General features: G+C 40.3%; 7 protein-coding genes and 1 long non-coding RNA gene across 18 annotated transcripts; 1 reads left to right on the top strand and 7 right to left on the bottom strand.

The window, feature by feature from the left end:
- Positions 1–10,102: 10,102 nt before the first annotated feature.
- LOC113015070 (cell division control protein 42 homolog) lies at positions 10,103–23,542 on the bottom strand. 2 transcript variants are annotated; one of them, XM_080296251.1, is made up of 6 exons: positions 23,034–23,542; positions 21,342–21,446; positions 15,367–15,439; positions 14,756–14,865; positions 14,404–14,580; positions 10,103–10,729 (listed from the first exon to the last, which is right to left on the bottom strand). In XM_080296251.1, exons 2-6 carry the CDS (start codon positions 21,444–21,446, stop codon positions 10,640–10,642), a joined length of 555 nt encoding a protein of 184 aa, XP_080152377.1. In that variant the 5' UTR covers positions 23,034–23,542; the 3' UTR covers positions 10,103–10,639. The 2 variants fall into 2 exon arrangements, with proteins under 2 accessions (XP_080152377.1, XP_026012776.1); XM_026156991.2 differs by lacking the exon at positions 23,034–23,542 and adding an exon at positions 21,529–21,670.
- Positions 23,543–31,684: 8,142 nt separating this feature from the next.
- LOC113015067 (cdc42 homolog) lies at positions 31,685–51,512 on the bottom strand. 6 transcript variants are annotated; one of them, XM_080296247.1, is made up of 11 exons: positions 50,278–51,512; positions 49,573–49,660; positions 48,144–48,350; positions 47,909–48,007; positions 45,745–46,223; positions 41,988–42,034; positions 41,801–41,905; positions 37,010–37,079; positions 35,546–35,655; positions 35,175–35,372; positions 31,685–34,362 (listed from the first exon to the last, which is right to left on the bottom strand). In XM_080296247.1, the coding sequence occupies exons 7-11, from the start codon at positions 41,849–41,851 to the stop codon at positions 34,273–34,275; spliced, it is 519 nt and encodes a 172-aa protein (XP_080152373.1). In that variant the 5' UTR covers positions 41,852–41,905; positions 41,988–42,034; positions 45,745–46,223; positions 47,909–48,007; positions 48,144–48,350; positions 49,573–49,660; positions 50,278–51,512; the 3' UTR covers positions 31,685–34,272. The 6 variants fall into 6 exon arrangements, with proteins under 6 accessions (XP_080152373.1, XP_080152369.1, XP_080152371.1 ...); XM_080296243.1 differs by lacking the exon at positions 41,988–42,034 and having other exon boundaries at positions 45,745–45,814; positions 46,082–46,223; XM_080296245.1 differs by lacking the exon at positions 41,988–42,034 and having other exon boundaries at positions 45,745–45,814; positions 46,082–46,223; positions 48,294–48,350.
- Positions 51,513–51,765: 253 nt separating this feature from the next.
- Positions 51,766–66,823, bottom strand: LOC145423584 (cell division control protein 42 homolog). Its single transcript, XM_080296250.1, has 7 exons — positions 65,630–66,823; positions 64,574–64,603; positions 59,573–59,677; positions 58,886–58,958; positions 58,104–58,213; positions 56,391–56,588; positions 51,766–52,209 (listed from the first exon to the last, which is right to left on the bottom strand). Exons 3-7 carry the CDS (start codon positions 59,675–59,677, stop codon positions 52,120–52,122), a joined length of 576 nt encoding a protein of 191 aa, XP_080152376.1. The 5' UTR covers positions 64,574–64,603; positions 65,630–66,823; the 3' UTR covers positions 51,766–52,119.
- On the bottom strand, positions 53,889–55,449 carry LOC145423585 (uncharacterized). Its single transcript, XR_013904634.1, has 3 exons — positions 54,603–55,449; positions 54,406–54,517; positions 53,889–54,325 (listed from the first exon to the last, which is right to left on the bottom strand). It is a non-coding gene; the product is annotated as an uncharacterized LOC145423585 (long non-coding RNA).
- A 150-nt stretch (positions 66,824–66,973) lies between the features above and the next one.
- Positions 66,974–74,056, bottom strand: LOC113015069 (cell division control protein 42 homolog). Of its 2 annotated transcripts, none has more exons than XM_026156990.2 (6): positions 73,100–74,056; positions 71,202–71,306; positions 70,692–70,764; positions 69,040–69,149; positions 68,229–68,426; positions 66,974–67,641 (listed from the first exon to the last, which is right to left on the bottom strand). In XM_026156990.2, exons 2-6 carry the CDS (start codon positions 71,304–71,306, stop codon positions 67,555–67,557), a joined length of 573 nt encoding a protein of 190 aa, XP_026012775.1. In that variant the 5' UTR covers positions 73,100–74,056; the 3' UTR covers positions 66,974–67,554. The 2 variants fall into 2 exon arrangements, with proteins under 2 accessions (XP_026012775.1, XP_080152368.1); XM_080296242.1 differs by lacking the exon at positions 73,100–74,056 and adding an exon at positions 72,627–73,008.
- A 985-nt stretch (positions 74,057–75,041) lies between these two features.
- LOC113015068 (cell division control protein 42 homolog) lies at positions 75,042–94,508 on the bottom strand. Of its 4 annotated transcripts, none has more exons than XM_026156987.2 (6): positions 94,400–94,508; positions 88,939–89,043; positions 80,121–80,193; positions 79,402–79,511; positions 78,929–79,126; positions 75,042–78,143 (listed from the first exon to the last, which is right to left on the bottom strand). In XM_026156987.2, the coding sequence occupies exons 2-6, from the start codon at positions 89,041–89,043 to the stop codon at positions 78,054–78,056; spliced, it is 576 nt and encodes a 191-aa protein (XP_026012772.1). In that variant the 5' UTR covers positions 94,400–94,508; the 3' UTR covers positions 75,042–78,053. The 4 variants fall into 4 exon arrangements, with proteins under 4 accessions (XP_026012772.1, XP_026012773.1, XP_026012774.1 ...); XM_026156988.2 differs by having other exon boundaries at positions 94,391–94,504; XM_026156989.2 differs by having other exon boundaries at positions 94,262–94,465.
- Positions 94,509–98,886: 4,378 nt separating this feature from the next.
- Positions 98,887–120,816, top strand: LOC113014529 (gamma-enolase). The gene is made up of 13 exons (XM_026156122.2): positions 98,887–99,022; positions 109,860–109,945; positions 110,255–110,350; positions 111,182–111,240; positions 112,153–112,222; positions 113,362–113,495; positions 113,801–113,892; positions 114,086–114,216; positions 114,800–114,997; positions 116,278–116,479; positions 117,906–118,014; positions 118,788–118,846; positions 119,791–120,816. The coding sequence occupies exons 2-13, from the start codon at positions 109,861–109,863 to the stop codon at positions 119,858–119,860; spliced, it is 1,305 nt and encodes a 434-aa protein (XP_026011907.1). The 5' UTR covers positions 98,887–99,022; position 109,860; the 3' UTR covers positions 119,861–120,816.
- A 1,360-nt stretch (positions 120,817–122,176) lies between these two features.
- tpi1a (triosephosphate isomerase 1a) lies at positions 122,177–127,943 on the bottom strand. The gene is made up of 7 exons (XM_026156124.2): positions 127,631–127,943; positions 126,191–126,314; positions 125,208–125,307; positions 124,917–125,034; positions 123,584–123,669; positions 123,039–123,126; positions 122,177–122,886 (listed from the first exon to the last, which is right to left on the bottom strand). Exons 1-7 carry the CDS (start codon positions 127,740–127,742, stop codon positions 122,768–122,770), a joined length of 747 nt encoding a protein of 248 aa, XP_026011909.1. The 5' UTR covers positions 127,743–127,943; the 3' UTR covers positions 122,177–122,767.
- Positions 127,944–128,149: the final 206 nt, after the last annotated feature.

The following is a 128,149-nucleotide window of genomic DNA, read 5'->3' as shown; positions in this document are numbered from 1 at the left end:
AACTGTGTATTTATTTGGTTCTAACCACAGAAGGAAAGTTCACCAAAATCAACAAAGGACTGGAAAAAAGTCACTCCCACACATCTTTTTTAAATGTCAAGTTCAGTTATACACAATTGTCTTATTAACAGATGTATTATTGTCTATTGTTATGCCATGTTTGGTAGTGTAAGGCGTAATGCATTACTATAATCACATTACATTTGCCAGTACTTTTCACCCATCCGTCCAAGTTGGAGTTGGATTCTAGTCGTCATAGTTCGAGAGGTGGAGTACACCCTGAAAAGTATTAACATAAAAGTAAAAAGCAAATAACAGTGAAACAAGGTGAACAACACAAAGGTCAAGTGGGACATCTTTCATTCTTCTGGCTGACAAAACCGACCACCACAATCCATCTCTCTAATCTCTTGATGTGGATCGTAAAACTGGACTGCAGCAGGTTTTACATGCACGATACCAAAGTACACCTTGTTTGTTTGGGGTGAGGCAGGAGGCAGTTTATCTGGCAGTTATGTTCTTCAATTATCTGCATGACCCACTTGAGCTTGTGCAACAATTGGTTGACATCAGTTGAAGTGAGAAGGAGGACAAAAATAACAGCGTGATTTACAACTTTTGAGGAGTGATGATTACATTTAATTTACTGCATAAAACCACAACATTTTTCTGTCAAGTCCTCTATGAGCTGTTTTTCACCCTCTCTGTCAGCTTTGTAGTAAAACTTAAATATGTTACTGAAAGAAAGATGTTTGTCATCCTTGATAGAAGAAACACAGAAGTAAAGAAGAATAAGAATAAGAAAAAAAAGAACATGTAAAGTAATACATTACTTAAAAAGTAGAAGATAAAAATGTCTTTTATTGTTTTTGAGTAATGACCTTTAACACTAAACATAAATATACTTTTATATATACTTTAGGGTCAGAGGATCCTCAGCTGGACATCAGGGCCAGAATCGACTTCCCAAAGGGTTTCATCCGGCCCACTGGATGAATATGTGAAATTACAAAGGAGGGCATAAATTTTGGACTTGCAGTTCTTTTCTTAAGATTTCATCATCAGTTTTATAAATGGGGGCTATTAAATGAGAACATTTTCAGAAGGTATTGCACTAGAAGAAGCTGGAACAATTTGAAGCTCCAGGCTAAATTGGGTTTGACACCTATTTCTCTGTGTGTGTGTGTGTGTTCTCATGTTTGCTGAGGAATTTAAATGTCAAACTAAAACTTGGAACAACTGAGAAATGGAAGTCCTCGATGCTGGGACCACAAACAGACTGCAACTCAGTCCTATGTTTGCACTTAGATCAAAATGTCAAAGTCATGGTGCAAGGATGTTTGGAGGTATACACATTGATTACTGAGCCAATCAATGGCAGAGCTGCTCGTGGGAAATTACTTAAACATTGAGCTCTGACGCTGTACAACAGCTGAAGGAAGAGTCAGTGTCAACGGCACCTTTGCTGTAAATCCGTGAGGTGTCCTGTGTCGAGCGTGATGTCAAACAGGAATGTTATTATTAGGCCAAATTGGATGTTGGTCACAGATGCCGTCTGTGAGGCTTCCTACTGAACCAGGTATCATATGCTGCTCTATTCACATTTCACTGTTTCATTCTCTTGCAAGAGTCCATGGGATTTATTTGGTGTTAACTGTACTATCTGAAAATGTCCCAATGTTTGAGAAGTCCTGAAAAACTGTTAGTCTTAGTGGAGCCTTTAGAAGTCCGATGGAAATTTGATCACCTATTTTGTCAATGCAGAGTGAGACCTTCCACTTGGACGCCGTCCCTTCTAGCATTGACAGTTTATTCTTTGACATGTATGTTTTGGTTATCGGGCTTCTTTCTGCCCCATTTTCAGATCCCTTATTAATATTTACAGATTGTGTTCTTTGTTAGGACCTGCCAGAGAGTTGCTCTGGGAGAAAACTTGGTTTCTAATATTCTCTTCAGATTTTCCAGTCTGCAAAAATAAAACTGAGCAACTCATCAACATAAGTATGAAACTTATAAATACACTTTTGATTCCAGTACTGCTATTCCACAACTCGATTAATCCCTGAATGTAACGTTACAGGTTAATATGACCTCACAGAGAAGATTGAGTGGAAAATCAGTGTGTATAAGTGAAAAAATGCTACAATTCAACATTATTAACCCATTCAGGTTTGGCTAGTAGGTCAAATGATACTAACCTATCATATTATGCCATATGATACCTAAACATATTTTTATTCTTCTTTGCAAGCTACATATTCATTGTATAAGACGAAGGAATCGGTGATCATCACCATGTCAAAATATGACCTCAATGTTTTATGCTGATAGTTTTTTCTTATGCAAAAACAAAAAGCTATCAGGAAAATAGCAGACGCATTAACATTTACATTAACATGCTCATGAAATGGTCGTCACAGTTTGTAAAAACTGTTTCCATATGGATCAATCAGGCAAGTCATGAAGTCCAATGGGATGTGTTCCAATGCTATATGTGCCACCTGGAGATTGTGGGAGTTTTATGGGAGAAAATAAAATATACAATATAAAATATACTGCTGAAGTAGTTCATTGTTCTGGCACAGAATGTCCAGAAAAATAGGTAAGTATGCGAGAGACCAATAGGGACAAAGTTAAGTCCAATTCCTCAGATCTTCTGCAATTTGGAGAGCACTAAATCCCAATATTTCTGCAATCAACGGCAGGACCAAAGGCAGCGCGTTAACCCGGTGGTATTTATTTTACACTTAGGACATTAAGGTTGAGTGCCAGTCTTGAATTTTGAAAGGAGACTGGGTGGTAGATGAGCTGAATGCAAAAATGTCTTACATTAATGGGATATCAACTAAAGTTGAAGTAGGGCTAGGCTGTACTTTCTTGTAATACCAGTTTGTACCAGGAGATGGTGTAGTGAGACAGGTAAACTTTATATACCAGTTAAGTAAGTAAATAAAACACCTTTTTCTTTATAGTAGCCTGGCGAAGATGTAAAGAGAAATACCAACAGTTATAATAACAATAGCAACATTATATAATGCTGAAAATGTGCAGAGGTTAATTTTTAAAAAAGTACTTTTAACCTTGAAAAAAAAAATACATTACAGTCTGTATATTTAGTGCCAGCTGGAACTTCATGAAAAATAAGTAAGTAATTTCTTTTGTAAAGACACGTTAAAGAGTGAAAATTTTAAAAACAAAGCAAAATCTATTAAAGCGAGTCACGCCATATATGCATAATGTCAGATGTGTGTGAGAGGGACTATGTAATAACTGATATTAACTGATCACAACTTCCAGAATCAACAATTGAATGATTGATAAACACAAACAATATCTTCAGAAAAATCCAATGGACTCAGTGTAATGTCACAAAAACAATTCCTCTCATCACTGGACCAAAATCCTTCTTTTGACATAAACACCTCATCGTACCATATTATCACAGCACAGTGCTTCACTCTCAGACTGCTGGATTAGCTGTGGTTCCTAGGATATTTAAAAGTCGAATGCGAGGCAGAGCCTTCAGCTTTCAGGCCTTCTTCTATGGAACCAGCTTCCAGTTTGAATTCACAAGGCAGATACTGTCTCTACTTTTAAGATCAGGCTTAAACGTTCCCTTTTGATAAAGCTCATAGTTACGGCTGGATCAGATGACCCTGAACCCTCCCCTGGTTATGCTGGTGCAGGCTCAGATTGCTGAGGTACTTTCCATCATACACTTATCATTTCTTCTCTTCTTAATTCTTTTCAATCAATCAAATCAATGAAAACTTTATTTGTATAGCACTTTTTATAGAACTTTGCAGCCCAAGTTACTTAAAGGAAACACAACAGCATAGCCTCTCTTTCACTTTCTCTCATACGTAAAGACAAAAATCACTGCTGAGCCCACCATAAAACATTAAAAACCGAACAGAGGAAACACTATCAGTGAAGCAAAAACATTAAATAAATAAATATATGATAACAAAGCACAATATATAAGAAAACAGGGTAAAACCCCCCAATTCTGATTATTTCACTCCCCGTGTCATTAATTTGATCTTCCCTCTTCCATAGTTATTGTTATATAGATGACTCCCCCTCTCTTGTTCTGTTGGAGGTTTGTTCCTGTTAAAATGGATTTCTTCCTCCCTGCCATCACCAAGTGGTCGTTCATTCTAGTTGTGTTAATAGATGAGGTTTTCTCTGTAATACTGAAGGGTCTTTGACTGCTGCTGTGAATTAGTGCTATATAAACACAGTTGAATTCAATCAAGGGTCACCTTTTGAATATATCCAAACCCCCACAGTCCTGGATTAACTCATTTCAGGAGGAAAATGAGGAGCCAAAATATCAAAAACAGGGTAATTCTGACTGTACAAACTGACTTCTGGGTGTGAAAGCAGCAAAAGTAAACTTTACAACCAGCCTTGCGCACGCACACACAGGAGCTGCCATTTTATCTTACCTTCTCAAACACATATGCGTGCACTCACTCTCTCTCTCTCTCTCATGCACTTATTATAAGCTCACACGTCTGCGCAGACACGCACGCCCAACCCCCACACAATCTTCTGCTCAACACACACATACACAAACCCGACACGCTTTCCCTGCAACACTCCCCCAAACACACACATACTTCGCGCGCGCACACTTGTGCACGCCAACACACACCCTGATCCCTTCCCCCCTCCCATTCCATACCAGGGCACGTCGTGACAAAACAAAGAACACCCCATAATAGTCAGAGTCGCACAGTATGCATGGTAACCAGTTATGTCAGAGATGAAGGCAATCTCTGTTTCTGTGAATCTCACTGTATACTGCATATGAACACACACGCACACACACACATACAGCAGTGTGTCTGCAGATAGTTCATACAGAAATAAACACACAAACATTCCACAAACCCACATATATACACCTCCCACGCACGCACGCACGCAAGTAAGCACATACACACACATACACACACAAAATTACAGGCCGACGGATTCGTATCCACACACACACACACATGCAGCATGTACACACCCAGACACAGACACACACACCCATAAAAAAGTACACTGCACATAAATAATGACTCACATGAGCAAGAATATGGAGGCACAGACACAAAGAAAGACGCAAGATTTAACATGTGAGCACAAAAACGAGGAAGTATGGAGTAAAGATAAAGAAGTAGACACAAAGAAACATGGAAGATGAATTAAAAAACAGGAGACACAAACATGGAAACACAAAATGAAACGCACTGTGGATACACCAACATGTACTCCATCAAAGAAAAAACGAAACACACCAAATAAAAAGAAATAATGCAAAAATACACCTGAGTGCAGACAAAAATTAGACACACCAACATGAAATCACTATAACACTATAACACACATGTTTTTTTTAACAATAAAATCTGAAGGTAAACACACAAAATAAAATGATAGAAACACAATATTTGGAAAGACGTACAAAAATACACCAAACTTTATATGCAAACACGATATGGATGAATAAACGTGCACAAGGTATGTGGTTCAATAACACTACAGCACCGATACACTACACAGTATCGCTGGAGTAAGTACAATAAAGAGACAAAAAAATTTAAATACAAGCACAAAATGTTAACACACACTAAAAACGGTAAACACACACACACACACACACACACACACACACACACACACACACACACACACACACACACACACACACACACACACACACATTGAAACATAAAACTCAAAAACAGAAGCAGCTTTATTGCCATGTAATTTTTATTTATTTATTAACCTTTATTTAACCAGGAAAAGTCCCATTGAGATTAAAAACCTCTTTTGCAATGTGTGTAAAAATACACACATTACAACACCGAGAGTATAACTGTCATCTGAAACCTCTTCAGTTCTTCTTTTATTTCTATTTTGTCAGATGAAGGGACTTTTAATAGCTCGTTTGAACCGACTATAACAGCGACTATTTAATTAGCTGTGGTTCGCACCGCGCTTGAGAACGATCTGTTTTACCGCCTCATTATCAATAAGACCCTTTGAAATGTGCTAATTTCAACCTTGTTCGTTACTCTCTAAGCAGTTCAAAGAGTGATGTATGGTTGACACAAAAGCCAAAAGCACACCTGGACTTTGCACTGGACACACCATTGGGAATCAACGCAGCAGTGACATATAAACAATAAGAAATGGTCAGTGGGAGAAACAAACACACAGCGTCCCTCTATTTCACAATCTGATCCACCCTGCGCTCCTGACATCCAGATTCAAAATGTTTAGATTTATGTTTTATGTTTTAAGTCTTCTGATTGGCTGCCCCTCGGAAATCCAAGATTTCCCTCTTTATAACTTCATCTAAACATAAAATTGAGTGTTCAGATCAGCTTCAAGCCTAAGTTTTTGGCCTTGTGCATACACTGACCTCACTATTAGAAACTTTAGTCATGTTGTAACAATGTACACATAACTCACCTCTCTTAGCTATATTTTGCATGGTGTAAATGAACCTGACAAACCACAAACAGTGCTGGTTTCCTTCAACAGAAGTGTCCACTGTGTGCAAGTTCATCACGAGTCTTGTGGTTTTTTCTTTACATTCAGCAGTAAACGGATATTATCTTTTTCCTCCTCCTCTTTTATGTATCTATGTTCAAACAAACCGTGTGTGTGTGTGTGTGTTTGTGTGCGCGTGTGTGCATGGCTGCACATGTGCGTCCACAGAGAGAAGAAGAAGAAAAAAACAAAAAAACAGGCAGAGGTCAGGTTTCTATCCCATGATGCAACTCTCTCTCTCTCTCTCTCTCTCTCTCTCTCTCTCTCTCTCCCCTCCTTGTTCTCCATGCTGGTTGCCCATAGCAACACACTTATAATGAGGTCAGATGGACATCCAATAATATTCACCAGCCACACTACCAAGCAGTAGCGGCAGTGAGAGAGGCACTTTGGGACAGACAGCAGTCAAAGTGTCAGAGGCAAGATGGCCGCCACACAAATGTAATAAATCATCAAGTTCCTCAAAGTAAAAGTGAAACTGATCTGGAAACAGTTTGATGTGGGTTTTCACGTTGATCGGGACTTAAATTCTCTGAAAATGGAAAAAAAAGAGTTTGGATGAGATGTTGCTGTGTTTACAAAATATGAACAAAAACTTCAGAATACCTGAAGAAGAAAGGCAGCGCTCGCTGTAAAAGGCAACTAAAGTCAAAAGTCCTTAGAACTGAAGAAGCTTCTCGGATGAGAGGTGAAACGTCTTCAAGTAACTTAAAGAAGTCCAGACGCTTTTCTTTGCAAGCTCCTTTGACTACGATGACCTGGATGACTGAGAACCTTCACAGACATGATGTGAAAATTATTCATTTAAAAAATATTTGATTTTATTTTACCTACAACGATACTGAGCTGCAGTTATTCCACTCACAAAAACTTGTTTTTAGTTATCAAAGTTAAAAAGATTAATCAAACGATCAACTGTCAGTAAATTTAAAGTCTACTAATTTTTTCAGCTCTGTTTGTATTAGAGTAGCTTTGCATGGCCTACAAAAATAATCCTTATTTATCTTCTCAGTTCATCTGTTTTGTTGTATGAAACAAGCTGTTGCAGAAGCTAAATCTCTTATGAATGGTTGCTATTTACAAACAGAGGGTTCTATCTAATGTTCGAGTCCGATACTGGTCACAGTTTGCTGATCTATTCAGTTCAGTTCTGGTTTATTTTGTGATATCTGCACAATTGCAAAGTACTTTTCCAGTCTTACTGGCCAAACAAGGTGCTCTACATCACAAGCTGCATTTAACCACACGTTTCTGGTTCCTGGGCTTTCTGTGTGGAGTTTGCATGTTCTCCCCATGCTTGTGTGGGTATTTTGGCTTCCCCCCACAGTCCAAGGACATGCACGGGTTAGGTTAGTTGCTCATTCTAAGGTGGCCATGAATGTGATGTAGATAAAGTGCTGGAAGTGTACAGAAAAACACGCGGCATGAATGTGTGGTTAAAATGTGACTAAATGTGACTATATAAATGCAAATACATCTACTTTGGAGAATATCCAGGCAGATACAAGGAAAACATGCAAACGCTGCACAGAAACCACTGCAATGCTGTGCTATCCCAGAGAAGATCAAAGTCATGTATCGCCATTACACATGAAAAATTCATACTGGCGGATTCTGTCATGAATCGCTGTGTGCAGGCAACAGATGCAGCACTCGCAACACGGGAATCAACTCAAAAAGGCAGTTTATTGTAGACTTATTGTAGATTAAAGTGATGCACTCACATTGCAGTGTAAAAATTCTAAACAACATAATTTAAAAAAAAAACACCAAATAATAACTTTGTCTTCTGTAAAGCACTTTGGTGCACAGGTGAGTGCACAAAGGGGAAAATGAGGTGGCACCAGCTTTAAGGTGAGAAAAGGGCCATGCACTAGAGGGGATAAAAAATCTCCAGCATTAGAAGTCTGCAAAGGTGGTCCCCTTCACCTCCATGCTGGCAGCCACTCATATTCATCAGGTGATACACTGAGATCGCTCTGCCTCTCTGTAATCTTACTGCATGTTTGCAAATGTATTAACTTTGTCCTTATTAACTACAGACAAAGAAAGATACCAAACTTAGTTTCCACACATTGTTGCAGCTTCCACATGAAGTCTCATCGTTGTAATACTTTCCTGTAAATGACAGTTTTTTCACCAGTCTCTGTCCCTTACATTTATTTACAACCGCAATACAGCTCCCTCTCGCCAAAGGACTGATATGAGCCAGAGCAAAGTTCGCTGAGTCAAAGCAGTGCAGACTCACTGTTGTCACTCCTCTTGACATATTGCTACATCTTATTGATGTTGGTTTGCAGGCCATCTCTGACCCTCAGGCTGTATTTAGTCCCTGTATCATATAAAGTCATTAATATCATGTACATTATTCTGCATGATAAGTACTTTTGCTCCAGATACTTTAAATGGATTTAAATGAGCATTAATGCATCTTTTACCTCCTTGCAAACTACCTGGTGTGGAATGACCTTTAATTTATTATCATCTGCACAACAAGGACACATTTCTGCATATAAGCCTGAAAACCAACATTTTATACACTGATTTTCTACTTTTTCTATTTCCTCACCTCTGGGAAGTCTCACTTGAAAGTTTTTCGGTGGATAAAAATCTGCATGTTTATGTGGATGGGATTGTGTTCAGGTTATTTTTATCCAGAGGTGTAACTGCATATAACAGTGTATTAAATGAGATCTGATAAATGGCCTTTAAGCTCATTTGAGTGGTTTATGTCTCGAACATGATGAGGGTAGAGCTCCACATAAGACAACTGTAAACATGTTGCTCCTGCAGTTTGTATCAGTGATCACTGTGGTTAGAAACTGTTGCGAAAGGATGATGACTCAAGTTTTTAGATGAGCTGAGAGGACTCAAACACAAAGACCTCAAAGGCTCAGACAAAAGACACAAAGACGCACGGAGAAAAGGCTGATGGGAGAAGGCATTGAAGAAGAGGATGGGAGTAGGAGAGAGAGATCGGGCTGTGCTGTGAATGAAGGGCTAATTCATTTTTTCTTTTCCGTCTGGTTCACGCCTGGCTGCTGCTGTTAGTCAGACAAAGGAGTGAGCGGGTCTCAGCCTCCATGCCATGTTGGTCTGAAGGATCCATTTTAGTCTGCCAATCAAAATGAACCCAGGTCATTTACATACCAGATCCACCAGGGCCCACTGAAAACCTGTGGAGCAGCTCCCCCTAGAGTTCTGTGAGTGGACACTGCATCTGCTCTGCAGACGTAAACCACGTGTCCACTCTCATGTAGGGAGCATTTGATCTGCAGATTGAATTAAACACATTTCAAATGTTTACTTATAATCAGTAAATGAATTCAGACATTATTAGAGAGGAACTTTAAAAAAATAACCTTGCCTGACTCTTATTTAGGGAGGAAAAAGTTCAAGAACCCTGATTTAACAGAGACACAGCAGGGATGTGTGCTCTCTCATGTATCGAGTACTAAATGTGTCAAATGTATTAAGCACTTTTAAATGTTTAGCTCTAACCAGGAAATGAATTCAGATAATTTAAGAGAAGCTTTACAATGTACAGTTTAAAGGATTCAAGGATTCTTTATTGTCATTCACCACAAAGAAAACACGACAGTGCAGTTACTCAGTTCTCTGACTAACAATCAAGAATAGTAAACAGTCAACTAAAAATATAATCATTTATATATGAAATAAACAAGTAAATAAATATATTACCTATTAAATCATTTCAGAGATGTGGAGGTTTAGCACAGTTTAACATTGTCACAGTATCCAGAAAAGCAGCAATTCTTCGGCCTCACCAGGATGCTGTGCAGCCTCCATCCCAAATGGAGGAGGGAAAACGGTCCATAGCAGGCAAAAGATTACTGCTGTAAAACTGTTTAATTCTCTTCCTAACTTAACCCCCCACACATCTATTTTAAAATGTAAAACATTTTAAATTTAAAATTAATTAATAAATTATGATGTCGATTCACAGACTCCAGCATCTGCCATTATGGCTGAACACTCATATGGGCTAATGATTCCGGGTCCACCTCCCCTTCTTCCTCCTAAACCCTCTTTTCCTCTTCTACTTCTCCTTCTCCTTTTCCGTTTATAGCAGAACACAGAAGTAAGTGGATTTTTTATCTGTAGGATTTCGAGTTGCCAGGATGGCCTCTTCAAACACCTCCCTCACTCCTTCCTGAAAACGAGACAGAAAGAGACACTCAAATTTAACAAGAGGAAAAAAAGATTTCTACTTCAGAGAGAGGTGGAGGAGTTATCAGATCAAAATAAAGATCTATTTCCTAGCAGAGTATCAAGATAAACAGGAAATATTGTGAATATAAACTGTTTATTTTGATACTCTACAAGGAAAAATCTAAGATGTGAGAAATCATGATGGTCTCTGCAGTCCTGCTGACGTGCCTCTGAAACATTGCATGGACGTTGAGTACAGCGCCTCTGTGCTGGCACACTGGGGAGGTGGCTCCCCTGTTTGCCACAGACTGTTCCTTCCTTGAAAGGCACTGATCAAACCTCAGATTCAGGAAGAGAAAGGCAGTTTTTATCCTGGTCCTTGAACACACTGCATCAAGTATTTATCCTCTGAACATATTCAAAGGTGCGTGGCAGTTTTATATTGTAAGGTAGAGACCTGACAATAATACAAAGAAAACAGAGAAATACAAAGAAAACCCCAACAGTCATATGAGCCCCTATGAGCAAGCACTTTGATGACAGAAGGAAAAACTCCCTTTTAACAGGAAGAAACCTTCAGCAGAACCAGGGTCAGGGAGGGGCGGGGCCATCTGCCGTGGCCAATTGGGGTGAGAGAAGGAAGACAGGACAAAAGACATGCTGTGAAAGAGAACCAGAGATTAATAATAACTAATGATTCAATCCAGAGAGGCATAGTGAGTGAAGAAGAAACACTAAATGCATCATGGGAATCCCCCAGCACCCTCGACCTATTGTAGTGTAACTAAGGGGGGATTCAAGGTCACCTGTTCCAGCACTAACTATATGCTTTAATAAAAGGAAAGTTTGAAGCCTAATCTTGAAAGTAGAGATAGTGTCTGTCTCCCGAATCCAAACTGGAAGCTGGTTCCACAGAAGAGGGGCCTGAAAACTGAAGGCTCTCCCTCCCGTTCTACTTTTAAATACTCTAGGAACAACAAGTAGGCCTGCAGAGCGAGAGCAAAGTGCTCTAATAGGCTGATATGGTACTACAAGGTCATTAAGATAAGATGGGGCCTGATTATTTAAGACCTTGTATGTGAGGAGCAGGACTTTGAATTCAATTCTGGATTTAACAGGAAGCCATTGAAGGGAAGCCAAAACAGGAGAAATATGCTCTCTTTCTAGTCCCTGCAGCAAGAGTACTGAAGCCGTCTCAGGGAGTTTTCAGGACATCCTGATAGTAACGAATTACTGTAGTCTAGCCTAGAAGTAATACATGCATGAACTAGTTTTTAGTGTCACTCTGAGAAAGGTTCTGTTCATAATTGTTATTAATTTTTAGGCACAGAGGGTTTCCTCTTTCCCTGCTGAGGATGCTTTGGTTATTTTGGCTTCACTGCGTGATGAACTGCAGCTCGCAACTAAGGCCACTGTTCTCAGTTAGAAATGGGAGAGGAGCTGCTGCCTAAGAACAGGTGTGAGGTGAGAGTGGAGCAGGAGGTTGGCAGACTGATTTGTAGGGCAGTGGCTGCAGATACAAGCAGTGGAAATGAGTTTCCCCTGTGGGGTCTGGGCTCACCCACAGAGAGGGGATGCCGAAGCCTTCTGGGTGAGGTGCTGCGGGTATTAGAGTCATAGAGGCCAGTATTTTACTCAAATATGTTGAGCCATACTTAAAAATTTTGTTATGATCTTTAATTTTTGTGATTTGTAATTTTTTTAATCTTAATTATTTAGTTTATGTTGCAATTTTAAACAGTATCATCGGTAAATTCACCATGCTTTGCTGATCTATTCTGTTTTAAGTTGGTAGATGTCGTAAAACGGGTGCACGTTGAGCCTCCATGTGGTGATTGTTTTTTTGTTTTGTTTTTTTGCCTGTCCCATTTGGTTCTTTAGTCATCAGAATTGTTGTCTGAAGACCAACAAGGATCGCCAATGGATTTACTTTGCCAAATGGATCATCACGGCCTTGCCGTATTGGTCCTTTTGATCGACCTTTGTTGTTATTATTTATTTTATTTTATTTTCAGTTGTTACAGACGGGAGAGACATGAGTGAGAGATAGGAAAGGGAGAAAGAAAGAGGAAGGAAAAGAAAAACAGAAGGGGAGAGGGACAGTGAGAAAGGGGGGGAGAAAAAAAAATTAAAATCTCCTGGATCACCTGTTGAGAGAGAGAATAGAAAACAAGCAACAAAAAAAAAAAAAAAAAAACCAGAGCAACATACTAAACACAACACCATCACGTTAATCTAGCTAAGTGTAAACAGCAGTAAATACTAAATATTGAATGTTGTTGTGTAGCAAGCAGGACCGACAGCGCACAATGTGCTTGGAAGTAGCAGCCAATAGAGGTGTAGTTTATGTCTATGAACAGTGAACACCCGTGTGCACACCTGTGTGGATCAGCGCGCTTGTATTCAAAAGGTTTCCCCATGTAACGGTCTGCTAGAGGATGTAGCGAGCCATAGCCCCGTCCCCCAGGGCATGAAGCAGGCATAGAGGAGATCCAGGCCCCAGACATCCAGAGGCCCCAGAGTGCGAGAGCCCAAGGAGGACCACCGGAGGGGCATCCGTGTCACCCTCCTGGGAAGAGCTGAGGAGAGCCCAGATGAGGGGTCACCCAGTAGCCACGGAGCAGAAGCCAGAGGGGGCTGCAGTGGCGTGCCCGCCGGCTCTGCCGGCAGCCAGCTGTGCCAGAGTGAACCGAGCCGCAGGCCCAGAGGCCACTCCCCAAACAAACTCTATACCCCAGGTCCAGGTACCCTCGCCCCTAGAGGTGGAAACGGCACCTAGACCAGTTACCCTTTCCCCCGGGGTGGAGGCAAGCAGACCGCTCCAGGCTCCGCAGCAGCAGGGAGGCCCCGCATCCTAGATCCCAATTGGACGGCCAACACCTCCTCCCAGCCCCCCCGCCCCAATGGCCAGCAGAGAACAGGAGTGTGTGAAGACCCCACACCTCCCTCCTCTCGCTCATGTGTAGTGTTGCTGCGTGTTGTTCGAAGGTGCATTTAAAACACGGGAGAGCATGGTGCTGCTGCCAGAGAGCAGCAGGTGTTAGCACGGCCCCTCCTGAGAACCCTCAATGTCTACATGGATTTAAAACTGAGAGGTGGGCACCGGCGCCAGAGGTGGGGTTGAATACACAGACCGTCCACTAGACGCTGTTAATGTGCCCACCTTCAAGGCCCTATATGTATGTGTTATGAGAGTGTGAGTAATGTGGATGTCTAAGTTGTGGAATAAAATTGAGGCACAAGTGGCCAAAAGGGGGGGGGGGGGGGGGGGGGGGCACTAACCAGGTTATGACCACAACCCCTGGGTTAAGTCCTCCAGGGATAACGTCCCTAGGGATTCTCCAGACCCCGTAAGCCCGTCCCTACCTCCACATCAACCACAATGGCGAAGGCGGGACCAGACCACGACCCCCCGTGGTGGTGATTGTTTTAGATATATCAGGAGTATGTAACCAGGACCCCGACCTGAGATGTTTTGTAGTTATTTTTTACTTCCACTAGGTTTTGACAAATGGCTTGTGATGCCTTTTTATTAAGTGTAAAGACTTCCTGTGACTCTGTGAGTAATGATGATGTTCATATTTCTTTTATTCTTATTGCCCAAAACGTATAGATACCAAGGCTTCTTTCTCAACAGAGAATCCCACCAGCAGACTTATTTTTCTCTCTCTGTACCTGAGTCCGAGCCGAACACTCCATGTATTTAACGGCCTTCAGCTCATGAGCCAGTTCCTCGCCACTCGTAAAGGTCAGGGCTTGTTCCAGGGTGTTCTCGTTATCTCTCAGATCCACCTGAGTCCCAACCAGCAGGAATGGCGTCTTTGGAGAGAAGCGTAAAATCTCTGGCACCCACTGTAAAAAGACAAGCTAAAGGTTTGATGCAGTTTCACTGCAACCCTAACGATCTCTGCTCTGTGTGTGTTTATCCTTAGAGTTTGGCTCATTATATTTCTAGTTATGGAAGTAATTAAAGTGAAGGACATGAGCATCAAATTAGAAATAAAACACACAAACCATCTAAACGAACCTTGTCTGTGACGTTCTCAAAGGTTGAGGGCGATACGACAGAGAAACAGACAAGGAAGACGTCGGTGTCAGTGTACGTGTTAAGTCGGATGTTTTCGTAGTTCTCCTGACCTGCAGAGGCAGACACACACGAAAAAGATCCGCAACAAACAGAGCAACCAAAGCAAGGCAAATTTAAGCAGTTATCTCCGAGGCTGAAAAATGTGAAAAAAGAAACACTGCAGTTCCTTTAATATCCACTTGGGGCTAAAACTTTACAGCAGAAATAATTACATTCTCAACCTGATACAAAACACAGTTTTGTCATCTCTGGACTTATTTATTCCCTCATAGAAACTGTATGGTGGGTAATGTTTTTCTAAATCACCCATCAAGATACTGGTGAGGCTTAAAGTCAGTGGCATGGCTGCTTTGATTGACAGCTGTTGCCAGATAACTGTTTGTGTTTCATAAGTGCCGCAACCCAAAAATAAAGATTTCATAAGGAACTTCATAAGGACAGTGTAGTAAGATTCAGCTCCGAACATTACAGGAAATACTGCTACTACTATAAATATGCTACAGCTGTTGCTATTAGTATCTGTTTTGTTTCAGTTTATGTGTATTTTTTACCTGAAGAGTCACACAGTTGCAGATTGTACTCCTCGTCATTGATCTTCACTGTCTTCACACAGGTAGCAAACGACTGGGGGGACAGAAGGCAAGGAGTGAGGAAACAAAGAAAAAGACAGTAAACCTGTGAAAAACCTTGATTGCAGATGTACTCCAAACAAAACTGGAAGTAGACTTCTGGACTAGTTAAACCTCTGAACGAGTGTCGTCTCAGTTAGTCTGTGGAGCTGAACCAAAGCCACGTAGTTCCAGTGTTAAACAAAGATTACACTGCTGAAACAAAACATGTTTGTGGATGCTGACAGAATAAACTGGTGAAATCTGACCAAGTTTTGTTTAAGTGCCATAAATACACGAAAAGTTTCCCACTCTTATTAAACCTTAAAGGTGCTCATACGTTCCACACACTCACATAAATGCGTCAACGAGTTGGAGGTTCATCATCTTGACAAAGGACACCCATGAACTAGAGCAGCCAGAGATTGAATCCCTGACCTTTCGTTTTCACAGAACTGTAAGTAGATCTTGAGCAGTGTTGGATCAGATACTCAGTGGTCTGCAACCTGCCAGGTCTTTAGCACAAAGTCACTATAACACCTGAGCATATTGTGTGAGGACATAGCTGTCGAGAGGGAGCAGCAGGGTTCTCCCTCTGTATAACAAGCTTGGCAGCACTCCGGCTCATACTGATCCCCAGCAGATCCTCTAAATTCAAAGCTATAGCTGTTACGTTATACCTGCTCTTCTGTTCAAGTCTTAAGTCTTAAATCAGTCTCAAAGGGGATGGTTAGTGAGGGGTGAGTGTGCATGTATATATTTATATTATACAGGACCTCGTATGGGTATTCTGCAATTGATACATCAATACGTTTATATATCAACTGTTACGTAGACCATATGTAGTGAAAACTGTAAATGTTAATACACAGAACTTTAGACATATCCGCACATCATTAACAGACAGCAGCGATTACATTCCTGCGCTCTATGATACCGGCTCATATTGAATACTGTATTACAAGTTGGTCCTATACAAGCTTTGCTGCTATCGGGCCAATCGAAGTGTGCTACAAAGATCATTGAAAATATTAGATAAGGAACCTTTTTCATATCACCATTGTCAAATTTTAGATAAATACAAGTTTCAAAATTTTACTAATTTCAAATTATTTAAATCTGCCTGTCTAATATACAAAGTTCTTGTCATTGTTTGTTCTAGTATAATGTGATCACTGTTTTTGTCCTTGTCACATGACCTGTAAATATTGTCTCTGTATGTTATTACTAACTTGTGTTTAACACCAACCTGCCAGAGAGTCTGCAGATGGAAATTAGCCCAAGGCTATTTGTTAAAATATTCATTAATATGTATTGTCCCTCTTTCTAAATAAATAAATAAATGAATGTATTATCACGGCAGGGCTGCTGTACAACAAATGCGGAGTAGTAGTACTTCCAAATAAGCCGTTGAATGGTGTGACAGGGTGCCCAATCCCACTCCTCGAGAGCTATTGTCCTGCACCTTTTAGATCCATCCCTACTCCAACACAGATGAAACAAACGGTTGGATTACCTCTTCAGCATGCCATCAAGTTTGGCAAAGGCCTGATAACAAGCCATTCATCTGATTCAGGTGTGTCAGAACAAAGATGCATCTAAAAGCTGCAGGACGGTAGCTCTCGAGGACCGGAGTTGGACAGCCCTGCTCTAGGAGAAAGATTTGACACATTCACAGAGCTTCATCACATCATCACTACACTTTATACTGCAAGAGGCCCTGCAACACTACAGAGAAAACTGAACCCACTACCAACCCCCCCCCCCCAAAAAAAGAAAACAAAACAAAATCTGATGACCTATGAGCAAGAGCTTTGGAGACACTGGGAAGGAAATACTCTGTTTAAATAGGTAGAAACCTCAGGCGGAACCAGGCTCAGTGGGATGCAGAGATTAATAATAACTATCGATTACCCTCTTAAGCACCTATGTCCCCAGATACGGGGCAAAGGGGAGGAGATCACATTTACGGTTATGCGTGGGTGCTTAAGAGGTTAAATGCAGAGTGGTGCAAAAACACATAGTGGGTGAAAAGCTGACTAAAGGACAACTCGGTGCATGATGAGATCTATCACAGATCTACTGAAGGAGGTTTCAAGGTCACTGGCTCCAGCCCAAACTATACCATTTGCAAAAAAGAAAAGGAAACCTTCTGCCTGTGCTCAAAACTTCTGTCTGCGTAGGGCAACCCATCAGAAGGCGATGGCATAAAAATATGATAGCAATAGACATAAAGTCAAATCATATATTGGTCACATGCCAACACCGTGGTCACGCACAGACTAAATGTTGTGACTGCTGCTTCCTTTAGATTGACATCCTTGGCTGAAAGGCTCTCTTTAGTGGTTTTGGTGGGAACTGAACTGAACATCGAGTGAGTTCGATTTTTTAGTGAGAGGTAAAAACGCACCACTGTCAACTAAAGAGATGTTTTGTGTTACCAAAACAAAAGCTTTGCAGTGAAATGAATTCCAGTGACCAATCCTTTGATCGTGATCATCTTGTTTTCAAGATAACGGCCAGCAGATCAAACGGGTTTGTCTGCAGCGACGATTTTCACTTATTATGGTTGCTAACACTAACAAAACAAGCACAGAAACCAGAGTACAGCACTGTGATTCTGGCTTTGACTTCCAAATGGTAGCACTTCTAGTTTTAGGGCATTTCAATATGTCGTCCACATTTTTGGTTATCTTGCAGGCGCATCGAAAAGAACTGGAGGAAAACAGACGTATACCCTAGAGCATGTTTTTAAATGTATTTATATGTACTCATTCTCAACTGTATGCTATGTTTTAGTTATGGCGTGAAACAAGAGTCAGAAATACTCTGGAAAAACAATGTTACAGGTGACCTGTTTTCTTACTGCGGTGGTTATTTGTTAGATGAGTGACAGGAAACACCACCACAAGAGCCAGCACTGGCATGAAACAGCTCAACACAAAGCAAAGATTAAAGAAAGTATGCAGGGCACAGCTGGGAGATTAGAGAGGAAACTCTGGTTATTCAACTTAAGGCCTGATGACTTAAAGGTTTAAGATACAACTACAGCACTGACAACGAGTTGTTAGATAGTTAATAACAACAGGAAAATATAGGCAGGAACAAGAAGGTTAATATTTATACAATCAATGAGACAATAAGCAATTAAGAGTGGCAGTGATGTAGTCACAGCCCATCACAATTCACAGGTTATTGCCCAGGAAACGAATGTGACCTTGACACTGAGCACAATTTAGGTGAAGAGCCGTAAGGTGAACACCATGTTTGTTTTTGTCCAGGTACGGCTGTGTGGCAGGAAGAAAGAACTCAAAATCATTCTTAAGCCCCTTTTCCATTAGTACCTACTTGTGTTTTCAGGGTTTTTCCTGTAGGTCATAGTACCTGGTACCAGCTACTTTTTAAATACCTACTCCATGGGGTTTTGAGCGATCCAAGGCGACCTGAAAATGTGACGTCAGAAGACTTCATGTCACCAAAAAACAACATTGTGGTTCTCGAGTCTGAAAAAAAGCCACAGACTGTGCGGCAGGTAGATCGTTGCCTCGACGTCCGCCTTTGTTGTGGCGTTCGTGTCACATACTAATCACATCGTGAGACTGTCGGCCGCGCTGCTTTAATAACCCCACGCGCATTAGGTGGTATCCCACTGTAATGGAAAACGAGTTGTGCCGCTTCGAGCCGATCCAAATAGGTACTAATGGAAAAAGAGCTTTAATGCTGCTGTTTTAACAGAATACAAAAGGCCAACACAGAAGCAGGGCAGGAAAGGGGAAACTGAAAACTCTGAAACACAGAGCAGGGAGACACAGGACCATGAATGAGGACGTGACAAAGGACAGGGGGAGACAAAAAATACTTACAAGATAACGAGGGGAGAGGAAACAAGTAGGAACACAGCTGAGGGAAACTAACATCATGATTTGGGAGGAAGTCGTCATGGTCCTGCATCTTTGACCCAGTGTCTTGAGTTTTTGTGTGCTCATGATGTGATCTGTGTTCAAGCTCTGCTTCGTGCTTGTGAGTATTATATTATTTCCTAGTGCTTTTCAGTTTTGTTTTCTATGGTCTTCAGATGACAGCAGTTTCCTTTCTCTTCCAGTCTGTCCTAGTTTCTTCTCTGTGTTTTGTGCCTCATGTATGATGTCAGTCTTCTCTCCGTGTTGGTTTCCCTTCTGTCTTTGCGTTCTTCTGTTTCCGTGTTCGATAACATCTCGTTTTATTTTGATAGTCTTTCGTCTCATGTGCGTTATGTTCAGTTTTGCCCGAGTCGTCTCCACTCTGCCCTCATCTCCTCTTGTGTATTTAACCCCTCATTTTGTTTCTGTTCTTTGTTTTGCCCTCCATTGTCACGCATTTTCTAAGAAGCATTTTTTGCTTTAAAATATAAAAAATAAAAATATTTTTGGCCCTTTCAGTAAATAGCGACAAAGAGAAAGGAAATAAATGCACCGAAGAGCTGTGGGTCAGACTCCAACCCAGGCTGGCCACTTCCTGCCACTCAGCACATGGTCACCTGCTCATCCCAGTGATCTAAACCGGCACCCCTGACCTGCCTTTTTGATGCATTTTTGTAAGCGCTTATAAATAATAAAACAGGTTTTTGAGTTTTATATCTTCAGTGTCCTTCACTTTTGGTCCCATTGCCGTCCACCACACAGTGAACCTTGATGGAAGTTAAACTAAACACAGACTGACCTATTCGCCCATTCGTTCATTTTCATTGCTGACACTGGATTGCCCAATCAAATCTCCTAATGCGAGCGGTGTTGTGCCAAAAAGTGATTGTCTGCCAAAAACTGATTTCTGGTATTTGCCAAAAAAAGATTGCTCGTATTTAAACTGCTATAAATAACTTGTTGGTCTATAATATGTGAAACATATGTCAAACATATCCCACATGAATGATACCAAGTCATCTTGAGCCACAAACAACATTCCTGTAACAAGGTAGAAGCCACGATCAGTTTTTGGCAGTGATTGTTATATATCATTTATTTATGCAGTTAAAAAAAATCCTGTTGACATTAAAAATGTCTTTTGTAAGAGTAATCTGGCCAAGACGACAGCAGAAAGTGCAACAAATATTAGTTCTGTAAACATATTTTAAGTGGACAAAAAGGACTGAATTGGTTATAATGTAAGTACAATAACACAGAGTTATAAAGATACTTAAAAAACAGGTAATTTTTAAATTGTATATATAACCCCTTTGTAAACTCTGTTCACCAAACTCTATTTACCAACATACGTAAAGATATCACACATAAAAAACACACGGAAACATTGGAAATCAGTTTTTGGCAGGCGATCACTTTTTGGCACTACACTGTCCCTTCGCCCACCTGTGCGCTCACGCCGCTTAAGTTTCAGTGTTGAAGAAGTGGTGAAAAGCTGAGAGACAATGTTAGCTGTCAGGGTGCTGATGAACTTTATTACCAGTAACAACTAGAAAACAGACCTCACAGTCACAGGAGGCTGCTGCTGGCACCAGCTGTGGAGAAGTGAGGAAGAGACAGAGGAAGATGAATTCATGTGTTAAGAAAATAGATGGAGGGACAATTAGGAAGGGAGAGATTTCAGGTAAAACCAATGGCTACTCTGACCATGAGCCATCGCTAATAGCGAAAGTGTAACTTTAAGTTATTGTCAACTGTATTATATCCGTCAATCAACAGAAATGATCCCCAGTCCAGCCCTTTGTCAGCATTACAATGACTGCACAGAGCCTTGCTTTCACTCTTCTACCTGCAGAGATTAGATAGTTACAACCATTTACCACTTCCTGTGTGACAGCATGGAGCCAAACACCGAGTATTCCAGAGAACACTCTTAAGTTAATAACAAGCTGGCTTTTGAGCCGTTTCACAGCTGGTGAATGGAAGCCACTTGACTCTGTGCTGTTTTCGGATACTCACCGTGGGGAAATCTCCAATGGGAAGCTTGTCAGTTGTGTAGGAATTGAGCAGGCAGGTCTTTCCTGCTTCATAGTCACCCACCACCACACATTTAATGTCTTTCATCTGAGGAGAAGGAAGACACAGAATTTAAAGAAATAAAAAGGACAATATGAGGAAATAACACCTCTTTTCCACTAGCACTTACTCGGCTCGGCGCGACTCGCCTCGACTCGACAGTGATGGATCAAACAATACCGAAGCATCGGTGCATGTGTCAAACACACACCTCGCACCGGTGCGTGTATGGCTTTAAGAAAAACCACGTGACAGAAGCTAGGAGGACGATAGGAGCGCGTTAACAGTGCCGTTTGTGTGTTTACGGGTTTCACTCGTCATGAATGAATTCCAGCGATATCTGTAGGATGTCACCTTGGCCGCAAAATGCGACATTCGTCTTCTTTCTTATTAATAATAAACCGTAAAGCCTGTCTTCTCCCCTCACACACAGATACACATGAACTCCCACTTTTACAAGCACGTATTAGTCATTCCTATTATTTTTGTTCTGCTCAGTGTTATTCTATTTTGTCCAGTTAGAACTCTATCATCACTTGGTTAACTAAACAGGATTACTCATCACTCGTTTGCTGTCCACATGTCAAAGTGAACGAACTTCAGTCTGTCTCCAGGTTTCCTGCAATTACTTTTTAAACCGAGCAGATGTCGCTGTTGAGCGATTCACGGAAACAGTGTCAAGAGCAAGCAGAGGATTAGTTTGTCATATCCTCCCGAGAATAACAGCCTTTTCATTTATGTCCTCTGTGATCGACATTAGCTTTGACTTATCTTATCCACTGACTTATTTGCTCTCTGGGTACTCTGGGTTTCTGCAACAGTCTCAAGATGTGAGTAACCCAAGTTAAATCACTAGACTTAACGCTCTAGTCCTATTTGAGTTAATATTCTCTAATCAACAAAAATGTACCCTTAGGCCCCCTCCTCGATTCAGAGATTTATGTAAATGGCCTTCTTGACTCCCTGCTCATACCAGCGTTCCTCCCTGTCCAGGATGTGTAAATCCTCATCATGGGGAGGCTACATCTTTCTTCATCTTACAATGCTGTGATTGCAGCAATTCTCTGTGAATGGTACTCATGGCCATTGATCAGATCAAGGAACTGACTTCACAGCCCATTGGTCATTCAGTGGTGCTAGTTTCAGTCACTGTGTAAATGTACTGTTAATAAGGTTTGGGGAAACCTGCAGTCAGCTGAGACCGAAGAAGTCAGTTGGATGAGTGACGAAACGTTTCTACGTCCAGATGAACAGAATCAACCTTTTGGGAGTTAGCATTACTTCTGTTCTAACAAATAACATAAAACAACAAAACACGACATTAAATGAGAGGTCATTGAATTTATTGCTAGTTTTAAATACATTTTACTTTTAAAGTAAAATGATTGTAAAGCATATGAAAAAAAAGATCAAACAAGCTTGTAAAGATTTTTGGTTACCAGTTAATTTCAGTCTCTAACTATTATCTTACTCATCTTGTCAGTCAAAAACTGATGACTGACTGCACGGTGTTAGATAAAAGTCTACACAAGATGCAACTGGTTGTAAAATACAATATGCAGAATTCAAATAATACAAAACAAACAGATGCTTGCCTGATATATTCACAGAGGAGATTTGTGGGCTGTGGCCTACCTCAGTATCTTCTCCGGGTCAGTCAGGAGCTTTTCAGTATAATTCCAGCATCAGCGTCCTCGTGCTGTCAAGCTTCATCACAATTTTAACACTGATCTGAAGGTTGTTTGGCCTCGAGAATATACTCTCAGTAATAATAGTGACTCAGAGGAAATCTTCTGAGTGTGCTACTGTTTGATCATCCAGTCGGTCCTGTTCTGCACTCTTTTCAAAAACGAAACTATTTCAGTTCATTCCAGTTTTATCTCACGTGGATCAAACCAACAACGCATAATCTAATCTACATTTTGTTTACTTACTTACTTTCTGTTTTCTTTTATACTTTGTAGGAAGAATTTTGTAAAAAAAAAAAAAAAAGAAAAGAAAAGAAAAAAACATTCAGGAAGTGAAAACTGATCGATATTATTTAGATTATGGTTTTGGGTTAAATTACAATCATTGTCACAGAGCTCAGGTTCTTTGTTTGCCATGGTGACACTGACCTTGAATGAATGAAAGGGCACATCAAGGCAGCTAGGATTTACCAGCTGTACGCTGGCTTTGTGCAACAGTCTTAAGCTTACGAGTCAGTTCCTTTCCACTCGTGAAGGTCACAGCGTGTTGGTTTCTCTGGGCCAGCTTCTCCAGGGTGTGGCTGTCATCTCTTAAATGCACCTGAGTCCCGACCAACAGGAAGGGCGTCCCCGGGCAGTGGTGTGAAATCTCTGGCACCCACTGTGGAAAAATCAAGGTCAGGTTTGATGGGCTTTTACTGCAACAACTGACCTGTAGCTCTGTGTGTGCGCGAATATCTCTGAAGTTAGAAACCAAACAAAATTAACTTTGAGTTTGTCAAGACCAAATTTGAATTTAAAAGCAAGCTGAGTGTATTTTTGGACGAGTCTTTGAACTGAGGAGAAGAATTTCACATTTTAGTTTGTTGATTATTATACAAACGATTCTCTCAGACAAGTGCCCGTTTACTTTTTACTCATTATGAGCATCACTCATTATTCTCTGCCAGTAATTAAGGTTAGGATATGTATTTTTTTTATTCCAATCCATTCAGCATTTAAATAACCTTTATCAGATTTAATGGTTCTGTTACAGACTTTTCAAAAAAGTGTTTTGCTTTTCTTTCACAAATGTGGGGATTAAATTGTGTTAAAATGTACAAGACAGTGATGTCAGTGATGAGGACCCAGGCACAGAGAGACTTGATGCATTTAAGAATCTTATGATTTAATAAAGAAATTTGCAGACTTGCACAGAGAGGGTAAATTTATGACGACTGATAACGGAGACGAAGATAACAGACGATGAGGACAGGGAGGAACAGGGGTTTAAATGCACCAAGGAGACAGTCAGAGGGAACTCGGGACAACTGGAGACATTTAAGGATGCAGAGACTGACAGAGACAGGGAAGAAGTCTCATCGTGATGAGTAAAGGTTATGTTGCCTGGCTGGGCAGCTCTCTGGGTGCTCAACATCCCCAAAGCTCTGATCCTTGAATCGCTCCTGGTCCCAGCTGTGTTTCCCTCCTGTCTCTCATTCCCTGATTGCTTCCTGTGTATTAAGCCCTGTGTTTTCTTTGGTCTGTGTTGCAGTCTACCCTCATCCTCTGCTGTGTGTTCTCACTGTCTGTATTGCGTAAGTTTATTTTGCATTTTCAGTTTTGTTACTTTTTGAGTTAGCATTAAAGCTGCAGCTGTGTGTCTGCACTTTGGGCCCTGTCCTACTTGCACACAGCCTTCACATGACAGAAGATCACGGCCATTACATGGACCCAGCAGGTGAGCCCGTCCAGCCGTTTTCCTCATGTTCTGGAGGCTCAGGAGAATTCACTCAGCTACCTGATTATCATCCACCATTACTACATCATCTTAAACTTCTATCCATAGGTCAAATATTAGCTCACTTATTAACTCAGTCAGCTCAGTCATCTGCTCAGCTGCCTGTTCAGCTAGAGGTCTCTGCATCTGCTGGCCCTGTGTCTGTCTCTGCAGTTCAGGAGAACAGTTTCAGCTGCCTTCCTCCTCTGGAGGGTCCGAGGGATCGCTCAGCCATCTCCTGTTCAAGGGATCGCTTCAGCCGTCCTCTGTCTTCGCTGAGGGGCCTGTGGAGCAGCTTCAGCCGTCCATTATCGCTGAAGGGTCCAAGGAAGGATTTCAGCACCTTGTGTCCGCTGACCGCTCTGAGTCCGCTAAGCCACCTCCTGAGTCTCCAACTGCAGCTTCCACGCTGTGTGGTCCTGCCTCATTTGGTCCACAACATGCTCGGATGGCACATCCATGTCCAGTACACCTGGCTCTTTTACGGCCGCCAACTCAACGTCGCCGGCTACTTTAGGGGCCACACTGGCTGGACATCATCGCTGTCATGGACGGCCTCCTGTACTGCGTCGCCACCGCTGCCTTCTGCACAGCCATTTTTGGACTCTGTATTGCATGCTTATTTTGAATTTTCAGTTTTGCTACTTTTTGAGTTAGCATTAAAGCTGTTTTTGAGTGCTCCTTCAACCTCAAACTGAACTTGAATTAAAAGGATATGAAAGTGAGCTTTAAGATGACATTTGAAAGATTCTGCAGTATGAATATTAAGCAGCAGTTGTCCTGATTCTTGGATATTGAGGATAGGAACAAACCAACACTGGCCCAGATGAGTTCAGTCAAATGATGATTTCATTAAACACACGCGTGGGAAGATGTGCACTGTAACACGTCAACATAGATCTCCGCTAAAAAGCACACTTCAAAATGGTTTTAATATGTCAGGGTCCAGCCCCTTCTGCGTCAGCAAAGAATATAACATGCATAAGTTGCAGTTAATGACGGTTAGACAAATTTCCATTATCAGCAACATTTTACCATACATGGCTGTTTCTTTCTACTGTCTCACCCCCAGATGTTTCCTGTTGACTTGTCCAGTTTTCATCAACTGTTGCTTATGCAGGCACAAATGCAGTTACCAGCAAAATGTCTTCCTGGCCTCTGGCCCAGACTTTCTTCTGTAATTAACTGTGTTTGTAAGCATGTATGCATTAACCTTCTACACTCGAAGTTACTTACACAATAAATCGTTGGGACCATCACGCCAGACAAAGCTTATGACCTTAAATGGACTGAGCGTCAACTCTTCATGAGCACATTTGCAACGTGTACATAAAAATAACTACAACTACACCTTTAATAAAAGTTTTAATAAAATGCCAGTAATGAAAGCCATGTTTAGCAACAACATATTTTCTGTTATTTCCACACAGTTCATTCCAGAGTCTTAAAACTGTGACTGCAAACTCCCGATCCAAATCGAGACCTCTGCTGCACTATGAGCATCTGGCTAGAAGATCTTAGGGCTCTTTTGGGGTTAAATAAGTTGAGCTGGTTGGTTAAATAGCTGGGTACGACACCATTTAAAACTTTAAAAGTAAGGCAAATCTTAAAACCAGCCGAAAAATGGACAGGAAGCCTGTGAAAACCTGCTAAAAGTGGAGTGATGTGATCATGCAGCGGCATTTTGGACTAACTGCAAATGATAAAGAGAAGAGTGTTTCAGACCTAAACACAGAGGATTACAGTGGTCCAAACTAGGCCTGAAGGCATGAACACATTTTTCAAGGTCTTTTGGAAGAAGATGTGATTTTGTTTTGGTGATTTCACATAACTGATTAACATCTGGTCTTTACAACTGCGGTCGGTTGCTTCTCAGATTTAAAAGAAGTATCGAAAAACACTGATTTTTAACAATCAGAGAACAATGAGAAGCAAATAATGCAGCAACAACGTTGCTGACAGGTGAGTGTTTTGTTTTCTTCTCCTCGGTTTCATCTGTGATTTCAGTGGTATGGTATGACAGTTTAAGCAAATAGTAAGATGTGTATAAATATTGTCATTTTATAGATAATCAACTTTCAATTGATCTGTAGAAAAATATATAAATGAATTATTTTGATAGTTATTTAAAGCTTTAGTAGTAGTCAATGTTGATGTATGTTCTGATAAGGAATTTTTAAACTTTTTTTTGTTGTGTTGTTGTTGTTGGTTTTTTTTTTTTTTATAAATTGATGTTTTTAACAGGCATACTGAGGTTTCCTTTAACTGACAGTCTTTGAGAGTTTGAATTTAAAGGGAAGCCTGTGAAGAGAATCACCTCATTAAATTAAGTCAGTATCTCCATCAAATTAGAAACAAACACAGATACCAGCTAAACAAACCTCTGTGACGTTCTGGAAAGATGACAGTGATTCAAATTGGGACAATGGCTGCTTTGACTGACTGGTGTTCCTCAGTGTCTGTCATCAAAGGTTTGACTGATACAGGATTTTTCCACACCAGTGACTTCATCAAAGGTGCTGATGAGAATAGGGCTCTGTGGAAATCAAGTCAGAAAATTGAGATTTCATGGGTTAAACACTGAGACAATATTGTTTAAGTTTAAAAGTTGGAGTAGGTAGAGGATCAATAGGATCCTCTAGGTCCATGATCCTGTTGGGGAAACTCCCATAAGGCTTGAAATCTGGGACTCTCCACTAATTGCTCTTAGAACTGATTAAGATTCTCTGATGAGAGGTGACATATTTACAAGAAACCTACAGAAGTCCAGACGCTTTTCTTTCTAAGCCCCTGAGACAACGATGACCTGGATGAGTGAGAACCTTCACACACATTGTACAGTAGAATTTTTTAATTTAATAAACTGAGCTTAGATGTATTTTTTTACCTCATTTTACCTCGTCAAACATTCCCAGAGTGTACGCCTCTCCACCAACAATCACTGTCACAGCATACCTGTCAAACACCTGGAGAAAACAGGGAACAAAAGCCATAAACAAAGATAAGTAAACATGCAAATGCAGCAGAATCGTTACAGCATGACTAAACAGAGTCAAACTGATTTATGAAATGAGCTGAGCACTTTCATGAATATTAGTTTGCAGCTGTTCAGGTAAGCAGATGTGTCATGTCTTGCTTTACTCCCCTTTACTCACGTTCAGGCTTTTGCCACGTGTGTTAACAAGCAGCTTATCCCAACATTCCTGGTAACCTCGGCTCTGGACGTGAGCGGATGCAGGGAGTGTTTTACAGCTGCTGCGCTTACTTGAATACTTACTTTCAAACTCCAAACACACTAGAACAGAAATTGGTCCACACTGCTACTACTGCACATTCACCCAATGTATATACTACATATATATAACACCCAGCACGCCCCTGCGGGCGGTTTATCCTTCAAGCTCGGGTCCTCTACCAGAGGCCTGGGAGCTTGAGGGTCCTGCGCAGTATCTTAGCTGTTCCCAGGACTGCGCTCTTCTGGACAGAGATCTCCGATGTTGTTCCCGGGATCTGCTGGAGCCACTCGCCTAGCTTGGGAGTCACCGCACCTAGTGCTCCGATTACCACGGGGACCACCGTTACCTTCACCCTCCACATCCTCTCGAGCTCTTCTCTGAGCCCTTGGTATTTCTCCAGCTTCTCGTGTTCCTTCTTCCTGATATTGCTGTCATTCGGAACCGCTACATCGATCACTACGGCCATCTTCTTCTGTTTGTCTACCACCACTATGTCCGGTTGGTTAGCCACCACCATTTTGTCCGTCTGTATCTGGAAGTCCCACAGGATCTTAGCTCGGTCATTCTCCACCACCCTTGGGGGCATCTCCCATTTTGACCTCGGGACTTCTAGGTTATACTCGGCACAGATGTTCCTGTACACTATGCCGGCCACTTGGTTATGGCGTTCCATGTATGCCTTGCCTGCTAGCATCTTGCACCCTGCTGTTATGTGCTGGATTGTCTCTGGGGCATCTTTACACAGCCTGCACCTGGGGTCTTGCCTGGTGTGATAGACCCCAGCCTCTATGGATCTTGTACTCAGAGCTTGTTCTTGTGCTGCCATGATTAGTGCCTCTGTGCTGTCTTTCAGTCCAGCTTTGTCCAGCCACTGGTAGGATTTCTGGATATCAGCCACCTCCTCTATCTGCCGGTGGTACATACCGTGCAGGGCTCTGTCCTTCCATGATGGTTCCTCGTCTCCCTCCTCTTTCTTGGGTTTCTGCTGCCTGAGGTATTCACTGAGCACTCGGTCAGTTGGGGCCATCTTCCCAATGTATTCTTGGATGTTCGTTGTCTCATCCTGGACTGTGGTGCTGACACTCACCAGTCCCCGGCCCCCTTCCTTCCGCTTAGCGTACAGCCTCAGGGTGCTGGACTTGGGGTGAAACCCTCCATGCATGGTAAGGAGCTTTCTTGTCTTTATGTCAGTGGCTTCTATCTCCTCCTTTGGCCAGCCTATTACCCCAGCAGGGTACCTGATCACGGGCAGGGCGTACGTGTTGATGGCCCGGATCTTGTTCTTACCATTCAGCTGACTCCTCAGGACTTGCCTGACCCTCTGCAGGTACTTGGTGGTTGCAGCTTTTCTAGCGGCCTCTTCATGGTTCCCATTCGCCTGCGGGATCCCCAAGTACTTGTAACTGTCCTCTATGTCTGCAATGTTGCCTTCTGGTAGTTCAATCCCCTCAGTTCTGACTACCTTCCCTCTCTTTGTTACCATCCGACTACACTTCTCCAGTCCGAACGACATTCCAATGTCATTGCTGTATAGCCTGGTAGTGTGGATCAGTGAATCGATGTCTCGTTCACTCTTGGCATACAGCTTGATGTCATCCATGTACAGGAGGTGGCTGACAACTGCTCCGTTCCGTAGTCGGTATCCGTAGCCGGTATCCGTAGCCAGTCTTGTTAATGATCTCACTGAGGGGGTTCAGGCCTATGCAGAACAGCAGTGGGGACAGAGCATCTCCTTGGTAGATCCCGCACTTGATGGTGACTTGTGCTATGGGCTTGGAGTTGGCCTCTACTGTTGTACGCCACATCCCCATTGAGTTCCTGATGAAGGCTCTTAGGGTCCCATTGATCTTGTACAATTCTAGGCATTCCAGTATCCAGCTGTGGGGCATTGAGTCATAGGCCTTCTTGTAATCAATCCAGGCAGTGCACAGGTTGGTCAGTCTGGTCTTGCAGTCTCGGCTGATTGTTCTGTCTACCAGTAGCTGGTGTTTTGCGCCTCTGGTATTCTTGCCAATTCCTTTCTGTGTCCCGCTCATGTATTGACCCATGTGCCTGTTCATCTTAGCCGATATGATGCCTGACAGGAGCTTCCATGTAGTACTGAGGCAGGTTATTGGTCGGTAGTTGGAGGGGACCGGTCCCTTCTTGGGGTCCTTGGGGATCAGGACCGTCCGGCCTTCAGTTAGCCATTCTGGGTGTCTCTCGTTAACTAGCAGCTGGTTCATTTGTGCTGCCAGACGCTCGTGGAGTGCAGTTAGCTTCTTCAGCCAGTAGGCGTGAACCATGTCGGGCCCTGGTGCTGTCCAACTCTTCATACTGGAGACCCTTTCTTGGATATCTGCCACTGTGATGGTTACTGGACCCTGTTCAGGGAGGTCGCTGTGGTCTGCCCTCAGATCCTCTAGCCACTGAGCATTGCCGTTATGGGTTGCATCCTTCTCCCATATGCTCTTCCAGTATTGCTCCGTCTCCAGCCTTGGTGGTGCTGTTCTCTTATTGTTCCCTTGCCACTGAGAGTACACCTTTGCTGGTTCTGTGGAGAACAGCTGGTTTATTCTCCTGCCTTCTATCTCTCTGGTGTACCTCCTCAAGCGGCTGGCCAAGGCTGTGAGTCTTTGCTTGGCAGTTTCCAAGGCCTCAGGTATGGACAGCTTGCTGTATTTCTTAGGCACCTTATTCGTCGCACCTTTCTGCAACTCCGTTAGTTGGCTAACCTCTCTCCGTGCTACTTTGATCTTGCCCTCTAGCCTCCTTCTCCATGGAGGGTTTCTCTGTTACTATCAAAAACTCGCCGGTCTTCGTTATCTTCCTCTGTGAAAAGTTTGGGTGTCATCCTCGACAGTACTTTATCTTTCAATTCACACATTAACAATGTTACTCGGTCTGCATACTTTCAGTTGCCAACATTAATCGTCTCCGTCCTTTTCTCACCCCACATGCCGCTGCCATTCTTGTTACTTCGACGGGTTTGGTTACTGCAACTCTCTTCTTTTTGGTCTTACTCAGAAATCCATCCACGAGCTCCAATACGTCCAGAACTCTGCTGCTCGTATTATCACCAGGACCCCTTCTGTCCATCACATCACTCCTGTCCTGCAGCAACTTCATAGGCTTCCAGTCAAATATCGCATCATTTTTAAAACACTCTTGTACACATTTAAGGTAATTCATGTTCTCTCCCCGCCACATCTGTCTGATCTGGTTCAGATCACCATCCCATCTCAGTCTCAGATATTTTCTTCTCTTTCTCTCTCTGTCTCCTCCCCCCATCTTGCCGCCATGGGGAGCTGGGCATTCAGCTGCTCTGCTCCTTGACTTTGGAGTTCCCGACCTCCTGATTTAAGAAATATAACTTCCTTCTCTCTCTTTAAGTCTTAACTCAAACATCAATTGTACAAAATAGCTTATCCCAAATATCTTCTCCACTCTGCTATTTTACATTTGTTTTATGTCTTATGCCTTTATGATTGTGTAAACTGATTGCTTTTATGTTGCTTTTATTATTCTGCTGTGTACAGTGTCCTTGAGTGTTTTCAAAAGGCGCTTTCAAGTAAAATGTATTATTTTATTTGAAAAAAGTGCAATTCAAACAGGATTTCAAAGTAAAGTTTAACATGAAAGCTTTTAATAGAAAATGTAAACATGATGTTAACAGTGCGTTCTAAAATAAATGTTTCTTTATAAAGGCATAGTAAGATATTAAATCATCAACACTTACTTGAGAAGTGCAAAAGTCAAGTTTCAGGTCTACAGAGCTCCACTGCCTCTTTGTCTGTTTATTAGAGTTTAATCATACTTTGCAAAAAAAAAAAAATGTAAATAAAACAATGCTAAGTGTCAAAGTGTCAGTACAATGCAAGTCTTTATTGCCTGGTTAAAAGATAACCAAAAAGTTAGAGATTAACTGCCCTTCCAGTAATGTGTAATCAAGGTGGAGTTTAGAAACCTTTGTGTGTGGGTTAGTGTGGGACTGCAAACTGCTAGTGTAATTTTTTTATTTTATTTTAACAGAGGGACGTTACAACATGCTTGTGTTAAACATTATTCTCCACATCAACTCTGTAGACAGTTTTATTACAACTCAGTTAATGATGAAATCTAATTTAAAAACTATATTGGTGGTAATAATAACTGAATTACTTTGCACACTCATCAAGAGCCAGCAAAGCAAAGAGCTCATCATTTACAGGAGCATAAAATTGTACTTATCCATGAAACTGTGGCCACAAAGATGCACAAGTGATGCAGCCAGTCATAAACAACATGGTGCTTTGTATTCAGATAGCGACACGCTGCACCAACATACTCAAGCCAAGTTAAAAGTTACCTGTTAGATGTGCATATCCTACACTGATAATTATAATTTAACTAAAAATGAAGAACGATTAAACAGTATGAAAGTAAAAGTATTTTCAATGCTGAAAAAAAATCTCAAGAAGTCAAGGAAATGCACACATTTGATCTTGATAACTGAAATATTCAAAATTTAAATCTTTACTGACATAATGCTCTTGTCATCTTTTCAGTATGAATGCAAAGCAGACAACAAATAGTTTAGATGCTTTATTAAAAGAGGTATAATCAAAAGACAGGGCATGTGGACAGGTAGGCAGCAATTCAGAGAAAATGAGAGAGGCTTGGTGGAGACTTTGCAGGCATGCGAGTAAAAAAATGTGTCCCAGAAGTTCTTAGTTGGATTCAGCTCTGGAAAATGTCAGAGACAGTCAATGGTATCAATGCCCGTATCCACAATGGTTCTGAGGAGGTCATCTGTATGATCCTCCAAGGATATGCCTCCCAGACCATCGCTGACCACTGCCAAACCATCATGCTGGATGATGCTGCAGTCAGAAAAATGCCTACACTGCATCTCAAGACTCTTTCACATCCATCTGTATGAACCTGATAGACTCTGGTGATGCATGACGTGGGACTGTGAGCACAGGTCCCACTAAAGGATGTCAGACCCTTATTCCAGCAGATGGAGTCTGTTTCTCATAGTGTGCGGCCAGAAACATGCAAATGAGCACTCCGGAGGCCATTCCTTAGGCCTCTGTCAGTGTTCCTCCTGTTATACTCGCTACACTCCAGTGTCCTGATCAGGCGTCCTTATTGTTACAACCCACTTGCTTCCTGCACCTGCTTCCACTGTGGATCACTAGTTACCATTGTAAAGACACACCTTTACTCGTAAATGTCCAAATTGTATTCTTGAGCAAGCAAAACCCACCTCATTAGTCTCTGCTTGTGAAGCGTTTCAGAAACACCAAAGGGCATAGAGAGCACCTAGAGGTCAGCTTGCATCGATATGCCATTCTGGAGAAGTTGTTCTACCTCTCCAACCTGAATGTGTTGGAAGCACCATCTCATGCTACCAGCAGTGACAAGGACATAAACAAAAAGTTGAACTGGAGAAAAAGATCAGATGTAAGGACAGAGCAATGGTTTTTGGTTACTATCTGTAAAACCAGTCTCTTTTTTCCCCTTTTCCTATTTTCCTGTTCCCTCTCCAGTGAACCTCGTGTCACTTTCATTTGCACCAAAGGAAGCAAAAGTAAAGTGCATCAGCGTCCCCCGATCCACTTTACAGCCCAAATGATCCCAAATCACACACTGCTTCTTCGTGTGACAGCTTTGTTAAATAAATAATATGTCATGTGTTGTTGTTCATCTACGGTTGTAATTAAATCATTTTAAAACCTACTAAGGAATAGATGGTTTCCTGCGTGCAGTTTCCTGCTCACATGGTTGTACCTTAAACACAAGCTGCATATGAACAGGTCAATGCAAAGCTGTAGAGGCTGAGAATGATATTAGTTGATAGAAGTTTGTGTCCATTAAAAAAATGAGCGAGTGAATGACACTAATTAATACTGCATAAAAATTACAATGTAAACATAAGTTCAGAAAAACCTAAACTACTGTATATAAAGACTTGCCTGCACTCATTAATAATAAATCTGCATAAATTATTTATATTTGTCCAATATACTTTTGTATTTTTATTTTTAGAGCATTTTCAGCTCTGCTTGCTAAATAAAGAGATATTTATATTGTTTTTGGTCTAACTCGTGTTAAGCATCCTTCCTTTGTTCACATCGAGGCTACTACTCTCTTCCAGGTCAAACCTCCAACTTCTCCAAGAGGAGGATAAGGTCATTTTCCTCCTCTTGTTCTACTTCTTGTGACATCTATAGATGAGTGCAGCACTTCTTGGGTTTGGAACTTGACTTCCCCAGAGCAGCGAGGACGGCCTCTTCAAACACATCCTGCACTCCTATCTGAGAACAAGACAGAAAGGGAAACTCAAAGCTACCAAGAAGAAGAAGAAGAAAAAAACTAAAAAGAAACACCAATAAAAACAACACATAAGAAAAAATATGTATTTAGTTTGAGATGGAACAGCGAGTATAATGAGAATCAAATAAAGAACAAGGCAATTGCAAATTTTCTGTAACCCCTAAATCAGATGGATGACAGTGGAGGAAAAGGGAGTCCTTTTGAGCACGTGTAGCATGCGGGACTTCAGAGGTAGCTGAGAGGTACTATTTGACCTCAAAGGCTGTTTTGGTTGACCCAACTTTGCAACATTATGTGGAAAAGTTTGTCTCCCTTAACAAACCGGGGTCGTGGATCTGTTTTATAAGAAGTGGGTGTGCTCTTAGGTAGGGGATCACACTTACTGCGTGACGGTCTATGCCTGGCACTAGAGAGGAGAGTCAATCTATAGGTTGAAACTCAAATTCATGTTGAACAATATGCTTTGCGTTGTGGTTGTGGAGCAGTGAACCAGCTTAATAAATCTTCTTTATTAAGGGTGCATGCGAGTGTGCAAAACCTGCCTAAATGTTTTGTTGTCTAGGAGAAGGCATTTAGTAATGCTATGGTGGTTGCAACTTTTCTAGAGTATGATTCTTGTGTTTTTCAGATGACATTTGCCTTTAATTCACATTTTTAGAAACAGATCTGCAATAGTGAAACCATGACCAGCACCTGGAAATATCAGTCAGAAACCCTAAAAACCTGCAATATCTATAGTGATCCATTTAGTAGTTAAAAAACACACACCAGCAGACTTCTTCTCTTTTTGTACCTGTGTAAGAGCTGAGCACTCCACGTATTTGACAGCTTTCAGGTGACGAGCCACTTCCTCGCCGTCCTTGAAGGTCACAACTTGCTTGTTTTCCTTGCCCAGCATCTCCAGGGTGTATCTGTCATCTCTCAGATCCACCTTAGTCCCGACCAGCAGGAAGGGGGTCCCCGGACAGTGGCATGCAATCTCTGGCAACCACTGTGACATCACAGTGGTTGCATCACATCACATCACATAGATTAATAATTAATTTATATATTATTATTTTAATCGAAATTACTTTTAAGTACCAAGTACTCATTTATTCTGAAAGTAAAAGGCATAAATGTAGATCTTATTAGAAAAAAAATGCATACACCAAGTAGACAAACCTTGTTTGTGACCTTTTGAAAAGATGCGGGTGAAACCACGGAGAAACAGACGAGGAAAACGTCGGTCTGTGGGTAGCTGAGGGCTCGCAATCTGTCATAGTCCTCCTGACCTGAAGGGTGAGACACAAAAAGCCTGATTAAAAGTTAGATTAATGCTATTATCTGAAACATTTAAGTGATTAATGGAAAATTATTTTTTTTAAGTTAGCATGGGGCAACAAAAGGCTGGAAAATTACATTTTTTGAAAAGAAACAGCTGGAGCAATATTTCCAACTGATTGGGTTAATTTGCAACAGATCAGTAACAGGATTTAAAAATATAAAAGGCACATTTAATAGACACAGTTTCTCAGAATGTTCATCAATCTGAAAATTGTGGAACAATTTCAGAACAATATTCCTTAATGTGAAAACTGTGGTATCTCGTCATTTACAGTAGAGTGTCATCAAATGTTTAATAAAACCTGGAGTAGTCTCTCACCAAAAAGGCTGTTCCAGATTATTCCTCCCCTGTTTATATTCTTTCATCTCTTTTTTGGAAAAAGCCCCAGTGATGGAAACACCAACAGGGTTGTCTTTTATGTCTTATTGTTCCCTCAATGATGGCTTACATCAGTTTGATGATTGAAGGCATGTAATGATGTGAAATAAACACTTCGCTCAAATGTCTTGAACCTGTCAGAAAAATACATACCGCGGTAAACTACAAAAAAAATGTAATTAAATGCACTAATGAAGTATTCAGACTTCTTTACTTCTCACCTCTCTTCAAAACTAAAAGTATGAGTATTACTAAAGTAATACTAAAAGTAATTTATTAACAATTCTTGTTTTATTAATGTTGTTAGCATGGAAAACACTAGCCGGTATTCAGGCTGTACACGTGCCCTTTTACAGTTGAAATTATCCTCAAAGTCTGCTTGTAGTAGAAAACAAAAACATACAAACATTTATTTTCACACACAATCCTGAATTCACAGGAATTAGCCTGAACGTCCTTGTAATGCACCAGACACGGTATGAAAAGTGTTTCACTCCACAGCTAGTTAATGCCTCTCTACAGTGCAGAAGTCCAACAACCCACACTGCACGACTGTGTATTAAAAAACAGTACATAAAAAGTGGGAAAAGTGGGAAAATACAGTTTAGCAATAAACATTACACTAAAAGAAGATTTTAAAGCAAAATTAAATTACCCATCCTACACTTAAATGTATTCACAGTAATTCAACTCAAAATTATTAACAAATATACATTCTGCAAAATGCGAGTGAAGTAAGAGAAACTTACAGACCTTTATCTTATACAAATGTGTTCATTGAAATACATTTTGTGAATGACATTATAATTGCCCCTAAAGGTTTGATCTCCTGCTGCTGCTGCTACTAATATAAATATTACTTAACTGAAATTTTTAGTATTTATTAAACTGAATGTAGATTTTTATTTATTTATTTATTTTACCTGAAGTGTCCCAGAGTTCCAGATTGTACTTCTCACCATTCGTCACTGTAGCAAAGTAGTTATCAAACACCTGGGGGAGACAGAGGGCAAGGAGGACGAGGGTTGGTTAATAAGATCAGTGCCTCAGGTCTGGGCTGTGTGGATATCTCTGGCTGTGTCCCAATTCAGGGTCTGCACGCTTGAAGTACGCGCACTACGTACGGTGCGTACTATAAGTACGAGAAGTGCGGAAGTGAGAGGCTTGTGAAATAGGACGGTATACGCTTCGTCGCGCTGTTCAGGTTGCCTAGCAACCATGATCCTAACCGCGAGACACGTTACATACAGCTTTGTTTGACAGGAATGAAGGAGAAAAATGTTTTGTTAGTCATTCATTTTTGTCATGACATCACTTTGATTAGTTGAGTATCTGAGGCTGAGACCACGGGACTGTAAACATGATTGTTGGGCTTCATTTCTGTGCTGAACAGTCATTTAAGATTAGTTAGTAAATAACAATTAGTTAATGTTGTTCATGAGACTAAAGTCATCTCACTGTGGTAATGTAAATATAATATGGCCAATATTATAGTATTGTCAGATTATTTTATAAATAAAAGACACCCAGCACGCCCCTGCGGGCGGTTTATCCTTCAAGCTCGGGTCCTCTACCAGAGGCCTGGGAGCTTGAGGGTCCTGCGCAGTATCTTAGCTGTTCCCAGGACTGCGCTCTTCTGGACAGAGATCTCCGATGTTATTCCCGGGATCTGCTGGAGCCACTCGCCTAGCTTGGGAGTCACCGCACCTAGTGCTCCGATCACCACGGGGACCACCATTACCTTCACCCTCCACATCCTCTCGAGCTCTTCTCTGAGCCCTTGGTATTTCTCCAGCTTCTCGTGTTCCTTCTTCCTGATATTGCTGTCATTCGGAACCGCTACATCGATCACTACGGCCGTCTTCTTCTGTTTGTCTACCACCACTATGTCCGGTTGGTTAGCCACCACCATTTTGTCCGTCTGTATCTGGAAGTCCCACAGGATCTTAGCTCGGTCATTCTCCACCACCCTTGGGGGCATCTCCCATTTTGACCTGGGGACTTCCAGGTTATACTCGGCACAGATGTTCCTGTACACTATGCCTTTGACAGTTCACTCTTCGGCCACTGCATCTTATTAGGGAAATTCCACATACATAAATGGGCGATCGTGGCTCAAGAGTTGGGAGTTTGCCTCGTAATCGGAAGGTTGCCGGTTCGAGTCCCGGCTTGGACAGTCTCGGTCGTTGTGTCCTTGGGCAAGACACTTCACCCGTTGCCTACTGGTGGTGGTCAGAGGGCCCGGTGGCGCCAGTGTCCGGCAGCCTCGCCTCTGTCAGTGCGCCCCAGGGTGGCTGTGGCTACAATGTAGCTGCCATCACCAGTGTGTGAATTAGGGCTGCTCAATTAATCGAATTTTAATCACGATTACGATCTGGGCTTTCAACGATCATTAAAAATGACTGAGCCGATTATTAGCCCCTCCTTCATTTATCCGCGACACATTAAAGGCGGGTCCAGGAAAATATTGTCGGGCATAAACCGGTCCGTGGCGCAAAAAAGGTTGGAGACCGCTGATTAAGAGGACCCGAGGGAAGCTCGGAAAGCTAAGCAGAAGTTATTTGGAGAGGAGAGTGACTGCTGTTGGTTGAAAAGAGAGGTAAAAAAAAAAAAAAAAACTTCAGTGGTGTTGCACACTATTTTATATTATTTTTTAAAGTCATTGTTAACCCTTTAAAGCCGTCAGAGCAGCACGCTCCGTTTTGTGTAACTATTTTTAAATCCCTGTAGAACCTGAACCGTGTAAGCTAGCGCAATAATTTGTTTGCATATGAAACCAGAGGAGTTGTACTTACAACTTATGCCATCAGCTTGTCCTCGGTCACGGTTTCCTTCCACATAAAGCTTTGCAAAAATTGCATAAAAAGCGCTTGCAGGAACAAAAACATAATATTCCAGAAACACGCTTCGCCGATCCGATCAGCTGTTCGTAACACTTCCCACATTGAAAAAGTGGTCAGCGCGAACTATCACATGTCCGCCATTTCCTGGCCGAAACCGGAAGTGATGTCATTTTTGCGGAAATGTAGTTTTTTTTACTTGTAGGCCTTAAAAACCTATCCGGTTGTTCAGTGATGACGTGATGAATCCTACTTCCGGGTCTAAAGTAGTCTGCGTTTAATATGGCTTTTGTGTTGTTAACATGTTTAATGTTATGTATTTTCTTCTATTTGATCTCAAAAAGCTCCTAAAACAGTCAGTGATCACTGTTGACCTCCCTCGGCTTTTATTACCGCTAATCATTTATTTAAGCTCAGTTTTTAAAACCTTACGATGTAGCTACAGCCCAGCCCATGCAGCAGTATATGAATGACTAACCTCGTATTGTGGATGGATTATCTCAGTTGTTCTCCTGGCTGAAGTTTGGTCCTTTTACAGCATCCTGCCATGCGATTACATTTGTTCCTGACCACCGAGAACACTCACATTAACTTTTATCGAGTGGAAAAAAAGTTAGCTTGTTTATATTATGCTAACATAGCTGTGTCGCTAGCGGTCACGTAGCACATCATTATATACCAGCTAGCCCAACTTCAGTAACCCTACAAACGTCACTGCTGTTTAGTTTTCTGTCTTCATTTATGCTGGAAGTGATAGCAGAGCTGTACGTTTTAATTTGTTTCCAAAACCCCACAGTCAGGACATGCTATATTGTATTTAGATAGAAGTTAGCGAGCTAACTCCCTGCTAACTTCTAACTCCGTTAAATGTCATAAATTCCGTTTTCATGGATGCCTGGATGTTAAACTCAATTGTTACACCTGGTAGAGCAGAACGCTGATCATTTTATTAAAGATGAAAGACTTTAGACAGTTTTTCAACTCTCAGTAATCCCATAGTGATCGTTTGATATATGGACCTGCAGCGGAGTTTAGACCCAGACACGGCTAGTGACGTCAGACTGAACAACCGGATACTGGTCATGTTTGACTTTTCTGAATAGTTTCTGGGATGCTTAGAACTCGAATTGCACTGCTGGAAATAGTTTATTTTGATGCACATGCTGTTTTCTTTGCAAATTTGCATCATAGGATTGTTTTTTTGTTTTTCCTGCAGTATATAAAAATTGGTGTATCTCCAAAATAAAACTAGCCTCTTAAATTTCTCCAAGTAGAAATATATGTAAAAACAAAAACGATTTTAAATTTTTTTGTAGTATATTGCACTTTTTTGCAATTAATGTAGTTACTATGGACTTAATGTATACATATTATTAAAATATGGGCTATAACAGTTATATAGCAACTTGAAATGCTCCCACAAATGGCACTACAGCATGTAAAAATATAATATAAGCTCTGGCGGACTTGGTGCTATAGTAGGTCTTAAAGGGTTAAATAAATATCGTCAAATAATCGAGATCTCAATTTCAGTGAAAATAATCGTGATTATCATTTTTGCCATAATCGAGCAGCCCTAGTGTGAATGTGTGTGTGAATGGGTGGATGACTGGATATGTAAAGGGCCTTGGGGTCCTTAGGGACGAGTAAAAGCGCTATATAAATACAGGCCATAAATGTAAATTTCAAAACTCAACCCCATCATTTAATTTGGTTTTGATTGAAATTGAATATTACTTAAACTCTCTTAAATTAACTTCCAATAAAAAAGGTTTATCATTGATTGAAATTCATTCAGAAATGTTTAACGAATGAGCTGTCACAACTTTCAAGTACAAAGTTGTTATGAAGTCTGTCACATCGCCCCCCCCCCCCTTTTTCTTTTTTTCTTTTTTCATCCTTTATTTATTCATCCTTCTTATTTCATTGTGCTGTATATTGTTACTCTTATTTGCCTTGTATGTCTACTGTACAAACTGAACTGGAATGACTGACTGTTCGCTTTATAAGTTCAATAAAGTTTGGAAAAAAAACCCTCTTCGGCCGTTCCCTTCTGCCGTATTTTGCGGCAAAATTATCCACACCCACCACCGTGCTATGAATTGTGGGATATATGGGACCACGAAGCGTGCACCGGACCACGCTTGATATTTGGGGAAATCGACGGCGCATTTGGAGTATGCATTTGAAGCACACTTCGAATTGGGACAGCCGTCGTCGCGTGGCGGTGACGTAACCGCACTTAAAATGCGTACTTCAAGCGTGCAGACCCTGAATTGGGACACAGCCTCTGTCTGCCTCTGGCTCCTGGGGGCTGTTATTGTGGATTCCCACCTCCGTTTTCAAGTACATTTCATGACAAAGACACAGGCCCTCTCTCTCACTCTGTCTCTCTCTCTCTCCTCACACACGCACACTTTCATTTCAGGCGCTGTGTGTTTTTCTTTTCTTACAGGTGCAGCAGTTGGTGATACAGTGCGCATTTCTTTTGTTCTTTTATTATATTTTCACCTATTGTCACCCCTCTTCCCTTTTTCCTGCCTGTCCTGCCTTACACATTCTCAAACTGTAACACATATAATGTAATAACTGAAATAACAGGAATTGTAATGAATAAGTAAAAAGATAAAATAAACACCTGAACAAAAGAAGCCTATGAATAATTTATAGAGCCAATCTTGGAAAAGAAAAATTTGTTTGCACAACAGAACATTCGGATCATAACTTTGATTGCAAAGCTGTCACACAGGAGAGGATTAAAAAAAAAAAAAAACAATTATTCAAAAAATAAAATAAGATCTTGAGAAACATTGCAGGTTGTTGACATGGACTGAATAAACTGATAAAACTGGGATTTATTAGCACACTACTCACTGTGGGGATGTACTCAGAGGGATACTCTTTGGTTACGTATGTGATGAGCATGCAGGTCTTTCCCACTGCACCGTCACCCACCACCACACACTTTATTCCCTTATCCTGAGAGAAAGAAAAAGAATTAAGGGAGGAAAAGAAGAAATGTTGGGAAGCAAATGAACTGTGTCAGGTAAAGCAGTTTCACCCCAGTTCTTTTTATTCCTCAGGCCTCCAGTAGTCATTTCACAAAACCTTAACAATACAATACAACTTTATTTGTATAGGACATTTAAAAACCAAAGTGCTTTACAGTAAAAACAGGAAAATTAAGACATGATTAAATAAAAGACTATTAACAAAGTACCACATATGTCATCAGGTTGAGGGCACAATTATACAGGAATAAAAGGGAATAGAAGAACAAAGTTACTAAGAACAGATATAGCCAAAAGATAAAGTACATAGATAAAAAATTGAACCAAATATAAAACAGGGATGCTAACTAGATGGAAAAGCTATGTTGAATAAATGAGTTTTTAAACGGGATTTAAAAGATAAAATGGAGTCTGAGGCACAGATAGCGAAAGGAAGGTTGTTCCACAGATTTGGTGCAACCAGGGCAAAAGCACGGTCACCCCTAGATTTAAGTCTAGATCTAGGCTGGAGGAGTAATTGGGCTGAAGACCCGAGGGCTCGTCCAGGGACATCTAGACTAAGGAGATCGACAAGATAACGAGGGGCTAAATCATTTATAATTTTAAAGGTGAGCAACAATATTTTAAATTCAATACAATATTTTATGGGTAACCAATGCAACTCAATAAGAACTGGGGTGACAGAGGCATGCTTTCTAGTGCCAGTCAGGAGGCGAGCGGCAGCATCCTGGACAAGCTGAAGTCTGTGAAGGAGAGCGGAGTGAAGACCAAAGTAGAGGGAATTACAGTAATCCAATCTAGAAGTCACAAAAGCATGAATGAGCTTTTCAAGATCTTTATGAGGGACATAGTGCTTAGCCTTAGCAATAAGGCGCAGTTGGTAAAAGCTAGATTTGATTACTGAAGACACTTGTTTGTTAAATTTAAAAGAGCTATCCAGCAGGATAGCACCTGAACGTGCTTCAACAACGTGGCCTGCGGCGAATCCTGAGAATTTCCTACCAGGACCGAATAACAAATGAGGAGGTCCTACGAAGAGCAGGCACCCGCCCATAGCCGATGTTGTTGCAGAAAGGGGCTTCCGCTTTGTGGGCCATATTTTACGCCTACCCCCTCATCGCCCAGCTAAGATTGCCATGACATGGCGTCCACACACTGGCAAGTGAAAGCAAGGCCGACCAAAGACCACATGGCGTCAAGCATTCATGGACGATCTGAGAACTGTCGACATTGCCTGGGACGAAGCTGAAGCAGTTGCTGCTGACCAACATCGATGGAGATCACTAGCTGCCCGATGCGCCGCTGCATCGGGCAGCTAGTGATCTAATCCAGCAGGACACCTAGGTCACTAACTGAGTCAGAGAAAGACGTGGCAAAGGAACCAAAGGTATGAGCTAATAGGCCCCAAGGGATATGGTTGCCAAACACCACAATCTCCGTTTTCTTTTCATTCAGGATAAGGGAATTGTCTGAAAGCCATGCTCTGACTTCTCTCATGCACTCGAGGAAGCAGTGTCATCATTAGTGGTGCAACGGATCAAAAGTCTCACGGTTTGGATCGGAACATGTTTTTTTTGTCACGGATCGGATCAATTTTCGGATCAGCAGAAAAAAAGAAGAAGACAAAAATTTAACTCGCCGTTTACTTATTTAAGTATTTTTTGCCTATTAAAAAACATTCAACTCAAGACTCATTCCACGCAATTATATAAAAACAAATTAATATGCAATATAGGGCAGTACAGGGCTTTCCATCTCCCACTCCGCTGTGATATAATGAGCGGTCACGGTCACGTAGCTTTCCGTTGCCCTGGAGGTCCACCCATTTGTAGTTAGGGCAACAGATGCCTGGGACATGCGACGGGATATCATAGCGTGGCTCAAGCACGTTCATCGTAGTTTAAACTGGTACTGTCAGCGTAAATCTCGTTAAAATGACGTTAATGCCATAACTGCATTAACGCGGAAAATCTCCGTTAACTAGTTACCGCGGATCGCCCCATGCATGGGGCTGCACGGCGTCAATGCGTCAACTAATGCGTTGACTGGTTTAAACACCTTGTTTTGCACAACAGAATACGGCCTCCCGTCTGCAGCTAAACACTCCGATAGCTTCTGAAATAGCAAACTCCTCTGCTCCTCCACTTGGACCGCTAGCGCTGACCATAGCTATCGCTTGACAGACTGACCACGCGCACCATACACATACTTTTTTCTTCTTTTTCGAATCTTCGGATCACGTGCGTGCCGAACCGTGGAGTGGGATCGGTTCGGATTATGGATCAACTGTGCTCCATTGCACCACTAGTCGTCATCATCTAATTGAAAATATATCATTGGCATAGAGGTGATAAGAAATGTTATATTTTTCAAAGATTAAGCCTAGGGGGAGCATACAGTATGTAATGCCGTTAAGTATTTAAAATACAAAATACAGTGGAACCCCGACTTACGAATACCCCATTTAACGAAAAATTCAAGTTACGAAGGCGTTGAACGGCAATATTTCTGCCCGTGTAACGAAATCCGCTGGCTCTGATTGGCTGAGCCTACAATGCCCACAATGCCTTCCGAATCATGTGACAACCCCTTGGCTTTCGTAATTGCGCTGCGCTGTTCCACTTGAACGACGTATTGTTGTTCTAATTAGTAATTAGCCTATAGCCCATCGTTCAGCATCGCCTCACTCAAAAGGCGCGATGGGTGCTTCGACTTACGAAAGACCCTCGGGAACGAATTAATTTCGTAAGTGGGGGTTCCACTGTATGAGTAACTGTATTCCGTTACAGTTACCATTCAAAAAGTTGGAATTCAGAATACAATTACTTTGTTGAAATAAAGGGATTACACGGCGGTCTTTTCCCGTTTCATATGTTCGGCTATGCCCTCTCTAATTTTGGTCATTCCACGTCGGTGGAAACCCAAACAAAACGCGCATTAAAAGGCTCTAATGTCTGTGTCTCAATCTCGCGTCTCATAATGATGTGAAGAAATATTTTTAAAAATGATTTAATATGAAGGCAACAGGCAGAGTGTTACAGGCATCGCCCTAATGCATGTAGCCTCATGGGCAGTGTAGTCCATGCTGCAGGGAGAATGGACCGTCATACCCGTTATGTGTCTGTGAGCGAGGGAGAAAAAGGAGAGTGGAAAAGTACGAGCTGTCACTGAGCAGAAACGGGAGATGGAAGCATGTAAATATAATAATAACCACTGCAGCCAAAAAGAGTGCCTGACGAGCCCAGTTGTAAGTAAGCTGTTAAGACTCGACTGTACACTGTGTTCGTGTTTTCCTCTGAAACAATAAGCTCCGTTGGAGCAGCCTTTCAACACCTGTCTCTCGCTAGCAAAGTTGACCCAGACAACAAAGTAAAGCTATTTTTCGGCTACAAGCCCGACACGGAACCCGAAGTATTAGCCAGAGGTCCCTTTACTACGGTTGGGAGGCATGTATTCTGTAATCTGTAGTGGGATACATTTTAAAAGTAACCTTTCCAATATTATGTGTGAGAGACAATAATGCTTATGCTAGGCCTTCAAAAGGCTGAAGTTTAGCCAGGAAAGACCCTGACATGCAGTGCATGACACCAGAGTTCTTGTTCTCAATAAATGCAGCGGAATTTATCGAGGAGTTTAAGATGATGTCATCCTGCCCTTTGCACCTAACAGCAACAACTCTTCTGGGAAGGCTGAGTGTGTTTATGGGAATCTTTGATCTGCATATAACCTTAAAATTAAAGACTTTAATAAGTGAATATGTACAGAAAAATCTTAGTTTAACATTGGTTTAAGTGAATTCAGTCCTACACTTTGTGATGTCATGCCCCCACCACCTCTGGGCATAAGCTGGAAACTCTCAGACTGACACCGGCTTCATCTACAAAAGAAAACACAAAACATCCATAAAATGTGAGCAAAGCTTAATTAAAACAGATGAACAGAGCACACTGTGTTTAGAGACACACAAACTATATTAAAAAGTGTTTAGATACTAATATAACTTATAATGTCTATTACAAGTCATTACTAGTCATACTATTAATGACTATAATGACTGATAGTCTGCACATCACTGGATACACTATACTATGTTCTAAAAATACGTTTTGCACAATTCAAATATAGAAAATAATCGAATGCTTACCTGCTTACTCCCAGAGAAGATGTGTGGGGCACAGCGTAGCACAGGATCTCCTCCCGATCATTCACGAATCACTTTTCAGTATCATCAGGTCTGATGTTTTACTCAGCACTGAGATTTATTTTCACCATGATTCAAATGCTGTCTACGAAGCAGAGGTGTGGACTCGAGTCACATGACTTGGACTCGAGTCAGACTCGAGTCATTAATTTTATGACTTTAGACTTGACTTGAAAAAATGTTGCAAGACTTGTGACTTGACTTGGACTTTTACACCAATGACTTGGGACTTGAATTGGACTTGAACCGGTTTACTTGAAAAGACTTGATATTTTACCCCAAATATAAAATTTAACATGCATATTATATAGAGATTGAAAATGTGACGTCATTCACGGGTAGAACCGCAAAGGATTCTGGGAACTCGTGGCAAGAGGTACTAGCGCACGCAGGCTTTCAATTAAAATCAGTCACACAGCGATAAAAAGAAACACAAAAATGTCAAGAAGCCGTTGTATTATTAACTGCAATAGCCGGTCGCATGACAGCCACGGGAAGCCGACGGGTAAAGAGATCGGTTGTTATCGGATTACGTCGTTGAAGAGAAATTGTTCGAGCCATGTTTTCGAAGTGACAAAGACGCGACGGGTGGCCTGGATTGCAGCCATTCAAAGATCAAATATAACGTCCCAGAACCCTCCAGCTCACATGTTAGTCTGCTCCAAGCATTTACACGAAGGTCAGTGTTTTTTAGTAGTTAATACGTCATTTTCATAACATAATTGGTGATATAGGTTACAAGCAAGTCTGGCGCTGAACAGAAATGGTCGCGCTATGCTCCTTTGTTTATTGTGCATAAATAGTGAATTGCCCTGACACAATATTGCGTTTCGCTTCTGTTATTATGGTACACTGACAAAAACATATACTTTTATTCACAGGATAAAACAGGTTTTTTGTATCACTAATTGCCCAGTACGATTACAGCATACAGTATTATTGTCACTGCTACATTTCTGTGATGGGTACCAGAAATTATTTCCACTGCTAATTAATTACCGTTGAGCTCAAAGGTCCTATTAATAAACGGTTAACGAATGTGTATTTATGACAACAATTTGTGAGACTGGTAAACTTATGATACGTACGATGGTCTTTCGTTCTACACGGTGCATTTCAAGGTCCTGCACCCATCCATCGGTAAACTGTACCTGGGCTTGTTGCAGTGACCTGAAGTTACTAAACTTCATGAGTGTATGCACTCACTCCAAGAACCGTATGATTATAAATATGCATATAAATATGCTACGATGAGATAGCTGACTTCATCTAACTAGCAAATGTTTTCCAGGCTACGTTGGTGATGCAGTTTTTTTTTTTAAATGATATTTTAAAAAAAAAAATCATTTATTTATGTATGATATTTTTGTCATGCGATTTTAAAGCCGGTCCTACAAGCGCATCCAAGAATAACATGCAGCTTATCTCAGAACTGTCGGTGAAAATTATTCTTGGAGCTAGGTTTAATTGAGCTGCATTTTAAAGAGGTGCAATTTCACAATTTGTGTATATTTTCTAAGTTCACTATTTTGTCATGTGTTGAGAAAAACACAGATTAAAAAATTACATGGTCTAATATTTACATTTAGCATAACTGCAACATGCTTTTTTTCGTTTTTTTTTTAAAGACTCGAAAGGACTTGAAATTCAAAGTTTCAGACTTGTGACTTGACTCGGACTTTTACACCAGTGACTTGAGACTCGACTCTGACTTGCCTGACATTACTTGAGACTTGACTTGAGACTTGAGGATAAAGACTTGAGACTTACTTGAGACTTGCAAAACAATGACTTGGTCCCACCTCTGCTACGAAGTCATCTCACTGTGCGCGGTCCGTCAGGTGCATCCAGTCGATCCTGTTCAGCGATCTGCGGCAGGGAAATGATTTTCATGATATGGCTCATGTTTAAAAGCAAAACCATTTCAGTTCAATCCCAAGTGAGTCAAACCAAAAACGCTACAAAATAATAATGTATATTTTATGTTACTGGTTTATATACTTACTTTTTGTTTTCTTTAGGAGTAGTAGTATATCCACAATGTCAGTTTTTCAGTGTAAACTGCAGATTACGTGTCTGAGAGCGTCTACCTTACCTGGAGGGCTGGTGATATTGTGTTGCATTTAGTTGCTTCCAGTAAAATTCAACTCCTCACCTGTTGCAGAACTTGTGACTGTGACTTTCGGCATTTGACAGCTGGGATAGGCTGATCCTGATTTGGATAAGTAGAAGAAAAATGATGAATCTCTATATATAATAATATACATAATCTAATCTATTAATTCTTACCCATTTTCTGAGTTAAAAGCCCTCTATAGAATAATTCCTGCAGTGATTAATGTTTCAGCTGGTAACGCGTTGTTGAACCGATGATTTCTTAAACAACCATGTCTAAGGCAGGATCTTTTTTTGAGTAACCAGCTATTGAGCTCTAAGAGACCTCACTGCTGTCTAATACTAAAATACTGAAAAAATTAGATGGGACTTAATGACACCAGTGACCAATATATATATATATATATTTTTTTTTTAGTTTGCTCCCTTATTCCATTAATTTTTTGTTTGAATGGCATAAAAAGGTGAATAAATAACAAAAAAGGTAACTACAAAGCTGAATAATTCCCATGTTAATGACTTTCTTCAGTTTTTGTGTGTGTGAACAACATAAAACCACTAAAAACATTTTCAGCTTTTTTACGGTATCAGAAAAAAAACTTGAACTTTGATCAACCTACAGCTGACACAAATCCAGTGTTTCAGCTGATTTGTAGAAATCAACATTAAACTATCAGGTTTTAATTTAAGACAAATCTTCATCAACAAAGGTGTGAAAGCTGCTGAGAGAAAGATGGCTTCTTTATTACAGTGTTCATACAAAAAGATAGCTGCACCCAGGGCTGGACTGGGACAGAAAATCGGCCCGGGCATTTTGACTAGAGACCGGCACACCAGGTATTATGGGAAAAGCCATAAAGCCTTTGAATGAAAACAAACTGTTGTGACAGTGATGTACACTGTCACTGTCAGTAAAACAGCCTGCTTACGGGAAAGTAACAGTAATCAAATTACTTGTTTGCAATAGTTATCCCTTACATTACTTGTTACTTGAAAAAGTAATGGGGTTAGTGCCCGTTTGTGGCCTACAGCAAGCAGAAGAAGCTCTGGACCCAGATCAGTTTGTCATATCCTCCTGAGAGACCCGGCTTTTTCATCTATGTCCTTTCTAATGAACATTAATTTGGTCTATATCTATTGACTTATTTAAGCGACACTACTAAGTCCTGATGTGCTCAATAAAACACAAGATATCTCATGATATCTCGTGTATTGGTGGACTCTTTTAGCTCCAAACAGGCAGGAAATCACAACAGTTAAACAGAAAATATGTTCTTCCTTGGTTCTCAGGAAGATATTTTATTCAATTTTTCTCTCACTTTGATGTGTATTTGTGGAGTTCCATCTTCCTGTAATGTGAAGGCAGCAAACATCAATGGCCTGGTGACCGCAGCTCTTGCCAGCCACCTTTGCAATGGAGGCCAGAACATGGTCCATTAAGACTCTGTACTAAACCCACAAACAGAACTGATTGCATACTCTCTCCATTTATCGCATTAACAAATGACAAAACCCCAATCAGCTGATTTCTCATGTGCAACTTTAGTCCATTTACTGAAGCCGCACAACTTTCAGTCTGTCATTATGATTATTTTCTGACTTACAAAGCCTTGGAGTAAATAGAGATGGGTATAGAATTAGATTTTTATGTTCCCCGAGAAACTTCTGAAAAAGTGTTCTAACAAATAAATAACAAAACACAACATTAAATAAGAGGTCACTGAATTTATTGCTAGTTTTAAATACATTTGACTTTCAAAGTATAGTGATAGTAAAACATGTGGGAAAAAAGATCAAAGGAGCACAAGTTGTAAAGATTTTTGGTTACCAGTTAATTTCAGTCTCTAACTATTATCTTACTCATCTTGTCAGTCAAAAACTGATGACTGACTGCACGGTGTTAGATAAAAGTCTACACAAGATGCAACTGGTTGTAAAATACAATATGCAGAATTCAAATAATACAAAACAAACAGATGCTTGCCTGATATATTCACAGAGGAGATTTGTGGGCTGTGGCCTACCTCAGTATCTTCTCCGGGTCAGTCAGGAGCTTTTCAGTATAATTCCAGCATCAGCGTCCTCGTGCTGTCACGCTTCATCACAATTTTAACACTGATCTGAAGGTTGTTTGGCCTCGAGAATATACTCTCCGTAATAATAGTGACTCAGAGGAAATCTTCTGAGTGTGCTACTGTTTGATCATCCAGTCGGTCCTGTTCTGCACTCTTTTCAAAAACGAAACTATGTCAAGTTGTAGTTGATGTCACTGACAGCGCCTACCTTTCGTTCTACCTGTTCACACCTGCTGGGGTGTGATGCATTCAAGTTCCCTTCCTCACTTATTGCACGAAGCATCACTGGCTGGCTCCCAGTGGATGGTATCTGCAGCCCTGCTTCCTCAATCGCCTTTTTGCAAATCTCACAACAGGGATGTACAAATTCCCTGCTGACTCGGCCTCAGGATATCTACAGGCAAGATTCAAGCGCACCCAAATGAGCGCATTAGTTGTCATATGCGCATCACGCAGAGGGAGAGACGAAAGGCGCAGCGGCAGAGCAGTTGTAACGCAGTTTTGTGTGATTCCGTGTGAGTTAATGAAACTGTAAGTGTTATTACCTTTGATGGGTTAACTGGTGTGATAATAGTTATAGTTGTTTGTGCAGGTTAAAGTTAAAGTTGTGCCGCTGTAAACTGATATCATGTTAGTAGGTTTATTTAATTAATTTGCACCAAGTAAATACCAGTGGCCTAAATCTCCTCCAATAATTACATCCCGCGGTTAAAGGATTTTTCTGTTGTTTATTGTTTAGTTTAATTGTTGTTAGCTTGCCACCTTCTTGCCTTCCCACTAGCAACTTGGAAGAGATGTGCTATTTAGCCAACTTATGCTCTTACAGCGACGCCTTGTGGACATTGTGAACTATTGCTGTGTCTGAGTAGATGATGTGTTCTGATTGTTTCTTAGTTATCTTTGACCCTACTAGCTATAGTATTACCTGTTTCTGTTTCCAGACAACCATGCTTATAGTCACCTATACTGCATCTGCTACAATTATAAATTCATGTCTGGCTGCATCACAGTTGGATTTATCACGGCAAGCCCTGATGTAACCAGTTCTTCTGTGAAGCTTAATTAAAGACGGTGAACTAAACTCCAGGACTGCTGCAGTCTTTCTGACCGAAGACTTAGGCCACACTTGTATACCCAACACTTCCAGTATATATATATATATACTCTACAAGGAATGTCATTCTTACCACTCTTAACTCAGCTCTCAAATTGGTTAAGGCATTTTTCATAACAGTTTAAAAAAAAATATTAAAAACTTCCTGACCTTGGACAGAGAACTGCAAACATATCGGCCTAATGTACAGTAAAAGTGTTCAGACACAAAAATGAAGTGTAAACAGTTTCTTTGAATAATTGCTGAAATGGAGAAAACCATTAAAAAGACAATATATAGAATGTGAGACCAAATACTGTACAGGCCACTAAAGTCACACTACATACATTCAGCAGTCACTTTATTAGGTACACCTGTCCTACTGCTCATTAATACAGTTGAACCTCGAGGCCTGCTTTCTAGTTGTTGCTGTTCAGCAGCAGCCTTGGCTGGTTGCATTAGAGATTTGATTTGACGATCCAGTGTGGACAATGAAAATGAATGAATGGGCACATCAAGGCAGCTATGAAAGCAAGAGGATTTACCAGCTGTACTCTGGCTTTCTGCAACAGTCTTAAGATGTGAGTAACCCAAAGTTAAATCACTATGACTTAACCCTCTAGTCTTATTTGAGTTAATATTCTCTTATCTCTAATCTACACCTCCACCGTCTCCTCCTTGTTCTCTTCTTGTGGCATCTATAGCAGGATGCAGAGCTTCTTGGATTTAGTATCTGGAGGCTCCAGAGCAGCAAGAATAGCCTCATCAAACACATTCTTCAATCCTTCCTGAGAGAGAGACAAAAAAGAAAAACAACAACAAAACAAACACATGAGAGAGGTTTAGCAAGTTAAAACCATTTGAGCTGTTTGTCTTGCTTTCTTCACGGGTGATAAGTCCTTGAACCAGCGGGCCTGCGAGGCGCAGACCCAACAGAGAGGCTCCTCTTGGTGCCAAAATGACTTCCAGTTCTATAGAAAACAGCCCTCTTTGACCTTAGTAAACACTTTCCTGGTGCCTGTACTGGGTGTAAACCCTAAACCAGGGCCCTGTTTCAGGAAGCCGGTTTAGAAAACTCAGAGTGAAAAACGATACGCAGGGTTGAGTAACCCCGAACTGTCCAACTCGGAATATTCGGTTTCAGAAAGGCTGATAACAATTAATTCAGTCAACGCGGAGTTGCTTTAACCCCAAGTGAAGCGCGCGGACGAGGATACATAAAGCCCTGATTAGTGGAGCACAGATTAAGCGAGTCACCATGGAGACGGAGGGAAAGAAGGCGTGATCAATGTATTTTACAGCGCTTGAGGCCGAAATTCTGATGGCAGCATATGCCGATAACACGCAAATTCCGCGGAAAAAAGTAACACAGCCACAGCTGCAAAAGCATGCATGGCAAAACATAGCCGACAGAGTCAATGCGTGAGTGTTAATTTAAACATTGATCGAGGGATTTCCACCCATTTAACACGTTATTTTATCATATGTTATTTTATTTGTTATTTTATACATTTTATTTTGTGATGTGATGTGAGCGCAGGTGCAACCCAACAGGCCCCAAACGTTCCTGGCAGCAAGTAAAAATGAAATATAAAAATATAGTCCAAACAGGTAAGGTGTAATTGTATTATGAGCCATAGTGCTTGGTCTGTTTGTCCCATGTAAATCAATTGCAGTTAGAGGCTACATTAATTTTCTTTCTGTAAGCACTTATTGAAATTATCTGAGCACATTACAAGTACATATTTGCTTACTCTGTATGCTCAAATGTGGCCCGTTATAGCCAACAGAAAAAAAGCGGAGGCCCGAAAAACAGGTGGGGGTCCTCCACCACCACCACTCACAGAGGCTGAGCAGTTGGCCCTCAGCCAAAACAGTGGGCGCCCTGTGGCCGAAGGCATCTCTGCGGGGACATCCTCTGAGTCAATAACCCCGCAAGACACAAGTGCCTACATAAGGGGTAAATTCAAAATAATACATGATGTGCATACATCCTTTCTTCACAGTCACCTTTGCAGTGCGACTCATTCATTTGATAAACTCTTTACCATAATGGATTATTTTGTAGTGAAGTTATGTTCCTACTGATTTTGCCTTCCCTCAGTCTTGGTTGTCTTTGAGAGCATAATGACAATGAAGTGTAAGGTGATAGGTATGTTTGTTAATTGCCATTTGGTCCCTTGTAAGTTATAAGTGACCTGTATAAACCTCATATTCTATCAGTTGATGGTGATGGTGTACTGCATCTGGTGCAGCCTCCTGTTGAGCCAGACCAACATGCAGTTGTGAGTAATACTCCACAGATTATATGAGTGTACAGTAGAACAGCAATGTTGTTTATTTCTTTACTACAGGAAAATAATGAAGAAACATTGACAGCTGTTACAGAGGAGGAAGCAACAGAGACACTTTATGAGGTGTACATCTTTTAATACTTTGTGTACAGGAAACACAGGCGACCAATAAAGCCAGTTGAACAAAAAATCTGTTTATTCTTCTTTCAACATGTTGAGGTGATGGGTCAAAAGAAATGATTGTGACATATGGTGTCTCTGACTGCTCTTCCATCTTGTATGTCCGTGGGAGGGTCAGGATGTTCATGGTTTGGATCACTGCTGATGTTTGGTTCAGAAGGACAGTGTTCTCCTCTAATTGTGGCAATGTTGTGAAGAATCACACATGCCACAATAATGTCACATGCCCTTTCTGGGGTGACCCTGAGTCTTTGCAGGCACTGGAACCGGGCCTTAAGCATTCCGATAGTCATTTCAATTCTGGCTCTTGTCCTGCAATTAGCCAGATTATATCGCTGCTGTGGGCCCGGTTCAGGATCAGGGTAAGGGGTAAGCAAATAGGGTAAACATGGATACCCCCTATCACCAAGCAAGTAGCCAGTGAACTCTCCTAAGACAGAAGGATACACTTCAGTTCAAATGTCCCTGAAGCAATTGGTCTTTATATATTTTAAAGTATTCTCAACTCACCATGTCCAAATTTTGTGCTCAGTGTACATTCACGGAATATTTGTGAGTCATGGACAGAGCCTGGCCACTTGGCTTCCACATTTGTGATAATGTTGGCAGCATCATATATGATCTTCACAGTGCAGAGAACACAAATTAGCATCCATTACTATGATAAAATAATTTGTTAGTTTGAAATGCTACAGGGAACTATGTACCTGTACATTAATGCTGTGGAAAGACTTCCTGTTCACATAGTCTCCTTCATTTACTAAAGGAGCAATGACTGGAATGTGAGTGCCATCTATACACGCCTGGGAATCCTGAAAATAAATGTAAAATTTAAGTAGTAGTCCAAGTATCACCACATCATAAATTAAGTTTTGGTCATCCTGATACCTGCAATTTTGTGGCATCCCTCTTTGATAACTCTTGTGGGTCTATGACCGGGGAACACCACAGACGAGTACAGGAGACGTTTCAGTGCAACTGTAACATTCCTGACTGCCCGACAGACGGTAGCCTTGGAAACATGCTCAGCGTCACCAATATTATACAGAAAGCTCCCGTTTGCAAGAAACCGAAGTGCAATACAAATAATATGTACAGAACTGAGAGCATGTCCGCGATGTGTCACATGCGTAATATATGGCCTGAGGATGTTATTCAAATAACTTATAGATTGTGCTGAGAAACGGTAACGTTCGCACAGAAAATCATCAGGAAATGATAAAATGTCCAAACGCGCTCTAATCACTCTCTCCCGGCGGAGAGCTCTGCGGAGAATTTGGGCTTCACGATCTACTGGCTCTTCAAGGAAGGGACACGCCATGTCCGACACTTCCTACTGTCAGGTTTCCGACAAAGGGGCGGAGACAGTCAGGGTTAGTTGTAGTAAACCTGCTAGGGGGCAGGTTAGCTTCACGGCGTGTGTCGTCATAGTGACTCACTCAGGCTTCAGCTGAACTCGCTTTGTGAAACCGAAAACCCAGAGTTTTCGTTAACTCAGGGTATACTTACTCAGTTTTTCCACTAAACCGGCTTCCTGAAACAGGGCCCAGATGACTCAATTAACTCTAAAATACTAATGTTGAGTGATTTTCATCCATGTGAACATTTTACAAAACCTGCTTGTTAGTGTTCCGGGGTTAAAGAGATCGATCGAGCTGAACTGAGTGGGAATATACACCAATATACACATCTGTTGGCTTCTGTTGGTAGTTTAAAGCCAGTGTGAAGCATCAGGAATGAGAATCTGCACCATTAAGGCTGAGGCCATGGCTGTGATTTGGTAAAGGGCAGCGTGCCCAGTCCCACTTGAGTATGAGTAGGAATGGGCATGACTGAGTGGAGAAGTTTAAATGTCCCAGTGTCATGAGTGAGGGAAGAAGAATGGATTGGTGTGACACCGACAGTGACATGGACACAGTACCAACCTGTTGTGATGAACAGAGCTGAGCATGTAAGTAATGCTGTCAATATACTGGTCAATCTACACCAACACCCTCACCTATGGTCACGAGCTTCATGTAGTGACTCAAAGAATAAAGCTGCAGATGCAAGTGGCTGAAAAGTGAGATACTATGTGATAAAATGTCACGGTCATCTTCCTGTGGGCTCACTGTTTAAAAAAGAAGTCAGTCATTCGAGACAGACTCAGCATCATGGGTGTCATGTGCCTCAGTCTGGTCACTCTTTTCATCTTTCTTCTTCATCTGTGTGTGGATGTGATTATCTACTAACCAATCTCTGGAAACCCAGGAGAGGCACACATGTTTCCCATCAGCAATCAATACAATAATTAACCCTGGGCTCCACTACCGCTTGTTAACCCACCCTGACCTACTCGTGCTCTGCTGGCTGAATTAGCACACAGCCTTGGATTTTAAGGTACCTTTATCACTAATGAAGACGTTCATATTTCTCTTAACTTTGCACCCAAAAACTTATAGATACCAGTGCTTGTTTCTCAGCAGAAACACCAGCAGACTTCTTCTCCCTCGTACCTGTGTCTCAGCTGAACACTCCACGTATTTGACTGCCTTCAGCTTACGAGCCACTTCCTCTCCACTCGTGAAGGTCACAGCGTGTTGGTTTCTCTGGGCCAGCTTCTCCAGGGTGTGGCTGTCATCTCTTAAATGCACCTGAGTCCCGACCAACAGGAAGGGCGTCCCCGGGCAGTGGTGTGAAATCTCTGGCACCCACTGTGGAAAAATCAAGGTCAGGTTTGATGGGCTTTTACTGCAACAACTGACCTGTAGCTCTGTGTGTGCGCGAATATCTCTGAAGTTAGAAACCAAACAAAATTACCTTTGTGACTTTGTCATAAAGTGCACATGCGCCATTAGCATGCTGCCTGCTGTAACCCTTAATTTCCTTCAAGATTAATAAAGTATTCTGATTCTGAGAATATAAAGCGCCTTGAGGCGACTGTTTTGAAAAAATGTTACATAACTTAATCTGATATTGGATTATTAAATATTTTGGCAATTAACTTCCCCGTGTGAGCATGAAAACATAATATTCATTAGACGTTTATCTCTCCCTGAAGTCCGTTTTGAATTAGAGACTGCAGTTATTTGTTTTAGAAACATCATCATTAGATGTCCCAGTGGTTAAAGACCACTAATTAACCAAAACAATCCAATACAGATGCCAACATAAAAAGCTGAGGTAGAAAAATGAGTTTTAAAACTAGATTTAAAAGATAATGTTGATTCTGCAGTATGACTATTAAGTAGCAGTCTTAAAACTGTGACTGCAAACTCCCAATCTGGAGATCGCAATCGAGACCTCTGCTGCACTATGAGCATCTGGCTAGAAGATCTTAGGGCTCTTTTGGGGTTAAATAAGTTGAGCTGGTTGGTTAAATAGCTGGGTACGACACCATTTAAAACTTTAAAAGTAAGGAAAATCTTAAAACCAGTAGAAAAATGGACAGGAAGCCTGTGAAAACCTGCTAAAAGTGGAGTGATGTGATCATGCAGCGGCATTTTGGACTAACTGCAAACGATAAAGAGAAGAGTGTTTCAGACCTAAACACAGAGGATTACAGTGGTCCAAACTAGAGCTGATGAAGGCATGAGCACATTTGTCAAGGTCTTTTGGAAGAAGATGTGATTTTGTTTTGGTGATTTCACATAACTGATTAACATCTGGTCTTTACAACTGCGGTCAGTTGCTTCTCAGATTTAAAAGAAGTATCGAAAAACACTGATTTTTAACAATCAGAGAACAATGAGAAGCAAATAATGCAGCAACAACGTTGCTGACAGGTGAGTGTTTTGTTTTCTTCTCCTCGGTTTCATCTGTGATTACAATAGTTTGGCATTACAGAGTTTATGCAAATAGGAAGATGTGTATAAATATTGTCATTTTATAGATATGTAGAAAAATATATTTAAAATGACTTTTTTTTTAAAAAAATTCTAGTACTGGCCAATGGGAACATGTTGATGGATGTTCCGATAAGGAATTTTTTAAACTTTATTTTTGAGTAGAACAAGAAGACTTTGTGTTTGTTTGTCCGTGTTTTTTTTTTTTTTCTAACAAATTAATGTTTTTTACAGGCATATTGAGGTTTCCTTTAGCTGACAGTCTTTGAGAGTTTGTTGGACTTAAAGGGCAGCCAGTGAAGAGAATCACCTCATTAAATTAAGAGTCAGTATTTTGAATTCCCGTCAAATTAGAAACAAAACACAGTTACCAACTAAACAAACCTTCTCTGTGATGTTCTTGAAAGATGACGGTGATACGACAGAGAAACACAGAAGCAAGATGTCAGTCTGAAGGTAGTTGAAGGGTCGCAGTGTATGATAATCTTCCTGACCTGCAGGGGGAACACAACACAAGTGTCTGAACAACAAGTTACCCCTCCCCCAGAAAATGAATTTCCAAGTGGAAATGACTGCATCTAAAGGACAAAGGTCACTCTTTCGAGGATGCCAATGTTCACATTTTGGGCAGAGAGGACAGATGGTTTCAAAGAGGAGTGAAAGAAGCATCTATGTCCACTGTGAGCGACCATCTTTGAACAGAGGCGACACCAACTCTCTGCCATCTATAATCCAGTTTTGAGATCCTTCCCAGACGCCTTAACACCCACTCACATCCTGGGCCATCTGACCTCAGGAAATCACATGATAGGGTGGGGCCAGGTTTCACAATGAGCTCACCTGAAACCCTGGCTGATTGTGACGCACAACCGCTTTCACACCTTGGATCATGTGATTAGGTAGAGGATCATTAGGGGGGACACTCCCACAGGGGGACACTCCCACGGGGCTTAAATCTGGGACAATCTGGGACTCTCCACCATTTGACCTTAGAACTGAAGAAGATTCTCGGATGAGGGGTGAAACGTCTTCAAGCAACTTATAGAAAGTCCAGACGTTTTTCTTTCTAAGCTCTAAGCTTAGACTAAGATGACTGAGAACCTTCACAGACATTATACAACTGATTTTTTTGTATTTAATAGACTGAGTTTCGATGTACTTTTTACCTGTAGTGTCATTTAATTCCAGACTGTATATCTCTCCACCAACAATCACTGTCACAGCATAGTTGTCAAACACCTGGAGAAAACAGGGAACAAAAGCCATAAACAAAGATAAGTAAACATGCAAATGCAGCAGAATCGTTACAGCATGACTAAACAGAGTCAAACTGATTTATGAAATGAGCTGAGCACTTTCATGAATATTAGTTTGCAGCTGTTCAGGTAAGCAGATGTGCCATGTCTTGCTTTACTCCCCTTTACTCACGTTCAGGCTTCTGCCATGTGTGTTAACAAGCAGCTTATCCCAACATTCCTGGTAACCTCGGCTCTGGATGTGAGCGGATGCAGGGAGTGTTTTACAGCTGCTGCGCTTACTTGAATACTTACTTTCAAACTCCAAACACACTATAACAGAAATTGGTCCAGACTGTATTTGTGAGAACACAATACACAACCCACTTCGATTGGTTTTGCATGTATGTGCTGTAAATACTGTGTTTGTATGGTCTGTCTTTAGTGTTCTGTTGAGTTCAGTTACTGCAAGTATCACAACCTGTGTGACACAAAAGAGCAGTTGAAATCTGTCTGGTGTATGTCTGCAGATTTTTGTGTCATGAGTTTCCTGAAGAGAAAAATCTTGTTTGTTTTTTGTTTTGTTTTTTTTAATTTGTGGTATTTAAACCTACTCACTATGGGTATGTGTTCTTCCTTTAAGGCTGTGCCTGTATAGGTCAGGAGCAATTCATGCTTTCCTGAATCACGATCACCCACCACGACGAGCTTTATAGTCTGCATCTGAGAGGTAGGAAAAACAATTTTTAAAAAAGGAGAAAATTGGGAACAAAATAAACTGTAAAGACAAGTAACTGATTTGTGTCTCATCATCATCATCATCACCTTTATTTATAAAACACTTTAAAACAACCACAGCTGACACGAAGTACTGCGCATTGGAACTATATAATACATTTACATAAGATATAAATAAAAGCCAAATAAAAGGAAAATAATTAAATAACTAATTTAATTATAAGAGAAACTAAGTCTCACTGAGAATAAGACAAAGAATAAGTGGGTTTTAAGACATGATTTAAAAGAGTACAGTGAAGGGGCCTCTAACATGCAAGGGCAAATTATTCCATAATTTTGGAGCGACATTAGAAAAGGCCCCGCCTCCTATGGGTTTCCGCCTGGATCTTGGTACCTTCAGGAGCAGCTGGTCAGCTGACTTGAGAGACAGGGTAAGGATGAAGAAGCTCAAAGAAGTAAGGTTGGGCAAGAATGTGAAAGCATTTAAAAACAAACGTAAGAATTTTAAAATGAACCCTAAAAGGAACAGGCAGCCAGTGCGGAGAGGCCTGCACAGAGGTTATACAGACGTGGACAAAATTGTTAGTACCCTTCAGTCAATGAAAGAAAAACTCACAATGGTCACAGAAATAACTTTAATCTGACAAAATTAATAATGAATACAAATTCTATAAACCCTAACCAATGAAAGTCAGACATTGCTTTTCAACCATGCTTCAACTGAATTATTTAAAAAATAAATGCATGAAACGGGCCTGGACAAAAATGATGGTTGCCCTAGCAAAGAATGGAAATTTTAATTGAAGGTGTGTCCACTAATCAGCATCACAGGTGTCTACAATCTTGTAATCAGTCAGTGGGCCTGTATGTATGTCTCCAGGTAGTCACTGTGTTGTTTGGTGACATGGTGAGTACCAAACTCAACAGGGACCAGAGGAAGCAAAGGAAAGAGTCGTCTCAGGAGATTAGAAAGAAAATCATAGACAAGCATGTTAAAGGTAAAGGCTATAAGACCATCTCCAAGCAGCTAGATGTTCCTGTGACTACAGCTGCACATGTTATTAAGAAAGTTAAGATCCATGGGACTGTAGCCAACCTCCTGGACGTGACTGCAGGAGGAAAATTGATGACAAATCAATGAGACGGATAATCCAAAGGGTAACAAAAGAGCCCAGAAAGACTTCTAAAGAGATCCAAGCTGAACTTCATGCTCAAGGAACATCAGTGTCAGATCGCACCATCCGTCGTTGTTTGAGCCAAAGTGGGAGACGACCAAGGAGGACACCATTGTTGAAAACAAATCATAAAAAAGCCAGACTGGAATATGCAAAACTACATGTTGACATGTCACAAAGCTTCTGGGAGAATGTCCTGTGGAAAGATGAGACAAAAATGGGATTTTTTGCAAAGGCACATCAGCTCCATGTTCACAGACGGAAAAATGAAGCATATCAAGAAAAGAACACTGTCCCAACTGTGAAACACGGGGGAGGCTCGGTTATGTTCTGGGGCTGCATCTGGCACAGGGTGTCTTGGATCTGTGCAGGTACAATGAAGTCTCAAGACTATCAAGGGATTCTAGAGAGAAATGTGCTGGCCAGTGTCAGAAAGCTTGGTCTCAGTTGCAGGTCTGACAATAGGAAAATGACCCGAAACACAGCTTAAAACACCCAAGAATGGCTGAGAGGGAAACACTGGACTATTTAAAAGTGGCCTTCTCTGAGCCCTCACCTCAATCCTATTGAGCATCTTTGGAAGGAGCTGAAACATGCAGTCTGGGAAAGGTGCCTTTTAAACCAGAAACAGCTGGAGCAGTTTGCACATGAGGAGTGGTCCAAAATACCTGCTGAGGGGTGCAGAAGTCTCATTGACAGTTACAGGAATCGTTTGATTGCAGTGATTGCCTCAAAAGGTTAATCAAAATATTAAGTTGTGGGTACCATCATTTTTGTCCAGGCCTGTTTCATGCATTTATTTTTTAAATAATTTAGTTGAAGCTTGGTTGAAAAGCAATGTCTGACTTTCATTGGTTAGGATTTATAGAATTTTATTTATTATTACTTTTGTCAGATTAAAGTTTTTTCTGTGACCATTGTTAGTTTTTCTTTCATTGACCGAAGGGTACCAACAATTTTTGTCCACGTTTGTATGCTCTCTTTTACGAGTTTCTGTTAGGAATCGCGCAGCAGCATTTTGAAGACGTGAGAGCAATGACTTACTCACCCCCACATAAAGTGAATTACAGTAGTCCAGATGGGAAGAAATAAAAGCATGAATCACTGTTTCAAGGTGCTCTCCTTAAATGATAAAAACTGGACTTCACCACTGTTCTGATTTGGTTGTCTTTAAATTTAAAATCACTCCCCAACTTAAAACCAAGGTCAGTAACAACAGGATTAAAATAAACTTCCAGGTGTCTGAAATCAACAGAGGACGCACAGGGACCACCAGGTCCAAACACTTCTGTTTTCTTTTCATAAAAATTTAGAAAGGTTAGAGCCAACCAAGTTTTGGTGTCATCTAGACATGTCAAGAGAGGTTTTATGGAGATGCCATCCTCCTGCTTTAGTGGCAAATAAATTTGGCAGTCATCAGCATAATGAGATCCTAATGAAAAGAGATCCCATGCCTTCTAAGGATGGAACCCAGAGGCAATAGATACAGCAAAAACAGCAGTGGCCCTAAAATTGAGCCCTGTGGGACGCCGAATGACAGAGAAGCAGAAAATGATTCGGAACCGAGAAGGCTGACAGAGAAAGTTCTGTCTGCCAAATAAGGCCTAAACCAATTAGGTCCAGTCCCAAAATTACAATTTTTTTTTTTTTGTTAAGGCAAAAAATTGCGTGTAAAACTCTGCGCTCAGGTTTCCTGGCTGTATTTATTTCAACTTAAAAGTACGAATTTTGACCCAATTTTTCTGTCAATTACAAATTTAACAATCCAATCAAAGAACAGATGGGTTTGGCTGTTGGAGGGGTGCTTTACTGAGCTTCATGTCCTGGAAGGGTAATATAGGGTAATATTTCTATGTGAATATCCCATAAGGGTCATACAAGCAGGGGCGGTCCTGGCCTGTTCGGTGCCCTGGGTGAACACTCATAAAATCTAAAATTTTGTTATTATTATTTTTGTACTACTCAGTTTTATTCTCTTTTATCCAGTTGGCACTTTATCATCACTTGGTTAACTAAACAGGATTACTGGTCATGACTCGGTTGCTGTCCACAGTCAAAGTGAATGAACGGAGACTTCAGTCTGTCTCCAAGTTTCCTGGAATGACTTTTTAAATCCAGCAGATGTCGCTGTTGAGCGATTCATAGAAACAGTGTCAACAGCAAGCAGAAGGAGCTCAGTCTGGATCCAGGTTAGTTACTCAAATCCTAGTGAGAGTCCCAGCTTTTATATTTATGTCCTTTCTAATGAACATTAATTTGGTCTATATCTATTGACTTATTTAAGCTACACTACTAAGTCCTGATGCGCTCAATAGAACACAAGATATCTCATATCTCGTGTATTGGTGGACTCTTTTAGCTCCAAACAGGCAGGAAATCACAACAGTTAAACAGAAAATATGTTCTTCCTTGGTTCTCAGGAAGATATTTTATTCAATTTTTCTCTCACTTTGATGTGTATTTGTGGAGTTCCATCTTCCTGTAATGTGAAGGCAGCAAACATCATGGGTATAGAATTCGATTTTTATGTTCCCCGAGAAACTTCTGAAAAAGACATCTTCTTTCAGCGGCTCCCCTCAGAGGCTCACCCTGTTCTCAGCATCATCTGTCACACCAACCCTCTGCATGTCCTCCTTTTCTACATGTATGAATCTTCTCTGAGGCCTTCCACATTTCCTCCTGCCTGCCAGCTTCATCTTCAAGATCCTTTGTCCAATATATCGACTATCCCTCCTCTGGACATGTTCAAACCACTTCATCCTCGCCTCTATAACTTTGTCTCCCTCTATTATACTCATTTCTAATTCTGTCCATCCCGTTGACTCCCAGTGGATGGTATCTGTAGCCCTGCTTCCTCAATCGCTTTTGTGCAAATCTCACAGCACTGTCATTCTCACCACTCTTAACTCAGCTCTCAAAACAGTTAAGGCATTTTTCACAACACAGACAGTTTAAAATAAATTATTAAAAACTTCTTGACCTTGGAAAGAGAACTACAAACATATTGGTCTAATGTACAGTAAAAGTCTTCAGACACAAAAGTGAAGTTTGACAGATTTATCTGAATAATTTCTGAAATAGAGAAAATCATAATAAAGACAATATATACAGTCTGAGAATGTGTAACCAAATACTGTGCAGTCCACTAAAGTCACACTATTTACTTTCAGCAGCCACTTTATTGGGTACGCCTGCTCTACTAACCTGTTCCACTTGTTAGTGCAGTTAACCCATATGAGGCCTGCTTTCTAGTTATTGCTGTTCAGCAGCAGCCTGGACAGCTAACGTTATATCTCAGCATTTCATCAACGTTTCTACGTCCAGATGAACAGGAGATGAACAGTTAGCATTACTTCTGTTCTAACAAATAAATAACAAAACACAACATTAAATAAGAGGTCACTGAATTTATTGCTAGTTTTAAATACATTTGACTTTCAAAGTATAGTGATAGTAAAACATGTGGGAAAAAAGATCAAAGGAGCACAAGTTGTAAAGATTTTTGGTTACCAGTTAATTTCAGTCTCTAACTATTATCTTACTCATCTTGTCAGTCAAAAACTGATGACTGACTGCACGGTGTTAGATAAAAGTCTACACAAGATGCAACTGGTTGTAAAATACAATATGCAGAATTCAAATAATACAAAACAAACAGATGCTTGCCTGATATATTCACAGAGGAGATTTGTGGGCTGTGGCCTACCTCAGTATCTTCTCCGGGTCAGTCAGGAGCAGTGTTGGTCAAGTTACTTGAAAAAAGTAATCAGTAACTAATTACTGATTACTCCCCCAAAAAAGTAATCCCGTTACTTTACTGATTACTTATTTTCAAAAGTAATTAATTACTTAGTTACTTAGTTACTTAGTTACTTTTTAAAAACACGATTTACAACCTGAAGAGGTGATAAAGTGATAGATCTTTCAGCCCAATTCTACTTTTTCTACATAATCCATCATACAAAATGTAATCAAATGGAAAAGTCTCTTTTTTTAACTTGTTTTATCAGTTTTAATCTTTTAACTTTATGCATCAAGCAAAACATTTAATTATATGCAACATTCTCTGACTTGAATAAATTAGTTTAACATTTAAACCTATTTTCTACACATTCCAGCACATAAAATAAAATATTTTTTGTGTTTTCACTCACTCTTTCAAACAGATGCAAGTAAAACACAGCAGAAAATAAATAAAGTCAAAGACTCAGCGGTCCTTTTGCTCTATTTTCACCTGTAAAGCAGGAGAAGGGTAGGCGGAGGGTTACCCTGGTGCAGGTGTGCTGCGGTCAGTTGAAGAATCCGCGCGAGTGTCTCTGTGAGTTTCCCATCACGTCGTAGCTACTCGGTGCTTGCTCGGAAGTTTAGGGGGTTTTTTCGCTGTAAAAAGAAGTTTTCTTCCCACGCACGATGGACGCTAATGTTTTTGTCACTTTTTATGGAATCAAACTCAAAGTAAGGTCAGTACTTCCACGCTTTAAACGCTGCACGCTCATACTCTCTCCCGCACTCCATTGTTGATCTGCACACAGCTGCTGTCACCAACGTCGCACTTGCTTATGTCACTGTCATGAGACATTCTCGCAAAAAAAATCACGGTTTTAGTAACGCAGTAACGCAGCGTTCCTACGGGAAAGTAACGGTAATCTAATTACTGATTTTGCAATAGTAATCCCTTACTTTACTCGTTACTTGAAAAAAGTAATCAGATTACAGTAACGCGTTACAAGTAACGCGTTACTGCCCATCTCTGGTCAGGAGCTTTTCAGTATAATTCCAGCATCAGCGTCCTCGTGCTGTCACGCTTCATCACAATTTTAACACTGATCTGAAGGTTGTTTGGCCTCGAGAATATACTCTCCGTAATAATAGTGACTCAGAGGAAATCTTCTGAGTGTGCTACTGTTTGATCATCCAGTCGGTCCTGTTCTGCACTCTTTTCAAAAACGAAACTATGTCAAGTTGTAGTTGATGTCACTGACAGCGCCTACCTTTCGTTCTACCTGTTCACACCTGCTGGGGTGTGATGCATTCAAGTTCCCTTCCTCACTTATTGCACGAAGCATCACTGGCTGGCTCCCAGTGGATGGTATCTGCAGCCCTGCTTCCTCAATCGCCTTTTTGCAAATCTCACAACAGGGATGTACAAATTCCCTGCTGACTCGGCCTCAGGATATCTACAGGCAAGATTCAAGCGCACCCAAATGAGCGCATTAGTTGTCATATGCGCATCACGCAGAGGGAGAGACGAAAGGCGCAGCGGCAGAGCAGTTGTAACGCAGTTTTGTGTGATTCCGTGTGAGTTAATGAAACTGTAAGTGTTATTACCTTTGATGGGTTAACTGGTGTGATAATAGTTATAGTTGTTTGTGCAGGTTAAAGTTAAAGTTGTGCCGCTGTAAACTGATATCATGTTAGTAGGTTTATTTAATTAATTAATTTGCACCAAGTAAATACCAGTGGCCTAAATCTCCTCCAATAATTACATCCCGCGGTTAAAGGATTTTTCTGTTGTTTATTGTTTAGTTTAATTGTTGTTAGCTTGCCACCTTCTTGCCTTCCCACTAGCAACTTGGAAGAGATGTGCTATTTAGCCAACTTATGCTCTTACAGCGACGCCTTGTGGACATTGTGAACTATTGCTGTGTCTGAGTAGATGATGTGTTCTGATTGTTTCTTAGTTATCTTTGACCCTACTAGCTATAGTATTACCTGTTTCTGTTTCCAGACAACCATGCTTATAGTCACCTATACTGCATCTGCTACAATTATAAATTCATGTCTGGCTGCATCACAGTTGGATTTATCATGGCAAGCCCTGCTGTAACCAGTTCTTCTGTGAAGCTTAATTAAAGACGGTGAACTAAACTCCAGGACTGCTGCAGTCTTTCTGACCGAAGACTTAGGCCACACTTGTATACCCAACACTTCCAGTATATATATACTCTACAAGGAATGTCATTCTTACCACTCTTAACTCAGCTCTCAAATTGGTTAAGGCATTTTTCATAACAGTTTAAAAAAAATATTAAAAACTTCCTGACCTTGGACAGAGAACTGCAAACATATCGGCCTAATGTACAGTAAAAGTGTTCAGACACAAAAATGAAGTGTAAACAGTTTCTTTGAATAATTGCTGAAATGGAGAAAACCATTAAAAAGACAATATATAGAATGTGAGACCAAATACTGTACAGGCCACTAAAGTCACACTACATACATTCAGCAGTCACTTTATTAGGTACACCTGTCCTACTGCTCATTAATACAGTTGAACCTCGAGGCCTGCTTTCTAGTTGTTGCTGTTCAGCAGCAGCCTTGGCTGGTTGCATTAGAGATTTGATTTGATGATCCAGTGTGGACAATGAAAATGAATGAATGGGCACATCAAGGCAGCTATGAAAGCTAGAGGGTTTACCATCTGTACTCTGGCTTTCTGCAACAGTCTTAAGATGTGAGTAACCCAAAGTTTTTTATATATATATATATATATATATATATATATATATATATATATATATATATATATATATATATATATATATATGTGTATGTATGTATGTATGTATGTATGTATGTCCTTCCTCTCTCTCTTCTCATCCAGGCTAATAGTCCTTTTTCTACGTCCACGTACATCTCCAGCTTCTCTTCCTCTGCCCTTTACTCCATTTGTTCTTATTGTGATGTCTATAAAAGGACACAGCGACTGGATTTGTTGTGTAGAGTCTCCAGCACCACCCGGATGGCCTCTTCAAACACATTCTGAACTCCTTTCTGAGAATAAGAGAGAACACCACACTCAGCTTAAGAAATAAAGGAAACACCATAAATCAAATGGAAAGACAGAATCTTTCTTCGGATAACTACAAATATTGCAAATGTGTAAAATGTGATCAGCTGCTGTTGTCTGTCTCTAGAAACTGAGAATCTGGAGGGAAGGGTCCCAGAAGCTTCTGGTTTCTATTTGTGGTCACCTTAAACTGAATAGCATTCAAGAGAATGAAAATGATTGTTGCATTTACCACATGGGCAGGATAAAAGAAGGCTGAAGCTTCTGGGTTTGAAATGTAAAGTAAATGCAGAAGTTCATTAAAGCTGTATTCTCTCTAATGACCAGCAGGGGGCGACTCCTCTGGTTGTAAAAGAGTTGCAGCTATATGGCGGTAACCCCGAACCAGATGATGGACACCAGAGGTAAATGTGTTGCTACCCTAGCGTTTGACAAAAGGCTTTTAATTCAGAGAATTGTAAAGACTTCCTGTGATTTCAGGAATGGAATCTTTCACATTTCTTTTATTTTTGTGTTGAAGGCTGACAGAGACTCGTAGGAGATCACAGCAGCAGACTTCTCCTCTCTGTACCTGTGTCAGAGCTGAACACTCCATGTATTTAACGGCCTTCAGCTCATGAGCCAGCTTCTCTCCGCTCTCAAAGGTCACCGGTTGCTGTTTGTTCTTGGCCAGCGTCTCCAGGGTGGCACCGTCGTCTCTCAGATCCACCTGAGTCCCCACCAGCAGGAAAGGCACCCGTGGACAGTGGAATAAAATCTCTGGTACCCACTGTGAACAGATAAGTTTAAGATTATGATCACTTATTCTTTATGCCTTTCTTTTTTAGTACCAAATTCAGATTTTCTTTCTTCCAGCTTGAGTCTCTCTTTAACCATTAATTCTAATAGTTAGTTCTAAATATTAATTATTAAGCAACAATTTTATTGCCAACTTTGCCTCATTGTTTTCCCCTTTCAGCTTTTTTCTTGGGAGTAATAACAAATGGGGGCTGATCCAGGATTGTGAAAAAAAGCATCTGGAAATGGTAGTATTTGTTTGTGAGTTGCCACCTGTTTGTCATATTTCTGTTTTTCCTGATGGCCAGCAGGATCACGTGCTGTGTGCAACTGCAGGTTCTGCTTCAGGTAAGCAGATGAACAATAACCTGGTCATGTAGCAGCTCCTGGTATTCTCTGCTTTGTGTTGGAACCTGAAGCTGATTGGAATCATTTGAGGGACTAACACGACAGGATCACAATCAAAACTCATTTTTTGCGTTTTTCAAATTTGGAATTTAAAGCTAGTGGATTAATTTTTTGTACATTCTTTGAACCGATTTAAACATTTAGGTGGTCTGCTTATTATTCTGGAAACAATTAAAATAAAAGTGAACCAAACAGACCTTCTCTCTGATGCTATAAACTGTTGAGGGTGATACGACAGAGAAACAGACGAGGAAGATGTCAGTGTCGGCGTAGCTGAGGGGTCGCAGTCTGTCATAATCATCATGGCCTGCAGGGGGAGACACAAAACGAGTCTGAGTAGCAAAAAATAGTGCGAACAAATGAAGGCTGAAAAATGCCTCCCAAGTGAGGACGTTCCCGTAGATTCTACATGCTAAAATGTCCAACCTCACAACAGACACAAACATCCTCCTGAGGCTGCATTTGCAGGCCGATTACGTCACAGCGACGCGACAAAAGCCGTTCAAATGCGTAGACTCCTCCAAACGCAGCCGACAAATGCGTTCTCCTTTTCCCGAATTTGAAGGATGGGTCGGGAGTATCCTTCATGGCCCACCATATCCCAGAATTCACAGCGCGGCCCAGCCAATTTCAGTTTCAAAATGACTCTTATTACTCTTTCTGGGTCACAAAGTAAACTTTTAAGATATTTTCAGGCGAGAATGTAGCTGGGTAAACTTCAAATATCGGTTTATCAAGATATCACATATTTGCAAAAGCGCTCCGACATTTTTGGAGACATCTGTTACCCACCACTCGATAGCTAGCCGGGGCGATAACAGCGTACTCCCGCACATCGTTTTGTGTTTCCTCCGTGAGTTTCTCCCTTTGTGGCTTCCTGTGGATTCAGGTTTTAGTTCTGTTTTATTAGATTTCCCAGTTTAGGGTTTCTGTGTATGTCATCTCCACTCCTGCTGTATCCTGCTCTCCTTGTGAATAAAGCTCACTCACATCTAAGTCACTGCCTACGTTCTGGGTCCTTATCTCACCTCCAGCTGGCTTGCCTCGCTGATAAAAGAATGCATTTCATGGGTAAAATCAGCTTGACAGTGGGAAAAATAAAGACACAAGTGTCATTTTATTTCAGTTTGGACATTAGCCTGCCCATACTATCAATTCTGTATTTGTAAAACCTAAAGTTTTCCCCCCATTTTATCTGCAAGGAGATGTAAATAAATCACGAGTTCATTGAGGACTGTACACAAGTAGATAAAGAATGTCCATCTTTTATGTACAGGCTATGCCAACACTAATCTAAACCTTTTTATCTAATTATAGGTTTGTTTATTTAATTTGTATCACTTGAATTTCTAACAGTGAAAACAAAAATGATGATTATCTCTGACCTGTATGTTTGCATTTTGTACATTTATATACAATATAAACAATTTTAATATTGCATATTCTGTACATATCACCACCTCAAATTCTGACTACAGCCACGCATAACCTACATAAGCACTTGTTTTACTTTATGTATTATTTTCTATGTTCAGAGTTAAGTTTGTTCTTTATTTGAGTCAGCTGTTTATTTAGTTGTGTGACGGGAACTTGCAAAGTAAGAATTTCATTGCTCTGCGTAACCACTTGTGTTTTGCGGTTTATATGACAATAAAATTCTTGAATCTTAAAATAACGTGTGGGTTGTCTCGTCAGCGGTGGGGAAACTGCTCATCACAATCAGCTCTGAGCGTTATAGGAAATATTGCTCCGACTATATGTATGTGACTGCTGCTGGTATGAAGATTGATATTATACAACACAGAGTTTCATTAGTTATTAAACTGAGAGCAGAAATGTTTGTCTTTACCCGAAGTGTCGCACATTTTCAGAGTGTACTCCTCCTCTCTGATCATCACCGTCATGGAGTAAGTGTTCACCACCTGGAGGAGACAGAGGCTGAGGAATGAGAACAAGAAAGAGACAACAGGAAGGAAGTAAACCCGCCAAAAGGACTTGATTACAGATGTTCTTCATAATAAAATTGGATTTATTCCATGCACTCACACTGATTTATCAAAGCAGTTTGGGCTTCAGTGTCTTGACCAAGGATCCTTACACAAAAAATCTTTTTCATCATAAGTGGTGTTTAACTTGTATGTTTTTCAACACAACACAACACAAATAGGTCCATTAAAAACACTCCTCTGTGTAATATTATGGGTTCATAAATAGTAATAGCTTCATCACAGTGTTGAAAGGGGGCGCTGACAGTTCTTCTATGCATAAAAACCCTGGAACAGCACAAGAGCTGTTACACTGTGTTACATGGAATAAAGTGAAATGAATGCTGCTGCATGTCTGCAGACTTTCACCTCACCGTGGGCACGTATTCAGAGGGAAACTTGTTGACCGTGTAGGACATGAACAGGCAGGTTTTTCCCACTTCAAGGTCACCCAACATCACGCACTTTATAGTGGACATCTGAGGAGGAGGATGGAAGATGATGAAGAAGCAAAGAATGAATGAACAGTAAATGTGAGGCAGGGGAACAGAGGGAGTCTCTGGAGTGTCATCTACAGTATGCAGCTGATTTTAATTAGACACTTGTGCTTAAATAGACTTATTATATGTATGATACTGTAACAGTTGTGGTTACAGTAACAAACAATAAAAGTTGTCACTGTAAATTTGGAACTGATGTCAGTACAAACAGAACAAGACCAGACTGCAGACCACCAACACTCAAGAAAATATTCATGCTAAAAATGCTGATTTTAACTAATTTGATTACTTTTAATTACAGAGTAAAATCTTAAATGTAAATGAATCTGGTCAAATGTACTTGACTGGTATATATTCAGTTTAGACCAAACACATTATTGCTTCATGTTTAAGAGGCTACGTATCTTCTTTCTTTCTTTTTTCTTCTTCCACATCAGGCACGAATTGATTTTGCGCATCCAGAAAGAGATTCAGATTAGTGTGTCATAATCTCTTGGCACAACTTGAAAGTATTTAGAAATATAATATAAATATTGATATTGGACTCCTAGAACTTCTCTCTCCTAAGTCTACCACAACTATGCTCTGATTGGTTGATGGTTCCCAATGACAAGGCGATTCTGAGGTGAGCAGAGCATGTGATGATGCTCATTGACGCCTTAAATCATGGTAAGTTCATGAACCTTGGGACACACACATCACTGGTTAAGTGTGTGCGCTGCCTTTACCATTAAAGTAATTTTGTCCTTTTTTAAAATGTCCATCGCCGAGTGCAGCACAGAGATGTTTGAAGGGCTTTTCACTTTGGAGACTATTCCCCGCTCTCTGCCCTGCACCTCTGGCCTCTGCCTCCTTGGTGGGGTAACCGTGGCAACAGAACACCTCAGACAATATGATAACCATGTTCATTTGATACAAAAGCAGTCAAATCTGAGAAAGTTCCCCATGACCCCCTCACAATTAGCTGACTGTGTTGTTGTTGTTTTAATTCAGTGAAGACAGTTATACATTCATCATCTTCTTCTTTTGGCTGGTCCTTTTAGGAGTCACCACATCTGCCAACATCGCACCCTATCACAATATCCTCCTCTGTCACACCAAGGGTTAGGGTGACCAAGGGTTTCAGGGTTAAATATCATGAGGTGTAACTATGATACTTTAAACAGCAAAAATGCACTAGTTTAATGATGTAGGCGAACAGAGACAAGGACGTGTAACGATCAGTATCTGAAAAAGTGCTCAAAAAGTGTTTTTTATGTAAACGTCCGAGGATCATCAGTATTTTAAAGTTGATCTGACCTTTTGTTGCACTAAGATTCCACAGTCGACCGTAATCATGACTCAGGTGACAGGCCAACATTTTTCTAAATGTCATCTTCTTATCTGGGAAGTCAAACATTGTTGTTTATCAGGTGCATCCAGATACTCCTGTTCTGCAGACTGCAGCAAATGACTTTCATCATTGAGCTCATTTTAAAAATGAAACTATTTAACTTCAGCATAATCTGATTTCAAGTTGGCCAGACAAACAACACCACTGAATACATGACCTATGTGTTATTTTAATTATATTTTGTTATTTACTGAAGTTTAAGAAGTGTATTCTCAAAATGTTCAGGCAATAAAAAATAATTTAAATAACAATTTGAGTTAAAACGCACACATTACCATCATTTTTAAATCTCCAATGTCTTGGTTGCCACAGGTACCCTGAAGATATTTGAGTATTTATTGTCAGTAAATCGCAGTTTATAATAACTGGCAGCTCCTACCTTTCCTGTTCACAGCCGATGGACCGCTAGGTCTTATTCCGGGAGCGGGTTTAGCGATCAGCTCTGAGTTTGATAATCCAGGGTTGAGGCCAAGTTCGGGTTTTCTGCTCCAGACCGAGTAAACGTCAACTCCAAGTTAGTTACCGGGGTAACAGACCCCGTGAACTAATCCTGCTCGCTGTCAGATTTTCTTCAGCAAACTGAGTGTCCCTCTATCTCCTCCCTTCCTGCTGTACCTGAGCCAGCTGATTCATTTCCTCATTCACAGCCGCTGCCAAAGTGCGAAGAAGAGCTGATTCATTTGCAAAGGGTTTTTTTAAGGCACAGAACACATTGATCAATAATCAATCATTTGTCGTGTTGGAATCAATCGAAATATCCCAGTTGGATTTTGGACATAATGTAAATATTTGAGTGAAGATGAGGCTTAAATAACTTTAAGACGCTAAAACTGATTTTGTTTACTTTGGAGTTAATTTAAACAGCTGCAGACACTGTGCTCTGATTATTTTCAGGTACAGAGTCTGAACCGCGACACATTTCCCACTGAAAATGCGTCTTTGAGAGTCCACTAAGAAAACGCGAGGTGCCAAAATATAATTTCCAATGTTTCTGTGTTTCCCATGTGTAATAACTTTGCTTGTATTGGTAAATAGTCTGTGGCCAACAGGGTTTAAAGGCGTTATAAGTAAAATAAAGAAATAACTCGTCCTCTTGGCCTGATTTTTCTGATCTCGATCCCTTTTTGACACTTCACATCCGCCCAAAGGGATCACCGGCTCCATATCGGCTCCTGGAGCCCAGAAGCCCAAAGTGACTTTAAACAATTACAATCAGCGCTATCTAAAAAAACGAAAAAAAGAAAAAGGAAATCAGTTCATGCTCCTTTGTCAGTCAGAGAAAGCTAACCTGCATTATTGAAAACCAACCGTGTATTTACGGAAGTATGGAGGACTAAATGTGCCAAACCAATTGTACACTTTTTTTAAAAGTCTAGCTTTAATGAGCAAACTGATTCAGTTATTATTGCAGATAATTTAAAATATCTTCATCATCTCCTGTGTGAGTGAGGACCTCAGTTTCCTGTTCTCATGTCTGTTTATGGTGTTTTTTTTCCCTACGGTGAGTAATAGTTAATTAACTATATGTCTATCTCAGGACCAGTGTGGTCTTCTACCGTAGCTCTACTGCTCATCTTGGCTGTAAGGACTTTGGAGTTACTGTTGCTTCTCTATCAGCTCTAAAAAGTAATTTTTACCCAGAGACCTGCTGCTTACTGGATATTTTCTGTCATTCAGACAATTTTATGTAAACCCCAAAGATGGTTGTGCAGGCATATCCCAACCACAACCATGAGTCACCTTTCTTCTGACGTTTGAACTTCAGAATGTCTTGCTTGTGTCTGCATGTCTAAGTTATTGAGTTATGCTGATGAATGTTTGCACTTAAAGTAGCCATGCAGGTGGACCTAACAAAGTGCCTGTTGAGTGTGGATGTCGGTCTGTTACTAATTGGAAAACAATTACTTTTGTTATTTAGTTAAGAAAAAGTGTCATATCTTTAATTACGCTGCCCTTTGCTTTTGAAGTATTTAAAGCATCTTTCACTTTTTTTTTTTAAATAAAAGGAATAATTAGATATATTCATACAACCAAATTAATATTCCTTCTGCTAAAGTTCTCAGACAAGCTAACTGTCCTCACATCTTTTGTTGTTGTTTGTTTTAAAAAAAAACAAGAGCAAAAGATTATACATTCAGATTATTAAGACTATTTGAAAAGAACAACTACAAATCCTCCATCTAATTTTGAAACATTTATACTTTCATCCATGAAGAGGCAGTCTGATTTCAAATGAACAAATTAAAAAGATCCTGGCAATCACACGGATAAAAAAGCAGTTTTCTAATTTCAACAAATAAAGTCCCAGTGAAAAAAAAACATTCAAGTACTGGTTTTATTATTTCCAAACACCCACCACTTCCAACATTCATCTTTTAAAACATCTTTAATTCTTGCTTCGGCTCTCATGTTTCTCTCCTGCCATTAGAAGCTTGTTATCACTTAGTTTCAACCCGGCCAGCAATACTCGAACCAGCTGTTGGCACTCAACCATCAAGTGTCAGAAAAAACGTCTAAAGAGAAAAGGAATTAAAATTCCAGAAACACCAAGTTAAAAAAAATCACCAGGAAACAATAAAGAAAAAAAATCTATATAATACTTATAATCATCCATACATAATCAGAATAAACCATCATCAACCATAGAAAAGAAACAGGAGGGAAAGTGGAATTTCAGTTCATTTGAATGGGAAATGATTTCAGTTTAAAGGTTTCAAATGTGTTACTGACTCCTGATCAGTGTCAGAGAACTTTAACATCTCACCAGTCATACCGCCTTAAACCATCCTCAGATCAGAGGTTTGTTGATTGTAGCTTTAACTAACTTTATGAAAGATGAATAAAAACAAGCAGCACCGACTCTTTCAGTCCAAGTTTGCTGTCAGAGCAGCAGGTTTCAATAAATGACTGGGAAAATTCAGTCACTGAGGAGGGTTTTTTCTAAAGGTCAGCGCAGCACTTCCTTATTTAAAGGTAGTAAAATGAAATATAAAAACTGTGAAGCCGCTAGAAGATGAATGAAGGTAGAACTGATGTCTTTAAAAGACTCAACTTTAACTTCTCAAACACTGATCAGTCTGATTTTAGCCAATGAAATGACACACAGAATCCTTTAAACCAGCCTAATCCCCTTTAAGGCCTCCAGGAGGAGCCAACGAGTCACCAGAGAACCACCTCGGGTTCTAGCCTGGAGCAGCGAAGCAGGAGTGAACAAAACAAGAGGAGGTCACACGTGGGCCGTTTGTCTGTGTCGACTTTAACAGTTTAATAAGGTGGAAAACATTTAAGAAACTTAAAAAAGGCGCGTCTCACAGTTTTCACACAGTGACTCGTTCTAAAGGAACATTTCGCCCAATCTTTTTCAATATCTCTACTAATGTTTACAGTTAAAAGTTATTGTTAGGAGTTATATAATGTTGTGTGCAGTTGCATGCAAATTCTTGCAAAACATTCCCGTTTCTGTGGTCAGGTGAAAACTGCATGACTTCAGATTTCCTGAATATCCCACATTTGTCCTGTTACCAGGTGGAACTTGAGAAATCTCAGACAATTCAAGACTTAAAGAGTCTGAATATTATTTTTGTTACTTTGGAAAGCAATGCATCCACATGAGAACATCGAGTTTCTAACTTCTCTCAGCTACAGATTGAGGCACTGTTAGCTACTGTGCACACCAATGCATGTGTTGTCCTGTAACGTGCAGCTTCTGCCCAGTTAGTAAATGTTTAGTCTCAGTTATTCTTTTTGACACGGATGAAGTCAAGTTACAGAACTCGCACCTACAGCACGCAGAGGCGTTATAAGGAGGAGACACGGCTCTCAAACAATCCTAAACTGAAGGCTACTGGAGCTGCAGCGGTTAGCAGCGTTGCCTCACAGCAGGAAGGTTCCTTGTTTGAATCCCCTGGTCGGTTTGCAGGCGTGAGTTCACTCCAGCATGTTGGGTTAAACGCTCATTCTTTCAGTGTTTGGAGGAAACAGCTAGGAGGTTTTTTTTACTGCCCAAAGGTGTCGGCTAGATGTTTGTTGATGCTCTTTTTGTTGCTTTTTTGAAACCAGTGACCGAATAAAACAGCACTAATGTTGACTTTCTTATGATCAACACTTTTGATTACATTTAAATCTACAGTTTAAGCAGAGGTGGATGGGTTTATCTACTTTAGGATTTATCTGACCTTGTGTTGGGATCAAACTACAGCTGCTTGGAAAGATGTCCTGCTTTCTTCAAAAGGACTTGCTTGAATTGTATTGTGGATACATTAAGAGCAAACTAGCTCCTTTACCTCAAGTTTCACAGGATTTTTCGCCACAGGATGAGAATGTCAACAAAGGCTTTCTAGAAGCAAACACAGCCACTCAGCAGCTACGCTGAAACACCTCTGGACAATTATTTTAAAGCACTACCTTAAATACTTTTAACTTCACCGCTGACCAGGACATCAAAACTGCACTTACAGAAGCAACAGTCAAATCTAATCAAAGCAGCTCTACAGGTTTGACTTGAAATAGGCTTTTTTCTCCTGTAGGTTATTATTTTTTGTATTTAGAGAGTCCTCAGCTGAAAATCTACGAGTGCCACGTGTCTCTCTTATGTCTTACACAAATCCACAAAGCCTGCACAACTGCATATGATTTTTTGGTTTAAAGGTTAAAAATAAAAATTCAAAATCTGTAAACAGAGTTAATCTTTATGTTAACAAAAGAAAAGGGAAAAATACTGCTCAAAGTTTTTTTGTTTTAACGTGGAAAAGTTAACAAATTAAAAAAAGCTATTGTTAAGATCAACAGTGTAGCGCCCGTCACTGCTACTGTACACCACAGCCGTTCAAACTCTGATTACCAAATTATTTCAAGGCTATGAAATCAACAGCAGATCAATCACTAACACAAGTGTCACAAATATAAAGCAGCAGTTTACTGACCCAACACATTGTTCCCAACATTTATTTCAGATATTTTATACAGTTCCTTGTAGATTTTTTTAATGATTTTAAAAGTTTTTGTTAAGTTTCAGCTGCTAACGTGACTCCATCCATTGTTTGTATCTTCAAGGCATCTGAGGTTTAAACTACTATTGCTCAATCTGCTTCCTGCGATTATTAAAACCCTGTTTCCAGGTTAGCGAAGAGTGTTGCTCAAACATGTTAGTCATGTTACGGTGATGAAAACAAAGCGCCTATCCGTTCTAACACCACACCCACGTTAAGTCACTATGGCTGAAGGCACTGTTTAAATGCGTCTACCCTCCCCCCCTCAGTTCCCATCTGGGTTAATAATCTCCTCCTGGTCCACCTCCACCTTCTCCTATCCTCTTCTTCTTCTTGTCGTGGCGTCTACAACAGAACGCAGCGCTTTTTGGGTTTGGTGTCCGGAGGCTCCAGAGCTGCCAGGATGGCCTCGTCAAACACGTTCTTCAGTCCCCTCTAAATAAACAAAAACAACCCATTACTAAATAAATAAATAATAATTAATTTAAAAAAAAACTGAATTCAAATTTAAATTTCAAAATTCAAAAATTCAATTCACATTTAAAAAGAAAGAAAATTCTACAAAGGAAACTAGAAATGAAAATAGACGACGTCGCCATCCTTTTAGACCGAGGTGGAGTTCTGCCACAGATCTCTGCATGCCTCAAATTTACTTGCAATAAAACAAAGTAAAATAACAAATACTTTTTTCTAATGACCGGAGCTCCTGTCCTCTCGCTGAATGTGCTAGGGGAGGCGGTTTCTGTCTAGCTCTACCAAAAAATACATAAAAATAAATAAAAGAATTTGACTAAATAACATGACCGTATGTAGAATAAGTAGATTAACATGTAGGAGGAAAGTCTTCTGTTTTTAACTAATCAATTACATTTAAGAAGACTTTTTTTAAAGCAGGTAAACACTTGTTCAAATACTAGTTTCAGTTCCTATTTAATACTCACAGGTAATTGTCTGATGATGATTTATTTTTAAAAGTGCTTTTTAAAAGCTGATTAGCAGTTGTAACCAGAATCATGCCTAGTACACGGAGCCACGTGGAAATGAGCCGTTTACAGTTTCACATCTGGACACAGACAGTTCTGTAGCTACACGTCGCCACGCTTATTAGACTTAACTGTGAAACTTCCTTTGACCTCATCAGTTTATCTTTTCAGACCTGAGCTCACATGGATACTAAAGGCCTGTTTCTCCCACTCAGACGACTACTTCTTTCTCCGTACCTGCGTCAGAGCCGAACACTCCACGTATTTGACGGCCTTCAGCTCACGAGCCAGTTTTTCTCCGCTCTCACAGCTCAGGGCTCGCTGTTTGTTCTTGGCCAACTTCTCCAGGGTGTTGCTGTCGTCTCTGAGATCCACCTGAGTCCCCACCAGCAGGAAGGGCGTCCGTGGGCAGTGGTGTGAAATCTCTGGCACCCACTGTGAAAAGACAAGGTCAAGGTCAGGCTTGATGGACTTTAAATGCAACTCCAACTGACCTGAACCCTCCTCTGTGTCCTTAAAGTTACACTGTGAACAAATTTAGATCTAAAACCAAGCTGATGGTGTTCTCAATTTTTACTGAGAAGACAATAACTTGTCATAGTAAATAATTTGGTTTACAGATTATTCTGACAGCCCTTGTTTAAAAAGGTAAAATGTACATGTGTCAATCTTAATCTAGAAACAAAAAACACAGAGAGAGCTAAACAAACCTTCTCTCTGACGTTCTCGAAAGATGAAGGTGATACAACAGAGAAACAAACGAGGAAGACGTCAGTCTGAGGGTAGCTGAGGGGTCGCAGTCTGTCGTAATCCTCCTGACCTGCAGGGGGAGACACGAGATGACAAAATTAAGCTAATAGAGATAAAAAAACAAAACAAAGCTTCAGGTCCAGTTGAGGTGGGCTCCAGAACTGAGTCAATGCCCATATTAAAGTGTCCAACTTTGGACCACACATGAACATGCGCAGCGTGCTACAAAACAAAAACCTTCCACCCTCTTCACCATAACGACGCAGCGGGTATTTTCATTTAAACATATGGATACTGTAAAGGTTTAATCTTAGGAGTGTGGCTTGTTTATTTGACAGGTAAATGTGGAGCAGATCGCAGTCCACTCAGTCTCACCTCCACCAGCTAACATCTCACACTACCAAAAGCTCTCACTCTCTGACTTCCTGTTTTACCAAAAGTGGTGGTGAGATGTAGCCAAAAATTAAGATTTCATGATGCATTTTTTTCCCCCAGGAAGTTTTCATCATCTTTTTGACAGAAGAGGGTTAGCACATTGACTTAGTTTTATTTTTAGGTTTTGTAGTGCTTTTAACTGCACTAAAAAAACCTTTCTGTAAATATTAGGCAGTCACTGCTCGTGGGAGTGTGTTCGGTGTTCCTACAGTGAATTAACTGAAATGGTTTTAGATTTTTTTACCTGCAGTGTCAAACAGTCCCAGAGTGTACGGCTCTCCACCGATCATCACCGTCACGGCATAGTTGTCGAACACCTGGGGGACAAAGAGGGGAAAAGGTGAGAAAACAGAAGCCGGATGATATGACAGAGAGAGCAGAAAACAAAAAAAGGAAGTAAAGTGTAGACTGGAAGAAGACTTCTTGAGTTGTTAAATCGTTGAAAAAGGAAGTGCTTTCCTAGTGATTTTGTTTGACAGACGTTCAGCACCGCTGTCATACAAATCAGACAACTCCAGTGTTGAATGTGCAAAGTTAAAAAGGCTAAAATATGAGCACATGATGCTCCATTAAGCAAATCTTTAAGTCATTAAACAGTGGATGAGCGCACCCATCAGCGGTTTCACACCTACAGTTTATTTCCTCCGGTCAGAATCAGTTCAGTTTCTAAACGTGTCAACTGAAAAAGAACAATTTATGTTGGGCGGCTAGTTGCTAGCCTGTGCACATCTATAGTACCTCATGCTTCACAGAATACAAAGAAATAACCGCACGTGACTACGGGAAGTTGTTTTTTTTTAGCTCAAACTTTCAACATCTACATGGTAATTGGGCCTGGCAGCTCGTATCCTGTTCACACCACAAACGAACTGCTGAGTTCATTTGGAACCGCACAGAGACGTCCTCCAAAGGGTCTCGGTGCGGTTGTTTTGGTCCGCACTCGAGTGCGATTATATTTACATCTGCACAAACGAACTGCAGCAAGAGGGAAAATGAGAAAGTGATTTAAACTGACTAAACACCGCAGGCGTTCACCTCCATGAAACCGATCATTTCCAGTGTTGAGAACGTGTGAAGTGGATTTCTTAACATTGTGTGCTGTATCTAAGACCACTGTCTGGATCTGTATGATGTGATTCAGAGCTGTTATTCTCAAAATTGCCATCTTGGCCAGAGAAATCCAACCTACGTGCTGTTCAACCCTTCTTTTTGAGAGGTGCAGCTACTCGGCCTGGTGTAAAAGAAATCAGGATTATTGTGAACTGTAAATCATGCAAAGCTACTGCAGTAGGGTCCAATGATAAAGATATGGAACTGGAAATGGGTAAAACAGCTGCCCTTTAAATAGTTTATTGCATACATGATCTTTACCAAATTACATGAAATGATGGAAACTGAATATTGTTTTGTTGTTGTTCAGGTAAACAGACCTGCTGCGTCTTGGTTCAGTCCTTCCTTTTATTTAATCACAGCCATACCTTCAGGCTGCTGCTGTGTACAATAAAACAGTCCAGTCCCAACACGCCTGCTAACCTTGGCTCGGCGGACGTGCGCTAAAGCAGGGAGTGTTCACGGTGATGACCTCATGCAGTATAAAACAAGGTACGGTCACAGTAGCTGACTGGAAATGCTTGTTGCACGACGATCTTCATAGAGACATGTTTCATCAGCGAGTTTCAAGCTGCTCGACTGTTTCACAAAACAATCAGCATCATTTTGAACTATAACTGTAATGTTATTTAACACAATTATTCATTAACTTAAAAATACAGGCTCAGCTTTTAGTCTCGTCTTGGACTGAAAACCATTTCGGTCACTTAAAGCAACAAGTCTTCACAAGGAGTTTACTTTAAATACTATTCAGATTGGAAACACTGCAAATGAAATGATTAAACAGGCAGAGCTGATTGACCTGCAGACCGTTGGGTGCACACCAGTGGGTGTTTGTGCTCGTGAAGCCCATCTTATTTGGGAGCTGCTGGTCACTGCTGGCCCACAGCCTCCATTGTGTCTGTTTGTGCAGACGGCTGTGAAGCGAGACCCTCGTGACAGCAGACTTGGAGGCATCAGAACAATTGGATGGTAGCCACAGGTCGAGGGAGAAACAGCTAAAGCAGACAGCCAAAAACCACTTTGGTCGCACGCCACCAAAAGTGAATCAGGCGAGATGAGTCAGCAGACGACAGCTTTTCTGGCACGCAAAACATTTTGGGACCCACCAGAGGTTCTGGTCTTCCATCAAAGTAAAATGTTTTTGTTTAATTGCTGAAACTTAACAGAAAGTTCAGTCAAATGACCGAAGATAGCAGGAAAACGCACTGACGTCTGGAAAAGTCACAGACTTTTCGCCTTAGTTATATGCAGACAAATCATGATTATGTGTAATCACGCTCAAAGATCCTGAGCCAGTAAGAAATCCCAGTTAACTGTTAACTGGTTTTACAGGATTTGGCATTAACACGACGGTTTACCATCTTTTTTTAACCCAATGCTAACCTAATGTCCAGAGAAGCTGCTGCTACAACTGTTCAAAATTTCTTCTACTCGTCTGTTTGTTGGTTGTTTATTTTTCTTCTGAGCACAGAGAGGCAGAATTGACCCGACGTTTGATAGACTGATGAAACAGTTCAGAGTGTGCGACACACACGCAGAGAAATGGACAAACAGAGACAGAAGTGCCCTTCAGGTCAAGTTTGGACAGAAACACTGAGTAACTGGCCCCTCCTCTCAAACATCCACCACACAGACAGAAGAAGAGACACAGGTTTGATGGTAAGAGCTTTGGATGGAGCTCAGACTACAGAAGCTGCTGGAAACAGATCACAGCAGACACAGTGGGGAAAGAAAGCGCTGTGCCGAACAGTGTCCCGACTGTGCTGTTACGATAACTGTATTTATATGCCGTTTCAGTTTCATACAGAGCCAAACAACAGCCTGAAATTAAACAATAAACACACTCCTTGTAAAATGTGACAGGTTTGACATCAGATTCCTGTAAGGTGACTTGTTGGTGAGGAATTACTTCCTGGAGAAGACTTACTCTCTCCTAATTTCTTACTGTGTGGCTTGTTTGTCAGCAGATTGACAGGAAACGATGCAGACACATAATACAGCACTGATGTATAGTTGCTCAACACACACACACACACACACACACACACACACACACACACACACACACACACACACACACACACACACACACACACACACACACACACACACGAAACAGAAAGCGTACAGGAGAATAAAGTGTTTTGTCTAAAACAAGACATTGCTCAACTTAATGCTGCATGATGACTAGTCTCAAAGATTAGGGTTCATTAAGTACGTTGGTGACATTAAGTAAAAAGGCGGTGATTAACAACAGGAGAATGCAGGTAGGAACAGGATGTTGCACAGGAATAACAACAATGTGACAGTAAGCAATAAAAACAAAATAACACAGCTTTTGCTGAATCATGTTGGAGGTGTATAAAATCGTATTACTATTCACGGATGATAAAAAATAATAAGCATAAAAAGTTGCATTTATGAGGAAAGAAAGTAAAATTTTACAATAAAACTTTGTTCTTGATATCCTTTTTTACATTTATATGAAAGTATTTCCACTTCTGTCTTGAAAAGCACCTTTATTCTGAAAATATCACAGTAATTATAATCAGTATTTTGATAATAAAGTTAAGTCTTTAGTACTTATATAAAGGTTTTCCTACATGTAGCGCTAATAAGGAAAAAAAGAGCTCTATGCTAACAGCAAAGAGCTACTATGCTAATATTTTCATTAGTAGGAAGCCACAGACGAGCTGAAAACTACATACAGCTAATACGTTAAGATATGTTTTTACATTATCGCCTCTGTCAGTGCGCCCCAGGGCAGCTGTGGCTACAACGTAGCTTGCCATCGCCAGTGTGTGAATGTGTGTGTGAATGGGTGAATGACTGAATGTAGTGAAAAGCGCTTTGGGGTCCTATGGACTAGAAAAGCGCTATACAAATGCAGGCCATTTACCATTTACCATTATTTTTTTCAGTGGGTAATAATAATAATAATAATAATAATAATAATAATAATAATAATAATGGATTGCATTTATATAGTGATTTTCAAGGCACCCAAAGCGCTTTACAATGCCACTATTCATTCACACACTGGTGGAGGCAGCTGCAGTTGTAGCCACAGCTGCCCTTGGGCAGACTGACAGAAGCGAGGCTGCCATATCGCGCCATCGGCCCCTCTGGGCAACACCAGTAGGCGGTAGGGTAAAGTGTCTTGCCCAAGGACACAACGACCAGGACAGAGAGCCCGGGGATCGAACCGGCGACCTTCCGGTTACAGATGCGCTTCCCAAACCCCCTGTAGTGACCGTATCCTGTTTGAGCCTAAAAGTGCTCAAACAGGACTGAGAAAACTAAGAAGAGCAGACAGAAAGCAAACAGTCCAGTCTCGGCAAACAGAGGTGGTCACGTGATGCCCTCACTTCTACTCTTGTTGACTGAGTTTAAGAAGAAGCAGAGCGCATTTTTAAATATGAAAGGGAAAGCTCATAACAACAATGTGGCATTTAAACAATGCATTTGAAATAAAGTAGTTGTACATAAACAAATAATAGATAGATACTGACATGACCATTCCTGCATATACGAGGTACGCCAAACATACAGCCCGGGGAAGAACGAGCCTATTAAAGCAGCGGTCCCCAACCCGTGAGCCACGGACCGGTAAGGGTCTGTGAGACGCCGCGAGAGTTGAGGCTCGGGGTGAAATTTATGGTTTTCAGGGTTTTTATCATTAACTCTCTTTCCCTAGGTATTTTCCCATTAAACTTTAATGCATTTAAAAGACCAAAGTACTTTCTGATCTTGATAAGGTTTTAGAATCATAAAGAGGTAAAATGGCAAATACTAGTTGTTTAAGCTGCAAAACAGTCTAGATGTGAAGGTTGTGCTTTTATACGACAACAATAATCAGTAACAGCCGTATTAATACTGGAAAAAAAGTGCATTTTTTAACATTAAAAAAAAAAGAAGATCTTGTTTTAGTAATTGGTGGCCGTCAAAAATCGTAATAAAAATTCAAACAGAATTGGTTGAACGACATTTGTACTGAAGAGTTAAAAATAGTGGAGTGGAAGCGAGGTGAGTGAGATGGACAGTCTGACAGGAAGAGAAAGATAAAAGTTGAGTCAGCACTGTTGCTTCCGCAATTCTCAAACAGTGCTGACTGCTGACAGATCAAGCAATGGCACCAACAGAAAACAGAAGACAATTACTCATCAGTTTGCAGTCCCTACTCACAGACCCTACCCATCATCAATTAGGAGGCATTTCAGATATTTCTAGCAGGGCTGCAGAGCCTGTCAACGCTCAGCAAGCCGTTTTCTGATGGCAACAAACCACAGAGTCAGAGAATGCCGGATCAGCTGAGCTGAGGCGCACATGGACCACATTTGTGTCACGCTGCAGAGCTTGCGAAGCTTCTTCCTCATCGTGCTGCTGCAGCGTGACGTAACACTTTTGAATAGTCACGAATCAAACAGGATGTCAGGAGACAAGCACACATTTCTAATCCTGCAGGTACAGACATGAAACCACCGACTGCACGCACCAAAAACGACACAAACGTGTACAAGAATCAGAACAAACAGCGAGCGCTAGAAAGTTTACAACTTCAGGAAATGATGTGCAAAAACTCTTGAAGGTGTGAAAAAGAACTTTTTACCAAAATATCATCCAGCTTCATGCTTGAGTGCAAAAGGGTGCTGCTACCAAGATACAATTCACTGTAACAAATTAAAAGAGGACAGCTTAATGAATGCAGTAGGAGCTTGGACCCAGTAGCAGGGTTTATAAGTCATCATTTAACAAGCGTATTGTAAAAACTTTTAAGCCCTTCATTTTTATATGCAACATTTAACTTGTAGCATTTTCTGTGTGTGAACTGTCACAACCTCTCTCTGCCTAATGGAGAAGCTGTAGCTCAGGAGGTTAGGAGCGGTTCATCTGTAATCGCAAAGTTCGATCTGCAATGCGTTCATTGCAGTAGCAGTGTGTGTGTGTGGTGGATAGAAAGCACTAAAGTATAAACAATAAGTGTTTGTATGAAAGGGCCATGTTGTATAAACAGAGCTGAAAAGCACTACATAAGAACCAGTCCACTTACCATTTATCAAGATGTCAGCTTAAATCTAAGGTGGAGCTTAATCAATATTTGGCTCTGTTGGCTCAGCAGTATGAGAAACACACCTCGAAGTGTAACGTAGTGTCTCCTTTTCTAACATTTCTTACTCTCTATCAAGAACATTTAGTTTTTTTTTCACCGTGTTTTTATAGGTATAAAGAAAAGTCCAACTTGATCATGTGTCAACCTTGAAAACTGTAACATCAGCACAAATTTAATTTAGGAACCATTTTTCAATAAAGATTAGAGGAAAGTGGGTCAACCAAGTTATTCCATGTAAAAATGTTTGATGACCATTACTGGTTTAAATCTATATTGAGAAAAATATTCCATGAAAGACAACTGACCTTATATCGCCTTTGGGCTTTTGGAGCCTTGACCTGACTTTTAAAAAAATAATTGGAAGAAAAAAAAAAAAAGAAAAAAAAAAAAGCACTATGCTGCTGAAAGATAGATATTTGCAAAATTCTGCCTAAATATGTATTTTACCTGGTTAATGTGTGTGTGTGTGTGTGTGTGTGGGGGGGGGGGGGGGGGGTGGTCTGCAGCACCACTGCAAGGGAGGCGGACGCACCTGAGCGGCACCCGCAATCACGCCTCGCCGCCTTAACGTCTGTGCCATCTATGCTGTTGTGTTATTGTTGGTGTGTGTCGGGCTGTGAGCTGAAACGCTACAGCCGGCTGTGTGCGTACAGCAACCGTGTGAGAAAAGTGGTCAATAAAGAGATGTTGAAAAGCGTGTTCATGGAAACATCGTCGGGTCTGCCGTGATATGTTTACAATGGGACTTCTGCTCCTGAACTTTTGCGCACAGCGTCTGCAAATCGGGGCTTTCATCTTTACGCAGGACTGTAAGCTGTCGTCTGTGGGGCGTGAGCGGTGTTTGTTTTTAACATAGTTCACGGTGGAGCTGCTGACATAATGTGGATCCGAAGATCCATAATTGGCCTGCCTGGGGTTGAAAGTCTCGATAAATCCATGGCGTTTCGGTGGGTACACCGGCTTCTGTGAGTGTGACGCTTATTTTGAGCGATGAAAAAATAATAAAATATAATTTTATTTTTATATTTCAATATCACAATAATCTTCCAATTTAGAACTACAAGTTAAAAAAAGAACTAACATAAATAAAATACACTTCAGCAAAATACTTTAATTTATTTTCCCAAACCACGCGGAGCCGCACTAGAAGGACTAAAGAGCCGACCAATTGTTTAAGATATTTGAGAAAAATATGTGATGTAATTTCAAGGTGCTGCTGACCGAAACAGTTATAATAACACTAGAAATGTTATTAGAAAACACTGGATTTATCTGGAGACCAAACATCACGTCTCATACAAACTTTGCCTACTATAAATGAACACAGTGAGACCAAATGCAAAAAGGAGGTTTGTTTCAGTTTGAGTGTCTGAAAAGGTGTGTTTTATTGTTCCTTGAATCCACCTCACCTCTGCTTGAATGGCACGTGCATAGTTGATGCACATATAATAACTGAGGGCAAAGCTTGTGTGAGCACAGAAAATTTAAGGGGACATGGATGTGTGCACATGTTCATCATCGGATGAAGAAATTTACAGCACTCAGTCTTAAGTTGTCCTTACCAGACTGGTACAGGTAAGTATGATTGGTCTAGGTAAACTAAAGGGGACGGGTCTTTAACTTATCTGATGAAATTTCACATATTTTTGTATCATTTATGACCATTTGTTGACCAAAATTTAGTCGTAGCGTTCCACAGGGTTCTGTGCTAGGACCAATATTTTTCTCATTATACATGTTTTCTATATCACAGAAACACTGCACATATTTTGATTTCTTTGACAATGATACACAATTAGATCAGGAAACACATAAATTAGTAAACTACAGGCTTGTCTCAAACAATTCAATTCCTGGATGACCTGTAATTTTCTACTTCTACATTCAGACATATTTACACATAGAAAGCTTTGAAATGACTACTGAAGTCTGTTGATTTTATATTAAAAAAAAAAGACACATATTTATATGTGCTTCACATCAAGAAAGTTTCACATCACTAATTTGCCAATGCACTTCTTCTACAACTTCTCAACCACTACATGATGTTTTGCTGTGGAACACTCCTAACAGACCTAGAGAAGTGAGAGTTACTGCTGCAGCACGTTTCATTTTGAATTTATCTGCACAAAATATTTGAAATGTTACAGTTACAAGCAAGCCGTTTGCTTATATATCGTTTTACACAGCATAATGAAAATAAAGGATGAACAAACAGCCTGACTACAATGACTTGATTCAAACTTGTTATTGATCAAAGTAAAGTTCATCCTGTTTTTTTATTAAAATGATACACTTGTACCGCAGTACATGCAATACGTTTATGTACATATAAATGAAATGTAATCTTCTTTGAAGGTGATGTGTGTTAACGCATTTTCAATAGAACTGATCCAAGCCCATCAAAAGCCATTAAAAAAAATTTCAGTATAAAATATAAGAGTCATAAACGACCCAACTTGGTACTTTCAGTTCTTAAAAGACTCCAGAGTTTTATTACAGTGTACTACTACCAAGTTTTGGTACCCATTCCCATCTTTTAAAAATAAAAGTGAAGCTGAAATATGAGTGACACTCTCTCACTGAACTGGAAAGGTATGTGCATGCTGTAAATACAGTGGCGTCGATACTGACGATACTTTTTTCAGAAACCTGTTTATGTAACCTACGTACAGCATTTACCCATCTATCAGTATCACTCCACAGGAAAGACCTGCACACTGGGTGTTACAAGGAATAAAGTGGCCCGTGCTGCTGCTGTGCGTCAGCTCTCTGTCATTTCAAGTATTATTACTTTGGGGAAGTGAAAAAGTTACTCGTGTTATTTGAGACTACTCACCGTAGGAACGTATTCAGAGGGAAACTTGTTTGTCGTGTATGAGATGAGCAGGCATGTCTTTCCCACTGCACCGTCACCCACCACCACACACTTTATAGTTTGCATCTGAGGAGGAGAAAAGTAGAAAACCTTCTTATTAAAACAAACACAATCTCCATCTGTGTGTTTGTTTCTTTATCCCTGAACTGATCCTAAAACCACAAGGAGCTAGCTACCAAACCTGGCACACAGGTACACCTTAGATCCCTGAGGTGTTCCTATGTATGTCATATATTTAAACGTCATCATGTTGCCTAGTAACCACCTACCAATGGGCTGATATGGCTCATTTATCGCATTTTTGCACCTTACAGAACCTTATAAAAAAATCACCATATCATTTTTATTTCACACAAAATTTTATTTTTATCCACAAAATTGAACTGTGCACCGATATAATGCACCTACAACACCTTATGAAAACACCTTGTTTTAATTTCATGATTAAAAACACCACATTTAAATCCACAAAAGTTAGCATAGTAGCATAGTGAGCATATGCTGGTTAAGAAAAAAGGACATATCAGTAACTAAGTGTACAACAGATGTGAGACAGGGAAGTGGGGTCTCTGGAAGACTGCTGGAATGACAAAATAAGCCCCTGACAGACCTTAATCAGGTGTTTGTCCATAATGAAAGTAATTAGATATGTTATACATAATGGAAATCACCTGATGAGTGTTGCCTTTAAGACAAAAGCAACTTTTTGAGACAATCTGTACCAAGTCTAAAAGGATCTATGAGAATAATCTAAGGTTTAATCTACTTGAATCACTGAGATTGAAAGTATTAATAGGCTGTAGTTGTACTTCAGTCATTATCAAACTGAGCATCCGGTGCAACTGCTACATTTCAGGGGCTTTCCATAAGCGAGGTGATGCCCTGCTCTTGATTCTGCACCTCCCACCAATGCTTCATGTGCAGAAGGGTAACCATGGCAACATAACTGTATACAAACAAGCCTTGACAATATGAGACAAAAGATTTCAGTCATTACAGTCGATGCTTACGACACAATTTCCAGTTACTTTTAATTAAGTTTTAGTGCAAGCAGACACAGCTGCTCTGTAACAGGTTGATTTTATACAGAAGCAAATAAATGTGAGAAAACGACTTCTCCAACCACCCTCTTAATCAAATGATTTTTATCTACATGTAATTTCCACACAACTTTAGTATATCAAATGAAGTCATGTATAAATTTTAGCTTCATACTGTGAGTGTTTTCCAAGTTGCAGGCCCTCAAAGTAGACAACGGGCTATATTTTGTGTCGTTTCATCTGTATTATTTTTTCACCCTATCTTCAGGGCTAAAAAACACATTTAGGTGTTGTTAAAAACATCACTCAAATAAATCAAGTGTCCAAATCTCATGCCAAAATTTTGTTTGAGAATTGTTTTTCAACTTTGAGCACCAGTTTATAGGGATATATCACCAGCAAAATCTCACACAGTAATGCCAGTAGGCATTGTTACACTGGCTCTTTGGTCTGTTTTCTTATAACTCCCCTGGACAAAACCTACATGCATTTCTGGACAGCTTTAAGGGTCATATTAACATGCAAGATTTTCTATGTAGTTATGTTTTGATACTATGCTCAACTTGCCACTGTGTTGTGTCAAGTAAGAGGGCGAAGCATTAACTAATTTACTATGTATAGATGCTTATGGGTGATCAAAATGTAGATTAAATTACTTTTACAAACACCTGCTCAGTTGCAGGTTTAAGAATTATTAAATGGTTTTTATGCCCTTTTTTCTCTGCCTGTTTGCATCAGGTGATATGAAAATGCAGAGTCAGTATGAGACTGGCTGATGGAAACACTGCCTGGTCTGTGGCGCGATGTTTACTACACAATGACTAGAGAACCTGTGACCTCTCTGATGCCGAGCAGCTCTCATACCCACTCTGCGGCTTCATTAAGAAGGACAATGGTTAGAGGGCTATGGCCTGCCACTTCATCACTGGCTCTTTGTTTGGGTAAATTTGCAGTGCCAGAATTCAGCTGAACTCTGATGAGTCAGAAACAAGGTGGCCAGTCATTTGCAGGCATGAAGACACCAGTTATGTCTGCAGAATTCATTTGTCAGCAAAACATAGTTTTGGGAAATTAGCGCTAGCTGAGTCTTTTCAATGCCCCTTTCTGCCCCAGTTGCATCCAGATAATTTTCATTACAGGGCTCATTTCTAAAACCCTAAGCATTTTAGCTTAGGGGTGGGCTGTAGCTCAGGCGGTAGAGCAGGTCATCTACTGATCAGAAGATTGGTGGTTTGATTACTGGCTTCCCCCTAGTCTACATGCCAAATATCCTTGGGCAAGATACTAACCGACGCATCCATTGGAGTGTGAATGTGCATGAATCTTAGATAGGCACTAACAGCTTAGAAAAGGTGCTTGTGTGAATTGGTGTGACTGGCCGAATGAATTTGTTGTAGAAAGCTCTTTGAGTGCTCAGATAGAGTAGAAAAGCGCTATATAAGAACGAGTCCATTTACCATTTAGCAGAGTTCAGTTGGACTACAAAGACCAGTGAAAGATAATGTACAATTAATATTTAGTATTCTATATATGTTGAAGGACATTCTCAAATCGTCTAAATACTAAACTACTTTGGATGTCAGTTTGCCTTAAGATGCAACTACTGCTACAACTTTCAATAGCTCAGTTTTCTTGGTTGCCCGTATTGATGTCCTTATTCAAGACTAGCGAAATACTTATTGTTGAAATATGTTAGTTTAAAAGACTTGCTGTTAGACTGAACTGCTGTATTCTTGTCAGTTTACTTTGCTTTTATGGGAAAACAGAAAATATGTTTTTATAGAAAAATAACATTTTTTATGTCTGAAGAAAACTTCAATTACACTTGAGGCCAACTCCAAAAATTAGCCAAATTCATTAGCTAACATCTTGTCAATCATAAGTCATTTGCCAATAACTGCAGTTTAACACTTAGATCCACCCATCACCTGTAATGCAGTGTTTCAACACACCAAGATGGTAAACGCAAGCTTGGGACGGGACTTTTACTAGAGTAGGATGTCACGACAGCTATGTCTTTTATCTATCTGTACTGTAATAATGGTTGTGGCTGGCCGACACATTTCTACTACTGTTTGTGAGTAAAAATATTTTGTTTTCATACTATTTGGTATTTGAATAATATCAACATTAGCAATACATCAGAAATAAAGCAATGGACTTGTGTTAAATATTTTGGGATATTTAAAATTTTTACCCCTGATTTATCACAAAGGTTCTGGATGGCGCTCATTTGTAGTGAGTGTAGGCCATCAACCTGCTGTTTACTACAGCTTTTAAAATGCCGGCTGTAAAGCGTCCACATCTATTTACTCAGGAGGAGGTTGTAAAGCTTTGTGAAAGTAGTCCGATATGAGTCGATGAGTCAGTGAATCTCACTTCTGACCAATGACAGCTATACTGAGGTGAGATTAACCTTTCTGCCGGTAAGCACTCCTGCGTTTGCCAGTGTTACCTGGTATTACTGAAAGCTTCTTTGAAATGGATCAGTTGTCAGACTCTAACACTAAGCAAATAGCCTCTCATACCATTTAAGAACATAATCAAGTTGTTTATCAGAGGAAAAGTGTTATTTATACACACTCAAGCCATTAGCTGACATAATATTAGCCTATATCCGGTAGTTGTTATAGGCGGCTCATTGTCAGCTGCCCAGAGATGGGACAGTTGGATGTGTGATCTGCTGACATGAATCATATAAATATGCCTGTCGACATACACATTCCTATGCTAGAGCCCTGACTTGAGTCCAGGAGATCAGGCTTTAGGTGAAGAGGATGAGATGGAGATAAGAGAGGAGAGAGCGTTAGTGGAGGGTGTAGAAGAAGGAGGAGAGGATGAGAAATGTATCATAATTGACACTTCACAGTAGTACTCAGGAATCTGGAACGTGCTAATAGAAATACAGTGGGATACAGAGAGTTATACATCTATTATATAATTTGGCACTCCCCCACTTAAAGTCACTTCTGACTCTAAAAATAAAATTACATTAAAAATAACAGCAGGAGCCAAAACAGCAACTTTGTGGCTTTAAAAATCTAAGCAGAATGCAAAATTAATGATGCTGGTTGCATCTGTCTTTTCTATACGGTCTATGGAAACAACAGACAGACAACAGCACCTGACATTGATAAATTTTATCATTTGTTCAGATAATTAGTCAATGCATCCCATAACAATACTAACAACTGGAGTTCACCAACTCAAATGAACGTGAGCAAGAATAAACCATGTAGATAATGGTTTATTTATGCTAAAAAAAACAAGATACTAGTATAGCTTTATATCCTACATATCTTTCCATCCCGTTGCCTCACCCGGCTGCAGCAGATGCAGAGTTTTTTCCTTCCCTATGTGGCCAAAGGGTTGCTCATAGGGGGTCATCTGATTGTTGGGATTTTCTCTGTATTCTCTGTATTATTGTAGGGGCTTTACCTTACAATATAAAGCGCCTTGAGGAAACTGTGTGATTTAATGCTATATAAAAAAATTTGAACCTAATCGAATCGCCTTTAAAAGCTAAAATATCCAAAAATTTTAAAATGGTAACTTCAAGGAAAGCATAGTGTTTATAAGTTTTATACAAGACACTTTCAACTTTCGTTGTCAAATTTAAGATAGATTTTGTATGAGGTACTACCAACAGCAGTTTAATAACACCGACTCGTCAAATAGAAAAGTCAACAGAACCCTGAGCAAACACCGACAACTTCAACTTATTTATGGCAACTTTTTCAGCTGTAAATGGTTAAAAATCCATTCAAGTGTTGCTGCTTTTCACTCACTTCCGCATGTGAAGCTGTCCACTTACTTACAGTAAGATTTTAATCGCAGGCCTGCTACTTGTACAGTAACTGAGTACAGATTTCTTTATGTTTTAACGCCTAACGTCGCTACCTGCTGACAGTTTTTCACGGAAATAATCTGCTAAAAGTTTATCATTAAAAGTTTTACTTCTTCGAAGCTCGCTAAATGAGGCTAAGCTAACCTAAAGTTACATCCGCCCAGACCCCCACCCACAGCAAAATAACCTGCTTAAAAGTATTTTAACATAAAGATAATGACAAAAACAATCTTAAAAGACGCGTGTGTAAACTTTATAAATAAGAGGGTTAAACGTTGTAGTTTACCTCCCAAAAATATAAAAACAAAAAAACAACGTACCGGTAACTTTGGGCAGAGATTTAACAGCGAAGCTAGCTTAAAGTTAGCTCAAGGAAATCATTTGTTTTGACAACTACCGTATAGGAGAGTGAGCTGTCAGCTCACTAACAGCCAGTTTTAACTCCGGAAAGATGAGCCCAACACCTCCCGGTGATTTTTGTGGATATTTCAGTATTTACCACCGATAAATCGTTAACGTCACTTACAGCGCCTACCTTTTCAAGCCACAGCCGCTGGACTTGCTATAATGCGGTGCTACGTTCAGGTGCTTCCTGTAAACTACCCCTCCTCACCCGAGGCGGAAGGCGGAACTATGACCCATGTTATATTCAAGTTCCTCTGTTTTTATTACTCTTCATGTATAAAAGCGTTTGTTAATTCTAACTCGCTTTAATTTAGTTAACATCACAAAAATATATAAATTAAAAGTTATGGTACATGAGTTTTTATTCATTATTTATTTAGTTTTTATTTCCGGTTTTAATTTTAAAAAAATCAAGCTTTGTGTGGAAGGTATGTGAGAATTTTTATGGCTTAAAAATTACCACGTTCCTGTACTTAAACCAATCACTGTAAAATACAATCTTTATTAATCTTTCAGTCTTTCTTTTATTAGTCTTTTATTCTGTAATTGATTTAAAACAACACGGCCACAGGTAATAGGTAATGTATTTATTATTTAAAAAAAATCTTATTAAAATAACACTGTATTACATTATAGTTACATTACAGTGCAGGTGTAATGTAAATTCTTGTGCAATCACAAAAAACAGGCAGGCACTCAAAGGTCTGCTCGTTATGAAATTTACATCACTGAGAAATTTTGCATCTGTAAGAAATGCAAATTTTATATTTTTTAATTTTATATTTTTCTCAGAAAAATAGAAAAATTTGCTTAACATGATCAAACACCCAGTCAGGCCTTCACCTGTCCAAGCCTATGAGGGCATCATGCTCACCACATTGGTGGCTTTGCGCAGTGACATCGTCACAGCTTGGAAACATTTATACTCCCAGTGAGAGCATGAGTAGGAGTAAAGATTTTTAAAGTTTCATCGTTTCAAACTGTTGCAACATCTCTTTCATTAACATTGCAGTAAATGCCAACACGATCATAAACTTGTGTCTTTAATTTGGCTGTGGCAACAGGGGCACTTGCTAAAATGGTAGGAAACCTGGGAGGTCAGCATGGCCAAAACAGTGCAGCTAGTGCCTGCGGATGTGACGTCACTTTGTCTTTGTCGTCACTTTGTCTCCCTGCAACAACCAGGTGTAAATAGGTTCTTATATTCACCACCTGAGCTAGAGCACAAGCTTATTTCTAATCCTCTGCTCAGTTTTCAATTTTCAGAGCTTATATTCTACGGTCTTTAAACATTTTCTTTCTTCGAGATTTGTGGTTAAATTATGTCTCTTCTTTCTGTTATTATTCATTGTGTTTTTTGTCACTGATTTTTTAAAATACATGTGTCTAAAATAGAAAGTAAAACAGTTTTATCGTGATCAAACAAAACCAGGACAACAGAGAAGTGGTTTCACCCATTTTTGGTTGAGAAGAAAATGATTTATAAGATAATCTAAAACAGTCCCTGGATGCACAATCAGAGGTCATCTTAGCATTAAAAGGTACAACATAGAGCCACATAATCAAATTTAAAACTGATATTTTAGGTTAACAGTAGAGATTTGCATTAATAACCTGGCTCCAGTTCAATAAAATGTAAAAACCACACATAGACTGACAGATTTTCCTCAGTGATCACCAGAGGGAGATAAAGTACACACTGAGGATACTTTTGTTTTTCTTTTTAGGGTCACTGCAATGCTCATTTTCAAGGGCCATTTTACACGTTTTAACACAACCAGAGAGCGTCCTGGTGTTCTCTGCTACTTCAGAAATCTCCATGGATTCATACACTCCACACTTGCTGACATTTCCATTTGAGCAACGAAAAAATTAGGAAAAGATTTCAAATTCAAGGCACCTTTAAAATGAGCAATTCAGCCTGTAACGTGCTACATTTTTTGTATCTGTTTAACAAAACATGTTAAATTTCATTGTATATGATTAGTATTAGCCACTGAATGCGCGCCCTGCTTGTTTAATCTATAGACAGCATGGATGTAACACTGTGAAATCGCTCATCGGTTAATGAAATCCTGTTTTGGAGTCTCTTGCTGATAGTTTTTGCCTTCGTTATCTTTGCTAACAACTATACTTTATTTACAAAACAAAACTCCCTGATATAATATTTTATTCAATATGACCTGAAATGAGTGGCTAAGGCAGAAAATGATTATTTACTGCAGTAATAGAGCGAAGAGTCCAAACTTTTTTCCAATAGTCTTCTGTGCAAACAGATTTCTTTTTGCAACTAGAGGTGTTGCCCCCTGCTGGTCATTAAAAATGCCTTTAAAAAAGTTTAAAATAGATTTTAAACATTTATATGATACATTTTAAGTCATCCAAGAAATAACTAAGTATATTATAGTATACTATACAAGTTCTTACACCAATCCAATCTAATTTGTTTCCCTTGACCGCAGTGGAAAACAGCGTGAGGTCAGGGAAGAGCTGTTCTGCTGTGTCGAAATGATCAGACTCTGGTCGATAATGAGTTAGGAATTGGATGTGGACAGTTCATAAGCTTGTAAAAATAGCCATGTAGATGAGTATGAGTGAATATGCAAGCTGGTCCTCTGTATTATGTCTTTAATAGGGATAAATCTGTTTGTTTGGTTGGCCTGGTCAGCACTGATGTGCTGGAGGTGAAGGGAGACCTCGCCGAGGGAAAGGCTTGTCAACCTTCAGCGATAATGCAGCAGAAAATGAGATAATTACAATGCGAGGTGCTCCTCTATTACTCCGTCCCTCTGGATGGCCTCGCTGTTTTGCTCACTTCACATGCATTTCATTGCTTTTTGATCTCATCAGTGCTTTTTGGGGAAAAAAATCCTCTTTGTTGCTCCCTCATGTTTTTTTCTCATCTGCCCCCATTTATTTCTCTCTCTCTCTCCTTCTGTATATATGTTTCTCTTAGTCGCTCACCCATAGCTAACCACAGGGATTGATGCCAATGACGATGTGCCGCTTGTCTCCCAAAGATAATCCCATTAAACTCAGGAATTTAATTATAGATTATCTCACACTCTCGCACACACACAGAAGCGCACCCAGAGACGTTCGCACAGGTGGATGTATGCACCTGCCCGATAATACTCTTGCATGCAGGCAAAGACACACCATAATAGACAACCGTGACACACACTGAGCACACACTGGCTTCACCCTTTTGCCCTATCAATGTGTATCAGTGTCACTCTCAGCATTAGCAGCGTCACCGGTCTGTTTTTAGAGCAGCAAGGACACAGCTCAACACGATTCTGCACAGAACAAAGGAAGAACAATGAAGTTATGGTGAGCTCTGTCCAGAACGCAGTCACAGTTCCTGTAAACTCATCAGTTTAGAAGCATTTTCAGGACACGACGGTGGATTTGCGCCGCAGGCCAGAATTTGATTTGGTGAAAGTAAAATTTTATTGGTGAAAGATCACTGGAGTCTTTGGTTACACCACCATAACTTAACCAAGTTACAAACAAATCGGGAAATATCACACAACACCAGTGAAAATATAGAGATACAAGTTTTAGTTAAATCATGAGTACAAGTTAATATGGAAAGCACCTTCGCTGTGTGGTAAAAAGTGGATAAATTAGCGTGTACGTGCATTAAAGGGACAAAACTAAAAATCAAAACAGAAGAAACAAAGCTGGTTAGTTTCTCAAGAGCATTTCTTTCATCTCTCATTCTGTAAAGAGTAAACATGCTTTTAGCCTTCTGCCCTACACATGGATATCTACTAAAGAAAAACATCTGCTGGGTAAAAATGAATAGGATGCACAAAATATGAAATCCAGGCAATTCATTTTCTTTTTTACAGACTCCCAAACAATCAGTAAATTAGCTGCTGGAACTGACAGCCCTCATTATAAACAGCTTCAATTCAAGGCTCGGGGTTTTATTCAAGCACTGAATCATCATAAATTTAGGTTATATATGCTTAAATGCAGATTTTTGGTAATTACGCTCTGAAAACTTTACATTTTCACCACCAGAGGGCAGCATTTTGTCAGTCGGTATGTTGCTACTGTTCTTTAATTTCTTTAATTTCTTTTTTAGTCCTTCCTCATGTCCCCACAAGGATTTTCCCGTTTTCAGGCAAACATTGTAACTAACAGTTGATGTGTTTAATGACCCACCTGGTTAAACAGGTTAAATCAGTATCACAGGAAAGTACAGCACGGCCATAGTTCAACTTCACTTGATATCTTTTTAGTGCAACACACAATTTTTGCTTGTTATGTCATATTTATCTCCCTACAACATGAGCATTACACACACTGAGCATCATGTCGTGTGAGTATAGTGGAGAAGGCTCAATTATGTAACCATATATACATCAGCTGAACCCCACTGCAGCACCAGAGAGAGGCAGGGAGACACGCAGCGCGAGAACCGGTCCTGCCTTCATCTATTTTTACCTCCTCTGTCAGGCAAAGAGCCTCTGCACCCCATCATCATCCCTCCGTCCATCTCCTCCTTTTTAATTAACCCTCCTCTTCCTCTCCCCATCTCCCTTCTGAGTCATCTCCCTCCCCTCCTCCCTCTGACACACACTCGCACATATATATCACCCCCTCCTTCTCTCCTCTTCTCTTCCTCCTCCCCTCCTGTTTCTCTCTCTCTCATCGCTCTGCCTCTCCAGTATTTTCTCAGTCGCCGTAAAAGGCAGAACTCACTCACACACACACACACACACACACACACCGGCATCAGGTAAAGGCAGGAAATCCTCTCTTCCTCTTTGCATCTTTGTGTTCCTGCATCATTGTAATTGCGTGTCTTTTCTGTGTGCTGCATAGCGGATACAGAAGGTTGTGCACGAGAATGAAATGCTTCAGTTTTAGGTCTTACTGCATGTGTGTGTGAGAGGTCGTAGTCCAACTGTGTATGTGTGTGTGTGTGTAAGACCGGAAGTCATGCATGTGTGTGCATGTACTGAAAGATGTGTGTAAGCGTCAGTTTTAGATGTGTGTCTAAATGTTGCATTGTTGTGGCTTTCAAAAATGTGTGTGTGCGTATACAGGAGGAAGGAAATGATGTGTATTTGTCTGTGTGTGTTTTGGCAACATGCACATAATCTGTGTGAACAACCTCTTGCAAGAACGCATTGGTTTGATGTCTTGTGGCAGCTTGTGTGTGTGTGTGTGTGTGTGTGTGTGTGAGAGAGCTGCAGTTTTAGATACTAATTTGTGGTTTATTTATGTGTGTCATGGCTTTTTGTGTGTGTGAGTTTGTGAGAGGGGGAGGAGGGTTAAAGCTTTCAACTGTCATTATGAAGTGTAAGTGTGTGTGTGTGTGTGTTTGCTAGATGTGTTATGACAAACTATCTAACAGAAAATGTGTGTGTCTGTTTGCTGCCTGCATTTCCTTTGGTTTCTTGTAAAATGGCTGTCAAGTGTATTGCGTGTGTATTTGGTCATGTGAGTCTTGGCTGTAGGAATGCTATGTGTGTGTGTGTGTGTGTGTGTGTGTGTTTGTGTGTGTGTGTTTGTGTCTGTGTGTGTGTGTTTGTGTCTGTGTGTATGATCCTGCAGTCAATTACGTTTGAGTCCTCGGTACATCAACCGTGTATGTGTTTCATTGAGAGGCACAAATAGGTGTGTGTGTGTGTGTGTGTGTGTGTGTGTGTGTGTGTGTGTGTGTGTGTGTGTGTGTGTTAGTGCTTTTGCAGCAGGTACATTTATGAGTGGGGGTTGACAGAAGCAACAAATATTAATCAATAAATAAAGTACAGCAGTGAAAATTGATATGACATGAGATACAATGAGATGGTATTAAAACAACAATATTTCATAACTTGTCCTACATTCAGCTTTTACAGCAGGAATCATTATTTAATCATTCCAGGAACGCGTCCTCAAGGGAAAAGTAACAAACAATAACTGAAAAAAGGAAAGTTAAGGGTTTTGAAAGTATTTACAGACTAGTGAAATGAATATGGGCGACCTGGTGGTGCATGCTGGCTTAAATGGCCTTAGGTGTGGATGTGAGGTGTCCGTGTGTGATGGACTGGTGATCTGGGTGTGTCTCACCTCTTACTGCATGAAAGCTGGGATAAGTTCCAGCTACGCTTTGTCAGTAAACTACAGAAATGGATGGATGAAGTATATATGATTAAAAAAAATAGTGAGATATAGATTTTAATTGATTTGAAGCAGCGATAGATGTTTATTTTTTGCTGTTTGCATGTCACATTTCAAGCAAAAAGGATGAATGCATCATGCATTTGTCTTACTTTGTGGCTAGCTTCTCTCTTTATTGCAGCTGGTTTGTTGTTTTTCATCCTTTAACCAGCGAACATCTCAGAATGAAAGAAGCTCTATCTCGTGCATTTGAGCTTCCAGCATGAGCACCGTCCTGATGAGTTTATGGTCCCATCTTAAGTCGATAGTTTTAAGGCTGATTGAATACAACATGAGGCCTGTTTTGTATATTTCAGTAACAATTAGAGCCAAGGAGGACTGAGGGTAAGCTTTGCTGTGTGACCGACTAGTTGCTAGCCTACGCAGTGTCCATCGATTTCACAGTCAGCTCCATGACTGCTAGTTTTAAAAAGCTGACATGGCTCAGCTTCGGGCTTCACAGCGGGACTTCAGAAACCAGTGGGAGATGCCATGGTTGCTTTGGAAATCTTATATTTACTGTATGTACATATAATGGCTTCGAGGCCTTTGTGGAATTGCACTTTGAAGTCTGTGACTTCCTGAGTTGAGTCTCCAGGTTCAGAGGTTTATGATTCTTGAGCATGTCACACTGGGAAATAGCCACTATGACGTTCTGCCATTTTTACTTATATATCCAATAAGATCACAGGTCAAGTGAGAAGTAGCGTCATTTCCTCAGACTTCTATAGAGCCAGACATCTTTTTTTGAAACCACAGGATTTACCGCCTTCTGTGCTGACTCCACTTTCCAGAAAGAAAAGCTACGTCAGTCTTTGTCTACAGTCTAAGCACCATCAGCTGTTCCTCTCAAAGAGCCAAGGGTTAGGAGTAGCACATCAGTCAGTTTATCAATTTGGCACATTTACAAAAATGTTGTTTAATATGTTTTGTAATTTTAGACTGAATGAATAAAAGTGCATCCATCTATCTCAAAGGTATAGCATCTGTTTACACACTATAGTGACTCAACTTCCCTTGAGGGAGAAGAGGCATGATTCTGTAACATGAATCATTAACACTTCGTTTGCTTATGGTCGGAGTGGATCTGAGATTGTGAATCGAAGTCATATTGCACGATGATCTTTGTGTCTCAGGAAGACTATTTGTTACTGAAAATTTTAATCAGAATCAGCATACTTTATTAATCCCGAAGGAAATTAGGGAGTGTATCTCAAATTTCAGGATGGATGGATTCTTTATCATTGCACATATACAGCTGTATGAATAAATATTAAAGAGACTTTTATTTTTGTTTTTAAAAAATATGTTGAATCAATCTGAATGCAAGAATCCGTCTCCAGCTTTCCTTGGTGGGGTGATTTCCTGCTAAAATGTGTTTGTGTGATTCTACAGTCAATCTTTACTGTGTGTGTTTTCTGTCTGATGCTTTTTAATATGGCAGCACTGAAAAAACCCAACATGCCTCTGATTTCTTGGAAAATGGCTGTACAGAGCGTGTGTGTGTTGGCAGCAGGAGTCAAATGCGTGTGCGTTTGTGTTTGATCCGACGCTTGATTGTGTTGTGGTCTGGTGTAACAGCAGCGCGTGTTCGGTTTCTGCATCTCCGGCTGCCTGCTGTGACGCGTGGGCGGACGTTAAGTGTGCGCGAGTACCTGCGATAATCGCCAGCTGAAGCTACATGTGTGTAAACGTCGACACATTATCAGCATTACATACAGTATGTGTGAGACTGCTTCACTTCCCAAGTGTGTGCCATAATCAGCCTTCTGTTCCCTGCCTTCCTCCTCCTCCCCTTCATCCCTCCATCTCCCCTCTGTTCTCCAGCCAAACACAGTCATTTAATTATTTATCTTTCCCTCTTTTCTCCTCTTTTTATCTCTCTCTATCGCTCTCTCGCCCTCCCTCATTTCCACTCACTCTCCATTTTGTCCTTCATCACTCCCTCCCTCTCTCCTTCCTCCTGGCCATTCCCTATGTCTCTCTCTCTTTCAGTTTGCATATATTTAAAGCCACATTTTAGCACTTGTTCCTCTGTCTTTGCCTTTTTCTCTCCTTCTACGGCTGCTTTCATTTGTTTTGTTTACGTGTTATTTATGAAAATAAATGAACTGAAAGTGTTAAAAATAGACTGTAAATAATCAGGGCTTTCACTCACAGGAATAAATACTGACCTTTGCATCTGTTTGCTCTTTGCTGTATATAAAAGATGGCAGCATGAATTGCATCACCCAGTAATTTGTGCACTCCTGTTTGAAGCTTTTAGTTGGACATTTTGTCGCCTTGTGTTTTGGTGCCAGAATGAGTGATCCTAATTGGTTGAGAGCTACATAATTAGCTAATGCTAGCTAGCTTGGTTTGCAACCATAGACTATACATAAAAAAGATGTCTTGAAGTTCATTTAGAAATATGTTTACTATTAGTCCAGAAGGGAGATGAACCAGGGGATGTTTTCAGTGTGACTGACAAGGCATTAACCAGTAGGTGAGCAGCATGCACAGCCAGATGTTGTCCAGTTCCAAACCAGCTGAGACTTCATAGTGGGACTTCTTTAGTTACTGGGTGATGTCATGGTCACTACATTCATCTATTTATATAAAGTCTATGCCCGCGGTCCCCAACCATTTTTTGCACCACAGACAATATTTTCACAGACCGGCCTTTAAGGTGTCGCAGATAAATACAGCAAAATAAAATAAAATGACCAAGACAAAAACTGTGGTATTTTGTAAATATAATAATAAACATGAATTGACCGTGTAATTGTGTAACTTTATTAGCAGCGTCCTTAACATCCTCCTCTCTGCCCCTTAATGCTCTCTGGTCGCTATGGTAAAAACCCTGGAAACCATAAATTTCAAACCCGAGCCTCAACTCTCGCGGCCCGGTATAGACTCAACCGGTACCAGTCCGTGGCCCGGATGTTGGGCACCGCTGGTCTGTGCCATGAGTCAGTTCATGAGTCATATAAAACAGCTAGAGACCAAAATCATTGTAAACATGTTTATTTCTGCTGTAGAGATGAACAAGTTGAACACTGTAACATTGGAGTCCATGGGGAATGTCTCTGTTTGGAACCAGCCTCCAGTGGTCATCAGGGGACCTGCAGTTTTTGGCACTTAAGCGTTGCCTTTATTTCTCAGCCTTGATGGGTGCCATTTGATTAAAGTACAGTCTACACGGGCACATAGAGTAGGAGGGAAGGAAACAGATGGTAACGTTTGCCACATTAGCCATGCACCGTGCAATAACTAATGCTCCTGCGAAGTGGGAAAAGCCATCAAAGTCCTCAGCTCCTCAGCTGCTAGCAGTGCAGGAAGAACATTAGTTACGTTAGGTTTTGGATTGTGGAGCATTTTGAGCACCATTAAATTAGATCATTGTTCATTTATGCAGTCTGAGGGCTTTCAAATGGGAATTTGTTTCTTTTAGTGCTTCAAAATGTGGAATATCTTAGGTACAGAAAGTGGTTGTTTTAAATATTTTGTGAGTTTATGAAGAATTTGAGGGTAAAATGGGTAGGTGGTGTTATTTTTATAGGCTGTATTCTTCCTCTCGCTCATTTCTCTCCTTCTCTTCTGATGATTTTCATCACATCTGTCTTGCTCTTTTTCCTTTGATCCTTTTGTCCCTCTAGCCACATGCAGAGACACACAGAGTTGATGTTTTTCTATTGCTTTCCTTTCCTTGTGTGCCCTCATCTCACTCTCCCTTCTCCTCGTTCACTTCCTCTCTGGCACGCCCTCTTTTGGTGCTGGTACATTTTCTGCTGAGCTCTGCAGTCTCTGGTAGGTGTGGTGTGTTCATGGGTTCCATCCCTCTCTGCTGCTGCTGCTGCTGCTGCTGTAGAGCTTACGTAATACACAGCAACGTGCCCAAACAGCACCGGGCGAGATGGAGAGAGAACAAGAGCGAGGAGAGAAAAGAGGGATGGAAATGAGGGTAATGAGATAATCCCATTAAGGTAGTGACAGATCAGGAAGCAAGAACATGTGTGTGGATATGAGATTGCTGCATGCAGTTAGTAGTGATATTAATGCACAACTTACATTCAAATGTCTTTATATTAAAAGAATGCATCGCCTCAGACTATGAAACATAAACATAATTAGGTTTCTCGATGCATTAAGACACAAGTCTCTTTTCATTTGCAGGCTGTAGGAGGCACTGAAATATTTTTTCTCTGCATAAATGAGTGAAACCATGACTGGGAGGCCACACAGCAGATGACGCAAGACCTATATATCTGCAAGGCCCTTGAACAGTCCTGACACAATAATGCTATAATTAAATCTCCAGGCAGTCACTCGGTCGCCTTAGGAAAGCAAGTTTTACCTCGTGAAACTAAAACAGTTTAGATGAAAACTGGGGATTGTGGGGTTTCTGAGGAGGTATCTCATGCGCTGCTGCTCCAGCCCAGGGAGGAACTGTTTGGAAAAGTCTGCAGTACGGCAGGGTGGGGCTCCAAACAGCACCAAAACTTTAAAAAAAGAAATAATTAAACCACCCACACATCCAGAGTGAGCTGACGCTTCAGTATGCTGGTGGCACCTTACAGTATCTGCTTTCTCTTCTGCTGAGCACCATTTATACACTTTACTCATTATGCTGACACTTTTATCTCCTGTGACTTACGAGTGTAAGAACTGAATAAGCATAAATTTTCATAAATGCCACAATAAACCAATGGTGAGGGGAAAATGGGTGGAAATAATGTCCCTGAGCTGCGCAGAGGAATCGTGATAGAGCAGTGCTGAGCGAAGGAGTCAGAGGACAAGAGGAGTAATGTGACTTTGCATTGGGTTAAAAGGAACACACAAGGGAAATGGTGTACCTGGTAGAAGAGAAAGAAGGTGACACCTGGAATTAAAAAAAGAAACAAACGCTGCCTGATGTTTGCAGGAAAGATTCACATAAGCAGAAAGGGTTTGCATTCAGGATGTGAGTCAGATAAATACCGGGGGAAATAACAGAGGAAGAAGAAAGATAGCACAAGGACATAAATTATATAGAGAAATTGAAAAAAGTGACAGAAATCACTTTTTAAAATGTGCTCCCACAGGAACACCGGCAGGTTAACTCGACAATAAAACGAATGAAGATAGGCCAAGGAGACCGTCTTTATTTATTTCACCTGGCTCGTTTTTCTGTTTATGTTTCTACAGTTGGGAGATTTGGTCTCATATTACATGTTAAGTATATTAAATCTCAGACTTTGGTTTATAACCTGTTAAAAAAAGTTAACCAATGAGTTCAGAGCATGTTGTGTAGATGAACTCATAATTAAAACAATCATTAGTTGCCACCATCATTTCATACAATTATTTTCCACCATGCTTAACAGCAGGACTCTGTTTCTTTGGTTGTTTGGAATCCTTAACATCAGCATTTTAAACACCTCCATGTTTTTCTTCTGGAGCCAGCAGTGACCGTAGTTGGACTAAAGGGTGACCTGCTAACTGATCAACTAAGTCTAATTACATCCAAGTACCAGTCAACACAACAATCAGACACATGTGGAGCACAAACCTTTTCAGACAGGATTCATCCGCAGTTAGAGGCTGCCTGTGTTTGCGCTGGTCGATGAAAGTGGCCGTGATCCTAACAGTGATGGCTTTAAAAGCATTTATCGTACTAGGCTCTAATCATATTATTTTTCATGTCTGCGCATGTCTGTTTGACAGGTTGCTGTAGTTTTACAATTTCACTGGCAGCTGGAAGCCGGTAAGCTACTGTAAACCTTTTACAGTAAAGCTCCTGTGAAGACTGCAAATTTCATTGTCTTTGCATCATTTCCAGTGACGTTACTCTAAATGGCATTTACAGAAAAACCTTCCCTTGCTGTAAATGTAATGGAATTGGAGTAGTGAAGACTTACTTTAATGAGACAATATTTTCCCACAATTCTTTGCCATTTATGATTTACATTCAAATTACTGCCTGTAGCTATGGCAGTGTCATAGTATTCAATCAGCAGAAATGAGCTACAGTGAGACTTTTGGAGCCAACTTTTTGGGGAAGTACAATTTTTTTAATTTGCATTTTTCAACCCCAACTTTTTTGAAAAGTACTCTCATCCCAGATCATACTCTCTGAAACATATTTAAATCTTAATATGACCACAATTTACACAACAATCATCACATTGTGTTAAATAAGACTGTGATATGAGTGTGATATGAGATACAGGGTGACTCAAGATTTCCAGAGAAAGTTGCTCTCTGCTGGTCTTTAGGTCTGGAAGCTTCTTCCATATTTCAGAGATAGAAAATTAAAGTGACATACCCTCTGTTGTGCATTCATACAACGTGGAGCTGATTTATCATTATTGGGATTCAATTGAACTTCTAAAACAATGTTGCCACATCTTATCTATACGTCTGTAACCAAAAAAGATGTATTGTACAGAGATATGAGGATGAGCTCTTCCTCCGAGCCTCCATATTTCTGTCAGTGCATCTGAAGAGGACAGCCTCGGCGCCAGGTTTCTGCAAGCTAGCTGGGAGCCAGATTTAGCTCACAGATCAATAAAGTATTCATACAGTACGGAGGGATGAGGACGGCATAAAAAGCCCCTTTTTGATGTATCACTGCAGTTACAACGCTGAGTGCCTGGACTGTCAATGAGAAGGAAGAGGGGAAACACCACCGCAGGAGAATAGAATTAATGAAAGCTTCAAATGCTCTTGAGGTTATGGCAATAATGTCACAGTGGTACAGAAATTAAAAATTCAACATCAAAGTGATGGAATACATTTTTAATCTTGTGCTGTGGAGTTCAGTCTCTCTGGCTGAGAAACAGAATTTGAAAGCTTTAAGTTAGTTAAGGGTACACGAGAGATTGAAAGGCCAGTGAAAGAGGCTCTCTTGGTTCTTCGTGAGCCATCTTTGACTTTTGTGTTTTTAAAAGCTGATATTTAAATCATCTTAATCGTATTCTAACGTTTGCTCGACTAAAGGAAACCTCCTTCCCTCATGGTTTGCACAAAAAGTCACAAAACTCTCGCCTCCATCTAGTTCAGAGTGCAGCAGCTCGGCTTCTTTCTGGTTTTAGCAGATGGTATCACATCACCACAATCCTGGCTTCTCTCCACTGGCTCGAAAATGGGTTTGAAAATTGAAAAGATGGAATTAACATAAAAAACAAAGCGAACCATGAGGTGTAAAAGTAATACTGACAGCTGATAAAGGAGGGTTAATGCTTCCTTTATTAGCTCATTTAGCAGAGGATACACTAGACCATCCTTTATGAAAGGAAAGGAGATAATGTCACCCCGCAGTCGATGGTTACAGAAGTATAAATAACTTATTCACACCAAACAACATGAATGACAAGCAGTGCACATCATGTAAATGTTAATTATAAGTGTGCTTGCCATTGTCTGCCATAAGCTGCTGATATGTTTTGAACCTCAACAACAGGCTGTTAAACCCACAGCTGATCTCTGAGCATCACAGTGTGGTGATAAAATCTGCTTTTCTATTTAGTGTTACTTTAGTTGTTGCTTCATTGCCAGATTTTTAAACACCATGACAACAAGCATCAATCATCAGTGTGAAGGTTGACCTCTAAATTCAGATTCAAGTAAAAGCACTAAAAAAGCAAATAAACAAACCAACAAAACAAACATTTCAACCTATTAAAAGTTAAATACCAAGAGTGTTTGTGGCTTATTGCACATAGCATCTGTACCAGTATAACATACTGTATAGACACATTCTGAGCGATAGTCCAATCACTCCTTCTGTATCTAATGCACATAACCACTTTTAACATGCATGGATTTAGAAACAGCATTAGCGTTCACGTGCTTTTTTTCTTCATGTTTTAATTCTTGCATTTAAACAGAACAAAGGTCCAGAAACAACCAGAAGAAAAGTGTTGGCTGCAGTGGCCTATTTCGAAGAATACCATGTAGTCAAGCTGTGTTTTTTCTTTAAGTGTCAGGTTGCCCACAGAGGAGCATCCTTCCTGCATTAGCACTGAAAGATTTTCCGAGATCTCTCTCCTGGGATACAAGAAGCAGCAGTAAACAGCAGCGGTAGAAGCCTAAAAAAGCTTTGCCAAGGTCAGACTGATGGCTAAAATCCCTTGAAAGAGATCAAAGTTTTCAAAGTATATTAACTTAAATAGATCAGTGATCGGAAGGGCTACGAAGGCAACATCATTTTTACTTCGATCTCTTTTATGTATTAATGTATACATGTGTTTAATTGTTGGGGGTCTTACTGTCTGAACTGCATTTATACAAACACAGTCATTAAGTATTCATTATATATCATGATGCAGAAAAATACACAAACTCAAAGATTACTGTAAGAAAGGAAAGAAGTAATACCGTACGCAGTCGCACCAGTGTTCGTTTGATTACATTTTCCACTTTATATATTTTTCTTGGACTCTAATAAATTAGCTTTGCATGATTCCTCGATCAAAATAATCCTTTTGGATTTAAAGTGGACCTCAGTGCATCCTTTAATTTCATTCCAGTTTAGCTCCTCACCTTTAAACAAGCTCTCCTCTGATTGGCTGCCCCCCATAAACAGCAAGTTTGAACAGAAGGTGGGTGGAGCTTCTCTGCTCAAGCTACATGACAAATATATCACCTTCTAATGTAACATCTGCCATAAATTCATGATGTGAGGAATAAACTGATACTAAAACATTTCAAACAGGATCAAGCCCAGTGATTATAGCACCTATTCTCAGAGTTGTACTATTTAGCAAATGTTTTGAAAGGCATGTTGCATTTGTTGGGAGCTTTCTCTGTAGTAAATTAACAGATTGTTGGTGCCGTGGAGAATATTCCTGGCTGCAGGAGGCTGTGTGCAGGAGTAAAATAACAGAGCTTTCAAAGTAACAAAGGAAACTGTGAGCCAGTGAAACAGAGAGGGAGAAATCGGCGTGAAGAAAGAAAAAATAAGATCTATCAGGCTTTGATTCACAGTACTTGTTTGTATGATCAATGCCTCGCTAGTTTTGTTGACAATGAGAAAAATATAGCACATCACCACGAAACCAGAATAAATCAGCAGATTCCAGTCTGGATAAAAGCAGCGACGAACTGATGCATTATTTAAAACTCCTCTCTCTCCTACTGAAGTTTTTCTTTTTGCTGCTTCCAGAAACAGAAAAGTAACTGCAGTGTGTGTGTGTGTGTGTGTGTGTGTGTGAGAGAGAGAGAGAGAGAGAGAGAGAGAGAGAGAGAGAGACAATGCACTCCTCTGTAGTGAGCTTTGATTTCTGCATTGATGTTGCTCGCCGTCTCCCCTGGCAGGCTGCCGTGTGTTTGTGTTCACTGTAAAAATAGATCTTTTCATCCAGGAGCTGAAGTTCTCTGTGTTTCATCTCCTTGGTGCAGTTAAGGTGAAGTTATAAGTTAAAAACAGTTAACGGTGGGCTGTTTTTCTTGTCTGTGTCTTTCAGGATGTCGATCGTCAGCATAGTTGCCAGGGAGATCTTGGACTCCCGTGGAAACCCCACTGTTGAAGTGGACCTCCGCACAGAAAAAGGTGACCGCTAAAGAGCCTGTCTGAAAATGTCACAGGAAGAAAATAACACAATCTTTACCACCAGGAAAGCAGCTCACACTTACCATGCCAGAAAGCTAAAAAATAAAAATAAAAATGCAGAGCTTGGTAGTTTGAAGCAGCTGTTTGGGACATCAAATCCCCTTCAGCTGGCCTGTAAAATGAAGCTGAGCAACTGCAGGGATTATTAAGAAATGACACAAGGCATAGGGAAAGCAGTCTGAGATGAAGACTTGTCTAATCTCTATCATATCAAAACCTTAATTCTTTCTCTCTTAATTCGTTTTCCAGGTCTGTTCAGGGCTGCGGTGCCCAGCGGAGCATCCACGGGGATCTATGAGGCTCTGGAGCTCCGAGATGGAGACAAGAGCCGCTACAAGGGCAAAGGTATGAAGATGCATCAGCTGAGCTTGCACAGACCGTTACATTCGATGAGAACTTAAAGCTGCATTCAGTATTTATGACCACAAGAGGGCGAACAATGAAGAGATCACTGACTAACAGAAACAGAGTGCTGTTTTCAGTCACTAGTGCTGCATTTATATGATACCAACACACTTCACATTTTATAAAAACCCTACAAAACAAAATAAAAACATAATAGACATAATATAGATTTTTATAAAAGCTTTATATACCCAACAAAAGTAAAAATACTTAAGAAGAAATAAGCCAGATGTGTTGACAATGACAAAAATATAGAACATTCAGAGACCTTTAAAGTATAAATTACAGTTTTATAGAAGCTTTCTTTAATTCAGTGTTTGTGACGCTGTTAAAACCTTTGTCCTGTCGACGTATTCCTCTCACAAATAGTTTTGCAGTGTAGATGTTTGGACATCTTATTTTTATTCATAATATGACGCTAAAATGCCACAAAAGTCTTGATAAAGTCCAGCATTTTAAATTTGTCTAACAAATCATTTTTACTGCTGGCGAACACTGAAAGACACTTCAGTGACTATAAAACAGCCATTAAGGCTGCGGTGCTCACCTAACCTTCAAACAAATGAATCCACAGTAAATCTCACCCTAGAGTTGCTGCAAAAGCAATCAGTGCTGATATGAAAATATTTCCAAGTAATTTGGAAGAACACTAATAGATAAAACTGTGCTCTGTTTTCACTACAATTTAACATTATTTGTTATTGATAATTCACGTGTTCACCTCACGTTTTTGTGATGCTGTGCGTCTGATTTCCTTCTTTGTCACTTTAGGTGTTTTGAAGGCAGTTGGGCACATCAACGATACTCTGGCTCCAGCCCTTTTAGCCTCTGTAAGTCCTCACATCACTTATTATACTATAGAGGATTAACGTCAATCTTAAACCTATTTTTTGTTATGTACTCAGTTTAATATAGTACTTTCTTAATCGAACTGACCGCTCAAAATAATTTTCAGCTACAAGCACTCTGTGATTCCTGTGAGCTGAAACAACAGCTGCAAACATCTGCATTAAAGCAAGGATTTCTGCTTTTTTCCCATTATGATGGGAGTGAAAGGGGATATCTTTCATATGGTCATCTCACACACAGATGCCCCACCCACATCCTGTTCTGAGCAGCAGCCAATCAGACAAAAGTTGGCTTAAAAGAAGGAAGAAAATAGCCAAAACATCCAAAACAGCTTGATTATCATGATTATTGTGACCTTTTGATCACACTAAGCTGCTTTAGTTGGAAATAATGGAGCTGGAAATAAATATAATAGGTTCCCTTTAAAGGGAAATTTAATTACCATTATGAATGTCTTCTAATTAATCATTGTGTTGGGAGCCGTGCATTAAAAACTGCACACGTGTTTGTGTGTCTCCACATTTTATAGCCTTAATTAATTAGCTGTTTGAGTTATTGAGGCTGAAAATGTTAAGACTTAAAATGTGAATAATTGTCTTGGAACAAACAATTGTCATCAGACGACAGCTGATGGATTACCATACTGACTATTTAGTAACTCCAGAAGTGGATTTTATATGTGGTAAATGTTCCCAATATGTCATACTGGTGGGATGTTACACTTTTTAAATAACAAAGCATGGTAGTTTAGCCTACATAATGAGTGTTTGTCTTATTATGGAAAAACGATCTCATGTCTTTTACATTTACTGCAACTAAATGTATGTATGTAACACGTATGACTGTAGACTATATGTGAACATCACCACTTATTGTTCTGCTTTTGTCTGCAGGGCATCAGCGTGGTGGAGCAGGAGCAGCTGGACAACATGATGATCGAGATGGACGGCACAGAAAACAAATGTGAGTTGAAACCCGACAGGAGCAAATCAAGATGACTAACAGCACATCATCAGAGTCTAGCAGCCAGCTGGAAATCTCCCCGTTTCTGCAGCTCAGCATCCATTCGTGTGAAGTCACACACATTTTGAAAAATGCTTTGCGCCGAAGGTTTGTCACAGAGCGCTTTGCAGAGCGACGAGGGGCATAAATACAGATTGAGCAAAGAGATTTGTGTTCCAAACAAGCTTTGGCACGATCAATGCAAACTCACATCTTTAATAAATAAATGCAGTGCTCATTTATTATAATTTAAAATCATGTTCAGGCAGCAGTGTAATCAGCCCTCAAAGTAATGTCGTTTGGGAGAAATTAATCTCCGCCAGCACGGAAACCTGTCAGACTGAACTGCAGCTGAATGTATCGGCTTTCAACGACAAACATGCTTATACCCAAAGAGCCGTGGCATTTCACTTTGCTTTAGTTTTTACAGCTACACAAATTTAAACTCATTTTTTAAATCTATGGTTAAAAAATAGTGAGATAATCTTTTTAAATTAAAGCAAAAGATAAAAGAATTTAAAGCAACAACATATCGAGGAATAAATTGTGTTTTTCAAAAGAATAACAAAATGTAAGGTAGCATGAAAAAAATGTCAGTAAATAGAATCTGATTTGAATTATGGAATCTATATCAGAAATGCTAAAGTTTGAGTTTAAAGGTTTAACTTTTAACTCTTTAAAAATCATGTAAATTTGAATGGATCCAATACTCACTACAAAATGTTGCAGCTACAGTCGTAAGGTGACAGATACTTCTGGATGTAGGCTTAATCCAGGAAAAATCCAGGAAAATGGCTGTAAATGGAATCCTACCTGCCAAACTTGGTCATGCCAAATACGATCTACATTTAACATTATTTATTTAAAGTTTACTGAAGAAAACAGCATTAATCATCATAAAACCCCCACATCTACCTGTGTGTCAAAGAGGCCACGCTCCTATAATGTAGCCAGGTTGTAAACATGCTTTTTCTGCTATAAAATTGGACCTTTAACAGGAACCGACTCCTTAAAATAGTTTTTCAGGGTAAGTGAACTGAGACACTAGACACTGTGGATGCTAACACCCATCACTTTCTCTCTTATGACCTTTCAAACAGCCACGTTTGGGGCCAACGCCATCCTGGGAGTGTCTCTAGCCATCTGTAAGGCTGGCGCAGCAGAGAAAGAAGTCCCCCTGTACCGCCACATAGCCGACCTGGCTGGAAACACAGAGCTGGTGCTGCCGGTTCCTGTAAGCATTTAAATCACTGCAGAACACCTACAGTGCTGTGGAAACATTCACACGGCACCTTGTTGTTCAGTATGTCACTGAAGGATTATTAGAACTCCATGTAATGTAACATTTCATATATTTAATGCTTCTGTTTACACCACATTTAAATACTTCTGCACACTGGCAAGACGTTTCTACTAAAAGTCTTTTTGATTAGCTGCTATAGAAACACAGAAAGTGATGAATTCGAGGACCTTTAATCGTTTTTAAAGCCTTCTTTCTGCCTTTTTGTTTCCTTTCCTCTTCTTTTCTCTTCTCTTCAGGCCTTTAATGTGATAAACGGAGGATCTCATGCAGGAAACAAACTGGCCATGCAGGAGTTCATGGTGCTGCCAGTTGGGGCTGAATCTTTCAAGTAGGAATTCACCTTTAAAAGCATTGACTGTTCATAAAAGTCTGATTTCTCAGCTGCTAGATTTATTTGATTTAATGCATTTCTCGTTAAATCATCCTGCTTTGTTGTTTTTGAAACCACAGCTGGTGTTGCTCCTTGCCTCCTTGTTCTTGCATCCTGTCACAGTCATTAACAGGTATCTCTTCTGTCTCAGGGAAGCGCTAAGGATAGGATCAGAACTCTACCACACACTGAAAGGAGTCATTCAGGAGAAATACGGCCAAGACGCCACCAACGTTGGAGACGAGGGAGGATTTGCTCCCAACATCCTGGAGAACAGTGAGGGTGAGGAACAGATATTTGAATAATTACCAATATGTTTGGGTCTGTTTGCAGCAGCTTTTAAGCCACCTTCTTTAACTGGAGTGGGAATCAGTAGATAGATCTGGGAAAGCTTTGATTATGGAAAATTTCTGTAAACATGATCTTTACTTGACTTCCATTGGTAAACAAAACAAAATCTAAAATGGAATATTTACTGACATGTAAGTTTAATATTACTTAATAGGTTCAGTCATCAGAAATGCTTTAGATGTTTTCCACCTCTCAGTACTGCCTGTCTGCAGCCTGAGAAGCTAACTCATACAGAAGACACGTTTGAGCCTAATCTGGCCTACTTTCAGCACTTACAGCTCAGTTATAGTACTCACACAGTTGTGGCCAAATATGGACCAAACATACCTGAGATGTGGCCCATATATAAATTGGACCTGAGTCAACGCTGTCAGTCAAAGCTAAATGTGGCCCTTCCACATGGACCACATTTGGGGCAAACATGCCTGCCTACCCGAGAAGCCTGGGGGCAAAAGATTCACTCCATTCCTTATTTTATATCCCCCCCCCCCTTGTCTCTTTCTTTGTTCTTCAGCTCTGGATCTGCTGCAGACAGCCATTGAGAAGGCTGGCTTCACAGAAAAGGTAGTAGTCGGGATGGACGTTGCCGCCTCGGAGTTTTACCGTGAGGGGAAGTACGACCTGGACTTCAAATCCCCACCAGATCCAGAGCGACACATCACTGCAGAGGAACTGGCTGACATCTACCAGGGCTTCGTCAACAGCTACCCAGGTTTGCTTATTTAAATTTGTACAAAACGCAACCAGTGTTTGGTTCAATGCAGTTCAGTCAATGTCAAATGGTTAAAAAAGTAGTTCTTTATCTAGTGATAAAATAAGTTAATGTGACATAAAGCTGAAATGCTTATTTCTTCAGTAGTGTTGCTGGACTGCAGAAACACGACATGCTTTTAAATCCAAGGTTGCTGACTCTATGAAACCCAAAGAAAAACGGCTTGGCCTTTTAGCTAGCTGACATTTTCAGCTGACTTCAGGGCCAAATGCTTTTATCTCCACCCTTGTTTAATTCAGCATTTTCTCCATTAGTGGATTACTCTCAGGCTCAGTAAAATTTCTGGGTTTTTTTTTTATAAAGACAATAATAAGGCCAACTGGATTTGGAGGATTTACAAGTATTACAGGTGATATGAAGTTTGTAGAGAAGTCACTTGGAGGGGTGACTACTATCAATGTCAAACTGGATTAAACTCTGTTGCATTAGTCCTTCTCCAGATGAGGCTGACTTTTTTCTGCCGCTGTTCTCTGCAATAACGTTTAATGTCCCCTCTATGACCCATTATATTTTTCCCCATTTAAGTATGTAAGTAAAGATTTATTTATTTCACAGACAGGCAGTCACAAAGGGCTGTGCACAAAGATAAAAATAAACAGAACGTTAAGTAACAAAGTAGACAATATACACAATATAAAAGGTTAAATGTAAATACAAATGTAAAAAAATCTATCATATATAAACAGCTTCAGTGGTAGAAGCTCAAATGAAACACTGTAAGACTTTTAAATGGTAAAATCAGTGAGTGTAGAAGTAATCCCTGTGAGCCGAGCTCTGTATGATGTCATTGAGAGAGGACATGTAATCAGATCCATTCATCCATCTTCTTCTACGAATCCGAACTCTCATGGGGCGAGAAGAGAGATAAATAAGGGTTGTTTTGATTCCAAGAATAGCTCTGTGTAACCAGTTGTGCCATGTGTCTCACTTCCTGTAGGGATCTTTTTACTCTGTAACACTCATCTGATCTGGCCTGAAAAGACCTGTGAGTTGTCTGCTATGTGATATACTTTGAAAAGTCTAAAAACGGAGTTCAGGGCAGCTGAAAGAGTTCCCTTTATACCACTTAAATGATGATATCTTGAAATTGTCCAATAATTTCAAGGACTTGTGTTGTGTTATCTGAAAAATTACATTATTGGTTATTATTATTAAATCACTAGTTAGCACTAGCAGTCCCTCTATTGATGAGTAACAGACCTCTCCTTTTTCACTTCCAGTGGTGTCCATCGAGGACCCGTTTGACCAGGATGACTGGGAGGCCTGGTCGCGCCTGACGGCCCAGGTGGGGATCCAGGTTGTTGGGGATGACCTGACGGTGACCAACCCCAAGAGAATAGAGAAAGCTGCTGAGGAGCGAGCCTGCAACTGCCTGCTGCTCAAAGTGAACCAGATCGGCTCTGTCACCGAGGCCATACAGGCGTACGTCTGCTTAGTCCACAGTTCAATGAGAAATTTCAGTGTGGACACGATTCACATTGTGGAAATAAAAACAAGGCCATTTAATAAATGAAAGAAGTTACAAATTCTTACATATTGGGTATTTAAAGATGCATAAATTCAATTTGTCACTGACACAGTGTTGTCCTGGAGCTACAGAGTAACCCTCCACCCCCTCAGGCAGGTCCGTGACCTCGAAGCCTCGGATTGGCCGAACAGCGCTTTCAATCTTTGCTGAGGTGACAGAGAGAGGCACAGCTGTCCAGCTGTCAGTCAAAGATGTGGAAATATAGACACACACATACCCAGTGGATGTCGCTATAGTGTCAGTCACATCGGTCATTACCTGTCAGCCATGTTGGCCTTGTTCCATTTATGGCGGATAAATGAAGGACGGGAAGTGACAGAAGATGTTTAGGATAAGGTTCAGCTATCGGTCAGACATACTGCTGACGTGGGTTGGCACTGCTGCGTATGTTTCTGTACACTTGATGATAAATTTGTGAAGAGTGTGTTTGCTCCAGTCTTGGATGTGTGTATCATCTATAACAGACTTACCAAACTGTCACTCAGGGTTATGAAGCCATCAGTCACAACAGTGTAGCTGGATTAGAGCAGGAGGGGAGGAGGGAGATTAAATGATAGACACAGAGCTGATGACAGTAAAGGTGATGTATTACATCCATCACATGAAAAGCTTCCTGCATCGTGAATCTGATACATTAGCTACTTTTTTTTATAGCTCACGCGAACCCTGAGGGGGCAATACACTTTATGTCTTAATCTTCATGTTGTTAGCAGGTTAACATGCGAGATGAGCCGCAGTTACAAATGAATTATATCAGATTAATTAACTTGTCCAATTAGCACAGCGCAGTTAATATATGCAGCACAGTGTGGCATCAGTGTGTAGAGGGAAGGTGAACTATGTGCTCCCACGACCTTCAGTGCTGCCTCGTACTGTGCTACAGTGGTTAGCATCCAACCCTCTTCAGTAGTCCACCTAAATAAAAAGTGACTCTTAGTGGTCGCTTTTAGGGATTTATGTCATTGTTGGATTTTAGGGTTGAAAGAAAGCAGAGTTTAGCCTTTCTTGTAGGCATAGCTAAAATTATGTTGTCTCTTGGCTTTTTATGTTCTTGTCCCACAGTGTCAAACGTTACCCAGTGAACATTTCAACACCGGGAAACCGCTGTCTGACTGTCTTTTGTAGCTGTCTAGTTTTGGTTAGAGAAAATTTAAGTTATGACGGCTTTGGAGATGTAACTTTGCTATCAGGTAGAGATCTTTCTTAGCAAAGGGAGGTTTGTCTATGGGAACAGTTTTATTATCAATTATTATCCTTTTATCAATTGGAAGAAAATGAAAATGACTAACAGAGTGCTTTGAAACAAACTTTGTCCTTCAGGTGTAAGCTGGCTCAGGCAAATGGTTGGGGTGTGATGGTCAGCCATCGCTCAGGAGAAACAGAGGACACCTTCATTGCTGACCTGGTGGTGGGACTCTGCACTGGACAGGTAAGTTTAGAAGCTGACTCCAACGTTCAAGTCTCTCCTCCAAACCAAAGTCAATGTTATGGCTGATGTAGATATAGGTTTCAGGTTTTTGTCCTTGTAAGGATGTAAGAATCCACAATCGTTTAGCTATTGTTTTTTTTCTTGTTGCCTTTAAAATGTCAGTAAACTAAACTTACAGTGAATATTAAGTTTTGTAAGTTTGTTTTAAATATATAAAATAAATTGTGAAGTAAACTGAACAAGATAAAATAAAGATATTAGTGCATTTCTTCATGAGAAATTTAACTTCAGCCTTATATTGTTTTGTATTATTCTTTAGACTAACTGACTATAAGTGAATGGAACTAAATGTCTAAAATAATTATCAATTCTCTTGGCTTCTAAACACAGAAACACACATTTTATTTTATCTTTTGCTAATACAGTAACAATAAGCAATTTAAATAATTTTCTCTTATGACCATAAAATATTAGCATTGTGCTAATGCATGCTGATAATTACACAGCTGAAGTGCAGGTACACCACAATACAAACTTCCATATTTGTACAAAGAAGCTGGTTAGGGTGGCTGAATGATGCTATCCTCTAGCTAAACTTCTCGTTCACCTCACTAAATTTACATTTTTGGGCTACAGCTCCACAACTGTCCAGCTTCATTCTGAACTATCATTCAAGTGTTTCCCTGTGAAGCCAGAAGTCCAGAGAGTTCTTGGTGTTATATTTTAATATTCTGTTGGTCACCTGCAGGATAATGTTTATCTTACTGTTGCAGATTAAGACTGGCGCCCCCTGCAGATCTGAGCGGCTGGCCAAGTACAACCAGCTCATGAGGTCAGTGTGCTGCAGACAGAGAGGTCTCTCTCTCTCTCTCTCTCTCTCTCTCTATATATATATATGTATATATATATGTATGTATTTAATGTGAAAACATTTTGAATCTAGAATTAAAATAACTCCAAAAACAGTCCTTTTCTTCAGTATTTACTCATGAATTCCTAATTGGTCCTCTGGCCTGTTGAATGTTTAGTAGCCCCTTTTTTTAGCTCCAGATCAGGCGGCAGCATTACAGTGCAGCTCCTCAGGTGCCTGCTCTGTCCTAGTGCTTACCATCAGAGAGCTAATTGACATGACAGGCGACAGGAGCGCTGGTGTCACCCCATGTGCCCAAGCCAGTCAGTGGCAGGGGGAGGTGGGAGGAGGAGACAGGAGGGAGGGAGATTGGATCGGCTCAGCGGTGTAATCCCATTGGACTGCTGAGGACCTGTTAAGGGTGCAGAGACTTAACGGGGGCATTAACGAGCAATAAATGCTAATCAGCGCAATCGAGCGTGAACACACACACGTGAGAATCTGTTGTGCAGCAGGTAGATGCTGTAACATGAGCTTTTTAACAATGGAAAAACTGAGTTGTGATTTGCATTTTCACATACATCCTGTTTTATTTTTTATATGACCAATGATCTTCTAAAGTTGATTATTTTGCTTTTATCTAGGGATATAAATGGATTATTTTGCCTGCAGCTGTGGTGCAGTGACGTGGCAGCTTGTCAGATTTTTGTTGATTTGTTGAAGATTTTATGCAAAGCAGATTATAAGTAAGAAGGCTGTGCTGGACATGCAGATATTATTTTCAATATATATGATCACATGTCGCCAGTGCAAAGAATATAAACTCTTCCTGGTTACAGGCTGACCTTATGAAGAAGAACAGAAATTATTTCCTTCAAAAACAATTAAAAAATGTTGTTTTTGTTTCTGTCTTCCTGCCACTGTAGGATTGAGGAAGAGTTGGGCGACCAGGCTCGCTTTGCAGGCCATAACTTCAGGAACCCCAGCGCTCTGTGAAACTGACTGACGAATGACTTGCAATGACACACACACACACACACACACACACACACACACACACACACACACACACACACACACACACACACACACACACACACACACACACACAAGGAACGAGCCATGTATAAGGACAGATTACAGATAAGCAAAAGAAAATAGCTAAAAATAACTAAATAAATAAATTATGCACTGAACTTAAAGGTAGGGAGATGAAACTGTATGCACACACACACACACACTCACACACACACACAGTGAGCAGATGCAACACGTGTAACGCACATGCAGGGGAATAACATAAAATCTGAATATTTATAAGCCAGACATGCACTGTTACTGTAGTTTTAAAGGAGTAGTTTATGTACAGCCAGAGGACAGACCTGCAAAAATAAAGATTAACATTGTAAACACAGAGAAAATAATGAGTAAAGATATCAGAAAACCATGAAGACTAATGCTCGCAACTGACAGAGAACGATGCATTTGTAAGGAAAGCAGCAGTTTCAGGGATGGAGTGAGGCTAATAACTACACACTGTAAACACCTGAACACTTACACACTCTGCTATGTCACACTCTTACCTGGACACTCGAGTACCTGCACTCCTCCCACTTCTGTCCTCTTCTTTCTCTCTATTTTCGTCTCCTTGTTCTTCTTGTCGTGTCTGTCTCTCGGTTCCAGTTGCTCCCTTTTCTTCTCGCCCAGACGTGATTCTGATTATTTGTCCTTTGTCCATGCTTGAGATCCTGCCTCTTTCTCAGAGAAAAAGAAGATAGAATATATGAACCCCGAGTCCCTTTGTTCCTTCGGTTCCTCCTGAATGTCTTTAGAATAGCTGTGATCAAAAAAAGAAGAAAGAAAAAAAAAACACTTAAAGAGAACGCTTGTCATTGAAAATAACGTGAAAATATGTGAAATAAAAAAGATGGTAATTTACAATTTCAAACACAGCTGAAGGAGTTTTGTCGTTTTGTGTCTGAATCTTTTTTTCAGTGAAATGTCAGAATATGAGCATGTGGAGGTTTTTTTGTATTTTTTACAACTTGTTCAGCTCAACAGCCAACGAGCTCTGCCAGGGTGAGGCATCTGTTTTCCCCTCAGTCCGCAATTCACACAATTCACCGCTTATTTTACAGTAAGCATGTGAGCAATGCAGTCAAACCTGCACACATTGATCACTAACGGGTCATCACTCAAACTGTGAAGATCAAGATCACATTTGGTGATATACTCGCAAAAGCTGTGAATTGTGATGAATATGAGCTCCTACTGATCTTCTGGTTTTTAGGTCCCAGTTTAGTTCAGTAAGTTATGTATTTTGCTATTTGATGTGATAATATTTAAAACTGCAAACTGGCTTAAAACTATAGCATCTGCTTGGGGAACTTATAATCAATATACCTTCGACAATACAGGAGACTTTTTTCCATGAAATTAAAATTGTACCATTAACATGTGACTGAAGGACCAACGGTGTTCAGCCATTATTTTGTTGCTCCAGTCCGTCCACGTTTCTTCTGAGAGCTCAGCTTTATCCTCTGGTGACGACTGCTATCATGGAGTCATGAAGGGAGCTCCTGGAGGGCAGTGCCTCCATTCAGAGGAATCACTGAGAGGATGGAAACAATGTCACCTGATGGAACATCTACGATCTCTGGCCATTTCATTAGGTACATCAGTTCAGTTGCGTGTTAACACAAATATCTAATGAGCAAATCGCATGGCAGCAACTTATTGCATGTTGACATGTTCAGGATGACCTGCTGAGCTCAATCTGAGCAGACGGGGGGAAAAATTTTATTTAAGTGAACTGAAGCTATTTACCAGATTAAAACAGTTTTTTACATTTTCTAAAACATGTATTAAATCAAGAGGATTTATGAAGAAAACCAGTTTTAAATGATTAAAAACAGCCTGGGCAGCAATACATGTGACTAAACAGACTCAATCAACTTGTCAACCAACACATGTATTTGATCAGATATGACATCGGTCAGCACAGACCCAGAAAGCAGAGCGATTTCCTGTGATGATAACGGAGCCAGCTCTGTTGTGAACTCGTGATAGAGCCAACAGTGAAAACGTTTGTGTCTGACATGATGAGTTAAAAAAGAAGAACAAAAACGCAATATGACCCTTTAAAAAAACCTTTTATGAAGTACTAGTTTCAAGGATTCTATACTAATCAAATATTATTCTAAAAAAATATAAATGCAAAGGAAAAATGCTTTAACTTGTTTTAACTGCTCATAAGTCACATTTAGGTTTCTTTAAAAGCATTTGAAAAGGACAGTAAACCACAAAATAAAATACACTTTTTCCACATTTATTTATTTTGTCTTTTTACTTCTTGCATCATTTATTTCCCTGATTTCTTCAGTCAGTGTTAAACCACAACTCCTCACAGCTCAGTACCTGCAGACATCTTTGTTTTATCATTTCAAGTAAATTCTGTCTGAAACTTTATTTGTTAAAGACCTAAAGTATCAGTTAGTGCAGTTAGGTGAGACACATAAAGTCAAACACATGAAGCAGCCTGGGCTGACCGATCCCCTGATTCTCTAAGTTCACCTCAGTTTAGCAGCAAATAAAGAATTTAAAAGGAAACTTTACATGGATCACATGAATCACATGCCTCAGTGGATTTCCAGTTTTTAATCTTAATTATCTAAAGTTTCCTTATTTATTGAAGTCAGGAAAATAAAGAATGGAGTGAAAAACATCTTTTCTTAAAGGTATTTAGTAGTTTAAATATTCAACATGTGGTTTGTTTTATGAATGCAAACCTCCTCTGGTTTAACTGGATCAGTCAGCCCAGTTTGCAGAAACAAGGTGATACACGGTGCAGATCTAAAGGGCAGGGTGTTTTCCATCGATCCTGCTGTAGTAGTTGTGCATTTGTTATGCACGTGCGTTGATGATGTCGACAAACTCTGGCTTCAGTGAGGCCCCGCCCACCAGGAAGCCATCCACATCGCCCTGAGACGCCAGCTCTCTGCAGTTTGCTCCTGTGACCGAACCTGGAGAGAGTGGCAAAATTAAACCGACCTGTGACGTCTGCAGAGGTTGTACATGTTAATAACACCATTATTTCATGTATATGAAATTGTTGCACCATCATTGAACCTAACACAATCCTACTGTAAAGTTTGCTTTAGTTATGCTCACTGACCTCCGTAGATGATGCGTACAGAGTCGGCCACATCATCGGAGACATTTGCTCTGAGCCACGCCCTCAGCTTCTCGTGGACCTCCTGAGCCTGCATGCATTGATTAAAATGAGACCTATGCATAAATGAATGCTCCAAACCTCAATGAATTGAAGCGATGCACAATAACATGAGAGACTGATGAAGTCATACAGAAAATACTTCATACCCTGTGTAAACTCTCTTTTTCACATGTGACTGCAAAACTAAAAAGACTAGAAAAAAATGAGTTTGTGTTCATGAACAGAATCATTAAACAGTCACATCTTCAAAATCAACTCCCAGGATTCATTTCCACGGAGCACAGACTTAAATCATATAACAATTATGTTACGTGTGCAGCCGATTTGCCCGTGTGTGCAGTTATGTAAAACTAGATATTAAAACATGACAAAGATAAAAATTGGAAATAGGGCTAAACATCCCACTGGACTGGATGTAATGTGAGAAGTTATGATTATTTATGTGCTCACTTATGGGCCTTGTAGTTATGTGGCTGCGGTATTACCTGCTCAGGTGTGGCTGTCTTTCCTGTGCCGATGGCCCAAACAGGTTCATATGCCAGCACGACATTCCCCCAGTCTTTTACATTCTCTGCAACCAAACATCATTCAGGCATAAACATCGATAAGTAACGGTGTGATCGCAGACCCGCATCTACAATCCATTCTCAAGGTGCTTTATCAGCTGCCACCTGCAGCCAGTCATTTGGGCTGCAGCAATATCATGTTAAAGACCTGCAAAGTCTGTATAAAGAATATGGAAGGATAATGGTGGAAAAGACAACAGTTTATCAGCCGAGAGGCCACATTTCACATACATCACGATGCCATAAAACAGGATTATGCCTGACCTCTACCTTAATAATTAACATGGTTATCATTTCTTCAAAAACAAATCTGTCTGGTGTGTTTCTTCTTTAAAAGGTTTTCCTACCTTTCAGAAAGAATAAGCAAACCTTAGTATGCAAACTCAAAAGGTCCTTTCTGATCAGGCAACATCCTAAAAGCAGACCACGGCTGCAAGCTGCCATCAGTTCTCCACCTTTGTTGGCTTTAAAGCTGCAAAGCCTGCTTTAACAGAGGCAGCTGTGTCTGTTGAAGGCAGAGACCACTGACCTATTTACATTTTAAATCAGTACGTGGCCTACTTTCAGTACAGAAGCAGAATACAGGAGGCCAAGATGGAACCAGGGAAAAGATCATCAATCAGGTCTTGTAAAGCCTCAGTGCAGACAGAACAAATCCAGAAGCAAAAGGAACTCGTTTTTCTATCTTTATGCACAGAATAAAAACAGAGTAGAATCCAGCAGTTCACTTTTATGTTTCTGTAACAGTTTTTTTGTCATTATTCATAATCAGAGAAACATTTGAACCATTAAATAACCAAACTTTTGATCTAAAGAACATAATAGTACAAAAAAGGTGTAAATACATCCGATTTATTTCAAACTGCTCGTTTTCCTTCAAAATATTATGTAATGAATCTCGTTATTAGTTATTACAACTTTGTTTAAATGAAATATTTGAGTAAATAACTAATTATTTTAATTTTACATATATATGTAGAAAAAGTACAAACATAATAGCGCAACAATAATCATGAATAATAATAATAATAATAAAGTAATAAAACATTAGAATAAGAAACTTGAGAAATGAATGACTTATTTTTTTTCCTGTAAAGGTAAAAACAAAGTTTTAGCCATAAAAAAAGATGCAAAAATAATATAAAGCAGAAAAGCTAAAATAAAACTAAAAAAAAAAAAAAAACAGATCATGAAAGCCTACAATAAAAAAAACAAAACAAAGAAAAAATGTTAATATTTCTCTTGTATTTACCTGCAATGACCTGCGTCTGAGCATAGACGACTTCTTCGGTGGTTCCTGCCTCTCGCTCCTCCAGCTTCTCACCAATGCAGGCGATCACACCCAGATCGTTCTCCAGAGCATGAGCCACCTGAAACGGCAACAAAGTCAGAGTCTACCTGCACGAACAAGCTGCCATCACTGTGGTGGCATCAGATGAACATATGAACCTGTTTTATGCTGATACAAAATTCTGTTGTGCAAACTCTTACAAAGAAATGTGCCCTTGAAATCCAGATAATTGGAAAGTTCTGTGATTCTCACCTTCTGGCCAATCAGCTCGTCACTTTCCCCAAACACATGACGGCGCTCCGAGTGTCCCAGGATCACCCAGTCTGCCCCGCAGTCCCTGATCATGGCTGGGCTGGAGGGAGAGGAAACATGTAGGACAGCCCATGTCAACTCTACGTATATTGACGTGAAAAAATTTAATGCAATTTGGCTCTTGAAGTTCCTTTTTTGTTAGGGATGGTTTGTTTTTTGTTGAGTACAATGTTAAAATAAGTTCTTTAAAGAGCAAAAAATTATTTAATATGAAGGCAATGTGAGCAGAGAGTCCAAACATGTTGAAGGATTAGCTGTGTTAGTTCAGTGAAAGAGTTAACACTAGCAGTCAAAAATAAAGAACAAATTATTTCCTTTCATATGTGCAAAATGTGCACAAACTTGCTGACGTCAACAATTTAATTTGTTTTCCAGTGAGTGTCTCATAGAGCAACTAGTTTAAATTATGCTCAGCAAGCAAAACAAAAAGGTGGAGGAAGGAGAAAAATCAGGAGCAAGAACAGGACTTTGTATGTGAGAGAGAGACTTTAAAAGCTGCTCCACTGGAACTGATTGTTGAATAAGAAACTCTATTAATGAGTGTGTTTGTTATGCAGTGATCCATCCCGTCAGTTTGTGAGGACCTGTGGCTGATGGGATTCTCTCTTTTGCCCCATGTTTATGGACATTACAGCTGTCTTTCTTGATGTTATGAGTCTATAGCACAAGCTTAAATAATAACCTCTGGATGTGGTCGCTGTCCGTGGTGCTGATCAAAAACTGTAATGGTTCTATTGATATTATCTTTACACAAATTTTGTGTGTGTGTGTTTGTGTATGTGTAAGAGAGACAGCAAATGGGAGATGCTGTGTTTGCACCTGTACAACATAACAGAAATAATATCCGCCCCAAGGCCGATCACAGAGTGGGTATGCCTGTGAGCACAGCATTATATATAAAGTATTTGAGTTAGGAGAGATACCTGATCTCTCCAGTAAATGCTCCCTTGGCCACCTTGTAGCAGTTCTGTGCTGCGACGGAGATCCTGGGATCCAGATTGGATCGGGCAAAGTCCAGGTAGATGGAGGGAGCGGCACAAACCACCTCTGAAATCAGACAGAATGACTGGTGTTTGCTGTGATGATTGTCTGAGTTTTACTTTTATTCATTAGTTAAACCAGTGTAAAAGCTCTAAGAGCATTATTGTTGATGTAAATGCTTCTTTGCTCTGATCGTTTTCAACTGTTATACCTGAATAAATGAAGGGAAAACCTGAATTCTGCATTTACAAACACCTACTGCATTTGAAACAATCCGGAGACCCTGAGAGGCAGTTAAATGAACATAGAGCTAAACTGTGATTCTGGCTGGAGACTGAAATGATTTCATCTAACTGAAGATTACGATTGCTTTCATCACCAACCGCCTCCAGCAGCCTGCCTCATTTTAAAGACATTAAGAAACAGTCATGAAGACACTGTAAGAGAAAATAAATTAATGCAGAGCTGCTTAAATATAGCAAAGAGAATCGGTTACTTTGGTCAATAATTATTTAACACAGAGAAACTGTGTGTTTTAATCATCGTTTCATGCATATGTATCTGTTCTGTTCTGGACTGCGTGAAAGCAAAAGAAAAGAATTCATTTTTAAAAAGTGCTTTATCTCAATTGTCTGGTTTTAAAAACTCCTTGAATAAAATTTGAGTAGTTGCACACTCCTATGTACAAGCCCTTATCATAAGCATATGTTGTTGTTCAGTGATGCAGCAGGCTTGTTCTTCAGTAATTGAGCCTACATGAGCATGAATGAGTGTGTGAAGACAGGCTAAAGACTTTGTTTTTGCAACAAAAAAACAACAACAACAAAAAACATCAGTGTGTAAAAAGTAAATAAACTGCTGGATCACACAGTTTTATGTCAGAGTACAGCATATTAGTACAAAAAAATCCTTGATTCAAAGATTTGGTGTTCAGTATTTGGTTCTTTGTCTACTTTAAGTCAGGCGCTCTAAAACGACCAAACTGAAAACACAAATGAGCCTCAAAAATGTCTGACTGGTGGAGGGAACCCAAGCTGTGAACTGTGTGAAGACACAGGGACTGTTCACAGACTCAGTGGACTAACATCAGCTGTCAAGCACAGCAATAAAAACCATGATTTAGGTTCCATTTGATGGGGAAAAGTACGAAGAGGCAGAAAATTAATTCCTCAAAGTGAAGTGAGAGAATGAGGCCTTCATGTGACGCCTCCTGATCACGTGACTTTCAATGTCACTGTGTCACCTGTGAAGCATCAGCAGCATCCCCCCCCTCCTCCTCTGTCAGCCCCTCCCACGTCACCAATCACAATCGCTTTTATTGATCCCCTCTAACCGCCACACACAGTCAGTCAGCGGTCCCGGCAATAATCTGGGGCTGTTACCGGTCTCGTCGTGCAGGCTGGCGGTGTTCAGGGTGCTGATGAGCTCTCCAAGACTCTCTTTGTTCCCGTTCATCTTCCAGTTTCCACCCACGAAGAACTTGCGAAGCGCCATGGCCGGCGAATATTAGCTGGTAGCCGGTGAGGAGAGGAGCTGGAGGTCGATCTGGAGTCCGGCCGGTGTGCAGGTCAGGTGATGCCAGAAATATCAGCTCCAAACACCGGCAAAACGTCCTTCTTCTTCTGCGTGGGATTATGAAGGCAGTCGCAGAGCTTCACGGGACGTTACCTCCACCTGCTGTACAGAAGTTGTCCTTCCCACCATGGATGCAAAAGTATAAAGTACACGTACATTCACGGGGTATTCTCATGGAAACCGCTCAGAAATGTTAAGATTTTGCATTAAGCTTCTCGTGGCATTTTTTGTTCGTTGTTTCTGTTCTCTGGTTGTCTCTACTTTCAGTTTTATTTTTTCCAATAAAAAGAGACAAAAGACACAAAGTCAAACATGAGTGTTGACAA

The sequence above is a fragment of the Astatotilapia calliptera genome, chromosome 22 (assembly GCF_964374335.1).
Source record: "Astatotilapia calliptera chromosome 22, fAstCal68.1, whole genome shotgun sequence".
NCBI classification, from domain to species: Eukaryota; Metazoa; Chordata; class Actinopteri; order Cichliformes; family Cichlidae; genus Astatotilapia; species Astatotilapia calliptera.
Note: the sequence above shows the minus strand (reverse complement) of the source record. Positions and strands in the feature narration are given on the sequence as shown.

What these genes read in the sequence shown, in the direction of transcription:
- LOC113015070 (XM_080296251.1), bottom strand. Translation starts at nt 21,446, where the DNA reads ATGAAAGACATTAAATGTGTGGTGGTGGGTGACTATGAAGCAGGAAAG. An exon ending in CCATTGGAGATTTCCCCACG is followed by an intron (nt 15,440 to 21,341) that starts GTGAGTATCCGA and finishes CTGTCCCCCCAG; the next exon opens with TCGTTTGCTACCTGTGTGAA. An exon ending in TTGAGAACGTCACAGACAAG is followed by an intron (nt 14,581 to 14,755) that starts GTTCGTTTAGAT and finishes GTCTTTTTACAG; the next exon opens with TGGGTGCCAGAGATTTTACG.
- LOC113015067 (XM_080296243.1), bottom strand. Translation starts at nt 45,780, where the DNA reads ATGCCCAGAGGTGGTGGGGGCATGACATCACAAAGT. An exon ending in CCTCTGAGTACATCCCCACA is followed by an intron (nt 37,080 to 41,800) that starts GTGAGTAGTGTG and finishes TGTCTCCCCCAG; the next exon opens with GTGTTTGATAACTACTTTGC. An exon ending in GGAACTCTGGGACACTTCAG is followed by an intron (nt 35,656 to 37,009) that starts GTAAAATAAATA and finishes CTCACCCTTCAG; the next exon opens with GTCAGGAGGACTATGACAGA.
- LOC145423584 (XM_080296250.1), bottom strand. Translation starts at nt 59,677, where the DNA reads ATGCAGACTATAAAGCTCGTCGTGGTGGGTGATCGTGATTCAGGAAAG. An exon ending in AGGAAGAACACATACCCATA is followed by an intron (nt 58,959 to 59,572) that starts GTGAGTAGGTTT and finishes TGTTTTCTCCAG; the next exon opens with GTGTTTGACAACTATGCTGT. An exon ending in AGTGTTCAGCTGAGACACAG is followed by an intron (nt 52,210 to 56,390) that starts GTACGAGGGAGA and finishes TCTCTCTCTCAG; the next exon opens with GAAGGATTGAAGAATGTGTT.
- LOC113015069 (XM_080296242.1), bottom strand. Translation starts at nt 72,665, where the DNA reads ATGATTACGGTCGACTGTGGAATCTTAGTGCAACAAAAG. An exon ending in GAATCTTAGTGCAACAAAAG is followed by an intron (nt 71,307 to 72,626) that starts GTCAGATCAACT and finishes CCTCCTCCTCAG; the next exon opens with ATGTCCACTATAAAGTGCGT. An exon ending in GAAAATGTGCGACACTTCGG is followed by an intron (nt 69,150 to 70,691) that starts GTAAAGACAAAC and finishes CTCCCCCTGCAG; the next exon opens with GCCATGATGATTATGACAGA.
- LOC113015068 (XM_026156987.2), bottom strand. Translation starts at nt 89,043, where the DNA reads ATGCAAACTATAAAGTGTGTGGTGGTGGGTGACGGTGCAGTGGGAAAG. An exon ending in CCTCTGAATACGTTCCTACG is followed by an intron (nt 80,194 to 88,938) that starts GTGAGTAGTCTC and finishes TTTGTCCCCCAG; the next exon opens with GTGTTCGACAACTATGCCGT. An exon ending in AGTGTTCGGCTCTGACGCAG is followed by an intron (nt 78,144 to 78,928) that starts GTACGGAGAAAG and finishes TTGTTTATTTAG; the next exon opens with AGGGGACTGAAGAACGTGTT.
- LOC113014529 (XM_026156122.2), top strand. Translation starts at nt 109,861, where the DNA reads ATGTCGATCGTCAGCATAGTTGCCAGGGAGATCTTGGACTCCCGTGGA. An exon ending in GGACCTCCGCACAGAAAAAG is followed by an intron (nt 109,946 to 110,254) that starts GTGACCGCTAAA and finishes TTCGTTTTCCAG; the next exon opens with GTCTGTTCAGGGCTGCGGTG. An exon ending in GAGCCGCTACAAGGGCAAAG is followed by an intron (nt 110,351 to 111,181) that starts GTATGAAGATGC and finishes TTGTCACTTTAG; the next exon opens with GTGTTTTGAAGGCAGTTGGG.
- tpi1a (XM_026156124.2), bottom strand. Translation starts at nt 127,742, where the DNA reads ATGGCGCTTCGCAAGTTCTTCGTGGGTGGAAACTGGAAGATGAACGGG. An exon ending in CAGCCTGCACGACGAGACCG is followed by an intron (nt 126,315 to 127,630) that starts GTAACAGCCCCA and finishes GTCTGATTTCAG; the next exon opens with AGGTGGTTTGTGCCGCTCCC. An exon ending in GCATTTACTGGAGAGATCAG is followed by an intron (nt 125,308 to 126,190) that starts GTATCTCTCCTA and finishes CTCTCCCTCCAG; the next exon opens with CCCAGCCATGATCAGGGACT.